This window comes from Rattus norvegicus, chromosome 2 (genome assembly GCF_021556685.1).
Source record: "Rattus norvegicus strain SHRSP/BbbUtx chromosome 2, alternate assembly SHRSP_T2T, whole genome shotgun sequence".
Classification (NCBI taxonomy): Eukaryota; Metazoa; Chordata; class Mammalia; order Rodentia; family Muridae; genus Rattus; species Rattus norvegicus.
The window spans coordinates 107,828,099-107,972,277 of NC_141535.1; the positions used below are offsets into that span (position 1 = coordinate 107,828,099).

The window sequence follows — 144,179 nt, forward strand, 5'->3', positions numbered from 1 at the left end:
GTTGGGCCAGTCATTAGTTGGTCGTTTTCTCAATTTCTTCTCCCTCTTTAATCCCTGCTCACCTTGTAGACAGGAAGAAATGTAAGTAAAAGGCTTAGTGGGTGAGTTGGTACCCACATCCTTCTTTCAGAAGTCTTGCCTTTTTACAAGAGGTGGCCATTTCAGGTTTCATATTTCCTACTGCTAGGAGTCTTATATGTTCACAGTTTCCTGGGAGAACATTTAATATTTTCTTTAATTACTTTTCACAGGCGGGAAGCTTAGTGTGATTGAATCTTGCCCTAAAATCACCACTCCTTTTTTTTCAATTTGTAATCAGATTTTTCTTTAAATTTTTATCTCCATGAGCCCTGGACTTCACACTACTACATTTCCTGGTGTGCCTTTTCTTCTCCACTGTACATTTGTATTTTTCCTTGCACAACTAGCTCCTTTTTGTATAGATCTATTTAAGAGTAACCATCAATATTAAGCTGCCTTGAAATCTCCTCTTCTGATGGCGTTAATCCCAAAGTGTTTAGTTTCACCATAGGACAAGCACAGAAAGCAACTACATTCTTCTCCAAAATATCACAAGAGTGGTAGTCTGCTACTTACTAATATTCTTCTCAACTGAATCCTTTTCAGCTAGACTTTCATAATCTATATTACTCTCATAATCTCTTCACTTCCACAACCTTAATAGTATGGTCCATTAAGCTCTGCTTAAAGAGTTCTACTGCTTTCTTTTTATTGGTTATTTTATTTATTTACATTTCAAATGTTATCCCCTTTCCAAGTTTCTTGCTGAAAACTCCCATCTCATCCTCCCTCCCCCTGCTTCTATGAGGGTGCTCACCCACCCACCCTCTCCCACCTCCCTGCCCTGGCATTTCCCTCCACTGGGGCATTGAGCCTTCCCAGGATTAAGGGCCTTTCCTCCCATTGATTTCAACTGCTTTTTTAATCCAATGTCCTGGGGTCCACATCCTATCAACAAGGAACACAGGCAGGATGGGTATAGTATACCCCACTTCCTGGTACGAACTTCTGTCTTAGTCATTGTTCTACTGCTGTGAACAGATATTGTGACTATGGCATTTCCTCTTATAAGGGAATCATTAAATTGGGGCTTGCTTACAGTTTCAAAAGTTTAATGCATTGTGTCATTTCAGGAAGCATGACAGCATGCAGACAGACATGGTGTTAGAGAAGAAGGTAAGAGTTGTACATCTGACTCTGTAAGCAGAAGTAAGAGAAGTGGCTGAGAGTTCTACAAATAGATCCACAGGCATCAGGGAGAGAGAAAGCCAATGGGTCTAGCTTGAACTTTTGAATACCAGAGCTTACTTAACAAACCAAGGTTTCTGGTTAGAGTCTATGAAAAATGAAAAACATCTGGAATTGAGGTGTCTCAGCCAATTTTATTGCAGACAATCCTTATTAGAAACAGAATACAATAATGGTTGCCAGGATCAATACAATGGTAGTTGACAGAAAACAATGAATCTTGCAATCTATACAATGTATAGAAGATTCATGCCTAAGACTCATTGTCCTGTCAAACTTCTACATGGTTCACTGTCTCTCAGGGAACATGGAGATACATTGGATTTCTTAAATTTTTCAATCCGTAAAAGAATAACTCAGTTTCTCAGTAAATGAATGGCCACAGAGTCCGAGGATTCACAGACTATCTTGATAAACATATGATGCATGCCTTTTTAGGCAGCTAGCCCATATCCGTAATTCCCTGCATAGTAACTTAGAATTCAACTTGTCTACTGCTGGTCATATGCTGCCATACCATTGCTGAATTCAGGGTCTCATATGTTCTGTATCATGGCAACCACTGGTAATCACATCTAATTCTTCTATGAACCAAAACAGGAGTCAAAATGTGGCTCTGACCTCGACATACATGACTTGGCATTTGTGTCCACATGTAATGACTAATACCATAACTAATAATAAATATTTTTAATTCTAATAGACAACATATCTTGGAAAGAAAATAGAAGTTCTTTTCGAAATACTGAACATCTAGTTTAAATAAGTTCTTAGAAAATATACATCCATTTATGAGTAAAAGACAATAGTGCTTAAAAATGAATAAGCTATTTGTTCTGAACTCTCCAAGAAGCCAAAGGTCAGGTTGTCCATGAGTTCCTGCTGGTAGGGGAGACGTGAGTATGTTCACATGCTTGGAAGCCTATGATTCACATTTCCAGTAGGTGCTGAGCATATCTATAAGTTCCTACACTTGGTTGAAAGAATGTACATGCGAATCTAATAATCCTCAGAAAGTCTTGGGAATTCTGAACTGAATTCATGTAGTACTCTTGGAAGCACCTCTATCTCTTTGAGAATCTTGTGTTTCAAGCGCTTCATATCAAAAGACATCAGAGTAGGAAAGGATGAAAATCCTAATTCTTCTGGAGTCAAATTAAATATGTAAATGATACAAAGAAGCCAAAATAAAATTGCACAGATAGTTCTCTCTCAAACCTTTGAAAGTACAGGGCTAAAATGGACTAGAGAACTTTTTGTTAAATGCACTCAAAATATACTATTCTGGCATTTCAAATCTTTTTATTATTGATTTTTAAAATTGGTTTAGATACAATTTCACAGTAGATTATAAGTCTCACTCGACCAGAGTACTGTCCTCTGAGTCAGTACTATAGACAAAAGCTTAACACAATGCCTGAGCAAATCACCATCTCTTTCTCCAAAATAAAGGCACAGCAGTGAGTAGCAGGATAACAGTGTAGAACATCATTGAACAAGTGAAAAAACAAGGAACAAGGTGGTTGGAGACATTTCATGCCCTTGAATGATGAGAAAGTGAGGGATCCTCTGTGCTATCTTGGCATTTATGAAACTGACCCCATAAGGGAGTGAGCACTGCTGTTTTTGATGTCTTTAATTGTATTTTGTCTTTTGCTTTCACTGTGCTGGGGACACAACTGGAGATAGTAAATATTAGATCTGAGATTGAGCACTGAGTTATACCCTGGGCTTGTTTCTGTTTAGTTAGCCAAATATCCTGATAAGAAGTAAATACGTTGCTAACAATGTTTTTAAAATGTTAAAGCATTCTTGTGACTGTACAGCCTGCTGCCCCATGCAGTGAATTCAATAAGCCTGATTGTTTTTCTTAAAGTAAATACCAATTAAAAAATTAAAAATGCATTCTAATTTAATAACTATAATTTAATAACTATAATTACATAATCAGAATTACTATAAAAGCTTATACTTTTTGTGTTCTTTTCAAATACCCACTTAGATTTTCTCCATTAAGTGGATATATTGAGAACAGTTGTGGACAGAACATAGTAACCATATTCTTAATGGAAAATCTAGAAGACCCAAATGTCTCTCAGTTCAGTACATTTTAAAAATAGAAAACCTGTAGATTTTCATGACCCATCGACATCTAGTCAGGGTATTAAGGATAGTTTTGATGTTTGAATTCCATTGAGGATGCCAAGACATTCTGTTAAAACACTGAGAATGACAGGAGATGTCATTTCCCTTGTCTTTAACTGCATTTTTCATTTATAAAATGAGCTTCAGTTTAAAGTAGACCATTTTTATGGCCAAACTTTCATTATATCAGCTCATATTTGACATCAGACTCATATAATATTTTTTCACTTGTCAAATCTTCTTCAAATAAAATTCCATTTTATAACACCTGTATAGAAAACCTCATTTAAGTTAGAGGGAAACAGTTTACTGCCATGTTGATAACAAGTAAACTGCTGATTTTAGTAGTTTGATTCAAAAAAGGCCTGGAGTTCTTTGAGAACTCCATTCCCCATGGATTAGTTTTCACTAATATAGTTCTAGAAATGAATAGATAACAGTGATATTGATTGTAGTGTCAAGATGCCTGAAAACACTGCTGTCTCTTCATATTTTATTATAATACCATTTTCTTTATATAAATGCTGAGATTGTGTAACTGGGTACCTGTGAAGCTTTCAGTTGCTGCTTCAACAATTGCCCTCCTATCTAGCTTAGATTTGATCTTCCTTGACTTATATATTTTCTTCAGCAGTTTGAATAGTCCAGCTTTTTAAGTCACATTCTTTTTTTTTAATATAAAAACTTGGCTGAACTTCATAGATCACTGATTTTATTTATCAATTCATGTATTGCTCCTTCACCTTCTACCTCTAACCTCAGGCTACTCATGTAACTTTCTCAATTTTTTCAACATCCATACTTATACTGGGAACCACTATCCCTCTGCCAGGCAAGTCAGCATTTCAAATGACGTAACACATAGAAACCCTTACACCTTCAATATCACTGAATTTCAAATATTACTTTGTATACAGAACTTCATACAGGTCACCAGGCCCTCTATGACTGTTGAAACATTCAAAAACTGTCTATAAATAAGCAAAGAATCATGGCACCCAGGATTTAAATGATCATTTTTAATCCTATATGATCCACTGACTATACTACCTTTAAAAATAATCTTGTTTTGTTCTGTACTTGAGGTTTTCTTCTTACATTTGAGCATACAGTATCTTTTATCCCAATATTCTTACCACTAGTAATATTTGTCTGGCTCTGGCAGAGCATCTCAGGAGACAGCTATATCAGGCTCCTGTCTGCATGTACTTCTTGGCATCTGCAATATTGGATTTGGTGACTGTATATGGTCTGGATTCCACCAGGGCAAGGGAGGGTGTGGCAGTCTCTGGATGGCCTTTCCTTCAGTCTCTGCTTTATACTTTGTTTCCATATTTTCTCCCATTAGTATTTTTATTCCCCCTTCTAAGAAGAACTGAAGCATCAACACTTTGGTCTTCCTTCTTCTTGAGCTTCATGTCTTCTGTGAATTGCTATTATAAATAAGGCTACTGTGAAAATAGTGGAGCATGTGTCCTAGTTATATGTTGGAGCATCTTTTGGGTATATGCCCAGGAGTGGTATAGCTGAGACCTTGGTTACTACTATGTATAGTTTTCTGAGGAACTGCCAGACTGATTTCCAGAGTGGTTGTACCAGCTTACAACCCACAAACAATGGACGACTCTGAATGGTGTGAGGTGGAATCTCAGAATTGCTTTGATTTGCATTTCCTAGATGACTAAGGATGTTGTACATTTCTTAGGTGCTTTTCAGCCTTTCTATATTCTTTAGTTGAGAATTCTTTGTTTACATCTGTACCCAATTTTTAAATATGGTTACTTGATATTCTGAAGTCTAACTTCTAGAGTTCTTTGTATATATTGGATATTAGCCCTCTATTAGATGTAGGATTGGTAAATATCTTTTCCCATCTGTGGGTTGCCATTTTGTCCCATTGCCAGTATCCATTGTGTTACAGAAGCTTTTCAATTTTACAAGTTCCCATTTGACAATTTTTGATCTCAGAAGGTGAGCCCCTGGTGGTCTATTCAGGGAATTTTCCCATGTGCCAATGTATTTTAGGATCTTCCCCACTTCCTCTTCTATTAGTTTCAGTATTTCTGGTTTTATGTGGAGGTCCTTGATCCAATTCGATTTGAGCTTTGTACAAGGAGAAAAGAATAGATAGATTTGTATTCTTCTACATGCTGACCACCAGTCGAACCAACACCATTTGTTGAAAGTGCTGTCTTTTTACAAATGTATAGTTTTATTTCTTCATCAAAGATCAAGTGACCATAGGTATGTGGGTTCATTCTTGGCTCTTCAGTTCCATCCCATTGATTTACCTACCTATCTCTGTACCAATACCATAGAGTTTTTATCACTATTCCAGCTTGAGGTCAGGGATGGTGATCCCTCCAAGAAGTTTTATATTATTGAGAATAGTTTTCACTATCCTTGGTTTTGTTACTCCAAATGAATTTACAAATTGGTCTTTCTAACTCTGGGAAGAATTAACTTGGGATTTTGATGGGGATTTCATTCAATATGTAGATTGCTTTGAGCATGATAACCATTTTTACAATATTAATTCTGGCAATCAATGAAAATGGGAGACCTTTCCATCTTCTCGAACTTTTTTGATTTCTTTTCTTAGAGACTTGAAGATCTTTTATCTTCTTGGTTAGAGTCACACCAAGGTATTCTGTATTATTTGTGACTATTGTAAAGGGAGTTCTTTCCCTAATTTCTTTCTCAGCCTGTTTATCCTTTCAGTAGAGGAAAGCTACTGATTTGATGAGTTAATTTTATATTCAGCCACTTTTCTGGAGTTGTTTATCAGGCTTAGGAGTTTTCTGGTGGTGTTAGGCTTGCTTAAGTATATATAATATTATCTGTAAATAGTGATATTTTGACTTCTTCCTTTCATTTGTATCCATTTGACCTTTTTTGTTTTGTTTTCTGATTACTCTGACTAGGACATCAAGTAATATATTGACTAGGTAGGGAGAGAGTAGGCAGCTTTGTCTATTGTCTAGTCCCTCATTTCAGTGAGACTATTTCAAGTTTCTCTCCATTTAGTTTGATGTTGGCTACTGGTTTGCTGTATATTGATTTTACTATTTTTAGGTATGTGCCTTGAATTCCTGATCTTTCCAAGACTTTTAACATGAAGGGGTATTGAATTTTTTCAGATGCTTTCTCAGCTTCTAATGGAATGATCATGTAATTTTTTTCTTTGAGTTTGTTCATATAGTGGATTTAACCATTGTAGTGAACCACTTTGTAACTGCATGGCCACAGTAAAAGTCATGGGATTGTTGGACAGAGGCCTCTCCCATGTATTTACGGCACAGGAAGAAAAGACCAAGTAGTGAACACCCGGTGTCTCCACTGCATGACCCCTGCTGAACCCGGCTGATGCAGGTGGAACTGACACACCTGGACCACACCTGGGTGGTGGTCAATTTACTTCTGCCTTTTACTTCCTCAGCCTTTATTCTTGAGATTTAGGCTGGTCTTCTCGGATTTCTCCCTAATTAATTCAGGTCTCATAGTTGTTCTTTTGTCACTGAAGTCACGAGCCAGGTAGCCAGGAGCCAGGTAGTCACGAGCCAGGTAGTCACGAGCCAGGTAGTCATGAGCCAGGGTTTCCCACTGTGCTTCCCAGTTATTTTCTACCTGGAGACTTGGGTATATAAATGCTGAATAAAGCTACAGAAGACTCTCACTCTTCTTCCTCACTCTTCCTTCCGCTCTCTCACTCTTCCTCTCTCTCTCTCTCTCTCTCTCTCTCTCTCTCTCTCTCTCTCTCCCTCTCCTTCTCTCCTGGCTTGACATGATAACCTGTGTGTGTGTGTGTGTGTGTGTGTGTGTGTGTGTGTGTGTGTGTGTTTCTTTCATCCCGTAGGCTTTAGCCCGATTCTCGGTACCGTGTCGGTGCTGGCGCCGACAGTGGATTATGTTGATACATTTCTGTATATTGAACCATTTCTGCATCCCTGGGATGAAACCTACTTGATCATGATGGATGATCAATTTGATGTGTTCTGTATTCAGTTTGTGAGAATTTTATTGAGCATTGTTGTGCCAATATTCATAAAAGAAATTGGTTAGAAGTTCTCTTTCTTTCTTGGGTCTTTATGTGGTTTAGGTATAAGCATAACTATGGTTTCATAGAAGGAACTGAGTAGTGTTCTTTCTGTTTCTAGTTAGTGGAATAGTTTGGACAGTATTAGTATTAGGTCTTCTGTGAAGGTCTGATAGTGAAAGACCCCAGCTTAGCAGCAGTAACGCCATTTTGCAAGGCTATATTTAAGATGACTGGTTCAGAGAAAGGTTAGAACACTGAGTACACAGCGGCTGCCAAACAAGATGTGTTTGGTTGAAGGCCTGGCAACAGGAGGACTGCCGTTGAGCACCTGACAATGAGAAAAGCCCCGGGAGAGGTCCCACACCCTGGTGGGGGGCCGAGTCAGCCGTTATGTTCCAAGAAGGTAGCTAAGAAACTTGCCCCCAGGCTGAACCCTTGGGGGGCCGAGTCAGTCCTTATGTTTCAGGAAGGTAGCTAGGAAACTTGCCCCCGGGCTAAACCCTTGCCATATTAGAATCCACCAATTATATCCCTGTAACCATGCATCTGCTTCTGTATGCTTGCTTCTGCTCCCCAAAATCCTATAAAAGCCCATCCTTGGTTCCATGGGGCGCGCCAGTCCCCCGAGTGACTGAAGCGCCCGCAGGTGCCTGTGCCTGTGTATCCCATCAATAAACCAAATCCTCTTGCTGATTGCATCCTGTGGTGTCTCGGTCTGGTCTTTGGAGTTAGAGGATCTCCATCCCGAGGGAAAGTTCTCCCTGAGAGCTTTTCATTTGGTGCGTTGGCCGGGAAAGGAGATCCTCCACCCAGGGACCACCGACCACCCACTGGGAGGTAAGCCGGCCGGCGTCTGTCTGTCTGTCTGATTTTGTCTCGTTCTGCCTTATTCTGTCTGTTCTGTGAGCGCTCAGCCAGGTCTGTTCTGTGAGCGCTCAGCCAGGTCTGTTCTGTGAGCGCTCAGCCAGGTTCTGTGAGCGCTCAGCCCGGTTGTTTGGAATTTGGGCGGGACGAAGAAGGAGCTGACGAGCTCGGACTTCTCGCCCCGCAGCCCTGGAAGACGTTCCAAGGATGTTAGGGACCCGACTTTTCGGGGCCCAATCTGGGAGAGGAGAAAGATCTGGACTAACGGCACCTCTGTCTGTATTTTTGGCTTTCAGAGGGCCCCGGACCTTTGCCACCTCCATCTGACTTTTTGCTTTCAGTTTGGTACCAAAGCCGTGCAGCACGCCTGTCTGTTGTTTGTTTGACTGTTGGTGTTGTTTGTTTTCTCTGTGTTCTAATCTTCCTTAGAACTAACATGGGACAGTCCCTAACAATGCCCCTAAGTCTCACTCTTGATCATTAGAAAGACGTCCACGACCGGGCACACAACCAGTCCGTCGAGGTTAAAAAAGGAAAATGACAGACTCTCTACACATCCGAGTGGCCCACTTTCGGAGCGGGATGGCCAGTGAATGGCACATTTAATAAGATCATTATTTTACAGGTTAAAGATCGGGTCGTCCACGGACATCCTGACCAGGTTTCTTATATTATCACTTGAGAGAGTCTCGCCTTAAACCCCCCCCCCGGGCGGAACCCTTCGTGGACCCGAATTGGCCTCCCCTCAACCCCCAGCCTGTCCCCTCGGCCCCGCCCGGTCCGCCGGCCACGTCTTCCTCTCTCTACCTTTGTGAAATCAGAGCCTTCTAAGAAACCTGTCCTCCCAGCAGACCCAAACTCCCCTCTCATAGATCTTCTCTCTGACAGGCCCAGCTAAAACAGAGGAGGCAGAGCCGCCGGCCAGATCAGTTGCCGGGCCACAGTCTGATAAGGGTTTCTCCCCTGTCGCAGGGAGATTGCGCAATAAGCGCGAGGTGATGCCAGATTCAACCTTCCAGGCTTTCCCACTTAGACAGGGAACCAGTGGCCAGACCCAATACTGGCCGTTTTCAGCAGCTGACATTTACAATTGGAAACAAAACAACCCTTCTTTCTCCAAAGATCCGGTGGCACTCACCGACCTAATAGAATCTGTTTTACTTACCCACCAGCCTACTTGGGATGACTGCCAACAGCTCTTACAGGCCCTCTTAACCTCAGAAAAAAAACAAAGAGTGTTCCTAGAGGCCAGAAAGCATGTTCTGGGAGATGATGGGCGTCCCACCCAGCTGCCTGAAAAAATTGATGCTGCATTCCCACTTAAGAGACCAAACTGGGATTTTAATACAGCTGAAGGTAAGGGACACCTACGCCTTTATCGCCAGTTGCTTCTAGCGGGTCTCCGAGGGGCTATACGACGCCCTACTAATTTGGCTCAGGTAAAACAGGTATTACAGGAAGCAGGGGAAACTCCCTCCGCCTTTCTAGAGAGACTTAAGGAGGCCTACCGTATGTACACTCCCTATGACCCAGATGACCCAGGACAAATGACGAGTGTCTCTATGTCCTTCATCTGGCAGGCTGCTCCAGATATCAGGACTAAGTTACAGAGGTTAGAAAATTTGCAGGGCTATACATTACAGGATTTACTTAAAGAAGCTGAAAAGATTTTTAATAAGAGAGAGAATTGAGTCGAATCTTGGCCGCCGTAGTTCAGGGCCAAGAAAGGAAGGGAGATAGGGGGGAGCTCGAAAGGGGCTGAAGCTGGATAAAGATCAATGTGCCTATTACAAAGAGAAAGGGCACTGGGCCAGAGAGTGCCCCAAGAAGCCTGGCGGACCCCGAAAGCCTCGACCACGAACCTCCCTCTTGGCTCTAGATAAAGATTAGGGAGGTCAGGGCCAGGAGGCCCCCCGCCCTGAGCCCAGGGTAACGCTTAAAGTTGGGGGGCAGCCGGTTACTTTCCTGGTAGACACAGGAGCCCAGCATTCAGTCCTCACCCAAGCTTCAGGACAACTCAGCGACCGGATGGCCTGGGTACAAAGAGCTACTGGTGAGAAACAATACCGATGGACTACGGACCGCCGGGTTCAGCTGGCTACTGGTAAGGTGACCCATTCCTTCTTACATGTTCCAGACTGCCCGAACCCTCTGCTGGGCCGTGATCTGCTCACCAAACTAAAAGCACAAATTCATTTTGAGGAAGGAGGGGCCCGAATAACTGGCCCCCACGGAACTCCCCTTCAAGTTCTAACCCTACAACTAGAGGATGAATATAGACTATATGAACCGGGACAGGACAAGCCACAATCCCTAAAAATAGACACTTGGGTCACGAATTTTCCATTGGCTTGGGCAGAGACTGGTGGGATGGGGTTGGCACTCCAACAGCCCCCCTTAATTATACAGTTAAAGGCCACTACAACTCCAGTCTCCATAAAACAATACCCCCTGTCACATGAAGCTTATCAAGGTATAAGGCCTCACATTACGAGGCTTCTAGATCAAGGCATCCTAATCTCCTGCCGGTCGCCTTGGAATACGCCTCTTCTGCCTGTTAAGAAACCCGGCACTGGAGATTATAGGCCAATACAAGACTTGAGAAAGGTCAACAAGAGGATAGAAGATATTCATCTGACTGTTCCAAACCCTTACAATTTGCTCAGTAACTGTTCATCGATGAGAAACAGGGGTATGCTAAAGGGGTCCTAACACAAAGGTTGGGACTCTGAAAACGCCCTGTGGCCTACCTGTCTAAGAAATTGGACCCTGTGGCCTCCGGCTGGCCACTGTGCCTAAGGATGGTGGCTGCTATTGCTGTCCTGATCAAAGAAAATTGACTTTGGGACAGCCACTCACCATCCTAGCACCCCACGCAGTGGAGGCCTTGGTAAAGCAGCCCCCAGACCGCTGGCTCTCTAATTCTCACACCAAGCCTTGTTACTAGATGCAGAACGGGTTCAGTTTGGGCCCGTAGTCACCCTCAATCCTGCCACCTTGCTTCCTCTACCAGAGGAGGCAGAACAGCATGACTGCCTACAAATCCTCACAGAAGTACATAGAACCAGGCCGGACCTATCGGACCAGCCTCTTCAGAATGCTGACCACACATGGTACACGGATGACAACAGCTTCTTGGCAGAGAGAGAGCGAAAGGCTAGAGCTGCGGTCACTACGGAGGACAAAGTGATTTGGGCGAAAGCCCTGCCTGCTGGTACCTCCGCACAATGGGCTGAACTCATCGCCTTGACTCAGGCGCTCAAGATGGCAAAAGGTAAGAGGCTAAATGTATATACAGACAGTCGTTATGCCTTTGCCACAGCACACATCCACGGGGAGATCTACCAGAGGCGGGAGCTGCTCACATCTAAAGATAAAGATATTAAAAATAAGGCTAAAATTCTGGCCCTCTTAGAAGCCCTATTCTTGCCCAAAAGACTGAGTATTATACATTGTCCAGGACACCAAAAAGGGCACAACCCAGAGGCACGAAGAAACCGGCTGGCCAATGCCACGGCTCGAGAAGCGGCCATGAACAAACAAATCTTGCCCTTAAATAGCCCAGACCAACCCACGCCCCCACCAGTGGGACAAACCAGTTGGGTTTATGCCCATGAGGACATAGAGCTCCTAGAAAAAAATGGGGGCCATCTACCACCCTCAACTAAAACAGTGGGTCTACAAAAGACTTTTGAATTGATCTCCTTTTTACATAAATTAACCCATTTGGGGTTTAAGAAGATGAAAACCTTACTAGATCGGGAAGAGATAAATCTGTGTTTTTTTTTTTTTTTAATTGGGACAAAGCGATACAAAAGGTGACTGAGAGTTACAAAGTGTGCGCTCAGGTTAACCCGGGAAGGACCAGGATTGGACAAGGAGTTCGTCCTAGGGGACACCGTCCCGACATCCATTGGGAAATTGATTTTACTGAAATTAAACCAGGTATATATGGATACAAGTATCTCCTAGTGTTTGTAGACACCTTCTCAGGATGTGTCGAAGCCTTCCCCACAAAACACGAGACTACAAAAATGGTCACCAAGAAGCTCCTCGAGGAAATCTTTCCCAGGTATGGCATGCCTCAAGCGTTGGGGTTGGACAACAGGCCCGCTTTCGTCTCCCAAGTAAGTCAGTTGGTGGCCAAATTGCTGGGGATTGATTGGAAATTACATTGTGCCTATAGACCCCAGAGTTCAGGTCAGGTAGAACGCATGAATAGAACAATTAAGGAGACTTTATCCAAACTTACGCTTGCAACTGGCTCAAAGGATTGGGTGGCCCTCCTTCCCCTAGTTCTATATCGGGCCCGGAATACCCCGGGCCCCCATGGTCTAACTCCTTTTGAAATAATGTATGGAGCACCACCCCCATTTGTCCATTTCTTTGATTCAAACATTGCTGATTTTGCTGACAGCCCTTCTCTGAGGGCCCATTTACAGGCCCTACAGATTGTACAGAGAGACGTCTGGAGACCTTTGGCCGCTGCTTACCAGGACAAGCTTGAGCATCCGGTGGTGCCACACCCGTTCCAGATTGGAGACACCGTGTGGGTGCACAGACACCAGACCAAGAATCTCGAGCCACGGTGGAAAAGACCCTACACCGTCCTCCTGACTACCCCGACCGCCCTAAAGGTAGACGGAGTCTCGGCTTAGATCCACGCACCACACGTCAAGGCAGTCCGGTCTGAGGAATTGACTAATCACAACACTACACCCCAGACATAGAGAGTTCAGCACACTCCAAACCCCTTAAAGTTAAAACTCCTACGTGGCTCCTCCTAGCCCTTTTGTGGCCTAGAGTCAGTGGGGGAATAAGCCCCCACCAGACAGAAATTTCTTGACCAAGTCGAGTGAAAGATTTCACTCAAAGTTAACAAAAAAAAAAATGGGGGAATGAAAGACCCCAGCTTAGCAGCAGTAACGCCATTTTGCAAGGCTATATTTAAGATGACTGGTTCAGAGAAAGGTTAGAACACTGAGTACACAGCGGCTGCCAAACAAGATGTGTTTGGTTGAAGGCCTGGCAACAGGAGGACTGCCGTTGAGCACCTGACAATGAGAAAAGCCCCGGGAGAGGTCCCACACCCTGGTGGGGGGCCGAGTCAGCAGTTATGTTCCAAGAAGGTAGCTAAGAAACTTGCCCCCAGGCTGAACCCTTGGGGGGCTGAGTCAGTCCTTATGTTTCAGGAAGGTAGCTAGGAAACTTGCCCCCGGGCTAAACCCTTGCCATATTAGAATCCACCAATTATATCCCTGTAACCATGCATCTGCTTCTGTATGCTTGCTTCTGCTCCCCAAAATCCTATAAAAGCCCATCCTTGGTTCCATGGGGCGCGCCAGTCCCCCGAGTGACTGAAGCGCCCGCAGGTGCCTGTGCCTGTGTATCCCATCAATAAACCAAATCCTCTTGCTGATTGCATCCTGTGGTGTCTCGGTCTGGTCTTTTGAGTTGGAGGGTCTCCATCCCGAGGGAAAGTTCTCCCTGAGAGCTTTTCAATAGAATTCTCCACTATGTCCATGTGGTCCTAGGCTTTGTTTGGTAAGAAAACTTTTAATAACTGCTTCTATTTCTTTAGCAGTTATAGGACTGTTTAGATGGTTTATCCGATTTTGATTTAACTTTGGTACCTGGTATACATCTAGAAAATTGTCCATTTCATCCAGATTTTTGTTGAATATAGGCTTTTGTAGTAGGATATGATGATTTGTTTTAATTTCCTCAGATTCTGTTTTTAATCTCCCTTTTCATTTCTGATTTTATGAATTTGGATACTGTCTCTGTGCCCTCTGGTTAGTCTTGCTAAGCGTTTATCTATCTTGTTGATTTTCTCAAAGAACAAGCTCTTGGTTTTGTTCATTGCTTGTATAGTTCTTTTTGTTTCTTCTTGGTTGATTTCAACCCTGAGTTTGATTATTTCCTGCTGTCTACTCCTCTTGAATGTATTTGCTTCTTTTTGTTCTAGAGCTTTCAGATGTGCTGTCAAGCTCCTAGGATATGCTCTCCATAGTTTCTTTTTGGAGGCACTCAGAGCTATGAGTTTTCCTCTTAGCACTACTTGCATTGTGTCCTATAAGTTTTGTTATGTTGTACCCCCATTTTCATTAAATTCTAAAAACTTTTATTTCTTTCTTTTTTTCTTCCTTGGCCAAGTTTTCATTGAGTAGAGTGTTGTTCAGCTTCTATGTGTATGTGGACTTGTAAAATGTGTTGCATTTTTCATCTCTTTCTCAAATTCAGCTATTCAGGAAATGTCTCAATATCAGGAAATTGTTGGACATTTTAACAGGCAGTCAAACTTTTCCTCCTACCCCAGGTGCATCTATATTCTTCCCTACATCTTTTGTATCAAGAAACTGAAGCATTCTGAGAACATATCCATACCAACCTGAAGAAGAAAAATCGTGTAAAGCCATCCCACAATTCTAGCTTAGAACTCAAAGAATACATCACGTATCTGTTAGACAGCATTGGCATATTGGAAGTGTTGATGTAGACTAATTGTGTCTACATTGAATAATGCTCTCCTGCTAAATTGTTTAAAGTTGCTACACTGGTGATATATGTTTTGTGCAGTGATTGAAGTGTATTGTATCTTCCATCAGAGCTATCCTCTACTGTAAGCACTCTAGATGCCATAGAAAATAAGTATGTTAATGGTATATATTTTTATGCAATAAAGACACAAATATACATTAACAAATATATGGTTACCATGTTAAGCATGTTGACATTTACTTTAGCTGAAGAACTTAATAAAGTTAATCAAGATATTGTTTGTATCAGGAATATGCAAATTTTTGTTTTATGAATTAATAGACATTTATGTTGTTTGAGAGCCTTCATTTTTATTTATTCATACATATATAAATATACAACTAGGGCCCACTTGGCAAGGCAGACAGGACTTCCTAGTCAATGCAATTATGGAGAACAAACCCCTGATATACAGATCAATTGAGGATATAAAACATCCAAAGTATGCAGCAGTCTGATACAACTTCTGGCATTTGAGTGACTTTAACTACTTTAACCCGAGTCCTGCCCTAGGCACTTAACAGATTTGTCTAGTCAGTTCAGTGACATGAGAGTTCTTCCTGAACAGGGGCTGAATGTTGTTGATCTCTACTTTACCCATATTCTCACATTAACTACTTTCCACAATTCTTGTGGAATTGACCTGACCTCAAAATAGATGTAAGATAATACCAGGAGAAGTCAAGACAAAATCCTATGCTGGTATCAATATTATCTAAATATCCTCTTTAAAAATTCCTAGTTTTCATTCATGAATCAAATGCCAGTAACTCAATGCTCTAATTTATTTCATACACAAAGATGCAAGGAAATGAATATTTATGCTCTTCTTGAGGAGCTGAAGCATTTTGGCAGTTGCTCAATACACTAGCTATGCTGTTGCAACAGTACTGCTGACTCAGCATTTTCATTCATATGCCCAGGTTTTCCTGAGGTTGGTGGCCTCCTGCGGTAATATGGACATATAAGTAGGGTAATTCAATGGATACACCAGTTTTATTATCATCAAGAACAGGTTTCATAATGACTTACAGTCATTTTCTTAATTATAATTTCTCCCTTTTCCCTTATGTGTGAAGTTTAAACTACAACTGACTCTCTTCCTTTCAGTTCATGGTGGGCCTCATGCAGACATTTAAGTACATAGAAAGAATGAAGCAGATGTTAAATATTCTTTACCTAAAACACAAGTAAAAACCACATGTTTACATAATTAGCTTAGGGAAAAATGTCAGATGCACTCACTTATGAGAATAAGATTTTTGTTCCTCATACTCCTGCTTATTATTTCTATTTATTGCTTGAAAAAAAGTTATTATCTATTAAATTAATATCACCTAGTTTTTTTTTTTTTTGGCTGGAGAGATGGCTCAGCCGTTAAAGGCTAGGCTCACCTAGTTATTTATATATAATGTTACCTGGAATATGTAATATACTATAGATTATAAATATTTTGTGTATATTTTATATTTTAGGGAGGATATATGTGGTACATACAATTGTGTGAATGTGGCTCTGTATAACTCACATGCCCAAGCCAGGAGAGAACATCAAATGTCTTTCTTTCTTTTCATTAAGGCAATACAGGAGGGGTTTCTTATTGAAATTAGTTATCAGGTTTTCATCAAGGCTATTGGCCACAAAGCTCTTGAGATCTTCCTATTGCTTCTTAACACCACCCATGCTGAGCTGGAAATTTGGACACACATGGCTACAACTGGCTTTTAAATGGGTACTGAGGATTTATTTTCAGCTCCTCATATTTACAAAGCAGATGTTACCCAGTGCCCATCACCCAAATCCCTATGGCTTATTTTTAATTACTTAAGAATGTCTTGATACTAATTGCAAGTAACCCTCTGTGGCCATAGTCTTCTACCAATCCCTTCTGATTGTTTTCAAATGCAGGATTAATTAGCCCAAAGACTAAAAGAGTATCCTGCTTGAAAAGATTATTCAAAAAGTCTGTTTTGTGTACACATGTCTCTCTCTCTCTCTCTCTCTCTCTCTCTCTCTCTCTCTCTCTCTGTGTGTGTGTGTGTGTGTGTGTGTGTGTGTGTGTGTGTGTGTGTGTGTGTGTGTGTGTATGTGCGATTTCTCATTAATCTATGTCCTGTTTCCAAAGGCTAGGAAAGCCTCTTCTCTCTTTAGAAATGAAGTACAGATATTTTATGACTGTATATATTCAAGGGTTTCACAAATTTGGGGAGAAAAATCACATGTTTCTTGGTCTATAACATTATTCTTAATGTCTTTAAAAGAGAACAGAGAAAAAAAGCAGACTGTGTTCCAAGGAACTTCCAATCTCATACCTATGACAAAGCAATGATTAGCCTCTCCCAGTGAAATTAGGGGACCCTGTTAGCCTCCCATTATTATGCCTCTTCTTCACAAGATTCCTTAACAGTCCTGATTAGGAAGAACTAGCTAAATGCAATTGCTCCCTGCCTTTGAAATTTCGGAGTCACAGTCAGTGTATAACTGATTAATGAATTGATTTATGTCTGTGTTCTTTTAGTTTCCATAGAATAACAGTTTCTTATGAGTCAAAACACCAATTAAACATTTGCTGCCAATACGAATAACATTTTTCCTTAATTAATTTGAATTTTAGCAGAAGACATAAAAAGGAATATCTTGTTTCAAATGAATGAAAATTATTATTAAGGGTTTGAAAACATGATTTTTTAGTACTGCAGTGTATGGAGAATCCTAGAAATTGTCCTCGGATCTTCACATGTATGTTGTGGCATATAAACTACACACACACACACACACACACACACACACACACACACACACACACACAAACACAGACACACACACACACACAATGTGAATGTATACAATATTTTTAATTCACTGAATAAAAACCCTAACTACATCCTCGGTATTTGGTTCTCTTCTATGAGCATGGACATTTGGAGGGTTCCCAGGGTTCCTTGAACACCATAGTAACTCAATTTTTCTACACTGATATATTCAAGAACTGGTGTTTATCCCAATGCCTTGCTTTCTTTGTGGGAAACTGGAAATTTATACTCACTAAAATGAAGGTGTTATTGTGGTCAACTACCATGAACAACCAGAGGAGGTCATTAACAATGAGTCAATATTTCACATTTGCTAATGCTGATTGCTAGAAGGAGTAGGCATATTCCATGTGATTCCATCAGAAAACCATAAACTTGACTTTGATTTTATCTAGATACATAAGATACATGTACCTTATGAACATTTTTCTTCTGCCAATTTTGTTTTGTGTTTTTTAGATACCGAAATACTAAGAGTGAGTCATGAGTCCTTCAGTCAATTATTGAATTCACTAGTGATGTAAGAGACCCTTCCTTTTCTCCAGCAAACCTCTATGTCTTGAACAGCTTCTTCAGTCTTTATTATTTTATACATAGTTTATATGGTTGGTTATACTGAGAGAGAAAATGGAATACCAGAGAGATTGGAGATATGCTTGCCATCTTTTTCTAGTAAAAAGATCTGGTTTTATTTATGTTTCAACTGCTTTGACAAAACACCATGGCAATGAAACTAACAAAAGAAAGTGTATAATTTGGGGCTTGCAGTTGAACAGGGTTAGAATACATGGGTATGACAGTTCCTCAGACTCAGACGATTGACAGAGCCTCAGTTTCCTCTGGATCAAATACTTGTTGATTGGTGAATGGTGTTTGTGAGTGGATAGAGTTATTGCTGCTAACTGGTATGAACTGAACTTCTTATATCTTGACAAGACAGACTGGATTTGCCCCAAAGGGCTATGTCTAAACAGGTTCACATTCTCCTTTGCCCTCTTCTCCCTTCTGTTCCACTACCTCTGGTTGGTGTTGGGCTGGAAGAGAGGTTAGAGCATTAATGTACACTTATTAAAGTAGAACATATAAGTCGACACTAAGGAGCCTTGTGGAAATTTACCTGTATTTGTGATTTACTTAAAAAGGCAAAAATTTTGGCTTGCAGGGGATTCTGATTGTGTCTCTTTATTCTTAAAGCACGGTCTGCAGTTGAAGACACTCAGTTCTTCATCCCACCATGCTTCTAGTACCAGGAACAATGGAACAATTTAATTTTAAACTTTCTCTTCCCTTTGACTTGAAAGGCTGGCTTTATTTGGATGCCTAAATTAATAAACTTATCACTATCAAGTTAGATGATAGCACATAAACTTTGTGGTAATTCTATTGCTTTTAGTTTACTCTAATAAGATCATGTGCGTTTATAAAGTTTTGTCAACAATGTTATTTATCATCTGTATAAGTGTGAGTAAAGTTACATTAAGAAGCCAATTATATAACAGTGTATAAAACAATAAAAGATTTCTAAACTTTCAAAAAGATTGATTTTGCTTCACCTATAGAAGTCAAACCTGCTTTCAGAGAAGCACTAAATGGTCTAAACTTGTAGATTGTGCTAGCTACATGGCCAAATGAATCCTGCCTTGACATTGTAAGGCACTTCGTTTCCTATCATGCAATTTCTCAATAAAGACTTGATTGCTGCTAGTCTCCACTTTCTCTGGCCATTGAATGGCTGAGATTCACAATTTCCCAATTCTCTGAACTCTTCCTTTCACATTTTAGATATTTACCCTGTCTCTAAACAGAGTAAATCTTTCCCTTTCTTCTTGTAGACCAGAAGACTGACTTTTCGGTTCATCAGTGACTTAGTTTATAGAAACTTCAAGTGTATTAAATATGACTTTCAATGTTTCCCTTTAGATATTATTTGTAAGTTTTCAATACTATTTATAGCATGAGCACAAGTAATCTAATATCTGGTCTTCATGTATGTGCATCTTCCTAACTCCTCTAATATTTTTACTTTTGATTTTTACAACCTTGGAATGTTCTTTAAACAGGAATTCAGTGCCCATTCCTCTTTCAAGAAGAAGCATGTAGGAGGGTAGCTGCCCTAGATTTAGTTTCTTTCCTTTTGATAGATAAAGATACTTTCTGAACATTTTTTCCTTACGTGAGAGGTCTGTAAATGGCTCTGCTTGCAGGAGAGGATTTAAACATTAAGTTTGAACTCTGAGTTGAGCAGGGAGGAAGGAGAGCTGCTTAAGCCTCACACCCTAAATACCACAGACTACATTCCCACAGTTCCTCAAAGCCTGGAGCATGATTTCTCAACTGTAGCTTGAGGCTAAACAGTCTCAGAATTGTCCGACCCCTGGATTCCGCTGCACAGCTCCTTCCAGTATGTCAGGACAAGTTTTGACCTCTTCAAACCAGCCAACTCCCCAAATAATATCAGCTTCAAAGTATGACCTTTCTCTTGCCTGAAAATTTCATTGTTCATCTAAAAATTCAGGAAAATGATCTGTTTATTATCATGCTAGTTGTCGCTCATCAATAGCAGCAGCAGCAACAACAACAAAATGAACCCCTATGTCCACCTTCATTTCTTCGCAAATGAAACGGAAATCTTTTCCATTACCTTCTTCAAAGAGGAAAGTAAATTATTCCCCTGGCCTATCTCGACATACACTTGACATTTATTTATATTCATAATTATGGATGCACGATATTATTTGAATTTGTGCTTTCTATTTAACATATGTTCCCATTAAAAGTATGCCAACTTAGAATGCTTCCTGAGGTTTAAGAATTCGCATTTAAGAAAATTAGATACATGACCAGAAAAAATTTTTTCAAATAGATTAGTGGATGCACTGAAGAATAAAATACTAGGAATTGGCTCATATTTAACAACATTTCAAAAAAATATTGTGATTTATTTCTATAGTCTAGATTTGAGATTGGCTGAAGAGATTTGAGCTAGAATTATAAAGCAGTTCCTTAGCCAGGACAGCTGTAGATCTGATGGCAATACTAACACTAATATTAATACTAATACTAATAGTAATACTAATACTGATAGACCTTAATCTATCAGTCTCATTTGCAGGCATTGTAAGACATTCTATTCATTTTTTCTGTTCTTAGATTTTATTGTCCTTCTTCAAAATTTATGAATTCTTTCTTCTACAAGAAAGCTATTTGATGGGACAATTTTGAAGTCTAATTAGATTTTCTTTGTGCCGGAAATGGTATCATTAACATTCTCATCATTCAAAGCTAGTTCATTATCTGATAAGAGTAAATATTCCCCATACTTAATGTTCAGTAGTTGATTTTACCTGTTTATGTTCTCAGTAGGCATCCCTTCCACTTTCTGCAAATGGAAATTCATTCTTTTCCATAAGAGAATATCCATTCTTATCATTAATCTATGTTGATAACCTGCATCACTGCAACTTTAGGTTTTTATTTGTCTGTTACTTTTATTAGTTTAATTAGTTGGTACATGTCCTAAGGGGTTAGAACATTTATGATAGTTAATATACAAAGCATAGAGAAGCTGCAGCCAAGTGAACTGAAGTGTAAACAGAATTCAACCACAAAAGCTCCTGAAATTGAAAAGATGGCATCTATATTGGGCTCATTCCTTTGTATTTAAATGAGAACAAAACTCACACCATTATTCATCCATGCACTATGCTGTAACCATTTACAGAACATGAGGTTTTTGTAGTTATATACTTTCCTTAACCAAAAGAAGATTGAAGACAGAAAAGGAAGAGGAATTTTGTGTAAAATGGAAATATCAACTTGGAAGTGGATCGACTAACAAATCAATATCAGTTCAGTGTCTCCTTTGGTGGAGGCTGATCTACTGACAATAATTCCTATAAGAAGACATGATCATATATTTATGATTAACTCCATGGGCTTCAAATAAATTTTCACAACATCAGAACATAAGTTTCTAAAGCATACATGGGCAATAGATAAAAGAACCAAAAAAAGAAATAATACCATTTTGAATATGTAAAGACAAATAAGGGGAAAACTGGAAAGTTATCAAACACACAGACCCACATACACATTTCAGGCAGAAGACTAGTTTTAAGATTCATTTTTATTTTTACTGTGTGTGTGTGTGTGTGTGTATGTGTGTGTGTGTGTATGTGTGTGTGTGTGCGTGTGTGTGCGTGTGTGTATCTCTGTGTCTCTGCATCTCTGTCCATGTGTTGATGAAAGTCTGTCACATGTGTTCAAGTGTCTACAGGAAACTGGATTCCTGGAAGCTCAAGGAAAGGGACAATAATAGAAACTTAATTCTGAAAGAGCAGTAAGAAAGAGAATGATAATTGTTTATGCTTATATATTTTCTATTGGCCTATACTTAAATAAATCAATCATAATAAAACATTCCACAACTCTATTTTATAAATGTTTAATTTGGAAATTCGGTGTTTGTGTACAGCCTGGGCAGTCTTTGCTCAAGCCCAGTGCACGGTCAGAGATTTTTGCCTCCACTCACACAGCTGATGGTTTAGAAGGATGTGTTATGTGTTATAATCCACCATAAATTTCTGTAGTTTGTTGTATTTTAGAAGGATATTTTAGTGAAAACATTTTTTAAATGTTTCAAAAGAACCAAAAGATTCCATTAGAATACATTTAAAAAAATTAAATCTTCAATTCAGTTCATAGATAAGTCAACCAAACCAATTCCTTGTATAAAAGATACAGCTTCATAAATATACAGATGTAGTTATAGACAAATGTTTCCTGAATAAAAATATGTATGATATATTAATTTGTGCCACATACTCATAAATAGAGAACTGATTATTATAGTAAAATACTTACATCTTCAAATTTTTATATAAAAGGGAATGGATGTTTCAATACAATTTTCTGTCAAAATTACTGACATACCTTTCACTATTCTTGTCAATAGTTAAGCTATTTTTCCAAATTCTCCCACTCAAATTTAGGTTTTATGTTTTATATCTAGAATCTAGAAGTATACATACAATATTATCTCCTGATATGCTTAGTTAGTCATGGTGTAATTTGTGCATTTAAGAAACACTAAATGATAGGTAACTAACTCATGATTTCACTTCAAAAGGTACAGGTCCACCCTGTCTGGCACATAATTTTGCCAGTAATGACGTGGATAATGGGCATTTCATATATAACACAAATGGAGAGCTACAATTTAGTCTTTGGTATCAAATATGATATTAAGTTCATAATAATTTACAACTTAAAATAAAATATTGTCTAAGGAAAAATATGATTGCTCAGGTTATAAGATTATAGTATAAGAACTTTCTGACTTCAGTTGACTGTGAGTTTAGGTTGGGATGAGTACCTACATGTATAGAGTGTAACTATCAAAACAACTGCATGAGAAACTAGGATTCAAAACTAGAGGAGTATTGGCACCCCTGGGACAAAGCAAAGACATTGAGCTATTTGGTAAACAAATATATTATTAATTACCTACTCTTTATTAATCTGATGATAATACAAAGCATTCCTATTTTCATTTATCAAGAAGTATTGACAGATATTAGATGATTAATAAAATTTATTGTAGAAGCTGTCAATGTAAATTGCTGCATTTAATAATAATTTGTTCTGTCTGATATGCTGTAGGTTCCATCTAGGAATTCACACTAAGTGTCCTCATAAAAGGTTAAAAACCTGCCTCTACATTAGTGATCCACAAGTCTATGTGCTTATTCATATTCTGATAGTGTCTGCAAGCACAGAAGTCCTCTATTTGATAAATTCCATCTAGCAAAATCATCTCCCTTGGAATCTAACTTCCCCATCAGAAAGGAGATGAAGGTGGAGGTAGATGGAAATGCGAAATGATGTGTGAACTGGGGGCTGGAGTTGGTACCTTGAAAACATGGAGGCTGCCTCTTTGATCTTTGGAAGTATGAAGTTGAAGAGGCATGAACTAGAACCTTTTAATGACAGTCCAGGAACTTGGCTCTGGCTTCATTCATTGTCAACTTAATAAGTAATGGTCTATTTTCTATGATACAATGAATTTCTGCAGGCCTACTTTTAATGCTTCTTTTTAAGTAACTAACCAGAAGTCTACAATTTGCCTGATATCTGCTGAAAAGTAATAATAATAATGATAATAATAATAACAATAAAAATTGCCTAAATGTCATGTTTAAGCAAGAGTACGGGAAATTATTTAAACTGTTTTGAATGTAGTTCTATAAATCCTTGCATTAAAGTACTAAAAGAAAGAGTAAAATCTGTGCTTCTCTGTTGCTTTGCTTCCTGTGAAGGCACACATATATATTCATTAAGGAACAAAAACCTCAACAGTACAGACACATGTGTACCCACTAAGCTTCCCCAGGCAGTTCCTACATGGCTGGCCTTCATCACATTCCTCATGGATTTGGTTGACCCTTTAGTGTCTCCTCTACTACTTTAGCAATGTTACATGAAAGACAGAGAAAGGTAACTGATTAGCCATATTTTCAAGAATAAGGGAGAATGGTTATCATTTTAAGAAATGAGTTATAAGAGTACTGAAAAATCACACTTATTGTAAAGTCACAAGGTTACATTTATTATTAAAATTCTACAACTCAATACTCCCTAGGGAAAAAATGTAGCTCATTATCCAAGGTATACTGAACATACAATGTGTGATATAAAGTCTTCAGTGTATAATATCTTATGTATAATACATACTCTCAAGTTCAATTATATGTCATAGCAATTATAACATAATAAAAGAGAAATCTTATGTATAAAATATTTGATATGATGGATTTGTTCCATTTTTTGAAGGGTGGATGTGTTTATGAGTAGTCTATGTAGAACATAATTATTTGAAGTTTTACTTGAAAAAATGCTGGAGAAAGCAGAGGATGAAAGTGAAAGGAGAAATGCTGATATCATTGTACTTGGAAGAAATCTCTAAACTGTAACTGAAAGAAAAATGTTTTAAATTATCAAGAATTTATCATTGTAATTATTTTTAGTAGCCAAGTTCTAAAGTATTTTAGAATTAATTATTATTAATCATAGGAAAAGTACATGGACTGTTCAGTTCTTTGTAAAAGCTGTTTTTATTCCAGAATGAATGTTTTCAGATTCTTCAACTTTTGGTATCCAATTCAAACTAATTACACATTGATCAAGAATATTTAAACAAAAGCATTATTTTCAAAATTGAATCTCTTATTTCCAAATGATCTGCCTAAGTGATTAAGAAGCTCGGTATGTAAAAGCATTTGCAGGCAAGACAGATTACTTGAATCAAATCCCAGGGAGAAAGAAAAAAATTTACTTTCAAAAGTTGTCTCCTGACCACCACATATATGCCACAATATGAACATGTGTGCACACACACACACATTAATTAAAAATAAAATAATAAAACCAATATACCTAAATACATGTAATACAAAACATTTCATATAATGCTTGATGTATGACATAAATATACATACATTTAAGTCTACATAAGTATATTTCGTACAGTGCATAGTTTAAGCAACTGTTTCATATACATGTAAGTTGGTGGTTGATTTGTCAGTGTTTTTTATTTTGAGTCCTAATAATATTTCCTTACTTCTATTGCTATTTAGAAATCAGCTTGGGTAAAAAGGGAACTAGAAAAGAACTGGCAGGAGTTGAGGGAGAGGGAAAACATGACCAAATTATAATATTTTACATAAAAAAGGATTAGATAGTTACACTGCCATACTAATTCGAGGATTTGTCTTTAGGAAACTATTGTCTTCATTCCTATTTTTTCATCTTTATTAACTTGGGTATTTCTTATTTACATTTCAATTGTTTTTCCTTTCCAGGTTTCCGGGCCAACATCCCCCCTAACCTCTCCCCCTCCCGTTCTCTATGGGTGTTCCCCTCCCCAGCCTCCCCTCATTACTGCCCTCCCCCAACAATCACGTTCACTGGGGGTTCAGTCTTAGCAGGACCCAGGGCTTCCCCTTCCACTGGTGCTCTTACTAGGATATTCATTGCTACCTATGAGGTCAGAGTCCAGGGTCAGTCCATGTATAGTCTTTAGGTAGTGGCTTAGTCCCTGGAAGGTCTGGTTGGTTGGCATTGTTGTTCATATGGGGTCCCATCCCCTTCAAGCTCTTTCAGTCCTTTTTCTGAATCCTTCAACGGGGGTCCCGTTCTCAGTTCAGTGGTTTAATGATGGCATTTACCTCTGTATTTGCTGTATTCTGGCTGTGTATTAATGGTCCACCATTACTTTTATAATGCCTGCTATTACTACAATTGCAGTGAACATCACTTGGTAGGTTATATTTGTGCATTTCCCGTTCATCCCCGTTACTTAATTTCCTTTACAGTTTATCTGGAGTTTTTCTGAAGAGTATGAAGCTGTTTTGAGTTCTTTCTGAAAGCTTTTGTTCCCACAGGAAATTTAAATCTTTTAAAAATTTGTAATATTCAATAAGAATGTTTTTTCACGATCCCCAAATTTTGCAGTCTTTCTTTAGTTTCTGAATTTTTCTCTGTTCATCATTTGTTAAAGCTATACTTGCTTCCTTAGTTTTGAAATGCAATAATACATATTCATTTCAATCCACACTTTCTTTGCTTTACTTTTCTTTAAATTGGCTTCTTATGCCTTTTATCTACTATTGATCCCTGTACTATATTCTTATTAGTAATAAGAACTCAAATTTGATTCATTTATTTATACATTTATTTAAATATGAGTACATTATTTCCCCCTTCTTTCTCCTATCTCCAGTTCCTCCCATATCCCACTTCCTTATTTCTCCTCAAAGTCATGACTTCTTTTTAATTGTTGTTGTTACATATGTACATAAATGTATAAATATTTAAATATGACATGCTCAGTTTATTTAGTGTTGCTTGAATATTTTTCATTATGTAGGTAAATGCAGACAAGGTAGGACAAGGCCATGATTAGAGAGTAAAAGAACAAGGCAGCATGAAGTTTTTGTAAGGCAGGAAAGAAGGAGAAGGAGGGAGAATCAAGGTATTGATGGGGAATGATGACCTAGATCTGGATGGTCTTGAATTCCCAAAGTAGATGGGATGGATTTCTGTAGGCAAATTTATCTTATCTAGGTGGGGTGGTTTATATCCTTATCAACTGGTTGTAAGTTTATTGTGTGGATGTATTGTGGATTGAGAATTTAACTTATAAATCTAATTGTTAAATTACAAATTTCTAGAGCTTTGATTTTACTGGGCTACAGGGGATGTGAGCGAAGGACCTGGTGGGCAAGGAGGCAACCTGTGTCAGTTCTGGAAGCCCTATAGAATGCTTGGGGCTAGCAGCATGGTGTGTTGCCATGATAGAATGGCCACTGGAATGTGATGTATATGTCAGGCATGATAACAGCCCGCCAAAGGGACAGTGTGTGAAAGCAGCAGGCAGAGAAACAACTGATGCGTGTGGTGGAGACTGGTAGGTGCTGATCATTTTTTTTACTACTATTATTTTTACCACTACAATACATGACAGTATTATATAACAGGAGTCCTGTCTCTGGAAAGGGCATTTTCTTCATCTGTCAGCAATCATTAATTACCTGTAGGAGTGGGGTTCCCAGTAGATGTCTCCTTTCTAAGTTAGCAGGTGTATTGGTATTGTTATTGTTCTGATCTTATTTAAGTAGCCACATTATTTAAGTATCATGAGTATAGCTTCCTTGTCATTTATAGAAGACACAACCTTTAAGCAGAATTCCAGGTCCTCTCTTTATTACCATCTTTCTTCCCCCTTTTTGCTATGTTCCCCAGGCCTTATGTAGAGAAGATGTGTTATAGATATATACACTGGGACTTGGCACCCCACAATCTATTACTTTCTACATTTTGAGCAGTTGAGTATAAGTATTTGGAGTACAGTTAGGAATTATTCTGATTTTAGAAAATGATAGTAGTAGATTCACCTCTAAGATCCATAACATCACCAGCACTGAATTGATAACTAGATTTCTAATACCAAGTATGATTTTTACATAATGATTTATGTACATACATAATTAATTAATGGATTTTAGGGATTGCTTGATGTTATGGTTTGAGTGAGAATGGTCCTTATGAGCTCAAATATTTGAATATTCGGTCTTCATTTTGTAGATGTGTTTGAAAAAAGTTAAGTGCGTGGCTTTAATGGAGGAGGTGTGCCACTGGGGCCTAGGTTTTGATTTCAGAAGCCCATACTGGTTCAGTTAGCTATTGGGTCATGTTTGTGAGTCAACTGTAAGCATAAGACACATTTTTTTCTACAAGATGCCTTGGTCTTGGTACCTCATCCCAGGAAGAGAAAAGTAATTAAGCACGTGCAGTGCTGGTCACTGCTATGATGTCGCTTTACTCCCTTGGCAGCTTGCACAGCATCTTCTGGTACTATGATAGCTAGTCCTCTGAGAGGTGGCTGTTGGGTCAGACCAAGTGGATGGTGTCTTCAGCAATACAGACTGGCCTTCAAATTCCAGCAGGATATTACTTTATACATTTCAAAATGAATGGGAAAGACAGTTATAATAGTTTAAAATTAGAATAAAGACAGGCATAATGTTGCATGCCTTTAATCCTGACACTCAGAAGGCAGATGCCGGAAGATCTGTATGAGTTTCAGGTCAGACTGGTCTATACTGTGAGAACCTATCTTAAATAAATTATCACCAATATATACAACAATCAAGTATTCAGGCTGCAGCCAATTACCCACATCCTTGGGGGTAGGGGTAAGAAGGTACAGAGTCAATAACAGTGATTCTATGAGTCAGGCAAGTGACAAAAGCAGACATTTATTGCAGGAACTGAGTGAACCTTTATACCCACTCCCATCATCTCATTGGCTCTTAAGTAGCCAGATGTGAGAGTCCTGTCTCTTTTTCATTGGCTCACTCCATTGCCTAATCTAGCTGTCTCTAGTTCTGTCAGTATATTCTAGGTTGACTGGAAATGACATATCAGCAGTATGTGATTCAGAATTGCTGCTTGGCCTACTTGGATAAGTTGCTTCTACACAAATGTCTTTGAAATTTTCTAGCACTCAGTTTGAAAGGAATCATAGATATTCTTATGGAATACTTGCTTTTCAAAATGTTTTCACCCTTAAAGAAAATACACCTTTCAAATCTATGAGATCTATATTATTATCCTTCACCTTAATTATTTTCCAGCTCTTATGTTTCTTGTATGTTCAATATGAAAAATACCTGATCTAAGTTTTATAAAGAGTTCTTAAAAATTAATTAACTTTCTTTAATGAATTTCATGCATTTATGATATCAAAGAGTCACATTACTGTAAATTAGTTTTGATGATAGACTTTTTTATGAGTATTATTTCTAGGAGAAAAAGAAGTCAATTTCAATTCATTTTTTAGTAAGTTGCAGTAAACTATTGTTTTTAATATTTAAAGATAATATATAAATACACTAGTGAACACAGATAAAGACCTTAAAGTTTATGTCTAAATGTTGTATGTTTGACAGTGTCCCATTTGGGCTCATGACATGGAATGGCAATGAGTGTAAGAATATTGTGATGGATTGTATATGCTTGGTCCAGGGAGTGGCACTCTTAGGATGTGTGGCCTTGCTGAAGCAGGTGTTATCACTGTGATTGTGAGCTTAAGACCCTCACCCTAGCTGCCTGAAAGTCAGTCTTCTTCTAGCAGCTTTCAGATGAAGCTATAGAACTCTCAGCTCGGTCTGCATCATGCCTGCCAAGATATGGGCCTGCTCTCACCTTGATGATGATGGACAGAATCTCTGAACCTATTAGCTAACCTCAAATATATTTACCAGACTTGCCTTGGTCATCGTGTCTGTTCACAGCAGTAAACCCTAACTAAGAAAAACATGTAAATATGTGATTGTAAGCATTATAGCATTACTGAGACTATAGAAACAAAAAAAGCATATTACTTCCATCACAGCATAGCGTGCTTTCTCCAGGCCTATCAAAACAGGTGACTATTGCAGCTGTGATTCCTCAATCTTATTTTCTATACAGCTAGAAAAGTTATATCATTTTTGAGGAGCTTTAGGAAGATTTGTAGTAACTGGATGGAGACTTGAATACTATAATCACCAATAGTAATGCAATGTCATTTAAACCAATTCAGAAAAAACCATGTCCTGGATTTCTAGAAAAGTATAACACTATCAGAGAGGTTGTATGTTAAGTCTGTCACAAAACAAACATTTTTGGTCTGCCTGCTTGAAGTTGGCTTTAGTTAAACAGAAAAGGAAAAAAAAATTGAGAGCTAAAGAAAGGCAAATTTCAAGGAACTGGTTTGGTATACTGTATTTGGTCTACTATGTTTGAAATATCTAGGTCTTACTCAGAGGTTTTTGGCACGAGACCAAGGACAGTGTGCACTTTGCTCATAGCTAAAGAATACACCGAGGAATAGTGGGAATGAAGTTTTGAGAGACTAATGAAATGTATGGGTGATTCACTATTTAACTATCTCTCTTCTCCATTTGAAGCAGTGAGTCTTAAAGGCATTCTATGTTTATCAGGGAGAGGCAGGAAGGCAGTGAGGTGGTGGATAATACAATAATCTGAGTGCTAGATGTGCCTCACTGGTTAAAAGTGGTTGAAGTAGAACTAAGTTCTTTTGAGGCACCCATATCTAGTGGCTCACGATTTCCTGTAATTCCAGAACCAGGCCTCAGGCTGGAACCTACACTCATGTGCAAAACCTCCATACAAAGGCGCACATACAGATAAATAAAAAAATTAAACCTTAAAACACAATATGTGAAGATTTTCTAGTTCCGTTATTTAAAAGAGCTTAAGTAATGGGTCAGAGGTACATCTCTTAAATCCCAGCACTCAAAAGACAGAGGCGAGCTCCCGGAAGGGGCGGCACAGGTCTTCCTGGTTGCTGCCGCTGCAGAGAGCCCCTGGGCAGCACCCCACGAGCGAACTTGAGCCTCGGGACCACAGGTAAGACCAAATTTTCTGCTGCAAGAAAGCTGCCTGGTGAGCTTGGGACACACGGAAGCAGAATTTCTCTAGAACCGGGCACGTTCTGTGTTTACCGGAAGTCCCACACCCGCGGATCCCGGCCCGCAGCAGCTCTCTGCTCCCAGACCCGGTGAGAGAGAGACCCAACCGCCTGGTCAGGTGGGCACTCCTGAGGCTGCAGAGCGGAAGAGACCACCAACACTGCTCACCCCTGCCCACATCCCTGGCCCAAGAGGAAACTGTATAAGGCCTCTGGGCTCCCGTGGGGGAGGGCCCAGGAGCGGCAGGACCCTGCCGGAGACACCGCCGGACCCTGAAGGAAACAGACCGGATAAACAGTTCTCTGCACCCAAATCCCGTGGGAGGGAGAGCTAAACCTTCAGAGAGGCAGACAGGCCTGGGAAACCAGAAGAGACTGCTCCCTGCACACACATCTCGGACGCCAGAGGAAAAAGCCAAAGACCATCTGGAACCCTGGTGCACTGAAGCTCCCGGAAGGGGCGGCACAGGTCTTCCTGGTTGCTGCCGCTGCAGAGAGCCCCTGGGCAGCACCCCACGAGCGAACCTGAGCCTCGGGACCACAGGTAAGACCAAATTTTCTGCTGCAAGAAAGCTGCCTGGTGAGCCTGGGACACACGGAAGCAGAATTTCTCTAGAACCGGGCACGTTCTGTGTGTACCGGAAGTCCCACACCCGCGGATCCCGGCCCGCAGCAGCTCTCTGCTCCCAGACCCGGTGAGAGAGAGACCCAACCGCCTGGTCAGGTGGGCACTCCTGAGGCTGCAGAGCGGAAGAGACCACCAACACTGCTCACCCCTGCCCACATCCCTGGCCCAAGAGGAAACTGTATAAGGCCTCTGGGCTCCCGTGGGGGAGGGCCCAGGAGCGGCAGGACCCCTGCCAGAGACACCGCCGGACCCTGAAGGAAACAGACCGGATAAACAGTTCTCTGCACCCAAATCCCGTGGGAGGGAGAGCTAAACCTTCAGAGAGGCAGACAAGCCTGGGAAACCAGAAGAGACTGCTCCCTGCACACACATCTCGGACGCCAGAGGAAAAAGCCAAAGACCATCTGGAACCCTGGTGCACTGAAGCTCCCGGAAGGGGCGGCACAGGTCTTCCTGGTTGCTGCCGCTGCAGAGAGCCCCTGGACAGCACCCCACGAGCAAACCTGAGCCTCGGGACCACAGGTAAGACCAAATTTTCTGCTGCAAGAAAGCTGCCTGGTGAACTCAAGACACAGGCCCACAGGAACAGCTGAAGACCTGTAGAGAGGAAAAACTACACGCCCGAAAGCAGAACACTCTGTCCCCATAACTGACTAAAAGAGAGGAAAACAGGTCTACAGCACTCCTGACACACAGGCTTATAGGACAGTCTAGCCACTGTCAGAAATAGCAGAACAAAGTAACACTAGAGATAATCTGATGGCGAGAGGCAAGCGCAGGAACCCAAGCAACAGAAACCAAGACTACATGCCATCATCGGAGCCCAATTCTCCCACCAAAACAAACATGGAATATCCAAACACACCAGAAAAGCAAGATCTAGTTTCAAAATCATATTTGATCATGATGCTGGAGGACTTCAAGAAAGACGTGAAGAACTCCCTTAGAGAACAAGTAGAAGCCTACAGAGAGGAATCGCAAAAATGCCTGAAAGAATTCCAGGAAAACATAAATAAACAAGTAGAAGCCCACAGAGAGGAGACACAAAAATCCCTGAAAGAATTCCAGGAAAACACAATCAAACAGTTGAAGGAATTAAAAATGGAAATAGAAGCAATCAAGAAAGAACACATGGAAACAACCCTGGATATAGAAAACCAAAAGAAGAGACAAGGAGCTGTAGATACAAGCTTCACCAACAGAATACAAGAGATGGAAGAGAGAATCTCAGGAGCAGAAGATTCCATAGAAATCATTGACTCAACTGTCAAAGATAATGTAAAGCGGAAAAAGCTACTGGTCCAAAACATACAGGAAATCCAGGACTCAATGAGAAGATCAAACCTAAGGATAATAGGTATAGAAGAGAGTGAAGACTCCCAGCTCAAAGGACCAGTAAATATCTTCAACAAAATCATAGAAGAAAACTTCCCTAACCTAAAAAAAGAGATACCCATAGACATACAGGAAGCCTACAGAACTCCTAATAGATTGGACCAGAAAAGAAACACCTCCCGTCACATAATTGTCAAAACACCAAACGCACAAAATAAAGAAAGAATATTAAAAGCAGTAAGGGAAAAAGGTCAAGTAACATATAAAGGGAGACCTATCAGAATCACACCAGACTTCTCGCCAGAAACTATGAAGGCCAGAAGATCCTGGACTGATGTTATACAGACCCTAAGAGAACACAAATGCCAGCCCAGATTACTGTATCCAGCAAAACTCTCAATTAACATTGATGGAGAAACCAAGATATTCCATGACAAAACCAAATTTACACAATATCTTTCTACAAATCCAGCACTACAAAGGATAATAAATGGTAAAGCCCAACATAAGGAGGCAAGCTATACCCTAGAAGAAGCAAGAAACTAATCGTCTTGGCAACAAAACAAAGAGAATGAAAGCACACAAACATAACCTCACATCAAATATGAATATAACGGGAAGCAATAATCACTATTCCTTAATATCTCTCAATATCAATGGCCTCAACTCCCCAATAAAAAGACATAGATTAACAAACTGGATACGCAACGAGGACCCTGCATTCTGCTGCCTACAGGAAACACACCTCAGAGACAAAGACAGACACTACCTCAGAGTGAAAGGCTGGAAAACAACTTTCCAAGCAAATGGTCAGAAGAAGCAAGCTGGAGTAGCCATTCTAATATCAAATAAAATCAATTTCCAACTAAAAGTCATCAAAAAAGATAAGGAAGGACACTTCATATTCATCAAAGGAAAAATCAACCAAGATGAACTCTCAATCCTAAATATCTATGCCCCAAATACAAGGGCACCTACATATGTAAAAGAAACCTTACTAAAGCTCAAAACACACATTGCACCTCACACAATAATAGTGGGAGATTTCAACACCCCACTCTCATCAATGGACAGATCATGGAAACAGAAATTAAACAGTGATGTCGACAGACTAAGAGAAGTCATGAGCCAAATGGACTTAACGGATATTTATAGAACATTCTATCCTAAAGCAAAAGGATATACCTTCTTCTCAGCTCCTCATGGTACTTTCTCCAAAATTGACCATATAATTGGTCAAAAAACGGGCCTCAACAGGTACAGAAAGATAGAAATGATCCCATGCGTGCTATCGGACCACCACGGCCTAAAACTGGTCTTCAATAACAATAAGGGAAGAATGCCCACATATACGTGGAAATTGAACAATGCTCTACTCAATGATAACCTGGTCAAGGAAGAAATAAAGAAAGAAATTAAAAACTTTTTAGAATTTAATGAAAATGAAGATACAACATACTCAAACCTATGGGACACAATGAAAGCTGTGCTAAGAGGAAAACTCATAGCGCTGAGTGCCTGCAGAAAGAAACAGGAAAGAGCATATGTCAGCAGCTTGACAGCACACCTAAAAGCTCTAGAACAAAAAGAAGCAAATACACCCAGGAGGACTAGAAGGCAGGAAATAATCAAACTCAGAGCTGAAATCAACCAAGTAGAAACAAAAAGGACCATAGAAAGAATCAACAGAACCAAAAGTTGGTTCTTTGAGAAAATCAACAAGATAGATAAACCCTTAGCCAGACTAACGAGAGGACACAGAGAGTGTGTCCAAATTAACAAAATCAGAAATGAAAAGGGAGACATAACTACAGATTCGGAGGAAATTCAAAAAATCATCAGATCTTACTATAAAAACCTATATTCAACAAAATTTGAAAATCTTCAGGAAATGGACAATTTCCTAGACAGATACCAGGTATCGAAGTTAAATCAGGAACAGATAAACCAGTTAAACAACCCCATAACTCCTAAGGAAATAGAAGCAGTCATTAAAGGTCTCCCAACCAAAAAGAGCCCAGGTCCAGACGGGTTTAGTGCAGAATTCTATCAAACCTTCATAGAAGACCTCATACCAATATTATCCAAACTATTCCACAAAATTGAAACAGATGGAGCCCTACCGAATTCCTTCTATGAAGCCACAATTACTCTTATACCTAAACCACACAAAGACACAACAAAGAAAGAGAACTTCAGACCAATTTCCCTTATGAATATCGACGCAAAAATACTCAATAAAATTCTGGCAAACCGAATTCAAGAGCACATCAAAACAATCATCCACCATGATCAAGTAGGCTTCATCCCAGGCATGCAGGGATGGTTTAATATACGGAAAACCATCAACGTGATCCATTATATAAACAAACTGAAAGAACAGAACCACATGATCATTTCATTAGATGCTGAGAAAGCATTTGACAAAATTCAACACCCCTTCATGATAAAAGTCCTGGAAAGAATAGGAATTCAAGGCCCATACCTAAACATAGTAAAAGCCATATACAGCAAACCAGTTGCTAACATTAAACTAAATGGAGAGAAACTTGAAGCAATCCCACTAAAATCAGGGAGTAGACAAGGCTGCCCACTCTCTCCCTACTTATTCAATATAGTTCTTGAAGTTCTAGCCAGAGCAATCAGACAACAAAAGGAGATCAAAGGGATACAGATCGGAAAAGAAGAGGTCAAAATATCACTATTTGCAGATGACATGATAGTATATTTAAGTGATCCCAAAAGTTCCACCAGAGAACTACTAAAGCTGATAAACAACTTCAGCAAAGTGGCTGGGTATAAAATTAACTCAAATAAATCAGTTGCCTTCCTCTATACAAAAGAGAAACAAGCCGAGAAAGAAATTAGGGAAACGACACCCTTCATAATAGACCCAAATAATATAAAGTACCTCGGTGTGACTTTAACCAAGCAAGTAAAAGATCTGTACAATAAGAACTTCAAGACACTGAGGAAAGAAATTGAAGAAGACCTCAGAAGATGGAAAGATCTCCCATGCTCATGGATTGGCAGGATTAATATGGTAAAAATGGCCATTTTACCAAAAGCAATCTACAGATTCAATGCAATCCCCATCAAAATACCAATCCAATTCTTCAAAGAGTTAGACAGAACAATTTGCAAATTCATCTGGAATAACAAAAAACCCAGGATAGCTAAAGCTATCCTCAACAATAAAAGGACTTCAGGGGGAATCACTATCCCTGAACTCAAGCAGTATTACAGAGCAATAGTGATAAAAACTGCATGGTATTGGTACAGAGACAGACAGATAGACCAATGGAATAGAATTGAAGACCCAGAAATGAACCCACACACCTATGGTCACTTGATTTTTGACAAAGGAGCCAAAACCATCCAATGGAAAAAAGATAGTATTTTCAGCAAATGGTGCTGGTTCAACTGGAGGGCAACATGTAGAAGAATGCAGATCGATCCATCCTTATCACCCTGTACAAAGCTTAAGTCCAAGTGGATCAAGGACCTCCACATCAAACCAGACACACTCAAACTAATAGAAGAAAAACTAGGGAAGCATCTGGAACACATGGGCACTGGAAAAAATTTCCTGAACAAAACACCAATGGCTTATGCTCTAAGATCAAGAATCGACAAATGGGATCTCATAAAACTGCAAAGCTTCTGTAAGGCAAAGGACACTGTGGTTAGGACAAAACGGCAACCAACAGATTGGGAAAAGATCTTTACCAATCCTACAACAGATAGAGGCCTTATTTCCAAAATATACAAAGAACTCAAGAAGTTAGACCGCAGGGAAACAAATAACCCTATTAAAAAATGGGGTTCAGAGCTAAACAAAGAATTCACAGCTGAGGAATGCCGAATGGCTGAGAAACACCTAAAGAAATGTTCAACATCTTTAGTCATAAGGGAAATGCAAATCAAAACAACCCTGAGATTTCACCTCACACCAGTGCGATTGGCTAAGATCAAAAACTCAGGTGACAGCAGATGCTGGCGAGGATGTGGAGAAAGAGGAACACTCCTCCATTGTTGGTGGGATTGCAGACTGGTAAAACCATTCTGGAAATCAGTCTGGAGGTTCCTCAGAAAATTGGACATTGAACTGCCTGATGATCCAGCTATACCTCTCTTGGGCATATACCCAAAAGATGCCTCAACATATAAAAGAGACACGTGCTCCACTATGTTCATCGCAGCCTTATTTATAATAGCCAGAAGCTGGAAAGAACCCAGATGCCCTTCAACAGAGGAATGGATACAGAAAATGTGGTACATCTACACAATGGAATATTACTCAGCTATCAAAAACAACGAGTTTATGAAATTCGTAGGCAAATGGTTGGAACTGGAAAATATCATCCTGAGTGAGCTAACCCAATCACAGAAAGACATACATGGTATGCACTCATTGATAAGTGGCTATTAGCCCAAATGCTTGAATTACCCTAGATCCCTAGAACAAACGAAACTCAAGACGGATGATCAAAATGTGAATGCTTCACTCCTTCTTTAAATGAGGAAAAAGAATACCCTTGGCAGGGAAGGGAGAGGCAAAGATTAAAACAGAGACTGAAGGAACACCCATTCAGAGCCTGCCCCACATGTGGCCCATACATATACAGCCACCCAATTAGACAAGATGGATGAAGCAAAGAAGTGCAGACCGACAGGAGCCGGATGTAGATCGCTCCTGAGAGACACAGCCAGAATACAGCAAATATAGAGGCCAATGCCAGCAGCAAACCACTGAACTGAGAATAGGTCCCCTATTGAAGGAATCAGAGAAAGAACTGGAAGAGCTTGAAGGGGCTCAAGACCCCAAAAGTACAACAATGCCAAGCAACCAGAGCTTCCAGGGACTAAGCCACTACCTAAAGACTATACATGGACTGACCCTGGACTCTGACCCCATAGGTAGCAATGAATATCCTAGTAAGAGCACCAGTGGAAGGGGAAGCCCTGGGTCCTGCTAAGAGTGAACCCCCAGTGAACTAGTCTATGGGGGGAGGGCGGCAATGGGGGGAGGGTTGGGAGGGGAACACCCATAAGGAAGGGGAGGGGGGAGGGGGATGTTTGCCCGGAAACCGGGAAAGGGAATAACACTCGAAATGTATATAAGAAATACTCAAGTTAATAAAAAAAAAATAAAAAAATAAAAAAAAATAAAAATAAAAAAATAAAAAGAAAAAAAAAAAAAAAAGACAGAGGCAGGGGGAAAACTGAAATGAAGGCCAGACTAAGGACAGAGAAAGGAAGGAAGGGAAGGATAGAGAGAAGAGGGAGGGAGGGAAGAAGGGAGGAAGGTAGAAGGGAGGGAATAGACTGTGTTCATCTAGAAAGTTACAAAATAAGTATTTCCCAAGTCATTTTAGTTAATAATTTTATTCCTAAGCAAATACAACAGAATGGATGTTTGTTGGCTTTGTTTTTCTTTAGAAATAACTATGGAATGATTTTATTGTGGATCCACCCAATTTGGAGAAACTGATCTTTGTTGTATGTGTAAAGCGTATGAATTTGTGAGATTATCTCCACTGGCATTCCACCATGCAGTTACCTTGCTCAATAAGAGATGATTTGAGTCACTGAGCCTCAGGAGACATTGGGTAGGTGCTTGTACATCTGTGTGTCTTTGTGTCTGTGTCTGGATGATATCTTATATTAGATGAACAATCATTTTTATAGTTTCTTAAGTTCTTCCTCAATAAGAAATTGTCTAATCAAAATGATAGATAAATATAGGAATCAAGAAATTAGAGAAGAGAAAAGGTGGATATTTATTTAAAAAAAACAAACAACTATTCAGATGTGTGTAGAAAATAACAGTAGTGTATCAGCAGAAGTTCAATTTAATAAAAGCAAAGGTAGTAATGGCCTCAGTAAAATGAATGAACAGCAATTTAAGGGAAAAATAGGGGCCATTTAAAATTTCAGTTATCTCTCTCTTCCCTTTTTACTGAAATAAGAGAGTCATACAAGTAAACACTTCACGTTCATATATTCTCTTTATTTTCTGATAAAAATATATTAATACTTTCCTGTCAATATAATTAAAATATAGAATCTAAAATTTTTATTATTTAATGAATAAAATTACGATACAATATTTATACAATAATGTGAGTCTCATAATTAATATATTTATAATAATAATTATTTAATATTCACATGTAAATGATACAAATTGTTTTATCTTGCCCAAGTGGTTTAATAACATTATCAAACATGAGAGATTTATCTATTGTGAATACTTAAGAATACTATTCTGTACACCATTCTCATAAATATATTACATGTCTACATTACAACAAATTCATGATACTTGTTGGGAACCTAATTGTCACAGGCTTAAAGAGGAGGGGAGTGGTCACCTCAGCCAATTACTGTGCAGATTCTGCTTAAACAAGCTCACTGGTTGAGAAATGTAGCCACTATTTCCTGAGGGACAAACCACTGTCCAAGTGAACTTCTGTCATTGAATACAGAGCAGAGCATTCATGGTAGCTAAGTTATGAAAACCTGCTTTCTCTTCTTTTTATTTTAGCTACACTGTACTTACATACTCACAGCAGGTCTTATCACTCACAGTTGAGGACAGTTTCCATGTGCTAACTGAGATTTAGCAACCTGAATTTGTCTATATTTTCCCTAGATCCTGCACATTGTCTAACACCTCCACGGTAATCTTCCATAGCAAGCAGGTCCAGCTCTGCCAGGCCTGCTTTAAAAAACATTATTTTAAAAATTAAAGTATTTTATATGTATTATTGTTTTGCCAGCATGTCTATAGACATATCATGCTTAACACCAGGTGGAAGCAAGAAGAGAGAATTGAGTTTCTTCAAACTGTTTTACAAACAGATGGTTGTAAATCACCATATATGGTGCTTGAAATCAAATCTGAACTCTCTGGAAGATCAGTCATTTGCTCTTAACTATTGAGCCTTTCCTCCAGCCTTTGACAGGATAACACTGAATTTGTCAGAGAAAATTATGTTATGCATTTAAATAATTATATTATGGACTCCCATAGATCATGCAGATGGGCCCCAGGCTAGGAATGAAACAGAGAATGCTACTAGTTTTGGACCTTGGGGCCTGGAGAGTGAGCTAATCTGAGATGACCACCAGTCCTACCCAGGGCCTACCTGGGCAGGTAGTTAGACCACACACAAGATAACCAATGCCATTTTGATATCACTTGAAAGATTATTCCTGAGATGACCAGAGACACTTAGATATCCTAGGTGCCATTAAGAGAAGCAAGTCGGTGGTGGAGAAATGGAGAAAGAGAGAGAGAGAGAGAGAGAGAGAGAGAGAGAGAGAGAGAGAGAGAGAGAGAGAGAGAGAGAGAGAATGGATTGTGCTGCAACTGGTGACAGGATGAATCTCTGGGTCCATAGCCCTATATAGCATCAGAGGTCTGTTTTCACTAAAGCCCAGGCAGAAGTCCCTTGTCTGAGCTGCTACCTGGGAACCTGTTGATGTCTGAGGTGTAAAAACAGTCCCACCACTTACCTGAGCCTAGTGGGAGAGATATCCCTGGGCCTATGAGAACATAAAAGCTGACCTTGTCCCTAGCCAGTTTCAGCACTCAGAAGATCAGTCACCCAGCAATCACAGTAGATCTGGCCTTTATTGTGGGAGTTATGGATTATCTGACCCCAAGTGTATATATCACTTGTCTCCCATATGGTGGCATGAACAAGGAAAAAATATCTTCCTTCCCCATCCCCATGGTAAGAAGGAGATCTGGCCTTGGAGTAAGAAGAGCAGGAGAGCTAGTCCTGCTCCTCACTTCAGCATCTTTCCTGTGGAGAACAGTAGAGCTAGCCTTGGTGGCACAGGCACTGGTGAATCATCCCTAAGAAGGGAACATGTCCTCCTCTCCTTTGTTGTCCCTTCCCTCCATTGTCTCTTCTCACCTAAGTAGGTAGGCAAGCTGGCCTCAGGGCCATGAGAGTGGGAGAAGTGGCCCTGTTCCTCATGGCAGCAACACTGACGTGTGAGTACACCTCTTCTAGGCAACACACTAAAGCTGGCCTTGGTGGTAGGGGCGTGGATGAGCCAGACCAGAGGTGTGAGAGTAGGAGGGTTGGCTTTGTCCCTTGCTGGAAGCAGCATTGAAAACCCCTATTGGGCCAGGACAGGAGCACTCAATCCGGTGGCGTAGGTGCAGGAGTGCTTTGGGTCTGACCAGCTCAGATAACTCTCAGACTTATTTACAAGGAGTTAAGAGTGGGTGGATTTGTACTCTTCTGCGTGCTGACCTTCAGTTGAACTAGCATCATTTGTTCAAAATGCTATCTTTTTTTCACTGGGATCATTTTAGCTCCTTTGTCAAAGATCAAGTGTTCATAGGTGTGTGAGGTTATTTTTGGGTCTTCAATTCTATTCCATTGATTTACCTACCTGACTCTGTACCAAGGCCCTGTGGTTTTTATCACTATTGCTCTGTAGTAGAGTCTGAGATCAGGGTTGGTGGTTCCCCCATAATTTCTCTTATTTTTGAGAATAGTTTTCACTATGCTTGCCTTTTTATTATTCCAAATGAATTTGAGAATAGTTCTTTCTAATTCTGTGAAGAATTAAATTGGAATTTTGATGGGGATTGGATTGAATCTGTAGATTGCTTTTGGTAAGATGATCATTTTTACTACATTAATCCTGCCAATCCATGAGCGTGGGAGACCTTTCCATCTTCTGAAATCTTCTTCTATTTCTTTGTTCAGAGGTTTTTGAAGTTGTTGTCATACAGATCTTTCACTGGCTTGGTTAGAGTCACACCGAGGTATTTTATATTATTTATGAATACTATGACGGGTGTTGTTTCCCTAATTTGTTTCTCAGCCTGTTTATCCTTTGATTAGAGTAAGGCTACTGATTTGTTTGAGTTAATTTTGTATCCAGCCACTTTGTTGAAGTTGTTTATCATGACTTTTAAACTTCACTCAATAAAAAGATAAATGATTAAGTACTAACGTGGGTCAAACAAACGATGTCCTCTTGGGTTCACAGGTCTTTTTGTTTCATTGAACACGTATACAGACATTACAAAAGATAAACCTCATTTAAAAGTTCAATATAGAAATAAAGCTGACATTACAAAGGATTGAGATTGATAGACTTTGAAAGAAGTTTAAGTAGAATGAAGAAATTAAATATGTGGTCCTTTAATGACAAGGAAGCTTTCTGTTTAGACAGGCTACTCCAAGGCATTGTGAAAAGTTTTATATCACTTGTGTGGCTTCCATGACCAAAAATCACTTCCAATACTAAAGGTATAAGAAGTATGGAAAAATAAAGTTATGGTGAGTTAAAGGATGCTTACAAAAGGCTCAAATGGTTTTATACTCAGATTCTATCTATAATTAGCATAGTAGTGGATGTTTTATACTACCCTGACATCAGATATTGAAATTACAGCATGATGAGAGAAGCTCCAACTCAAACACAGAGGTCACAGTGTCTTTTCCCTGCATCAAGGAGATTGTAAAATGATATGGTGAGCAGCTTCCATGAGAAATCACTCTGGGAGAGCCCCCGAACCTTACGAAGTTCTGAGAAACATTCTAATACAACTCTACCATAAACTTTCAAAGTGAAGGATCTGCTGGAAAATATTCTCAGTAGAGTACTAGAAATTTCCCAAAAGAATAAACAGAGTAACTACAAAATAGATGTTTTGTTTCTAACATTTTATAGAATTGAAACTCTTTCTTTAAATGGAATAACATATGGTTGAACACAGAGTAAAGCAGAGTAAAGGAACTGATGCTTTAATTTCTAATATCTGAAATTATGTAATATCTGCAACCTTAATGTATACAGACATAGTGCTCAATCTACATAAACATCTCTTTCATATATCTATATAATTGTCTATGATCTGTGAATCAATCCCATTTTCTCTCTACCAATGTAATTATCTATTATCTAATTACTGACCGATATACCTATCTATAAGAAAAGTACCATAAAAACAAACAAATTAAACCAAACACTTTGGGAAATTCTGTGTTATAAATATGTGGAAGAAAGAAAATCAAGCCTAATAGCCATAATAAATACAGTAGTATAACACTACAAATAAATCCAGGAGAGAAGAGATAGAGTTTAAAACCAATGCACAAAAAAAAAAAAAAACAAACAAAAAAAAAAAAACAAAAAACCACACTCAAATTAAGTATGTAACTTAGATAAACATTTAGAATGAAAAAAAAATTTGCAAATTCATCTGGAATAACAAAAAACCCAGGATGGCTAAAGCTATCCTCAACAATAAAAGGACTTCAGGGGGAATCACTATCCCTGAACTCAAGCAGTATTACAGAGCAATAGTGATAAAAACTGCATGGTATTGGTACAGAGACAGACAGATAGACCAATGGAATAGAATTGAAGACCCAGAAATGAACCCACACACCTTTGGTCACTTGATTTTTGACAAAGGAGCCAAAACCATCCAATGGAAAAAAGATAGCATTTTCAGCAAATGGTGCTGGTTCAACTGGAGGTCAACATGTACAAGAATGCAGATCGATCCATGCTTATCACCCTGTACAAAGCTTAAGTCCAAGTGGATCAAGGACCTCCACATCAAACCAGACACACTCAAACTAATAGAAGGAAACTAGGGAAGCATCTGGAACACATGGGCACTGGAAAAAATTTCCTAAACAAAACACCAACGGCTTATGCTCTAAGATCAAGAATCGACAAATGGGATCTCATAAAACTGCAAAGCTTCTGTAAGGCAAAGGACACTGTGGTTAGGACAAAACGGCAACCAACAGATTGGGAAAAGATCTTTACCAATCCTACAACAGATAGAGGCCTTATATCCAAAATATACAAAGAACTCAAGAAGTTAGACCGCAGGGAAACAAATAACCCTATTAAAAAATGGGGTTCAGAACTAAACAAAGAATTCACAGCTGAGGAATGCCGAATGGCTGAGAAACACCTAAAGAAATGTTCAACATCTTTAGTCATAAGGGAAATGCAAATCAAAACAACCCTGAGATTTCACCTCACACCAGTGAGAATGGCTAAGATCAAAAACTCAGGGGACAACAGATGCTGGCGAGGATGTGGAGAAAGAGGAACACTCCTCCATTGTTGGTGGGATTGCAAACTGGTACAACCATTCTGGAAATCAGTCTGGAGGATCCTCAGAAAATTGGACATTGAACTGCCTGAGGATCCAGCTATACCTCTCTTGGGCATATACCCAAAAGATGCCCCAACATATAAAAAAGACACGTTCTCCACTATGTTCATTGCAGCCTTATTTATAATAGCCAGAAGCTGGAAAGAACCCAGATGCCCTTCAACAGAGGAATGGATACAGAAAATGTGGTACATCTACACAATGGAATATTACTCAGCTATCAAAAACAACGAGTTTATGTAATTCGTAGGCAAATGGTTGGAACTGGAAAACATCATCCTGAGTGTGCTAACCCAATCACAGAAAGACATACATGGTATGCACTCATTGATAAGTGGCTATTAGCCCAAAGGCTTGAATTACCCTAGATCCCTAGAACAAATGAAACTCAAGACAGATGATCAAAATGTGAATGCTTCACTCCTTCTTTAAAAGGGGAACAAGAATACCCTTGGCAGGGAAGAGAGAGGCAAAGATTAAAACAGAGACTGAAGGAACACCCATTCAGAGCCTGCCCCACATGTGGCCCATACATATACAGCCACCCAATTAGACAAGATGGATGAAGCAAAGAAGTGCAGACCAACAGGAGCCGGATGTAGATCGCTCCTGAGAGACACAGCCAGAATACAGCAAATACAGAGGCGAATGCCAGCAGCAAACCACTGAACTGAGAATAGAACCCCCGTTGAAGGAATCAGAGAAAGAACTGGAAGAGCTTGAAGGGGCTTGAGACCCCATATGTACAACAATGCCAAGCAACCAGAGCTTCCAGGGACTAAGCCACTACCTAAAGACTATACATGGACTGACCCTGGACTCTGACCTCATAGGTAGCAATGAATATCCTAGTAAGAGCACCAGTGGAAGGGGAAGCCCTGGGTCCTGCTAAGACTGAACCCCCAGTGAACTAGACTGGTGGGGGGAGGGCGGCAATGGGGGGAGGTTTGGGAGGGGAACACCCATAAGGAAGGGGAGGGGGGAGGGGGATGTTTGCCCGGATACCGGGAAAGGGAATAACACTCGAATTGTATATAAGAAATACTCAAGTTAATAAAAAAAAACAAAAACAAAAAACAAAAAACAAAAAAAAACAAAAAAAAACAAAAAAAAAACTAGTAGGCATCAAAATACTGATACTGATTCATCTCTTTCTGTTTCTTTCCCCTTCTTTCAATTGTGAAAAACCATGAACTGAGAAAATAAAATGTCATGGCTATGATAGATCAAGAATATCAGCATCCCAGACAAGGACATTGCCTTATGTGATGTCAAACAGAGAACAAAGTCAAGCGTCTGTAAACCTGAAATGGCAAGTGCTCTTACCTACTTTGTTGTTTCTCTTTTAGTAAATTCTAGGACCTGAACTTGAAAAACAAATCGATTCTGTGAAAGAACACTGCTATATTTCTAAGCACTTCCAGTCAAACAGCCACCAGAACTCAGAAACTCCAAATTGTCAAAAGGCAACTCTTAGAGTTCAGCCTGAGATCATAACCACACTTTCAAGGTTTCCATTCTTGACTACATTCACACAAAAGCCTACGTATTCCTATAAGAAGCTTCTGTATTTCTCGTCTCCAGGACTTAAAAGACAACCATGTCTAAGTGCTTAAATATAGAAAATTTTTTACACTGTAATGCCAATAATAGCAAACATTTTGAGAAGTCTTATTTGGGTTTGAACTGTAGAATGATGTAAGTACAGAAAATAAAAGCAAATTATAAGGTTGTATCTTTCTCTCAAATGTCATGGCTAATAATAAGATGTGTCATTACACATTGCCAAAGAAATATTTTTTCTTGCCTCTCCTGTGTTAAAGTTTGTGATTCAGGAAGCATATGTATGTGTATGTATTTGTAAATAATTTATAGATGTTGATATTGTATGTATATATGTAAACGTATATAATGTGTATATATGTGTGCAATTTTCATTCATGAATCAGTTATGTTTATGTATGTTTTTAAAACTAGTTTAATTGTAAGATCTAGTCACAGTTATTTATGTTGGCAACAGACTAAATTTTGAATGCTACATTTATGAATATTATTATTATATTTCTACAATATATTTATAATAGTTAATATTTAACAAAATTTCAACAAAAGTATAACTTTTGATGCAATTTTGATATGTATTAATAATAATTTGTTTTAATAATTCAACAATAAGTAATTATGCAGTTTGGACATAAAATTGGCTTAGAGATATGTACAAACTAATTTTAATTTCCAATGTTTCTATTTATTTAAATTTAAATTTGCTAAACAGAAATTTACTTTTTATTGTTAAAATACAGCCAAATGTATTAATTACTGATTGTCTACTTCTGGTTTCCCGTATGGTTGTTGTTGCTGCTGCTGTTGTTGGTTTTTTTTTTTTTTGTTTGTTTGTTTTCTTTTTTTTTTTTTTTGGTTTTTTGTTTGTTTGTTTTAATTCTGGACATTAATGCTCTGTCAGAAGTATAGCTGGCAAAGATTGTACCCCACTCTGGTCTGGGAGTTTCTCCTTGATTTGATGTAAGGAATATGATATGAAGTGGAAAACCACATAATATGTAGGTATCTCAAATTGAGTAGGAGGAGCAAGTTAGTACTGAAGAAGGATAAAACCCAGGATTAACTTCTTGAAAACCTATTGCTTGTCACCTGAATCCTGTAGCTGTCAAACATTTCTGGTATAAGCAACACTAGATTTTGAAATCTATAAACCATCTATATTTTCAAGATGCAATTTTACATTTCTACACTTTAAAAAGTTTAGCCATAATTCTAGACACATGCTTCTAATTCATGTACCTGCACACATGAACTTTGTGAGCAGAAATTTGCATGTATAATGTATATGTTCTTGTAACTCTCTGGTAACATACTGCTTATATGAGTGGATTCAAGTTACTGACATGAATACCAATAAAAAAACTAAAAAAAAAGAAGGATAAGAGACAAATAGCACCAAGATTGATAAAGACTCAAATAATCATAGTACTTTATATTTACCTAAACACACACTAAAATAACACAAATAATATATAAATATGTATATATGTAATTGCATGCTATATGTTGTTGTTGTTACTTAATTTCTCAGTTTCAGAACTGTGAAAGGAAAGTTACCTTTGTTTAAGCATGAGAGGAAGATTTAAATATAATAAAAATTCAATAAATTATATCTATTAGATTTATTGATAACAAACTAGAACTTCACCTATTATATTATTATTCCCTTTGAATATTTTTATTTTCTTTTATTGAAAATATAGCTATACTTTCCCCTCTTTTTTCCAAATACCCCTAAACCTCTTCCCTATCTGGATCTATGTCTTTCTTTTATTAGAAAAGAAACAGGTATCTACGGAATGATGACAAAATAAGATAGGACTAATGAATAAACAAATTGGAATATGGCAAACCAACTGTAAGACAAAGAGCCAAAGACCAAGCACAAGAAATACATACAATCAGAGAGATATGCTTGTTATCAGAAGCAGGAAGCTCATAAAACCCGAAACAGAACTAAAATATACTGCAAGGACCTACAAGGTAAATTTATTTATATTTATCAATATATCTTTTTTACATTAGGAAAATACATGCTATATGCTCATGCTGCTCTTCAGATGTTCTGAAGATTAGCTGTTTTAGTTAAAGAAGAATGTAGAAGCTTACTGTTTGGCTTTCATTTCCACATATCACACAGGTACACAGATACATATACACACCACACCACACACACACACACACACAAACAGACCCATATACACATGCAAACATGCACCCACTAACATCTGCACCACACACACACAAACATACAAATATAAACACATACAACACAGACACACTATACACATACAGACACAAACCACACACAGAGACACACAGAACCAGGCACAAACACATGCACACACTACAAATTCACACACACTACACAGATATATTTCCTTTATTTAAGTCCAAGGAGGAAACCCAACGTATTTCTTGCTCAATTCTTTGCTAGACAAAACCTCCAGATCTTTCCAAATTCATTTCCAATGTACTCTCATGGGAAGTATATGCCTTGCTCCTATAGGCTATAAACCATGATCGCTTCCACTGCTCAAAGCAAGCCTGGATTGTTCAAGCATTCTATTAAAAGTTTCGTATATAACTTATGTTCAGCGTGAAACAGAGAAACAAGTATAATCAAAGAGCAAAATGAACATTTTTACAGTTATCAGGATGTCAATACCTCTAAGTTCTCCATTGTGAGGAAGAGAGAATGACAGGCTCAGTCATGTGCAGCTGTGTGAATGTATGCAGTAAAAGGTAACCCACAAAGTCAAATGATATAAAAAGATGTTGCAGAGATACACAGATGGCCTTGACCTAGTGAACCCATGGACTTAGACTTAGTGTGCAGTTCCTTCTTGTTTTTCTTTGCCAGGCTTCCACCCAGCAGCATATTTCAGGTTTTGTCCACATGATGACTGAAATGTGATCATCCAGTCTTCTTTAATGCTGGGTCTCATGAGATTGAAAGAGGCTGCTTTCTTCTCCTCGTGTCTGACAGGTATACTTCCTCAAAGTTGTCTGTGTAAGAATGCCACACTGGGAATTATTTTTAAGTTCTCTCTTTTACAACTCTTCAATTGGTTCTTTCCAAAATGTCAGCATTTTGCCTCCAGCTTTTTTCTTATTGGCTGTCAGATTCTGAAAGGAGTATGGGAAGGGCACTTAATACCACAGCTACTTGCAAAGTCCCTGAAGTGGACAGGAGCAGGTTCAATGTCCTAAACTTTTAGAGTGGATTGGCAACTCTGCTGCCTCTTCTCATGCTTAAGAGAGAAAAGAGAAAAGCTCCTGAAAGGCCTCGTGGCACAATAAAGCCAAGACATCAAGTACAGACAGAATAGAAAAAAACTTTCTCAGAACCACAAGTCACTGCTTGAAAATAAGACCCAGGGCTGTGTGTAGCTGGCACTTCCAAACAGAAATTGCCTAGATCGCAGACGTCCCAGGGCTCTCATATTTAGTAAAAACATTGGAGATACAGCCATTCAGAAAGGGACATACATGGTTAAGAGTCAGAGGATGCCTTAATGGTGAAAACAGTGTTGCTTCATGTATTTCTAAATCACAACAACAGTCTTACTCAGTTAATCTGTTAATGCACATTGTCACTAGATTAGAAATCTGAAGGAGAATTCTGTCTATTCAATTAACCTACATGCGGTCCATCAGGTCTCTGAGGGTCACACTTCATTTGCATGATCTATGAGAATGATTAAAGGTTGGAACAGATGGGGAGGAGGGGAACTATACACTCCAGGTATGTCATATTAGAATTTTTTTGGATAAAGAAATTGGGAACCACACTTGAAGTGACAAGACAAGATACACAATTAATTCTTTATTATAAGTAATATGTCAAATGCCACTTCCAAACTTTAAGGCAAAATTTGAATTTCTATTCCCCAAACCTGTTGTGCTTACTGCCCTTATAAAGACTCTTAGTGTGGAGTTTACATAACTGTATTATATGTTTTAAGCTGTGCAAATATATGTGAACATATAGGTATGTTATAATTATTCAATTATAGTTCTATAATTAATATATTGCTATATTTATTAAAATAGATTTTGGGATCAGGTGTTCATATGCATTTAAAATTTGTACAAATATCTGCATGCATATACACATACAGTCATCCTCTATACTTTATAAGTGGGTGTTTTGAGATCCTTAAATTTGAATTACTTGTATACATTTGTAATATGTTCCAACAGGAGTTAAACAAATTTGTTTCAGCATGATTTACTGTGCTTTGTAATGTAGCACTAATTTGTCCATAATTCAAAAGGGATAAAGTTTGAATGGGTTGGTTACTTCCTTCCGTTTCTAGTATCACATCTGTCTGAGGTCAGACTTTTATTAATTTATGTACAAAGAACAATTTAAAAGTATACATACAGAGCAGACCTGAGAATTAAGTACATTAGGGGGTATGTGCAGAGTGCATGTTTATTTTGTATTAATATATTTTCCATACAAATTATAATTCTTATTATGTAAATATACTACATGTATTTACTTGACTCGATTCTAATATTATTAAATATATATTTCACATCTCAGTTTTTATATTTAATATAATAATTATCATTATGTTAACAGTGACATATATTTTGCTCTTGATTGTTTAGATTTTTATTTTAATATTATATATGTGAGTTTTTTAGCCTACATATTTGTCTATATACCACTTGTATGCCTGGTTCATGTACAGGCTAGAAAAAGCAGTCAGACCCCCTGTAAGAAGTGAAAAATAACTGTGAGTTGCCATATAGGTTCTGACAAACAAACATATGTCTTCTGGAAAAGGAGGCTCAGCTCTCAGATACTTACTCCACTCTCCAAAATTGTTAATCTTTAAGAATGTAAAATATTGGAATCTGAAGGGACCAGATCAACAGCTCCCTGCACCCAAATCCCCTGGGAGGGAGAGCTAAACCTTCAGAGGGGCAGACAGGCCTACTAAGCCAGAAGAGACTACACTCTGCCCACATTTCTGACTCCAGAGGAAAACACCTAACACCATCTGGGACCCCAGTTCACGGGGCCCCTGGGAAAAGGCTGAGCAGGCCCTCCTGGTTGCTGCCCTCATGGAGAGCTCAAACGCAGCCCCCCAGGAGCAATTTCAGCTCCGGGACCAGAGGTAAGACCAACTTTTCTGCTCCAAGTGACCTGCCTGGTGGACTCAGAACACACAGAGGTAAAATTCCTCTGGGACCAGACACTTACAGTTTTTAGCTGGAGCCCTAACCTTGCTGATCCCAGCCCAAAGATCCCTCCTCCCAAACCCCTTGGGAGAGAGAGCTCACCACCCAGACAGTTGGGCACTCCTGAGACTGCAGAGCGGAAGAGACCACCAATACTCCCCACCCCTGTCCACATCCCTGGCCCAAGAGGAAACTGCATAAGGCGTCTGGGAACAGGAAAATAGGGGCACTCAAGCAGCAGGACCCCTGCAGTCAAGACACTGCTAGAATCTGAAGGGACACAGTCAAGAGCACCCAGCACCCAAATCCCATGGGAGGGAGAGATAAACCTTCTGAGGGGCAGACACGCCTGGAAAGCCAGAAGAGTATACACTCTGCTCACATTTCTGACTCCAGAGGAAAATACCTAATGCCATCTGGGACCCCTGTGTACAGGGGTCAGGGAAAAGGCAGAGCAAACCCTTCTGGTAACCGCCTTCAAGGAGAGTTCAAACACAGACCACAGGAGCAATGTGAGCCCCGGGAACAGAGGTAAGACCAATTTTTCTGCTCCAAGTGACCTGCCTTGTGGACTCAGGATGCATGCCCACAGGAACAGCTGAGGACCAGTAAACAGGAAAGACCACATGCCTGAAAGCAGAATGCTCTGTTCCCAAAACTGGCTGAAAGAAAACAGCAAAACAAATCTATAGCACTCCTGAAACACAGGCCTATAGGAAGGTCTAGCCACTGTCAGAAATAGCAGAACAAGGTAACATCAGAGAGAACCTTATGGTGAGAGGCAAGCACAGGAACCCAAACAATAGACTACATGGCATCATCGGATCCCAATTCTCCCACCAAAGCAAATACTGAATATCCAAACACAACAGAAAAGCATGATCTAGGTTTAAAATCACATTTGATCATGATGATGGAGGACTTCAAAAAAGACATAAAGAAGACCCTAAGAGAAACACAGGAAAACATAAATAAACAAGTAGAAGCCCATAGAGAGGAATCACAAAAATCCCTGAAAGAATTCCAGGAAAACACAATCAAACAGGTGAAGTATTTAAAAATGGAAATAGAAGCAAAAAAGAAAACACAAAGGGAGACAACCCTGGATATAGAAAAAACAAAGGAAGAGACAAGAAGCGGTAGATACAAGCATCACCAACAGAATACAAGAGATAGAAGAAAGAATCTCAAGACTCCCAGCTCAAAGGACCAGTAAATATCTTCAACAAAATCATAGAAGAAAACTTCCCAAACCTAAAGAAAGAGATGCCCATAAGCATACAAGAAGCCTACAGAACTCCAAATAGATTGGACCAGAAAAGAAACACCTCCTATCACATAATAGTCAAACATCAAATGCACAAAATAAAGAAAGAATATTAAAAGCAGTAAGGGAAAAAGCTCAAGTAACATATAAAGGCAGACCTATCAGAATCACACCAGACTTTTTGCCAGAGATTATGAAAGCCAGAAGATCCTGGACAGATGTCATACAGACCCTAAGAGAACACAAATGCCAGCCCAGGTTACTATATCCAGCAAAACTCTCAATTAATATAGATGGAGAAACCAAGATATTCCATGACAAAACCAAATTTACACAATATCTTTCTACAAATCCAGCGTTACAAAGGATAATAAATGGTAAAGCCCAATGTAAGAAGCCAAGCTACACCTTAGAAAAAGCAAGAAACTAATCGTCTTGACAATAAAACAAAGAGAAGAAAAACACACAAACATAATCTCACATCCAAATACGAATATAACAGGAAGCAACAATCACTATTCCTTAATATCTCTCAAAATCAATGGACTCAATTCCCCAATAAAAGGACATAGATTAATAAACTGGATATGCAATGAGGACCCTGCATTCTGCTCCCTACAGGAAAAACAACTCAGAGTCAAAGAACGATACTACCTAAGAGTGAAAGGCTGGAAAACAAATTTCCAAGCAAATGGTCTGAAGAAGGAAGGTAGAGTAGCCATTCTAATATCAAATAAAATCAATTTTCAACCAAAAGTCATCAAAAAAGATAAGGAAGGAGACTTCATATTCATGAAAGGAAAAATCCACCAAGATGAATTCTCAATCCTAAATATCTATGCTAAAAATACAAGGGCACCTACATAATAAAAGAAAACTTACTAAAGCTCAAAGCACACATTGCACATCACACAATAATAGTAGGAGATTTCAACATCCCACTCTCATCAATGGACAGATCATGGAAACAGAAATTAAACAGAGAAATAGACAGACTAGGAGAAGTCATGAACCAAATGGACTTAACAGATATTTGTAGAAGATTCAATCCTTAAACAAAAGGATACACCTACTTCTCACCACTTCATGGTACTTTCTCCGAAATTGACCATATAATTGGTCATAAAATAGGCCTCAACAGATACAGAAAGATAGAAATAGACCCATGCGTCCTATCAGAACACCAAGGGCTAAAGCTGACCAGCCCTCAATAACAATACAGGAAGAACACCCTCATATACATGGAAATTGAACAATTCTCTACTCAATGATAACCTGGTCAAGGAAGAAATAAAGAAAGAAATTAAAGATTTCTTAGAATTTAATGAAAATGAAGGTACAACATACCCAAACTTATGGGACACAATGAAAGCTGTGCTAGGAGGAAAACTCATAGCTCTGAGTGCCTGCAGAAACAGGAGAGAGCGTATATCAGCAGCTTGACAGCACACCTAAAAGCTCTAGAACAAAAAGAAGCAAATACACCCAGGAGGAGTAGAAGGCAGGAAATAATTGAATTCAGAGCTGAAATCAACCAAGTAGAAACAAAAAGGACCGTAGAAAGAATCAATAGAACAAAAAGTTGGTTCCTTGAGAAAATGAACAAATAGATAAAGCTTAGCCAGACTAATGAGAGGACACTGACAGTGTGTCCAAATTAACAAAATCAGAAATGAAAAGGGATACATAATTACAGAATCAGAGGAAATTCAAAAAATCATCAGATCCTACTACAAAAGCATATATTCAACAAAACATGAAAATCTGCAGGAAATGGACAAATTCCTAGACAGATACCAGGTACCAAAGTTAAATCAGAAACAGCTAAACCATTTAAACAACGCCATAATTCTTAAAGAACTGGAGGCAGTCATTAAAGCTCTCCCAACCAAAAAGAGCCCAGGTCCAGATAGGTTCAATGCAAAATTCTATCAGACCTTAATAGAAGACCTCATACCAATACTATCCAAACTATTCGACAAAATTGAAACAGATGGAGAGCTACCAAATTCCTTCTATGAAGCCACAATTACTCTTATACCTAAACCACACAAAGACCCAACAAAGAAAGAGAATTTCAGAACAATTTCCCTTATGAATATCAATGCAAAAATACTCAATAAAATTCTGGCAAACTTAATCCAAGAGCACATCAAAAGGATCATCCATCATGATCAAGTAGTCTTCATCTCAGGCATGAAGGGATAGTTTAATGTATGGAAAACCATCAACATAATCCACTGTATAAACAAACTGAAAGATAAAAATCACACGATCATTTCATTACATGGTGAGAAAGCATTTGGCAATATTCAACACCCCTTCATGTTAAAAGTCCTGGAAAAAATAGCAATTCAAGGCCCATACCTAAATATAGTAAAAGCCATATACAGCAAACCAGTAGCTAACATTAAACTAAATGGAGAGAAACTTGAAGCAATCCCACTAAAATTAGGGACTAGACAAGGCTGCCCACTCTCTTCCTACTTATTCAATATAGTTCTTCAAGTTCTAGCCAGAGCAATCAGACAACAAAAGGATTGCAAAGGGATACAGATTGGAAAAGAAGAAGTCAAAATATCACTATTTGCAGATGATATGATAGCATATTTAAGTGATCCCAAAATTTCCCCCAGAGAACTGCTAAACATGATAAACACCTTCAGCAAAGTGGCTGGGTATAAAATTAACTCAAATAAATCAGTAGCCTTCCTCTACACAAATAGAAACAAGCTGAGAAAGAAATTAGGGAAATGACACCCTTCATAATAGTCCCAAATAATCAAAATACCTCAGTGTGACTTTAACCAAGCAAGTGAAAAATCAGTATGATAAGAACTTCAAGCCTCTGAAGAAAGAAATTAAAGATCTCAGTAGATGGTAAGATCTCCTATCCTCATGGATTGGCAGGATTAATATAGTAAAAATGGCCATTTTACCAAGTGCAATCTACAGATTCAATGCAATCCCCATCAAAATACCAATCCAATTCTTCATAATTAGACAGAATGATTTGCAAATTCATCTGGCATAACAAAAAACCCAGGATAGCTAAAACTATCCTCAACAATAAAAGGATTTCAGGGGGAATCACCATCCCTGAACTCAAGCAGTATTAGAAAGCAATAGTGATAAAACCTGCATGGTGTTGGTTCACAGACAGACAGATAGACTAGTAGAATAGAATTGAAGACCCAGAAATGAACCCACACACCTATGGTCACTTGATTTTTGACAAAAAAGCAAAAACCATTCATTGGAAAAAAGATAGCATTTTCAGCAAATGATGCTATTTCAACTGGAGGTTACCATGTAGGAAAATGCAGATCGATCCATGCTTATAACCCTGTACAAAGTTTAAGTCCAAGTGGATCAAGGACCTCCTCATCAAACCAGATATACTCTAACAGAAGAAAAAGTGTGGAAGAATCTCGAACACATGGGCACTGGAGAAAATTTCCTGAACAAAACACCAATGGCTTATGCTCTAATATCAAGAATTGACAAATCTGATATTAGATCTGATAAAACTGTAAAGCTTCTGTAAGGCAAAGGACACTGTGGTTAGGACAAAACGGCAACGAAAAGATTGGAAAAAGATTTTAACAATCCTCCAACAGACAGAGGGCTTATATCCAAAATATACAAAGAACTCAAGAAGTTACACTGCAAGGAGACAAATAACACTATTAAAAAATGGGGTTCAGAGCTAAACAAAGAATTCACAGCTGAGGAATGCCGAATGGCTGAGAAACACCTAAAGAAATGTTCAACATCTTTAGTCATAAGGGAAATGCAAATCAAAACAACCCTGAGATTTCACGTCACACCAGTGAGAATGGCTATGATCAAAAACGCAGGTGACAGCAGATGCTGGTGAGGATGTGGAGAAAGAAGAACACTCTTCCATTGTTGGTGGGATTCAGACTGGTACAACCATCCTGGAAACCTTTCTGGAGGTTCCTCAGAAAATTGGACATTGAACTGCCTGAGGATCCAGCTATACCTCTCTTGGGCATATACCCAAAAGATGCCCCAACATATAACAAGGACACATGTTCCACCATGTTCATAGCAGCCTTTTATACTAGCCAAAACCAGGAAAGAACCAAGATGCCCTATGCCCTTCAAGAGAGGAATGGATACAGAAAATGTGTTACATCTACACAATGGTGTACTACTCAGCTACTAAAATCAATGACTTCATGAAATTATTAGGCAAATTGATGGAACTAGAAAATATCCTGGATGAGGTAAACTAATCACAAAAGAATGCACATGGTATGCACTCACGGATAAGTGTTACTAGCCCAAAAGCCCAGAATACCCAAGATACAATTAATAGACCATAGGAAGCTCAATATGAAGGAAAACCCAAGTGTGCATGCTTCAGTCCTTCTTAGAAGGGGGCAGAAAATACTCATGTGAGGAGATATGGAGAGAAAGTGTGTAGCAGAGCCTGAAGGAAAGGTCATCCAGGGACTGCCCCACGTGGGGATCCATCCCATATACAGTCACCAAACTCAGACACTATGGTGGATGCCAAGGAGTTCATGCTAACAGGTGCCTGATAGAGTTGTCTCCTGAGAGGCTTTGCCAGAGCCTGACAAATACAGAGGCAGATGCTCACAGCCAGCCACGGAACTGAGAACCAGGTCCCTAATGGAGGAGGTAGAGAACAGACTAAAAGAGCTGAAAGGGTTTGCAACCCCATAGGAAGAACAACAATATCAACCAACCCCAGAGCTCCAACCAACCAAAGACTACACATCAAGTGATCTAGGCTTCAGCCACATATGTAGCATAGGATGGCCTAGTAGGGCACCAATGGGAGGAGAAAATAAAAGTGACTTCAATGGTTAGGTTGGAGTTCCCTGGGAAGAACATTAACTCCTGGCACTGTGTAAACTAGAAAGGATGGTTTGCGCTTGTAATTTCAACACTGCAGATGTAGAGATGGGAAGGTCTTCATTTAGAATCATCCTCTGAGTTTTGTGAGGCTGTGGGCCAGCCTGGGATATACGAGACTCTGACTCAAGGGGAAGAAAATTACTGAAAACTGAAAGTTCTGCCACAGGTTCCATTGCTGCTTCCCTTATATTCATATTCTTTTCACCTGCTAGAGCAATATCATTATGTAATAGGACTCAGTTATATATTCTTGAGACAAAAAAAAATGCTTCTCTACATAAATTGTGAATCTGACCTTGGAGAGAGGTTAAAATAATGATGACCCTTTCCAAATAAATCTCTTTTCTCTTTTTTGTCTTGCTTCTGAAGGTAAAAGAGTTCACAGTCACATGAAGAATTTCTGATTATATATCTGTTTTAAAAAGTTTATGCGTATTTTCTTTGATATGAATTATCTAATATAGATGAATACCTTATCCTAAACTTTCCAACATAAGGCTCTGTTACCCAGGTTGATAATGAGCTTCATTTAGCTGAAGAACAGTGATTTACCAGCAACATGAAGCCTTTTAGCATTAAATGTATTATGGTATTAAATATAAGAATTTACACATATGACCACACATACATAAGCACAGGCAAATGTGGGTACATGCAATCATACATGTATACCAAAAGATTATCAGAATCATATGCTTGGTAACTTTATTCAGGTAATTGATTTCCTAAATTCTCACTATGGCCTTTTACTTCTTCTCTTTTCTCCTCCTTTTAGTATTTTCTCCAGTGAGCCACTGGATTCAAGACAATAATTCGTAAAAAAATCACAACTTAATGGAAATTATGTCTACAAATCTAGATCTTAGAAAGAACAATAGTTATAATTGATGTTTCTATTTAGAATTGAGTTCTGTGAAGTCCAGGTATCCTACAAATTGAGGTGAGGGCCCTGTCTTTAAGTTAATAAGAAAACTTTAAAACGATAGAATCATTGAATATTTTCATAATAATGAATAATTAAAAATGTAAGTTACATTTTCTTGGCATATACATTCATTTATGGTTACATTTTTAGAATCTACAAAGTGTTATATGTCTTCTTAGTCAGTCATCTAAGTTCTATTTAAGTATCTTGATGATGTGTTCCCAAGAGCAAAGCATCTGGACATCACACACACACACACACACACACACACACACACATACACACACACACAAGAGGGGGGAGGGAGAGAGGGAGAGAGGGAGTGAGAGGAGACGGAGTGAGGGAGAGCGGAAGAGATTTAAACACAAAAGAGGAAGTCACCTTAACCCAGAAAGGGCATCTCAAAGCAAATAAACAGTATTGACAACTTTCTTCCAGACTTTTAACCTTTGATCTTGGGAGAAAACAAAGGCACTCATGTGCTTGTATGGACACTAGAAAGCTGATGCAGGAGTAGGTTGGAAACACAGGAGAACACAGCCTTCCTTAGACCCTTATTAGGTAAATATGACAATTCTATTTTCCATAGTCAGTAGCAAAAATCAATCATGAAACAAAAGTAGACATTTTAGTGGAGATCACTTTCTTCCCTTACAAATACTTCACCCATTGCAGCAGGATCTTTATGGTATATCATTAGATGTGAGAGACCTTGTTGAAAAGCTAATGTTTCCTGCTGTCCAGAGGCAGCCAGGCTAACTCATCACCTGGCCTCAAAAGAGCTGGGTATGCACTAGGTTTTTGAAAAAGACATCTATATCCCTGAAACTTGAGAGGTGACAGTAGCAGAAGTCAGACAGTAAGATGGCAGATTCCCATCTATGTGCTTCAACTGCAGTGGTATTCCATTATTGGAAGCTGTCTGTGGATTGTGGCTTCAGTATTCTCTGGCAGTAATAAAGTAGACAGAGTTAAAATTCAGTCTCATATAGCTTAGGAACTGCATATATCTCAGAAAAAAGTAAGTGTTCATAGCAAGAATAAGAAGGCTTCCAACTCTATTGAGAATATCAATTAATCGACATGTCCAATGAGGTGACAAGAATTTTTGGATTACACAGATCTTAAGGAACTATCATAAAAAATGCCTCCTGAGCCATTATGAACACAATACAAACAAGTGGGAATACAGAGAAGCTCAGCCAATAAATAAAAAATATGAAGAGCCTAAGGGAAATTTTAGAACTACAAAATACAATAACTAAGATTAAAACTCAATGCACTGGCTCAACAAGAGAAAAGAAAAAAATAGAAAAAATAATAAACTTAGAGGCGGAATGCTTGTTACCTAATCAGAAAGCTAAAGAGAATACAAAGTAGGGGAGGAAAACAAAATAAAACCGATCCCTGCAGAGCTACAGGACTCTAACAAAATGGCTCAAACTTGTTTTCACAAGGACGCAGGACTGGGGGCTTTCTCAAAATAAAATGCTTTAACTTTACGAAGTTGACAAAAAAAAACCTATCAATCTATAAATTAAGAAACATAGTATGTTCCATACAAAGTAAAGGAAGATATGGGAGAAAAACCATGAAAGTAATAAAGAAATAGAAGATAAAGATACCATACCTATGAAAGTAAAACATGGAAAACATGTGTGTGTATGTGTGTGTGTGTGTGTGTGTGTGTGTGTGTGTGTGTGTGTGTGTGTCTGCAAGTCAAAAGAATCTTGGCTGTTATTCTTGCAGGTACCCTTTACCTTGTTTTTTGTGTCAAGCCACTTACTGACTACAAATTGACCAACTATATTAATTTGGTTAGCCAGTGGTCACCACGAATCTCCCACTTGTTGCCTCTCTGGGGTTGAGATTGCTAGTGCACCATAGCCTCTCACAACTTTTTATAAATGGCTTCTCAAATCTAAATTTGGGTCCTCAGGCTTTCAAGGCAAGCACTTTATGGACTGAGCTCCCTCTGCTTCCTGGAAAAAGATTAAATGATAGCCAGTTTCTTTTGAAACTATGTAGCTCAGAAGGAAAAGGCAAATGTTGATATATCATGTGAATTGAAGCTCTACACACAACTTCAGTACAGGTGAAAACAGCTCAAGAAGATGGAAAAATGCGTATGCTCAACTGAAGAAAAGACAATTCGTCACATGAAAAATGGTGCTGAAATGTGGTTTAGAATGCTTACTAAACTTAACTAACGTAAAAATTATTCTTGGAAATCAAGGATTCCCCAAAAGCAGTGTAATTGTTAAAATATTGGTTTGTATATTAGGTAATTTTTCTCACTTTTTCAAATTCCTACACTCCTTTTGATGAAGTCAAATCATAATCTAATATTTACCTACTCAAGTTTCTAAATGATAAAAGGTTGTATTTTAAGAGTTATAATATATTTGCTTCCTTTTGACTTTCAAAACAGGTGGATGTAAGAGTTGAATGGGTGCAGTGTCAAACAACTGCATCATCATAAACAAGCAATGTAAAATATATAATAAACGCTTTAATATGGGATGGCAAGATGAATCACTTGCCACTAATACTGATGAACCAAGTTTAATACATGGGACACATTGTTGAAGAAAGCATTTACTTCTGCAAGCTGTTTTCTGACCCTATGACACACCTTTTATGCCTGTGCTCACAGCCTAGTTAAAACAAATAAATAAAATGTAAAAGTAACAACAAAAGGACATATTGAAAATAGAGGAGGACTAGCTTTGCTCATAGTGCTTTTTAGGGACCCAGGGGCTCAATGGTGGTTTTAATTCCTATAATCACCACATTGACAGATACAGGCAGATTAGAAGATTAAGGTTTATTTGGGAGCATAGAGAACTGAAGTCCAACTTGGATGACAAAAGACCCTATCTCAACAGAAAAACAAAACATTTAAAATAATCCAGATTTCCAAGTAGTGGTGGTTTGTACCTTTAATCTCAGTACTTGTGAGGTAGAAGCAGGTAGATCTCTGAGTTCCAGACTAGTCTGGTCTACAAAGTAAGTTCTTGAACAGTCAGGGCTACACATAGAAACCCTGTCTCAAAAAACCAAATAGGAAAAAAAAATGGGAAGGAAAAAGAAGAAAGAGAACATGGACTTACCATTTAAATAAAATTTAAATCAGAAACAAAATGGGATAATCAATGAGAAAATGACAAAGTCATTTTTTATCAGTAACTACATGTGCAAATATACATACACGTGCATAAGCACACACACACACATGCTCATACATGCACATAAATAGGGGTTGTGATATGTAATAAAAGCCATTATGTAAATGTATTTTATACTTTAAAGACTTTAGCTTATATGGTTGAAATTTAAAGTATAATAAATGTTGTACCATCTAAATACTATTCAAATTTCCTTTCTATAACACAGCTGGAGAAGATCTAAGGCTCTACTATATACATGAGCACTTAACACTTCTATGCTTATATACTGCCCCCAATCTCTACAATGCCCAAACATAAATAAAAGCTAATAAATAAATCCTAAAAAAATAATAAGTGAGGGGTTGGGGATTTAGCTCAGTGGTAGAGCGCTTGTCTAGCAAGTGCAAGGCCCTGGGTTCGGACCCCAGCTCTGAAAAAAAAGAAAAGAAAAAAAAATAATGAGTGAGAAGACAAGACAAATCCACACATCTAGTGGGAAAGATTAAGCATGCCTCTTTCAAGAGCTGATAGAACAAATAAACAAAAATAAAAAAAAATAATGAATAGAAATTTCTAAGCAGTCAACATTCTCCAGCAGATTCTGATGTTTCCAGCTTTTCAGAATACCACATGCAACTCTCTTCTCAAGAGTCTTTGAAATATATGCCAAGGCATTGTGTATTCATCGTGTACACACACACACACACACACACACACACACACACACACCACACACAATTATACATCCCTATAATATATGGATATGTGGAGCAGTAGGCTATGAGAGAAAGAATGATAAGAGCAATCTAGGGCTTGAAGCCCCAGAGACCCAGAAGGAAAGGTAGGAGCTTCACCTGCTCGCTCCCAACTCCAGGTTCCTGTTATATGGCCACAGTCCCCATAAAGAAAATTGTGAGCATCAGTCACACAGGGGCAGTGCCCACAAGTCTTTCCTCATGTAAATGAAGCATGTGAGGCCATGTCAATAGGAAGCACCTGCTGTCAGACCCAACCCACTCCAAAACTGTATATAAGATTATATTCAGATGTAATAAAGGCATGTGAAAATAACTCTGTCACCTGAGAATATCTGTGACAAGACCTGTAACACTGCCTGGGAAGAGAATGCTCTCAAGAAGCTTTAACCACCAGAAGTTCCCCTGCACTCTGCTAGCTCACTCGCACACCAATCATTCACTCAGCTCAGCTCAGCTCAACTCAGCTTGTCTTGAATCTGCTCAGCATAGCCAGTGCAGAGTCTCAGAGCCATGGCACCAGCCAGGGCTGTGGAACCAGAGCAGCAGTGACAGCAGCAGTAGTGGAGGTGGAGGAGGCACTCCCCCCCCCCCCTGCTCCTGTTGTTTCACCTTTGGTTGAACTCTCCCACCAGAGTGGGCCAGAGGACTCTATGGATAGCCTCCAGTATGCAGAGTTACATTGATATATATTCATAATGAAATTATCAGGTGTCCTTGTTAGAATGGAACCAAAAGTGAATAAAGTAAGACCAACTCTAAAAACTGTTGAAAACTATAGAGCACATTTTCAAATGAGCTAAGAATTTAATGAAACACATCACACAAATATTTGTGAGTTGGCACAAAATGGTACTGAGAAGGAAATTCATAGTACCAAATGCTTGAAGAGAAAATATGAGCTGGCTCAAATTAATAGTATAGATGTCTCTGTGTCTCCCTCACAAACCAGGGTTAGAAACATGAAAGAAAACATGAAATACATAGAACACAGACATGCAGAATATGCCCCATACGTACAGAATACGTACCATGGCAGCTTCAGGTAACCACTCTGAGCTGCATGGTCACACTTATCATTATATAAATTATAAACCCCTTTGTAATTTTAAGGAATGTTTGAAAGTTTTATAGAATATATTTTGATACTTTTCTACCCCTTGATCCTCCCACGTTCTCCTATACCACCATATCTACCTTGTGTCATGATCTCTTTCTCTCTCTCCCTCCCTCTCTCTCTCTCTCTGTCTGTCTTTGTCTCTTTCACACACACACACACACACACACACACACACACACACACACACACACACACCATCTATCCATCCATCCATCCATCCATCCATCCATCCATCCATCCATCCTTCCATCCATCCTGGTTTGTATTGACTGACTACTGGATTCTCTCCAGCCTCACAGAGTACTTAATGTTCTCAGATGTTACTCCAAGGAAGAAAACATGCTCTCCCACCCTCAGCAGTCATCATATGCCCATAGCTCTTCAGCTAATGTATCTGCTTCAAAAGACAAGTCAAAGCGAAGGTTTCTTTCATCTCTGAGTTTAAAAACATTCACCTCCTGGGAAACCTAGATGATAGGTACATGGGAATATTCCTGCACTATTTCATATATCCAATTGTGGCATATAGATCTCAAAATATCATTTCACTTAATGTTAAAAAATGGCATTTTTTTAGTTCTTGATGAACATTAGCAGGTTCTGGTGTAATTCAGGAAAGTATGCTAAACTCCACAGAATTTCAGAGAAAAGTCATTCATAAAGCTAGCACATCATATTGTCAAAGTTATGAGTGGCATTTTGATGATCTTTTCTGTTATTTGTCTAGAGAAAGGGCTCATGTTTGTATTTAGACAATCACCCTTCATTGTCTCCTAACCCTTACAAAACTTTACTGAAATATTGGCACATAGAGTGCTATTTCAACTAAAGGAGTTTTCTGATATCTCCCAACTAAGATTCAGGAAAGATGATTGTATTGAGTAATAAGGACCACCTGAGACATTTGCATCCAGCGATGGAGTTGGACTTTTAAAGCCATAGCACTTTAAGTCATCCATAGACCAAGATGTTCATGCCCAGAGAGGTATGGATCTCTGAACAGAGGACAAGGGTCGATTATAGCAACTCTAAGAGTATAACACAACTTTATGACTACCATGTTCCCTCCAGTGAAAATATCTGATCTAGAGTTCTTTTGCAGGCTATTTGATCTCATTGTGAACACCAAGATTTTGACCTTGAAAAATCTCGTTATGGCATGGCTGAGCCCCAGCCTACACCTTTAACTCAAGAGCTTTTCCTTCAGCATAAACAAGTAGTTGTGGTGTGGCCCAGCCTTAGCACACACCTCTAATCCAAGAGCTAAATAAAGTCAACCCTAGGTCAAGAAGTGGAGCAAGAAACCAGCTGACAAGGAGTGAATTCAAGTAAACAAAAAGGAGGTTCTTTTAGTTAAAGGGCATTTAGGACAGTGTGGAGAAGGAAAAACAACTTTCTCCACAGGTGGGGTAGGAAGGTCAGCAGGTTGCTCTCACTGCCTCTCAGAGGTAGCAGATTTTCACTCCAGTTTCTGGTTCCTCAGTCTTCAGAGATAAAACTGAAGAACTGGAACTTTTATTTTTAAAACAAGATAGTTCTATATATGCACATTTCTGTGGGGAAGAAGCTAATAGCTTGATGTAGTTCAAGTGGCTACTATTCTGAAAAGCAGAATGCAGTATGCAGGGGCAATCATCTGTCTAGAGGTGGGGTAGTTCATGATCTCAGCAAATGGCCAATGACAAAGAAGCCAGAATCAGGCTAGTAGTTAGTCAGTCTTGATCTTGTCTTTTCCTGTTGGCCTATTCTATAACTATACTGCTGGGTGATCTCCTCACTATTTCTTCTTCTTTAATGTGCATGTTTTATTTATCAGAGATTTTTTTATTATTTATAACCAAAGTATAAGCATATCACTGGCAGAGAAAAGTTATTGCGCCTCATGCTGAACAAAATACTGCTAGAGCCAAGAAAAACAATTTGGCAGGTCATGACTTATAATGAAGTATTTTTTAATTGAATTATCAACCATGTTTTCCTGGAGTAAAGTGTTTTTCAAAAGCAAGATTCTCTGAAACTGACTTGCATCTATTATGGGACAATAAAAAGGAAACACTGAATTACAGAACAATGGGGTTTGTTGGCTATTTTCAACAACAGCTACAAAGATAAAACTGGCTAGCTCAAAGCACTAAATTCCAGTGTACAGACTGAAATCTCAGTTTTTCCTCTAATCATGCTACAGCTACATTGGTGGGTCTGCAAGAGCCAAGAGTCCTATACAAAAACTAAGCTTACACAGTCTGCCAATTTTCAATACCCAGCGAACTCAGATAATTACCAAATCTCTTCTGGGCAAGTAAGGAGATTTGATTAGAATAGGGATTGAATTCAAGAATTGGTATCAGATTCAGATGGAAAGAATAATAGTGCATTGTGTATCGACACTCTCATGCCTAATTCTACCATTTGACACAATCTTTTCCTTGATGTAAATATTCCTTTCTTATAGTAATTTTTTACATTTTAAAAGAAGGATGATTCTCTTAATTTTCTACCATTTACTCATTCCACTATCTCCACTGTAAACTTTTGCTGATTTAATCTGTAGACATGAAAACATGTGGAACTGTGTTCATTTAAATACCTGAACTATCTTAAATGTATAGATTGCTTTAGGCTAAAATGGAGATGTTTTTTAGTATTAGAGCAGGCAGATATTTGTATACATTTTACAGAATTATCTTTCATCTGTGGCATTCTCTTTTATATGTTCCCAACTATGACTGATAAATGTCAGAGGCAGTAAATGTTTTAAGAACCATTTGAATAATTATTATGTTGTTTTTATTATTTTCTGTTGTTGTTGTTAGGTTTTTTTTTGTGTGTGTGTGTGTGTGTGTGTGTGTGTGTGTATAGTAGTAGTATGTTTGTACAGTTACCATTAGATACTAGTTGAAAAAAAATAGTTAAACTTTGCTACCTTATTTTTTGTTTTTTTAACTTTATTAACGAATACTTCTTATTTACATTTTGATTATTATTATTCCCCTTCCCGGTTTCCGGGCCAACATCCCCCTAACCCCTCCCCCTCCCCTTCTATATGGACTTCCCCTCCCAATCCTCCCCCCATTACCACCCTCCCCCCAACATTCATGCTCACAGGGGCTTCAGTCTTGGAAGGACCAAGAACTTCTCCTTCCACTGGTGCCCTTACTAGACCATTCATTGCTACCTATGAGGTTGGAGCCCAGGGTCAGTCCATGTATAGTCTTTGGGTAGTGTCTTAGTCCCTGGAAGCTCTGGTTTTTGGCATTGTTGTTCATATGAGGTCTTGAGCCCCTTCAAGCTCTTCCAGACCTTTCTCTGATTCTTTCAACAGGGGTGCCGATCTCAATTCAGTGGATTGCTGCTGGCATTCGCCTATGTATTTGCCATAGTCTGACTGGGTCTCTCAGGAGAGATCTACATCCGGTTCCTGTCAACCTACACTTCTTTGCTTCATCCATTTTATCTAATTGGGTGGCTGTATATGTATGGGCCACATGTGGGGCAGGCTCTGAATGGGTGTTCCTTCTGCCTCTGTTCTAAACTTTGCCTCCCTATTCCCTCCCAAGGGTTTTCTTGTTCCCCCTCTTAAAGAAGGAGTGAAGCATTCACATTTTGGACATCCTTCTTGAGTTTCATGTGTTCTGTGCATCTTGGTTAATTCAAGCATTTGGGCTAATATCCACTTATCAATGAGTGCATACCATGTGAGTTTTTCTGTGTTTGGGTTACCTCACTCAGGATGATATTTTCCAATTCCATCCATTTGCCTATGAATTTCATAAAGTCATTGTTTTTGATAGCTGAGTAATATTCCATTGTGTAGATGTACCACATTTTCTGTATCCATTCCTCTGTTGAAGGGCATCTGTGTTCTTTCCAGCTTCTGGCTATTATAAATAAGGCTGCTATGAACATAATGGAGCATGTGTCTTTGTTACATGTTAGGGCATCTTTTGGGTATATGCCCAAGAGAGGTATAGTTCAACCCCCTATACCTAGCTCCCTTATAAGAAACAAAATGATGTTTATCATGATATAGAGATGATAATTATTGATAATTTAATGTTCTGAGGTTGTATGCTAGTTAAATGATTACTGTGTTTCTTAAAATCACAACATATTGAAAAAGTGAAGCTTCTATTCCTCATTTTAGGCAATATATGGGAAAATTACTATTACAAATATATGTTGTGATTACTACTACAAATATATATCACATATATATATAATCAATATATATAATCAATATATATACATAAATATATACATATATATATATATATATACACACACATAGTGATAATGGCTCATCTCCAACATCACTGGGTTAGAGATTACAGACTAGAAAAGAGAGCATTACAAGTGTATTTACTGATCCAGGCTGGTGCTAACACTGCCAACTTCAATATGTTACTACCATGGGAAATAATGGATTACTTTGGAAGGAGGGTGAATATGAACTTCAATAGACAGAATTGTAAATTTCAGCATCAATTAAGATACCACTTGGATACTAGAACAAGGTTGTGTGGTCAAACACAATCTCAGGAAAGGAGGGAATCTTCTTTGGAAGACACAAAGAAAATTATGAAAAGTCTGACTTAATCACCATGCTGTAGTTTTGTTAACAGTCACCCTAATCCTATGTCTGAATGAATTTTTAAGTACAAATTGCTTAGTTCCAAGGGAACCTGCACTCATTAAGAAAGATTCTAAAAGCATGAGAAATAATTAAATCAATAAGTCATCACGTAGATTTTCACTGTGACTGCCCCACGGACTGGTTAAATGAAAATGGTGTCTTGTTCACTGGATACACAAACACTTTTCTTTAATATCTTCCTAGAGTGTCAATCAAAATAGACAAGTTTGGGTGATACTTTCATAGAATAGAGAGGAATCCACTTTGGTTCTTGGGAATCTGTTTTAAGAGTGGGTTAGTTTGTTTGAAATACTTTTTTATATAAAGTCCTGTTCCTTATCAAAAATAATGTCATGATTATTCATTTTAAAAATTTGAGGATACTAAGTGGTGACTATTATCACAGATGTTTTCCTTACTTAGTCTCTGGAATGAATACAAACTTAGGTTTGTCATGGAAAGTGACAGTACATTAGAGTTACTATAGTAATCAGAAAGTGAATTTGATTGGGAAGCTGCCACTCTAAGATTTGTTTCCAATTCAGTACAACTCCAGATAAATATTTCACAGATTTCAATGTAGAAGAGATTTACCAGAAGCTGTGCATTTCCCAGAAGGATACTGGATACATGATCCACATTTTTTTTTAATATTGTCTCAATGGTGTTTCAAATACTCAGATCTGAAAAATAGTTAATGATACATGGTAATTTCACAGTGTAATATAGCATTTGTCCCTAGTCTCCTTTCTATCTTTGTGATAAAGAACTGACCAAAATTGACTTGGGAAGAGAAGAGTTTATTTCACTTCCTCTTCCATATCACAGTTCATCATGAAAGAAGTCATGTCAGGAACCCAATTCAATAGCACGGAGGCAAAAACTGAAGCAGAGAACACTGAGCCATGGTGCTTACTGGCTTGCTTTCCAGAGCTTACTCAATTTGCTTTCTTAGATGGCAGGGGACCATGGGCCCAGGGATGGCACCACCTACACAAGACTGGGCCTTCCCACAAGAATCATAAAAAAACAAAACAACAAAAACAACAAAAAGTACTCCTAGACTTACCTAAAATTTGGTCTGATGGAAGCATTTTCCCTGTTGAAATTCTGTCCTTCTCTTCCAAAATGATATTAGCTACTGTCTTGTCAAAAAACAAAAACGGAACAAAAAATAATAAAAATAACCAGTCCAGTTTTTTGCATTAGTACTGTCACAGTATGGGGGAAAAGGCAGTAGATGCCAGATATGTCCAGTGTGACGAAATACAGCCTCCACGGAGGAGATAAAATTCTATCAAAACGTAGAATTGCTTAAGAAAAATGAAACAAGTTACAATGAGAATTTTTGAAGAGCCAATTCATGTATTCAAAGCCTAATATCTGATGTTTTTAATTCCTTTTTTACTGGTTTAACTTTTCAAGGAATGACATCATAGTATCTTAGCTATATACCATAGTTTGAGTATGTGCTGATAATGTCTAACTGACCTGGGGCATATGAAAGCAAATATAATGCAGGCAATTCTTCTTTTATTGCTTAACATGGGTATGGTTCTTTCTGGAAATAATGTTCAAAGCCTTGAGCTCATTTTGAAAGAGAAGGGATAAAGTCAATCCTTAGAGTGACTTATTTTTGTAAAGCTTTGGTTTGAATTTTTAATTTTGCCCATATTTTCCTACGGAAAGCACACCCAAAATTGAGGATACTTGAAAATTTCTAAGGAATGATGGTCCAACACTAACTCATGTGGAAACTAAAAATATTCTGTACAAAGTAAGGATCAGGAGGCTTGAGAAAAAGTTCAGTAGTTAAGAGTGCCTAATGCTTTTGGAGAGTTTCCAGAAAATATGTCCAGGAGCTCAAAATTTCCTATAACTACAGAACCTGACACCCTCTTCTGTCCTATGCATGGAAATGTAATTATGTGTACATGCTCTAATGGCACTGGTCTAACTGGCAGTCTGAATGTATAAAAAATGGAAATAGATTCATATTTGTCACCTTGTGCAAAGCTCAAATCCAAATAGATCAAGGACATCAATATAAAACACTAAATCAAACAGAGAAGAAAAATAAGAAAATGCTTGACCCATTGGCAGGAAAAGAAATTTCCTAAGCAGAAGTTCAATGGCTCGGGTGTTAAGATCAAAAGTTGATTAATGGACCCCATGAAACTGATAAGCTTCTGTAAGGCAAAGGACATAGTCAACAGAACAAATGGGCAACCCACAGACTGGAAAAAGTCTTCACCAACTGCACATTTGATAGAGGCATAATAATCAAAATACATAAAGAACTCAAGAAGCTAACCTCCAAAAAACCAAAAACCCAATCCAAAAAAAACAATGGGGCATAAAATTAAACAGAGAATTCACATGAGAGGACACTTGAATGGTTGAGAAGCACCTCAAGAATTGTACAAAGTCCTTAGTGATCAGAGACCTGCAAATCAAAATGACCCTGAGATTCCACCTCACATAGTCAGAATGGCTAAGACAAAAAAAAAAAAAAAAAAAAAACTCAGGTGACAGCACATGTTGTTGAGAATATGGAGAAAGAAGAACACTCCACCATTGCTGGTGAGGTTGAAAACTGGTACAACCACTTGGAAATCAATCTGCAGGATCCACACACACACACACAAAATGGAAATAGTCTACCTGAAGACCCAGCTATGCCACTCTTGAGCATATAGCCGAAAGAAGCTTCACCAGCCACAAAGGCACATATTGCACTATGTTCATAGTGGCCCTATTTGTGATAGCCAGAAGCTGGAAACAACCCAGATGTTCCTGAACCAAAGAGTAGAAAGAGAAAATTCGGTTCCTTTACATAACGGAATACTACTATTACGAATGAGGAAATCCTTTGTGTTACAGGCAAATGGATGGAACAAGAAAATATCCTGAATGAGGAAATGTAGACCCAAAGGTACATGCATGGTATGTTCTCACTAATAAGTGGATATTAGTCAAAAAAAGCATAGAATTCTCAGAATACAATCAAGAAGGTTAGCAAGCCGAAAGGCCCAAGTGGGGATGTCTCAATCCTACTTGGAACGGAGAAAAAAGCAATCACAGAAGGCAGGAGTTAAGAGGTTCATGGGTAACAGAGAGTAGGAGAAGGGGAAAAGGGGAACATGATCAGGTATTGGGGAGGGAACAGGAGTGAATCCCCAAGGGATGGCAGAAAGAATGGAAGCAGACAATCTAGAGAGGTAGGAGGTAGCACAACCCTCTAAGAATTTACCAGAGACCTGGGAGGTGAGAAACTCTTGGGACTCGAAGGGAGGGACTTTATATGAAATGCCCTGCAGTTGGGAGAAGGAACTGGTAGAGTCCATCTCTAGTAGGAAGACAGGGTATCAAGAGGAGGGATGGGGTTGTTATCCCACAGTCAAAAAATTTGACCCAGAATTGTTCCTTTCTAAAAGAAATGCAGGGACATACGTGGAGAATAGACTGAGGAATAGGATGTTCAGTGACTGGTTCAAATTGGGTCCCAGCTCAAGGAGCGACTCCAAGACTATTACTGATGCTATGGTATGCTTACAGACCAGAGCCTAGCATGGCGTCCCTCTGAAAGGCCCAACAATCAGCTGAGATATTCAGATGTAGATAATTACAACCAATCCATGGACAGATGCAGGAGAACCCTAGATGTCAATTAGGGAAAAGCTGGAAGATGAGGAGGAGGAGGGCAACCCCATAGCATGACAGCAGTTTTAACTAACCTGGACCCCCGAGGTTGCCCAGACACTGATCCATCAATCAGGCAGCTTACGTAAGCTGCTCTCTGAAACATATACAGCAGAGGACTGCAGGACCTGGCCTCAGTGAGAGAAGTTGTTCCTAGCCCTCAAGAGACTTGAGGTTTCAGGGAATAGGAAAGTTTGGTGGGGTAGGGGTGGAGAGGTTGGGACATCCTCTTGGAAACAGGGAGAAGGAATGAGATGAGGAACTGTCAGAGAACAATCTGGGAGGGGGATAAGGACTGCACTGTAAAGAAAGGTTAAAGGTTAAAGAATCATTTAAGAAGGAAAAAACATAAAAACCTTTAATATATTTACTTTTTATTTATTCTTTAATCTTTTTTTTTACAGTCCAGACTTTACGTCACTCCCAGTCCACCCTCTAACCCTTCTACCTCCCAGACCTCTTTCCCATTCTCCAAGAGGATGTCCCTATCCCCAATTCCTACCCCACCAAACTTCTCCACTCCCTAGGGCCTCAATTCTCTCCAGTGCTAGGGGCATCTTCTCTGACTGAGTACATAACCAGCACTCCTCTGCAGTATAAGTGTTGGGATCCTCATATCAGCTGGTATATACTGTCTGGTTGTTGGCTCAGTGTCTAGAGATCTAGGGGGTCTAGGTTAGTTGAGACTGCTGGTCTTCCTATGGGGTTGCTTTCCTACTCAGCTTCTTCCAGCTTATCCCTCATTTGACCACAGTGGTCACCAGGTTCTGTCCAGTGGGTGGGTGTAAATATCTGTATCTGACTCAGCTGCCTGTTGTGCCTTTTGGAAGACAGTCATGATAGGCCCCTTTTGTGAGTGCACCATAGCATCAGTAATAATGTCAGGCCTTGGATTCTCCCCTTGAGCTGAATCTCAATTTAGGCTACTCAATGGACCTCCTTTTCCTCAGGCTCTTCTCCGTTTCTTTCCCTGCAGTTCTTTCAGACATGAACAATTCTGGTCAGAATTTTTGACAGTGGGATGACAACCCCATCCCTCCACTTGGTGCCTTGTCTTTCTACTGGAGGTGGGCTCTACAAGTTCCCTTTCCCCACTAAAGGGCACTTCATTTATGGTCCCTCCTTTTGAGTCCTGAGAGTCTCTCACCTCCCAGATCTTTGGTACATCATAAAGGGAACCCCCAACCTCCTACCTCTCAAGATTGCCCATTTCCATTCTTTCTGCTGGCCCTCTCAGCTTGCATCCTGTTCCCCCCACCCAATACCTGATCATTTTACCCTCGTCCCCTCCCTATACCCTTTCCTACCCATGTCCCTCCTTCTTCATTTCCTATGATTGCTTTCTTCTCCCTCCCAAGTGGAACTGAGGCATTCTTACTTGGGCCCTTTGGTTTGTTAACGTTGCATCTTTAAAAATGTTATTCATTTTTTGAATGCTTCATCTAATGTTTTGATCATATTCAACCTCAAAACTCCCTCAATTTAGTACCTGTCATTATCTAAAAAAACAAAAATCTAACAGTAGTTAATTAACTTTCATTGCCAGCAGAGGCTTATAGTACAGGAACATTCACATCCAATGTAAATCCAAAACTTAAATGTTGTTCACAATCTGAAACATAGAAAAATGGTTCAGAGGACAATGTGTTTTCTCCCTAGTTTCCAAATTGGCATTACTCACTGGGCTCAGGAATGAGTCAAAAAAGATACCAGGGCAAAGACTTCTGAGCAGACAACATGGACACAGGGGATACTCCACCGATGACTGCCAGAAGCAATCACATCTCTGAGGTAATACCATTCCCCCGTGAGGTCAGCCTGGAGAAGATAATTCTACTCTTTTGAATTCTGGAGGCAGTTTAACATTTTCTTTCTTTTCTAAAATAGACATTGGGTTTAGATTTCCTTCTCTGACTACCATGCTTCTGCCATCATTATAATATATACATACACTAAATATTTTTATATGCCATCCAATGTATAGGTAGATATTTCTGAGAAGGAATAAATTTTAGCAATGAAAAAGGCTGCTTTTTGTTTTCCTCTTTGAAATCTTGTTCTTTTCTTACAAGTTCAAGTTTCTGGACAAATACAATAATTGAAAATTGTATTGACATTGTACGAGTATAGAGATCTTGTTTAAATCACTTTTACAGCAAATAATACAGTCTATGTGAGAGAATAATACATGTATTTTTTTCCAAAGCCATATCCGAGTCAGGAACCAAAGAATGAAAATGGAATTGTATCTTATAATGATTAAAATGAATGTCTTAAATGTCCTGATTCTTCTGATTCCACCTCTGACATGCCAAGAGTATGGGAGGACACCCTCATCCTGTATGTGCATGTGCATTCATTTTGCACACATAGTGCATATGTCCTAACTAACATGTAACCTTTTGATGTGATTTTGGTAACCATATAAATGTTATACTACCAATACTTTACAGAGAACAATTGAATGTGCTTATGGTTTTCTGGTAACCATCTGGGAGTCATAAGTGTCATAACACATAATGTTTGAGCTTAATTTAGAATCTAATATTATGGTTTATAGGAGTCCAAAAAACTGGACAGTGGTTGTGCACACCCTTAGTCCCAGCATTCTAGGGGCAAAGGCAGGCAGATCGCTGTGAGTTTGAAGCCAGACTTGATCTAGGACAGCCAAGGCTCCTCAAAGCAACACTGTCTCAAACATATACACATACATACATATGCACATACATATATACATACATACATACATGCATACATACACACAAACACACAAACACACACACAGACACACACACACACACACACACACACACTCACCAATAGCGCAGGAAAACATGAGAAATACTTTACTTTCCACAATGACTGATGCGAATATCAGTGCCACTGTGTCCTTTGCACTGTGAATGTTCAATAATTGTTGTCAACAAGACAGCAAGTGAATTTGTTACACTAGGATAGGGCTGTGTTTGTTTATCTCTGGGAAAATAGCATTGTATTACTTCAAATATGGGTCAGGACAAGTTATACCCATCATATCTTCTTTGAGCCCTACTACTATAATTTGGGATAGCCCCCTACTGAGTATGATAAGGCATCTCAGTCAAGAAAATGGTAGAATGTCCAAACCATTTCCAGCAACATTCTACCTCAACAAATATATGTGGAATCTCAGTCTAACTACTCAAACTTAACTGAAATCAAATCACCAGTCAACTAATAATTACAATAAATAGTAATAAATGGTTACTTGAAGTTATTTAACCTTGGGATAGTTTGGTATACAAATGTCTTTTAAACAATACTATTGGATGAGCAAAGAACTGCTCTTAAATTATCAAGCAATTATTCTATGGTCTTGGAGTTTTAAGGCTTCAAATTAAACATTTGAGTGTTGATGTTCTGTTTAAACATCTGGCATTCCAAATATTTAAATAAAATTTAAGTGGCCTAGCTTTTATATAATGAAAATATTTTCACATTTCAAAACCTTTGTAGTGTAAATCTCCTTTAGTTGGAATAAAAGCAAAAAAAAAAAAAATAAATTTGGTCAATCTAGTGCAGAAATGTCACACATTGGCATTTATTGAGAGCTTTCTCTTTGCCAGGCTCTATGAGATATAGTTAGTCTTAATCCTCATTTTTAACCTTCTGTGACACCCAATCTGTGTTTACTACAGAAAATCCATACACACTCAGTGTCTAGTTTAATTAAGGATAAACCTACAGAGTATAGGTTTGTCACACTTCATCAGAGTCAGTTTGTAGGCTGCCAATACCCAGAGCTGTTCTGTAATTTAACAGTGGAAACTTCAGCAGTACCTGTGAAACAAATCAGGAAAAGTCTAGTATCAGAATCAACAGGAGGACTCTTCCAGCAGAAGGTCTGCCAGGGAACAGCAGTGTAGAGTGGCATGCTTCCACCGAAGGGATATCTGCTTTGCCAAACGCAGAGGAGCCTGCTGCATCAAGACATCCAAGTGAATCGACCTTTCTAAGTGTGATGCAGCTTAACTCAATCTACTTCTTTGTGTGTGTGTGTGTGTGTGTGTGTGTGTGTGTGTGTGTGTGTGTGTGTGTGTGTGTGTTGTACGTGGGGTTGCTTATCCATGCAGGGAGAGGCAACCCCGAACTCAAAAAAGCACATAACTTTTATTCCTTTCAGAGGGCAAACTTCAGCAACAGGATTAACTGGCTCATTCTCATTGGTGGTACACAGGACAAAGGATCTGGTCAGGTATTGGCTGGCCTGCTCAAGGGGCTGTTCTTGGCTCCGTTGATCACTTTTCCTCATCCAGCCCTACACCTGGCCTTGGAGAATCACTGTGAAAGGGCTACGTTAGCATGTCCCTTAGAAGGGGGGTGAACTGGTAGGTCAGGGAGGGTCAGGATGACATCTTGCAGTTGTCTACAAGTGGAATCTACCTCAGGGAGGAGTAGGGGGAACAGTTGTGGTACGAAAGAGGAATGGCACTGAAGGAAACAGCTGGCACTAGGCAGGGAGGGTAACCCTCCTTTATACCTTTGGCGTGTGTGTGTGTGTGTGTGTGTGTGTGTGTGTGTGTGTGTGTGTGTGTGTGTGTGTTTACATGTGCATGTGTGTGTTTTGCCTGCATTTATACTTGTGCGTCATGACTATATTGTGCCCATGAGATCCAGAAGATGTCAGACTTCCTGGAACTGGAATTACAGTTGAGAGTTGTCCTGTGAGTTCTCTGAAACTGCAACTGTGGCTCTTTTCAGTCATCTCTCCAGCCAACTGTGTTATTCTCACTGATCTTCTGGTTCATCTAGGGACTATGTATAAACCTGAATAACACAGAATTTGTTTCCTGTACTTTAGTAGTCAACAGGACTGTGGTTAGTCTCAGGAATTCATATTTTTAGTAACCATCTGTCTTAGTAAGGATTTTATTGATGTGAAGAAAGAACAGGATTACAGCAAATCTTATAAAGAAAAATGTTTATTTGGAGCTGGCTTCCAGTTGGGAGGTTTAGTTCATTATCATCATGGCAAAAAGCATTGTAGCATGCAGGCAGACACGGTACTGGAGATACATCTGAGAGTTCTTTGTCTGGATCCATAGTCAGCAGGAAAAGACAGACACTAGGCCTAGCTTGAGCTTCTGAAATTGTATAACCCACTTGCCCAGTGACATGCTTCCTTTAACAGGCCACACCTACTCCAACAAGGTCGTACTCCCTAGGAGTCTATGGGAGCCATTTTCTTTCAAACTTCCACACTATCTTTTCAGCTATGTGGGCAAACAATTTAGGGATACAGTGTTTTAGGTACTTAGGTAGAAGCAAACCCCATGTTCTTTTACAGCATAGCAGGAAGCAATAAAACATGTAATTCAGTCACAGGAAAATTCTAGCAAACAGGCGTGTAGGCATTGTGTGACACAAGTAATTCAAAGACCAGTGACTACTAGCCGGCAACTATTTTCTTATTTCTTAGTGTGGCTTAAATTAATGATCACTTGGTCATTCATTTTTCATATATTGAATCTATGTATTTGATATATGTATAAATTCACCAGATTAAAAGTGTTAGAAATTACATCTGCCTCCAAGGGAAGTACAATCTATCAGGCAAGTTAAGTACATACACAATTTAGAAGAAAACTCCAATGTGCAGGTAGTATTCATTAGTGATTTAATCCAAGTCACAAATAAGGCATTTGTGTGTTGTATTAAGGAATGATACAAAAGCATGACCCCCTTCAAGCTCTTTAACCAGCAGAGAATCCAAATTTAAATTCTTTACTTCATGCTTTCTGTGTCCTCTGTCAAGCTATTGCCTACCTTAAGGCTATCTTGTGAATCTGTTTGATCCTGTCTGTGTCTATGTCTGTATCTGTGTCTGTGTCTGTGTGGTTGAGTATCCTTGTGTATGTCTGTTTTGTCTTTCTGAAAGTGGTATGATGGTCTAAGCTTCTGTGTCTCCTGATTGTATGTGTCATTCTCTAACAAAGGTTTGCTCTGTATTTATTGAACAGGAGAGAAGACATCACAGGAAAAAAGAATGGAGTACTTTACAGAAAATTTTCACAGAATTTTATAAGGGATTAAATCATATTACTTCAAACTGACACAACTGGCTCAGACCACAAACATTATTTATTAACTAGTATATATAAATGATTGCTTTTAAGTTTTATGGTATATTTTAAGAAATTTATCTTAACTTCAGTATTGACTGATTTCAGCAACTTGTACACTTTCATCGTACTGAGTCATGAGCATGGAAAAATACATAATTTAATATTATGGCTAAGTATTACCTTAAGTTATAAAAATTAATGGCAAAGACATTCCAAAGTAAGTAAGTTTGTTTCCTACATCATTCTCCTAAAGACTGATTAAACAAATAGTTTGAATGCAGTAGCATAGCAGTCTTAGAGCTTAAATGATCTTAGGGTATATTATTAATTTGGGAGTGAGGTCCCAGAAAAATTCCAGTCACTTAGAATGTAAGAGATATATTCATAATAATACTGCATCACTACACTGAGGCAGAGGGTTGCATCCGAAGATTTAGCAGTTTGGGATGAAATTAGTTGAGAAGTCATTGCGTTTAATAGGGAGAAAGAAGTCAGAATGTTATCATTAAGACAGGATTTTCAAGGATGAATAAGTGGTTTTCTTAGTACAGAGGGATGGAAAGCATTTCAGACAAAAAAACCCATATGTACAAAAGCAGAGAGAGAAACAGACTATTGGAATGTACAGGTAAAAAAGTTCAGGGCCAAGAACATTAGCAAGAAACGGGGAATAAAGAAACCAAAACCAAAATAGAACAAAATAAAACAAAACTGATCAGATAGTGAAATATCTCTATTCTTTGGTTTCAAAATCAGGAAATTATCCAAAGTTCCATGAAAACAGTAATATTATATAAGTAATTTTGACAGAAAATGAACTTTTAAGAATGTTATATTCTAAATTTAAGGTGATACATGTATCCCATGACTATAGGTATAAGCTACAAAATACAATATATTTTAATATTAATATATTAATCCCATAACATCTAAGAGGACGACTATTGGAGGCAGTTCTTTGGGGAGGAAATTGTGTTTAGAGGAAGTCTTTATTAAAGAACCCCATGCTAGGTCAGGGAGAGGTAACACATGTTCCTTTTACTTTGCTCTAGGAGGATCTTGTTAGGAATTATCACAAGAAAACCAGGAAAATGAATCTCCATAGTATCCCACATCAGCTAGTATCATCGTTATAAACCTCCTATTCTCTTGAAATTGAGAATACTAAGTAAACAAGTATTTGTTCTCTAATTCACCAAATCTATAAAGATTTATTATAACAATATAAGATATCATAACAATTTATTTTTCTTACATCTCATTGTGTGTTTTAAATATGTAAAAAAATAGAGGAACCAGAGAAATAAATGAGATGATAAGAATTCCCTTACCATGGTTGTCAGGGTTAATAAAGTCTATTGCTGTTGTCTATCTGGTTAATTTTGCTGTGGCATTATATTGAAAGATTTGAAGGAGACGGCGGTTTTACTCACCTCTCAATCTGATTCATGACCAAGCATATCATATGAATAAGAAGGAGATAATATGAAGGGCAGGTCAGTGGAAATAGCAAAGCAGCTGGCCAGAGTCATGAGTTAATGTGGGAAAACAATGAAAATGCATGCTGTTAAGAGTAAGGACCTATTAGGTGTACTTGATTGGTATTCCATTAGGCACGCAGTAGCAGTAGCTGTGAAACACCTACCACAATTTTATACTTAATTCTGTCTACCCTCTGCAATCATTGACAAACATTTTTCATTTAAAGATGTGTTCTATTCATACAGTATTCCCAGTGTCAAGATTCATGAGGTCAGATGTGAAGATGAATTTGTTGGTTAAACTGTTCTCTCTTAAGGGCAGGAGGCTTATTCATTTTTATTTCTTTCTTTCTTTCTTTTTTTTATTTTTTTGAGTACTGACCTTGTCTTGTCTCAGTATGAATCAATGAGTCAAGCTAGCAATAGTAAATCATAAATAAATGATTTATGCATGTCTTGATCAAATATGATAGATTGCTGGGATGCCTAATATTACTGCATATGAATATATATATATATATATATATATATATGTTATGGTGGACTTTAAGAAGTGAAAGTTTTCTCCAATTATAGAGTCTAGTGTCACACTGTAAATGCTATTCCTAGCGGGTTGGTCTTGGAGAGCATGACAATGGCATAGTATCAATTCAGTGTGACATTTTCAGTTAATAGCTGCATTCATTGCCTTATCTCTCATCACCCCTGTCCTTGTTTGTTCCAGCACCAGCACCATCATCATTGCTGGTGTTGGCTTTGTCATAAGTATCATTCTCTCATTCAGTTTTTCTCTACTATGTCAAAATGCTGGAGATATAACTCCAATCCCTGCAGTACCTGTTCTTACATATTCTCATTAAACTGTGCTCTTAGGGACATACATACACACATGTATAGATAAAGCGGTCAGTAATGTGAGGGATGTATTTTGATGAATTTGTTCACACAACAATGATAATTGACAATGCCTCTAAGTCTTCAGTCAGCAAATTAAATCCAAACCACCTGAAAGTCTCAGTTGCACGGTCAGAACCCAGCCAGAGATGAGTATTCACCTCAAAGACGGTTAGGCAGAGAAAGATTGAGGTCAGGTATTTGTGTTCTGCTGTGCTTTGCACTTTTTCAATGAAGTCCCATCAAAGTGGAGAGAACCATGTGCACTACACAGTTCTTGACTGACATAGGAATGGAATTCGATTTGATGTTCATTAAGAGCCACATGAGTATAAATTTGATGATTGAGAAATATCCTCAAATATCTCTCATTCTTTAAATGTATTTGATATCACACTTTAATCTGAGTTTTGACACTTGAGTTTTGTTTTAGATGCTGTACTCTCTAACACTTATAAACTGGTGTCAAGTGTGGTCAAAAATTAAGTTTGTGAAAGTATCAATACTTGATCTGGTGAGCATGGTGCATATAAATAACTTTGTTCTTGGGAGCATGGGTAGTACTTCCTGTCTATGATGATTAAAGTTGATACCTACCTTGACAGGATCTTTTTTTCCTCTAAAGACAAATGTGTAACCATGTCTGTGAAGGCATGTATACAATAGGTTAGCTTGTGAGAGTACGTGTTGGGGGTGTCTACATTAGGTTAGCCTCTAAACATGCCTGTAAGTTGGTGACTAAACAGAGGTGAAAAGATGGCCTTTATGTACAGGTTAAACTATAAGTGGAGCTGGGCTACTCTAGTTAATGAAAAAGAGGTAAGGAATGAATGGAGCAGCAGCATTCATCAGTCTCTGCTTCTGGAAAGTAGTTAAATGTAATTATCTGCTGTTAGCTCTTCATGCTATGCCTTCCAGCCAAGACTCACCACAACCTAGTTTCGATAGCCAAAATAAACCATTTCTCTTTTTAAGTTGCTTTTGAAGAGATAGTTTTAGGACAGCCACAACAAACTAATATACAATGTGTTCTTAGTAAGGTGTATCTTCCAGGGCATTCTCCCTATCAAAAGATTCCTTAGCCATTTCTCAACTAAGGAGGCAGATGTTGACCTATGCACACAGTGCAGCACTTGATTCTTAGGTTTATTTCTTTGCTTTCTGCTTTTTCCTAGCCCTGGTTCATATCCATCTTATCTCTGGTATGTTCTCTGAAAACTCTTAGATTTCTGCGTTTTCTTCTGACTTCTGCTTCATCCAAGAATATTTGGCTATATGCTCTTAAAAATTACTTTCTTTTTCCTAACACTGGACATTCAGAATGGATATGGAAGATTACAGTGTATCTTTAGATCTGTTCCTTAGGGTGAAAACTTATATGCTTCCTTGAATTTTCAGCATTAACATCATAGCATTTTGGAAAAAGTCTGGTCTATCAGTGTTCTTTGAAAATGGGACAAAATACTGAGTAAAACATTCTATTTTGTCCATCAAAAAAGTAGCTAGGCTATCTAATCTCTTACCTTGTACTCTTACCCCTGTGAGTGCAGTGTAAGTGTGCATTAACAAATATAATGAGCATATCATATTTATTCTAATAGGAATGAAGTTCATTAAGAACAATAGATCAGGTTTATTTTTGCAGATGTACTAACCTTGAGGTTTTACATCTTTTACTTGTTCAACTGAACCTTTTATCCACTTGACCATATCTACTTTTTTAAGTTCAGTTTGTTATTCAACGTATCATCATCCATCAATGCTTATTACATTAGTAATGAAAATTACCTCAGGAATGTAAAATAAGGTGTCTAAGGACTGCTGGTTATTTTTTTTTTTTTTTTGGTCACTCTTGTGTATTCAAACTGTCTATTCTGCTAGTTAATGGCCATAGGTAACTATGTTTCATTACTTTAGGTAATTACATAAAGAAAATATAAAATATTGTTATTCCAGCCATTTATTCACTCAGTATCTAATCCTTGAGCACTGTGCTGTTTAGTTTTCTTCTTGATCTTGTTGTTTTGTCAACCTGACACAGACTAGAAAAAGAAAGCCTCAGTAAAATATACCTTAGGCAAGTCTGGAGAGCATGTTCTTAATGGAAATGGATGTGGAAGGACCCACCCCACTGTAGGTGGTCCACCCCCATGTGTCAGGTTATAGAACAAAGCTGACTGATTAAGCCACTGAGAATAAGCTTGTAAATAGCATTCTTCTGGGTTTCTGCTTTGGTTTTTGCTCCAGGTTCCTTTCCCTTGGTTATCAACTCTGATGTGGATGTGTAAGCCAAATAAATCATTTCCTTTGAAGTTGCTTTTGGCCATGGTGTTTATCCCAGCAAGAGAAAGCAAAGAAAGATGGAAATTCATACCAGGAATATAGATTCTTGCTGTAATAGACTGCAACATGCTGTTGAGAGGATGATTGTGGAAAACTTTGGGAAATTGAGGGATAAAAGCTGATAAGTGCTTGGAACTTAGGGAGCTATTCTTTGACAAACTAGAAGAGTGTTGAGGACAGTGAAGACAATAAAGCCTGGCTTCCGAAGTTTCCAAGTATAAGAAAAGGTTGAAAGTCTCAACAACTCTACTGGGACTATTTCTCTATTTTGAATTAGATATCTATGCTTGTTTCTGTTTTAAACTTGGTAATTAAAAATAGACGTAACAAACGAAACTCAAGACGGATGATCAAAATGTGAATGCTTCACTCCTTCTTTAAATGAGGAAAAAGAATACCCTTGGCTGGGAAGGGAGAGGCAAAGATTAAAACAGAGACTGAAGGAACACCCATTCAGAGCCTGCCCCACAGGTGGCCCATACATATACAGCCACCCAATTGGACAAGATGGATGAAGCAAAGAAGTGCAGACCGACAGGAGCCGGATGTAGATCGCTCCTGAGAGACACAGCCAGAATACAGCAAATACAGAGGCGAATGCCAGCAGCAAACCACTGAGCTGAGAATAGGTCCCCCGTTGAAGGAATCAGAGAAAGAACTGGAAGAGCTTGAAGGGGCTCGAGACCCCAAAAGTACAACAATGTCAAGCAACCAGAGCTTCCAGGGACTAAGCCACTACCTAAAGACTATATATGGACTGACCCTGGACTCTGACCCCATAGGTAGCAATGAATATCCTAGTAAGAGCACCAGTGGAAGGGGAAGCCCTGGGTCCTGCTAAGACTGAACCCCCAGTGAACTAGACTATGGGGGGAGGGCGGCAATGGGGGGAGGGTTGGGAGGGGAACACCCATAAGGAAGGGGAGGGGGGAGAGGGATTTTGCCCGGAAACCGGGAAAGGGAATAACACTTGAAATGTATATAAAAAATACTCAAGTTAATAAAAAAAAATAAATTAAAAAAAAAATAGACGTGACTAATAACAGACCTTAGGATTGAACTTAACCTTTACTCAGTTGAAACGAATGCTGGTTTCTTACAGCTAGAGAATCAGTTGGGATTATTAAGTGACCAACATCACTGAAGTGAACATTTCTGGAGCATATTTTCTCAGGGTAAGTGTTTTTAAAACAAAATATCAAACATTCAATTAAATCAAATGAAGCCTCAGGAACCAGACACTGTAGTGAAAACCTGTTATCTCAAAGAAAAAAAGAGAAAGCACCCAGTTGAGCTTCCTACTCCACTGAATTCCCAGTAGGACAAAGCCCCCTTTCCTCCTCCAGGTTGACTTAAATACCCTTCAATTAAATGTTTCTCCTTTCTATTTTTTTTATTAACTTGAGTATTTCTTATATACATTTCAAGTGTTATTACCTTTCCCGGTTTCCGGGCAAACATCCCCCTCCCCCCTCCTCTTCCTTATGGGTGTACCCCTCCCAACCCTCCCCCCATTGCCGCCCTCCCCCAAACAATCTAGTTCACTGGGGGTTCAGTCTTAGCAGGATCCAGGGCTTCCCCTTCCACTGGTGCTCTTACTAGGATATTCATTGCTACCAATGGGGTCAGAGTCCAGGGTCAGGCCATGTATACTATTTAGGTAGTGGCTTAGTCCCTGGAAGCTCTGGTTGCTTGGCATTGTTGCACTTTTGGAGTCTTGAGCCCCTTCAAGCTCTCCCAGTTCTTTCTCTGATTCCTTCAACGGGGGACCTATTCTCAGTTCAGTGGTTTGCTGCTGGCATTCGCCTCTGTATTTGCTGTATTCTGGCTGTGTCTCTCAGGAGCGATCTACATCCGGCTCCTGTCGGTCTGCACTTCTTTGCTTCATCCATCTTGTCCAATTGGGTGGCTGTATATGTATGGGCCACCTGTGGGGCAGGCTCTGAATGGGTGTTCCTTCAGTCTCTGTTTTAATCTTTGCCTCTCCCTTCCCAGCCAAGGGTATTCTTTTTCCTCATTTAAAGAAGGAGTGAAGCATTCACCTTTTGATCATCCATCTTGAGTTTCGTTTGTTCTAGGGATCTAGGGTAATTCAAGCATTTGGGCTAATAGCCACTTATCAATGAGTGCATACCATGTATGTCTTTCTGTGATTGGGTTAGCTCACTCAGGATGATATTTTCCAGTTCCAACCATTTGCCTACGAATTTCATAAACTCGTTGTTTTTGATAGCTGAGTAATATTCCATTGTGTAGATGTACCACATTTTCTGTATCCATTCCTCTGTTGAAGGGCATCTGGGTTCTTTCCATTTTCTGGCTATTATAAATAAGGCTGCGATGAACATAGTGGAGCACGTGTCTCTTTTATATGTTGAGGCATCTTTTGGGTATATGCCCAAGAGAGGTATAGCTGGATCCTCAGGCAGTTCAATGTCCAATTTTCTGAGGAACCTCCAGACTGATTTCCAGAATGGTTTTACCAGTCTGCAATCCCAGCAACAATGGAGGAGTGTTCCTCTTTCTCCACATCCTCGCCAGCATCTGCTGTCACCTGAGTTTTTGATCTTAGCCATTCTCACTGGTGTGAGGTGAAATCTCAGGGTTGTTTTGATTTGCATTTCCCTTATGACTAAAGATGTTGAACATTTCTTTAGGTGTTTCTCAGCCATTCGGCATTCCTCAGCTGTGAATTCTTTGTTTAGCTCTGAACCCCATTTTTTAATAGGGTTATTTGTTTCCCTGCGGTCTAACTTCTTGAGTTCTTTGTATATTTTGGATATAAGGCCTCTATCTGTTGTAGGATTGGTAAAGATCTTCTCCCAATCTGTTGGTGGCCGTTTTGTCCTAACCACAGTGTCCTTTGCCTTACAGAAGCTTTGCAGTTTTATGAGATCCCATTTGTCGATTCTTGATCTTAGAGCATAAGCCATTGGAGTTTTGTTCAGGAAATTTTTTCCAGTGCCCATGTGTTCCAGATGCTTCCCCAGTTATTCTTCTATTAGTTTGAGTGTGTCTGGTTTGATGTGGAGGTCCTTGATCCACTTGGACTTAAGCTTTGTACAGGGTGATAAGGATGGATCAATCTGCATTCTTCTACATATTGCCCTACAGTTGAACCAGCACCATTTGCTGAAAATGCTATCTTTTTTCCATTGGATGGTTTTGGCTCCTTTGTCAAAAATCAAGTGACCATAGGTGTGTGGGTTCATTTCTGGATCTTCAATTCTATTCCATTGGTCTATCTGTCTGTCTCTGTACCAATACCATGCAGTTTTTACCACTACTGCTCTGTAATACTGCTTGAGTTCAGGGATAGTGATTCCCCCTGAAGTCTTTTTATTGTTGAGGATAGCTTTAGCTATCCTGGGTTTTTTGTTATTCCAGATGAATTTGCAAATTGTTCTGTTTAACTCTTTGAAGAATTGGATTGGTATTTTGTTGGGGATTGCATTGAATCTGTAGATTGCATTTGGTAAAATGGCCATTTTTACTATATTAATCCTGCCAATCCATGAGCATGGGAGATCTTTCCATCTTCTGAGGTCTTCTTCAATTTCTTTCCTCAGTGTCTTGAAGTTCTTATGGTACAGATATTTTACTTGCTTGGTTAAAGTCACACCGAGGTACTTTATATTATTTTGGTCTGTTATGAAGGGTGTCGTTTCCCCAATTTCTATCTCGGCTTGTTTCTCTTTTGTATAGAGGAAGGCAACTGATTTATTTGAGTTAATTTTATACCCAGCCACTTTGCTGAAGTTGTTTATCAGCTTTAGTAGTTCATTGGTGGAACTTTTGGGATCACTTAAATATACTATCATGTCATCTGCAAATAGTGATATTTTGACCTCTTCTTTTCCGATCTGTATCCCCTTGATCTCCTTTTGTTGTCTGATTGCTCTGGCTAGAACTTCAAGAACTATATTGAATAAGTAGGGAGAGAGTGGGCAGCCTTGTCTAGTCCCTGATTTTAGTGGGATTGCTTCAAGTTTCTCTCCATTTAGTTTAATGTTAGCAACTGGTTTGTTGTACATGGCTTTTACTATGTTTAGGTATGGGCCTTGAATTCCTATTCTTTCCAGGACTTTTATCATGAAGGGGTGTTGAATTTTGTCAAATGCTTTCTCAGCATCTAATGAAATGATCATGTGGTTCTGTTCTTTCAGTTTGTTTATATAATGGATCACGTTGATGGTTTTCTGTATATTAAACCATCCCTGCATGCCTGGGATGAAGCCTACTTGATCATGGTGGATGATTGTTTTGATGTGCTCTTGAATTCGGTTTGCCAGAATTTTATTGAATATTTTTGCATCGATATTCATAAGGGAAATTGGTCTGAACTTCTCTTTCTTTGTTGTATCTTTGTGTGGTTTAGGTATAAGAGTAATTGTGGCTTCGTAGAAGGTATTCGGTAGTGCTCCATCTGTTTCAATTTTGTGGAATAGTTTGGATAATATTGGTATGAGGTCTTCTATGAAGGTTTGATAGAATTCTGCACTAAACCCGTCTGGACCTGGGCTCTTTTTGGTTGGGAGACCTTTAATGACTGCTTCTATTTCCTTAGGAGTTATGAGGTTGTTTAACTGGTTTATCTGTTCCTGATTTAACTTCGATACCTGGTATCTGTCTAGGAAATTGTCCATTTCCTGAAGATTTTCAAGTTTTGTTAAATATAGGTTTTTATAGTAAGATCAGATGATTTTTTGAATTTCCTCTGAATCTGTAGATATGTCTCCCTTTTCATTTCTGATTTTCTTAATTTGGACGCACTCTCTGTGTCCTCTTGTTAGTCTGGCTAAGGGTTTATCTATCTTGTTGATTTTCTCAAAGAACCAACTTTTGGTTCTGTTGATTCTTTCTATAGTCCTTTTTGTTTCTACTTGGTTGATTTCAGCTCTGAGTTTGATTATTTCCTGCCTTCTACTCCTCCTGGGTGTATTTGCTTCTTTTTGTTCTAGAGCTTTTAGGTGTGCTGTCAAGCTGCTGACATATGCTCTTTCCTGTTTCTTTCTGCAGGCACTCAGCGCTATGAGTTTTCCTCTTAGCACAGCTTTCATTGTGTCCCATAAGTTTGGGTATGTTGTATCTTCATTTTCATTAAATTCTAAAAAGTTTTTAATTTCTTTCTTTATTTCTTCCTTGACCAGGTTATCATTGAGTAGAGCATTGTTCAATTTCCACGTATATGTGGGCATTCTTCCCTTATTGTTATTGAAGTCCAGTTTTAGGCCGTGGTGGTCCGATAGCACGCATGGGATTATTTCTATCTTTCTGTACCTGTTGAGGCCTGTTTTTTGACCAATGATATGGTCAATTTTGGAGAAAGTTCCATGAGGAGCTTAGAAGAAGGTATATCCTTTTGCTTTAGGATAGAATGTTCTATAAATATCCGTTAAGTCCATTTGGCTCATGACTTCTCTTAGTCTGTCGACATCACAGTTTAATTTCTGTTTCCATGATCTGTCCATTGATGAGATTGGGGTGTTGAAATCTCCCACTATTATTGTGTGAGGTGCAATGTGTGTTTTGAGCTTTAGTAAGGTTTCTTTTACGTATGTAGGTGCCCCTGTATTTGGGGCATAGATATTTAGGATTGAGAGTTCATCTTGGTGGATTTTTCCTTTGATGAATATGAAGTGTCCATCCTTATCTTTTTTGATGACTTTTAGTTGGAAATTGACTTTATTTGATATTAGAATGGCTACTCCAGCTTGTTTCTTCTGACCATTTGCTTGGAAAGTTGTTTTCCAGCCTTTCACTCTGAGGTAGTGTCTGTCATTGTGTCTGAGGTGTGTTTCCTGATGGCAGCAGAATGCAGGGTCCTCGTTGCGTATCCAGTTTGTTAATCTATGTCTTTTTATTGGGGAGTTGAGGCCATTGATATTGAGAGATATTAAGGAATAGTGATTATTGCTTCCTGTTATATTCATATTTGGATGTGAGGTTATGTTTGTGTGCTTTCATTCTCTTTGTTTTGTTGCCAAGACGATTAGTTTCTTGCTTCTTCTAGGGTATAGCTTGCCTCCTTATGTTGGGCTTTACCATTTATTATCCTTTGTAGTGCTGGATTTGTAGAAAGATATTGTGTAAATTTGGTTTTGTCATGGAATATCTTGGTTTCTCCATCAATGTTAATTGAGAGTTTTGCTGGATACAGTAACCTGGGCTGGCATTTGTGTTCTCTTAGGGTCTGTATGACATCAGTCCAGGATCTTCTGGCCTTCATACTTTCTGGCGAGAAGTCTGGTGTGATTCTGATAGGTCTCCCTTTATATGTTACTTGACCTTTTTCCCTTACTGCTTTTAATATTCTTTCTTTATTTTGTGCGTTTGGTGTTTTGACAATTATGTGTCGGGAGGTGTTCCTTTTCTGGTCCAATCTATTTGAAGTTCTGTAGGCTTCTTGTATGCCTATGGGTATCTCTTTTTTTAGGTTAGGGAAGTTTTCTTCTATGATTTTGTTGAAGATATTTACTGGTCCTTTGAGCTGGGAGTCTTCACTCTCTTCTATACCTATTATCCTTAGGTTTGATCTTCTCATTGAGTCCTGGATTTCCTGTATGTTTTGGACCAGTAGCTTTTTCTGCTTTACATTATCTTTGACAGTTGAGTCAATGATTTTTATGGAATCTTCTGCTCCTGAGATTCTCTCTTCCATCTCTTGTATTCTGTTGGTGAAGCTTGTATCTACAGCTCCTTGTCTCTTCTTTTGGTTTTCTATATCCAGGGTTGTTTCCATGTGTTCTTTCTTGATTGCTTCTATTTCCATTTTTAATTCCTTCAACTGTTTGATTGTGTTTTCCTGGAATTCTTTCAGGGATTTTTGTGTCTCCTCTCTATGGGCTTCTACTTATTTATTTATGTTTTCCTGGAATTCTTTCAGGGATTTTTGTGATTCTTTCAGGCATTTTTGCGATTCCTCTCTGTAGGCTTCTACTTGTTCTCTAAGGGAGTTCTTTACGTCTTTCTTGAAGTCCTCCAGCATCATGATGAAAAATGATTTTGAAACTAGATCTTGCTTTTCTGGTGTGTTTGGATATTCCATGTTTGTTTTGATGGGAGAATTGGGCTCCGATGGTGCCATGTAGTCTTGGTTTCTGTTGCTTGGGTTCCTGCGCTTGCCTCTCGCCATCAGATTATCTCTAGTGTTACTTTGTTCTGCTATTTCTGACAGTGGCTAGACTGTCCTATAAGCCTGTGTGTCAGGAGTGCTGTAGACCTGTTTTCTTCTCTTTCAGTCAGTTATGGGGACAGAGTGTTCTGCTTTCCGGCGTGTAGTTTTTCCTCTCTACAGGTCTTCAGCTGTTCCTGTGGGACTGTGTCTTGAGTTCACCAGGCAGCTTTCTTGCAGCAGAAAATTTGGTCTTACCTGTGGTCCCGGGGCTCAAGTTCGCTCGTGGGGTGCTGCCCACGGGCTCTCTGCAGCGGCAGCAACCAGGAAGACCTGTGCCGCCGTTTCCCGGAGCTTCAGTGCACCAGGGTTCCAGATGGTCTTTGGCTTTTTCCTCTGGCGTCCGAGATGTGTGTGCAGAGAGCAGTCTCTTCTGGTTTCCCAGGCTTGTCTGCCTCTCTGAAGGTTTAGCTCTCCCTCCCACGGGATTTGGGTGCAGAGAACTGTTTATCCAGTCTGTTTCCCTCAGGTTCCGCCCTCCTTTCTATTTTACTGGATTTCCTTATGTTGACTCGTTGTCAACTGGCTTACTGTTCCTCTTGACCTAATTCCTTCTTGGTTATAGAAAGCTCTTGAGATAAAGGTGTCCCATTTTTTCCATAGCTTGAAAGCATACTGTCCACATTTGAAACAAGGGCAGTTTCTTTCCCAGTGTCAGCTTGATACATCTGAAGCAAACTCCATATGGAAGTTGCTCATCATCTTCTGTAAAGTAGACTCGAGGTTCTCCCAGGATCTGACATATCTTATTGTTCCAAAATCATAAATTAATAAAAACAATCTTTAAATGTCATAGTCTACCAATCTCTGACTTTATTAAAGACCAAGTAACTATCTCAGAATATTCGAATAGGTAAAGGTTTCTTATCTATTACTATCTATTATCTATCCTTAGAAAACATGTGATTAACTAAATTAGTAACTAACAAAACCACAAGTTTGATTGACTATTCACCTGCACTTCCTAGTTATCCTAAACAATTTGCGATGGTAGCTTTCAAAAGGACAAGAGCTTCACGTTGTATTTTAAACAATTATGTAGATATAATGCCTTTAAAGAGTATGTTATAACCAAAATATAACCTTAATTTTTGTATCAATATATGAAGATTAATAAGTGTGTATTCAATAATCTACCCTTTGTTTCTATCATTCCTATATTATTTGTGTATCTGCCCTTTTTGTCTAGATAAAAAGAAAAAAATGTAACTCTAACACAGTAAAACTATTTTACAGTAATTGTCTTTGTTGAGCTTTTACAGCTGTGAACAGACACCATGACCAAGGCAACTCTTATAAGGACAACAATTAATTGGGGCTGGCTTATAGATATAAAGATTCAGTTCATTATTATCAAGGAATGAGCATAGCGACATTCATGCAGGCACGGTGTAGGAGGAACTGAGAGTTTTTCTGAAGGCAAACACACTAAGCATCCTCAGGCAGCTAGGAGAAGGGTCTCCAAGCCCACCCCACAATACCACACTTTCTCCAAGAAGTTTTAATCCCAACTTTTAAGGTATCTCATGCCATGTGTGCTTGCCCAGACTGGCTTTAATCCAGAGTTGTTCTAAATGAACTTTCTATTACCAACATTATAGATTATATACCATAAACCATAAATTTTATATTAATATTTTATAACCAAGACATGCAGAACATGTGTGTGTATATTTATATTTAAGACTGGTCCGCAATAAACACCCAGTACTCACATATATTTATATATTTAAATCAGACAGACTATTATTTGCTTACTTATGTAGCTATAATTTTACAGGATGAGTACCTTGTTACCTGTTGAATCCAATTTTCATAACCATTAGCTTTATTACCAGAGAGGCTGAGAAGCTGCTGGCCTCTTTAAGGGACATTTGCACAGACCAAACTGGCTTACTGCCAGCTTGATCCAGGCAGGAGGCAGGGCTCAAGGCCAGCAACAGTTTATCAGTATTTGTTTTTCCAGTTCAACAGCTTCTTTTTAAAAATCTGTAAAATGTGTTCAAACTAAGTCAAGGATGAACAGCCATCGAATGAAGTTTTAAGCATTTTTTCCCCTGGACCCAGGTGTTCTGACAAAGGGATTCAGATGTTCCATAATGCAGGAATTAAATGCTGAAGTTAGGCTGCTAGAACATGGTGCCTTGGGTTTGTACTAAGAGTATAAGAGGTCTTGATCAAGTCCTCACAAACCCTAGTTAAATAACAAACAAACAAACAAACAACAACAACAAAACAAGGGTTGATAGACTTGCTGGCCATTCATCCCTGCAAAAGATGATTAGTTTCCTTGATCATACAGTTAAGCTTAGCTTCTCTGCTGGACATCTGAAGGTCATGAAATGTAACCGGTCTAGGTCCAGGAGTGGAACTGGCTGTCCTGTGGTGTCTTTTGAGGTAAAAGGGGAGAACAAATAATCTGTAAGCACATAAAACATACACGGACACAGAAAGGCAAAACCAACAAGAAAATGCTGTCTCAAACAGTCTTCCTTTCTATGTAAGGAAGGCCGACAGACCAATATTCTATTTAGAAATCAGAAGAAAAGTAACAAGTTCTCCCAGATGGAGTTCCAGAGCAACTTCCATTGTCCCAGGCCAGGTGACAGAGTATGTCACCCAAAATGAAGACACCCGGTGGTTGCAGTCCCAGCTTTTGTCAGGGGAATTTCAGGTTAGGAGAATTGATTGGTTAGCTCTATCTCTAGGGGACCTTACTGATTCTGTCATTGGTTAGGGCTCTGACAACTTTACAGGGTGGTTGCTTACTGTTCTTTCAATTCATTTTTCGCATCAGGCCAGATGAGAAAGCATCCTCAGGTTGCCTACCCACAGCTATGGTTGGCTGAACACAGGTTCCTTGATCCAGGTTCTCATTTCTGGGAAACAATAACTTAGGCTTAACTCTCCTGAACTGTCAGTTTGCAGCCTGTCATAAGGTCAGCCTGGCACTGCCTAAAATAGTTATCTCAAGATCTGTTATCAGCCATATTTCTAATCCATTCCTTTATTGGGGCTGATCTTGCTTTATAGGTCTAATCACCCCTTAGCATTCTGAATCAGCACTTCAGAAACCAAAGATTCAATCAACATGTGTTTGACTTCTGAATCATATACCTTATAATATTTTATTTTCCACTGTAGTCCATCTCTGAAAAAAAAAGAATCAGCAAAGCCTTCTTTGAGCAATTCCAAAATTTCTGTAATTTTAGTAAAAGATTCAGACCTCTTTTCCGACTTGTCAGCCTTATCCAAAGCATTTCAAGCTGATAAACAGTAGCACAAGGTGTGATTATCAAATTAAATATGCCTTGGTAATTCATTATATTGACATTCACCTAGCAACCGATCCTGGGAAATATATATGCCTCTAGCCTGATTTCACTATGCTATGACTGACCCTAGCTTCCTCTTTATGACATGTTTGTAGTTGTTACTGAGCAACACCTTCCAATATTCCCAGACCTTGCAAATCTTGGGGGATAACTCTGCTCCGAGTTGTCCATGAATTTAATATCTCTTTTATATTGGAGGAACGTGTGTCATAGGAAATGATTGCTTTCTTAACTCTCCTCAAATCTATTTATAAGATTCCATTTATTTTTTTATTTTTTTATAATTTTGGGGTATTTATAATCTGCTATATATACACCCTTGTATAGTAATTGTATAAACTAAGGTTAGTTTTATAACAACCTTGGGCAGCCCTCTTGCAGTTTCATTATGTATGGTAGATGCTTGTCTAAATTCCTGTTTGTGCCGGAATATTTTCCTTATTCTCACTTACAGGTCTTTCTAAGGCTTGTCTATGGTATACTTACAGGAGTAGAAGTAATAGATGTAGAGTAGAGCTGATCCAAGCCCAGAAGACAATCTGTATGTGCTAAGGATAACAGAAACAAGCAATTGGATCTATCCAATCTCTTGGGGGCACACAATATTGGAAATAAGTACCAAAAATCACACTAAGTTATTTACTCTGTGGAATTTTGAAATTTTGAGGGTCTGATTATAATTGTGCTCTGGATCTTTTCTCTGGCTTTTTCAAAATGTGTTTTACTTGTTTTTATTTTGTAGGCAGCCACAGCTGAGAGAATTTGGTTTTTTTAAACGTATTTTACTTCATGAGCTTCTGGACTACTATCCACATTATCAGTGAGTTTATACCATGTGTGTCCTTTTGGTGATTTGGTTACCTCACTTGGGATGATATTTTCTAGTTCCATCAATTAGTCTTCGAATTTCATTAAGTTATTGTTTTTAATAGCTGATTAGTACTTCACTGTGTAAATGTATCATATTTTTTGTATCCATTCTTCTGTTGAAGGACCTCTGGGTTATTTCCAGCCACTGGCTATTATAAATAAGGCTTCTATGAATATAGTGGAGCATGTGTCCTTGTTACATGTTGAATCATCTTTTGGGTATATGCTGTGATGGTCTGTATATGCTTGGCCCAGGAAGTGGCATTGTTGGCAAATGTGGCCTTGTTGGAGTAGGTATGGCCTTATGGCTGTGGCCATCGATACACTTGTCCTAGCTACCTGGGAGCCAGACTTCCACCAGCAGTTTTCAGATGAAGATCAGCAACTCCTGTACCATGCCTGCCAAGAGGCTGCCATGCTCTTGTCAATAATGGACTGAAACTTTGAACCTGTAAACAAAGCTCAGTTAAATGTTTTCCTTATAAGTGGTGCCTTGGTCACGGTGTCTATTTACAGCACTAAAACCCTAACTAACACAGAAATTGGTATCAGAATAATGAAGTGTTCCTGTGACAATTTGACCATGTTTTTTTTTTTTTTTTGAAGTGTGGGAAGACTTTAGAAATTTGGGCTAGAAGAGCCATTGGATGTTAAGTGCTCTTAGAATGTTCTGCAGGAGCTTGGAAGATAATGTTGAGAACAATCTGTACTATGGGGTCCTGACATGTGAAATTTCATATGGAAGATTAAAGATTCTTTATCAGGGCCATTGCTGCTTGGATTGTGAAGATTCTGTGGTTTTGGTTAGCTGGGGCTGAAGAATCAACTGTGATAAACAAGATACCAGAACTATTAAAGCAAAACCTTTGCATTACTGGGACTATTGATACTGGTCAGCTGGAACTAAGAAATTAGTGGTGATTAAGAAAAGACCAGCATCATTGTGGTGAAATATTCTGGGAACTGTTTTCTGAGAGCAAGAAGAGACTGTGTTCCAGAGATGACCAAGGTTGTACTTCATGGTGCACCTGACTTGGTAATGTAGGAGTCACCCAGGTGAAGGCATTAAGGGATTACGAAGAGCATCTGAGGTTTGCACTGTAAAAGGCAATGGAAGGCCATTGGTAAAGGTATAACTTCAGTTACAATTGATGACCCAGGACTGAAGGGGTCATGAAAAGAAGTTGAGGAGAATAGGTACAAAGCATCTAGTTCTGTGGGTGAAAATACTGTTTGAAAAGAGTATTGTAGCATAAAAATTCCATTAACACCTTTCAGTACCTCTTCCAAGAAGAGGAACACCAATGTGCTTAGTGAACCTTGCAGGTAGAGCTTTCTGTACCTGCACAGGGACACTGGGTAGATGGTATTGTTTATTTTCCTTCTCTAGGAAGAGATTCTACTGTCACATTGACTGCTCCAAGGACCTTCTTTTACATGTTTTCAGATAATTAACTGAACCTATCTAACATCATTCTAGATTCCTGAGACATTTAAGGTAAAATTATGTTTAAGTCAGAGGCATATATTCCAAGCTGGAATAAATAACAAATAAAAATAAAATAATAATTATAACTGAAATACTGTATAATAAGGAAAATTCAAGTTGATATAAAAATTGAAATAAATAAATAAATAATAAAGATATTTGACATGTCTTGTTAAAATGTGTGCACAGAAGAAAGTCTAATTGCAGTTTAAAATTAGTAAAAGCTAACTAGAAAACAGAGAAGAAATAAATAGCAACAGTTTTGGGAACATGTATTCAAAAAGCTGTGTGAGAAAGGTCAGAGTGAAATTTCAAATGGTAAGTATGATAGCTTGATAAGAATGACGTCCATCGGTCTGTCAATTTGAATACTTGGAACCCCAGTTGGTATAACTACTTGGTAAAGATTTAGGGGGCAGGCTTAGATGGAAGAGATGTGTCACTGGGAGTGATTTTGAGATTAATTTGCCAAAATTTCTAGTGTGTCTATTCTCTTTGCCTCTTACTTGTCAATCAAAATGTGAGCTATCAGCTGTTACTTTGATCTAACATCATAGACTCAAACACTCCAAGCATATTAAATGCTCTCTTTGATATGTCACCTTAATAATGGTATTTTATTACAGCAATAGACAAGTTGCCAAGACAATGGGAAAACAAAAATATTTAGGCAAAAAGAAATTACTGTTAAGACAGAACCAGAAATGAAAGTAAGTCTGAATGAAAACACAGAGGTTAGCAGAGGTTAACAGGATACCTAAAGAGTTAATGAGTCAGAGAATTATAGGACAAGACCAGTTGTCTTTGAAACCTGGAGGAATTCATTGATTAGGAAAATGTGGTGCATCTGTGTAATGACTTCCTTTCTATGAAGCATATTGTGAGTTTGAAGTTGAATTGTTTTTTTACTCTTTTGGGTTTTAGGTTTATCTGCACTCAGAGTGACTTTAAAGTGCTGCAGCTTGTCTATGGATACAAAATGTCTTCCTAATTTGTCAGATAAGTGGGATTTGAATGTAACACATTCCTTCATTCCACTGACAATCTTGAGTCACCCAGATTAGATATCCCTTAACCTGCTTATCTGATGCTGCCATCCTCCCTCTACTTTTCTGACTTCAAACTCTTGGCTGGTATTTTACTTATAAGACACAATTTTTTAAATACACTGTAACATGCCATCTGATAACCTTACACAGTCATAGAGCCACAGTCACAGTCTAGGCATAGGTCCACCTAAATTAAACCAAATGCTACCTCATGCTCATTTTTAAATGGAACTCTTAACTAGTATTTATTCAACATATACACAGCATGACAGCCTGATAAAATTCAGTTTTGATAGCACTTCTTTTCTTGACAGTTCTTACAAATGGTGACCCATGATGCAATCATCAAATAATCCAGAAGATCCAAAGCATCAGCTCCCCAGTGACAGAGATTGCCTATTGGCTTAACAAATGAAATTGTTCCAATAAATGTATGCAACAAAATGGGATCATTTTGCACAATACTGCAAGCAGTAGAATCTTTCTTCTTAAGAATGTTGCATTATATCTTAGATATTTAGAGCTTTTGGACTAATATCCACTTATCAGTGAGTGCATACCCTGCGTTTTGTTGTTGTCGTTGTTGTTGTTGTTGTTGTTGTTTTGTTTTTTTTAATGGTTGGGTTACCTAACTCAGGATGATATTTTCCAGTTCCACACATTTGCCTATGAATTTCATAAAGTCATTGCTTTTAATAGCTGAGTAGTACTCCGTTGTCTACATGTACCACATTTTCTGTATTGATTCCTCTATTGAAGGACATCTAGGCTCTTTTCAGATTCTGGTTATTATAAATAAGGCTGGTATGAACATAGTGGAGCACGTGTCCTTGTTACATGTGGGAGCATCTTTTGGTTATACGCACATGAGTGATATAGTTGAGTTCTCAGATAGTACTATGTCCAAGAATCTGAGGAACTGCCAGACTATTTTCCAAAGTGTTTGTAGCAGCTGGCAAACAATGGAGAAGTGTTCTTCTTTCTGAACATCCTTGCGAGCATCTGCTCTCACCTGAGTTTTTGATCTCAGCCATCCAACTAGTGTGAGGGGTAATCTCAAGGTTTTTGTGATTTGCATTTCCCTGATATCTAAAGATGGTGTCTGTTTCTATAGGTGCTTCTGAGCCATTCAAGATTCCTCAGATGAGAATTCTTTGTTTAGCTGTGTATCCCAATTTTAATAGGGTTATTTGATCCTCTGGAGTCTAAATTCTTGAGTTTTTTTTCTATATATTATCTGTTAGCCCTCTATCAGATGTAGATTTGGTAAACATCTTTACCCAATCTGGTGGTTGCCCTTTTGTCCTATTGACAGTGTCCTTTGCCTTACAGAAGCTTTGCAGTTTTATGAGGTACCATTTTTAAATTGTTGATCTTAGAGCATAAACCATTGGTGTTCTGTTAAGGAAATTGTCCCCTACAACCATGTGTTTGAGGCTTTTACCTACTTTTTCTTATGATTCTTTGACTGTATCTGGTTTTATGTGGTGGTCCTTGATTCACTTGTACTTGTGCTTTCTATAAGGACATTAGAAACAATCAATTTGCATTCTTGTACATACTAACCTCCACTTGAACCTGGACCATTTGTTGAAAATGTTGTCTTTTTCCCAATGGATGGTTTTAGTTCCTTTGTTAAAGATAAAGTGACCATAGGTGTGTGAGTTTATTTCTGGGTCTCCAATTCTATTCCCTTGATCTACCTGCCTGTTTCTGTACCAATACCATACAGTTCTTATCAATATTGTTCTGTAATACAGCTTGATGTTAGGGATGATGATTCCCCCAGAGGTTCTTTTATTGTCGAAGATAGTTTTCCATATCCTGGGTCTTGGTTACTCCAAATGAATTTGAAAATTGCTCTTTCTAACTCTATGAAGAATTGAGTTGACATTTTGATGGGAATTGTATTGAATATGTAGATTGCTTTCAACAAGTTGGCCATTTTTACTGTAGTAATCCACCAATCCATGAACATGGAAGAACTTTTCATTTTCTGAGATCTTCTTTGATTTCTTTCTTCAGAGACTTGAAGTTCTTGCCAAATAGGTCTTTCACTTGCTTGGTTAGAGTCACCACAAGGTATTTTATATTATTTGTGGCTACTGTGAAGGGTATAATTTTCCTAATTTCTATCTCAGTCTATTTATCCTTTAAGTGTAGGAAGGGTATTGATTTCTTGAATTAATTTTAAATCCAGCCACTTTGATGAAGTTGTTTATTAGGTTTAGGAGTTCTCTGGTGGAATTTTGTGGGTCACTTAACTATACTGATATTACCTGCAAATAGTGATATTTGACTTCTTCCTTTCCAATTTGCATCCCTTTGACATCCTTTTGTTGTTTAATTGCCCTGACTAGGATTTGAGTGCTATTTGAATGTGTAGGGGAAGAGTGCCTTGTTTAGTTCCTGATTTTAGTGGCATTTATTCAATAATACCCAAGATATAATTCACAGAACACCTGAAGCTCAAGAAGAAAGACAAAGTGTAGATGATTCAGTCCATTGTAGAAGTGGGAAGAAAATACTCAGAGGAGGAAATACGGAGACAAAGTGTAGAGCAGAGACTGAAGGAAAAGCCATCCAAAGACTGCTACACTCTAAACATTTATCCCATATACGGCCACCAAACAGACTCTATTGCTGATATCAAGAAGTGTATGCTGACAGGAGTCTTATACAGTTGTCTCCTGAAAGGTTCTTCCAGAGCCTGACTCATACAGAGGCAGAAGCTTACAGGCAACCATTGCCCTAATAAAGGGGTCCCCAGTGGAGGAGTTAGAGAAAGGACTGAAGGAGCTGAAGGTGTTTGCAACCCCATAGGAAGAACAACAATATCAACCAACCAGACCCCACATAGCTTCTAAAGACTAAACCACTAACAAAAACAGTACACATGGAAAGACCCATATCTCCAGCTACATTTGTACCAGAGGATGCCCTGGTAGGACATCAATGGGAAGAGAAGTCGTTGGTCCTGTGAAAGCTTGATTCCCCAGTGTAGTAGAATGCCAGAGTAGGGAGGTGGGAGGAGGAGTTTGGGAGGGTCGGGGAACACTTTCATAGAAGCAGGAGGAGGTGGGATGACATAGAGGGATTCTGGAGGGGAAACTGGGAAAGGGGATAACATTTGAAATGTAAATAAATACAGTACCCAATAAAATAAAGATAAATAAAAAGAAGTTTGTATTAATATATATTAACCACACATAATACTTTTGCTTGTATTATCCCCAACCCCAGTCTTCTATGAGTGGGTGAGGAGAGCTGGAGAGGAGATGGCTCATTTGAGGGCTTAGAGTTTAAGGACATACCAGTCCATAGAATGGGCCATTAGCACCTCTAATAATCTTTCCATGACTGAATAACACTGTAGTAAACAAATTTGATCTCAGGTTGGGAACTACTCATTTCCTTCATGTGCTAAAGGGAAAAAAACTGTTATAGAATTCTCAACAAAAAGTGGAGAAATGTTCTAGAGCATTATCTTTCAACACTGAACTTCTAAATATGGTTAGCAGTATTATTTTTTCATTTATGCCATGTTCATAGATGAACGGCATGGAATTTTTCATTATTTAATAATGTTAGAAGTGTCATTGATATCAATATTATATTACTACAGTAGACCATGCTTCTACATACACAGAGAAATGCCAATTCCATACTGAGGCACAGACTAAAGTAATTTTCTGAGAAATCTGCAATCAGGCTGAGAAGTTACAGCCACTCCACAGATTACAACAAGAATATTCTCTTAGACAAATGAAAATAGTCCTATACAAATATATACAGCCAGTTATGTAAACAGTATGACGTCCATCTTGTGTACACTATAAGCAGGTGGTTTCAGCATTTTGACTAGTTTCAGTTTCCTGTGATGGTCTCCACTCCATCTGTTTCCTTGATGAGCAGGTAAGAACTACACTGTGCTATGGTTATAAGAATCAGTATATAGAATACAATTAAGATTTAACGGCTAAACCCGTGGATCCCTGCCTGCAGCAGCTCGCTGCTCCCCAACCCATGGGAGAGAGACCTCACCGTCTGGACAGGTGGGCACTCCTGAGACTGCAGAACGGAAGAGACCACCAACACTGCCCATCCTGCCCACATACCTGGCCCAAGAGGAAACTGTATAAGGCCTCTGGGTTCCCTTGGATAAGGGCACAGCAGCAGCAGATCCCCTGCATCTGAGACACCTCCGGAACCTGAAGGGACTGACCAGATAAACAGTTCTCTGCACCCAAATCCCGTGGGAGGGAGAGCTAAACCTTCAGAGAGGCAGACATGCCTGGGAAACCAGAAGAGACTGCACTCTGCCCACATTACTGATTCCAGAGGAAAACACCACACACCATCTGGAACCCTGGTGCACGAAGCCCCCCGGAAAGGGAGGCAGAGATCTTCCTGGTTGCTGCCCCCGGAGATCTCATAGGCAGCACCCCACGAGCAAACTTGAGCCTCGGGACCACAGGTAACACAAACCTTCCTACTCAAAACGACCTGCCTAGTGAACTCAGGGCACAGGCCCACAGGAACAGCTGAAGACCTGTAGATAGGAAAAATTACACGCCTGAAAGCAGAACACTCTGTTCCCATAACTGGCTGAAAGAAAACAGGAAAACAGGTCTACAGCACCCCTGACACACAGGCTTATATGACAGTCTAGCCACTGTTAGAAATAGAAGAACAAAGTAACACTAGAGATAATCTGAGGGCAAGAGGCAAACGCAGGAATCCAAGCAAAAGAAAGCAAGACTACATGGCATCATCGGAGCCCAATTCTCCCACCAAAGCAAACACGGATTATCCAAACACACCAGAAAAGAAAGATCTAGTTTCAAAAACATATTTGATCATTATGCTGGAGGACTTCAAGAAAGACATGAAGAACTCCCTTAGAGAAACACAAAAAAACATAAATAAAACAAAAATCCCTGAAAGAATTCCAGGAAAACATAGTCAAACAGTTGAAGGAATTAAAAATGGAAATAGAAGCAATCAAGAAAGAACACTTGGAAACAACCCTGGATATAGAAAAGCAAAAGAAGAGACAAGGAGCCGTAGATACAAGCTTCACCAACAGAATACAAGAGATAGAAGAGAGAATCTCAGGAGCAGAAGAATCCATAGAAATCATCAACTCAACTGTCAAAGATAATGTAAAGCAGAAAAAGCTACTGGTCCAAAACATACAGGAAATCCAGGACTCAATGAGAAGATCAAACCTAAGGATAATAGGTATAGAAGAGAGTGAAAACTCCCAGCTCAAAGGACTAATAAATATCTTCAACAAAATCATAGAAGAAAACTTCCCTAACCTAAAGAAAGAGATAATCATAAGCATACAAGAAGCATACAGAACTCCAAATAGATTGGACCAGAAAAGAAACTCCTCCCATCACATAATGGTCAAAACACCAAATGCACAAAATAAAGGAAGAATATTAAAAGCAGTGAGGGAAAAAGGTCAAGTAACATATAAAGGCAGACCTACCAGAATCACACCAGACTTTTCGCCAGAAACTATGAAAGCCAGAAGATCCTGGAGAGATGTCATACAGACCCTAAGAGAACACAAATGCCAGCCCAGGTTACTGTATCCTGCAAAACTCTCAATTAACATAGATGGAGAAACCAAGATACTCCATGACAAAACCAATTTACACAATATCTTTCTACAAATTCAGCGATAAAAGGATAATAAATGGTAAAGCCTAACATAAGGAGGCAAGATACACCCTAGAAGAAGCAAGAAACTAATCATCTTGGCAACAAAACAAAGAGAAGAAAAGCACACAAACATAACCTCATATCCAAATATGAATATAACAGGAAGCAATAATCACTATTCCTTAATATCTCTCAACATCAGTGGCCTCAACTCCCCAATAAAAGGACATAGATTAACAAACTGGATACGCAACAAGGACCCTGCATTCTGCTGCCTACAGGAAACACACCTCAGAGACAAAGACAGACACTACCTCAGAGTGAAAGGCTGGAAAACAACTTTCCAAGCAAATGGTCAGAAGAAGCAATCTGGAGTAGCCATTCTAATATCAAATAAAATTAATTTTCAACTGAAAGTCATCAAGAAAGATAAGGAAGGACACCTCATACTCTTCAAAGGAAAAATCCACATGAACGCTCAATCCTAAATATCTATGCCCCAAATACAAGGGCACCTACATACGTAAAAGAAACCTTACTAAAGCTCAAAACACACATTGCACCTCACACAATAATAGTAGGAGATTTCAACACACCACTCTCATCAATGGACAGATCATGGAAACAGAAATTAAACAGAGACGTAGACAGAATAAGAGAAGGCATGAAACAAATGGACTTAACAGATATTTATAGAACATTCTATCCTAAAGCAAAAGGATATACCATCTTCTCAGCTCCTCATGGTACTTCCTCCAAAATTGACCATATAATTGGTCAAAAAATGGGCCTCAACCGGTAAAGAAAGATAGACATAATCCCATGCATGCTATCAGACCACCACAGCCTAAAGCTGGTCTTCAATAACAATAAGGGAAGAACGCCCACATATACGTGGAAGTTGAACAATGCTCTACACAACGATAACCTGGTCAAGGAAGAAATAAAGAAAGAAATTAAAGACTTTTTAGAATTTAATGAAAATGAAGATACAACATACCCAAACTTATGGGACACAATGAAAGCTGTGCTAAGAGGAAAACTCATAGTGCTGAGTGCCTGCAGAAAGAAACAGGACAGAGCATATGTCAGCATCTTGACAGCACACCTAAAATCTCTAGAACAAAAAGAAGCAAATACACCCAGGAGGAGTAGAAGAAAGGAAATAATCAAATTCAGAGCTGAAATCAACCAAGTAGAAACAAAAAGGACCATAGAAAGAATCAACAGAAGCAAAAGTTGGTTCTTTGAGAAAATCAACAAGATAGATAAACCCTTAGCCAGACTAACGAGAGGACACAGAGAGTGTGTCCAAATTAAGAAAATCAGAAATGAAAAAGGAGACATAACTACAGATTCAGAGGAAATTCAAAAAATAATCAGATCTTTCTATAAAAGCCTATATTCAACAAAACTTGAAAATTTGCAGGAAATGGACAATTTCCTAGACAGATACCAGGTATCGAAGTTAAATCAGGAACAGATAAACCAGTTAAACAACCCCATAACTCCTAAGGAAATAGAAGCAGGCTTTAAAGGTCTCCCAACCAAAAAGAGCCCAGGTCCAGACAGGTTTAGTGCAGAATTCTATCAGACCTTCATAGAAGACCTCATACCTATATTATCCAAACTATTCCACAAAACTGAAACTGATGGAGCACTACTGAATTCCTTCTATGAAGCCACAATTAGTCTTATACCTAAACCACACAAAGATACAACAAAGAAAGAGAACTTCAGACCAATTTCCCTTATGAATATCGACGCAAAAATACTCAATAAAATTCTGGCAAACCGAATCCAAGAGCACACCAAAACAATCATCCACCATGATCAAGTAGTCTTCATCCCAGGCATGCAGGGATGGTTTAATATACGGAATAACATCAACGTGATCCACTATATAAAGAAACTGAAAGAACAAAACCACATGATCATTTCATTAGATGCTGAGAAAGCATTTGACAAAATTCAACACCCCTTCATGATAAAAGTCCTGGAAAGTATAGGAATTCAAGGCCCATACCTAAACATAGTAAAAGCCATGTACAGCAAATCAGTTGCTAACATTAAACTAAATGGAGAGAAACTTGAAGCAATCCCACTAAAATCAAGGACTAGACAAGGCTGCCCACTCTCTCCTTACTTATTCAATATAGTTCTTGAAGTTCTAGCCAGAGCAATCAGACAACGAAAGGAGGTCAAGGGGATACAGATCAGAAAAGAAGAAGTCAAAATATCATTATTTGCAGATGACATGATAGTATATTTAAGTGATCCCAAAAGTTCCACCAGAGAACTACTAATGCTGATAAACAACTTCAGCAAAGTGGCTGGGTATAAAATTAACTCAAACAAATCAGTACCCTTCCTCTATAAAAAAGAGAAACAGGCTGAGAAAGAAATTAGGGAAACGACACCCTTCATAATAGAACCAAATAATATAAAGTACCTCAGTGTAACTTTAACCAAACAAGTAAAAGCTCTGTACAATAAAAACTTCAAGACTCTGAAGAAAGAAATTGAAGAAGACTTCAGAAGATGGAAAGATCTCCCATGCTCATGGATTGGCAGGATTAATATAGTAAAAACGGCCAATTTACCAAAAGCGATCTATAGATTCAATGCAATCCCCATCAAAATACCAATCCATTTCTTCAAAGAGTTAGACAGAACAATTTGAAAATTCATCTGGAATAACAAAAAACCCAGGATAGCTAAAACTATCCTCAACAATAAAAGGACTTCAGGGGGAATCACTATCTCTGAACTCAAGCAGTATTACAGAGCAATAGTGATAAAAACTTCATGGTATTGGTACAGAGACAGACAGATAGACCAATGGAACAGTATTGAAGACCTAGTAATGGACCCACACACCTAAGGGCCCTTGATTTTTGCCAAAGGAGCCAAAACCATCAAATGGAAAACAGATAGCATTTTCAGCAAATGGTGCTGGTTTAACTGGAGGTCAACATGTAGAAGAATGTAGATCGATTGATGCTTATCACCCTGTACAAAGCTTAAGTCCAAGCTCTAAGATCAAGTATCAACAAATGGGATCTCATAAAACTGCAAAGCTTCTGTAAGGACACTGTGGTTAGGACAAAACAGCAACCAACAGATTGGAAAAGATCTTTACCAATCATACAACAGATAGAGGCCTTATATCCAAAATATATAAAGAACTCAAGAAGTTAGACCGCAGGGAGACAAATAACCCTATTAAAAAATGGTTTTCAGTGCTAAACAAAGAATTCACAGGTGGGAATGACGAATGGCTGAGAAACACCTAAAGAAATGTTCAACATCTTTAGTCATAAGGGAAATGCAAATCAAAACAACCCTGAGATTTCAGCTCACACCAGTGAGAATAGCTAAGATCAAAAACGCAGGTGACAATAAATGCTGGCGAGGATGTGGAGAAAGATTAACACTCCTCCATTGTTGGTGGGATTCTGGACTAGTACAACCATTCTTGAAATCCGTCTTGAGGTTCCTCAGAAAATTTTACATTGAACTGCCTGAGGATCCAGCTATACCTCTCTTGGGCATATACCCAAAAGATGCCCCAACATATAACAAAGACACGTGCTCCACTATGTTCCTAGCAGCCTTATGTATAATAGCCAGAAGCTGGAAAGAACCCAGATGCCCTTCAACAGAGGAATGGATACAGAAAATGTGGTACATCTACACAATGGAATATTACTCAGCTATCAAAAACAACGAGGTTATGAAATTCGTAGGCAAATGGTTGGAACTGGAAAATATCATCCTGAGTGAGGTTACCCAATCACAGAAAAACACACATGGTATGCACTCATTGATAAGTGGCTATTAGCCCAAATGCTTGAATTACCCTAGATGCGTAGAACACATGAAACTCAAGACAGATGATCAAAATGTGAATGCTTCACTCCTTCTTTAAAAGGGGAACAAGAAAACCCTTGGCAGGGAATAGAGAGGCAAAGATTAAAACAGACACAGAAGGAACACCCATATAGAGCCTGCCCCACATGTGACCCATACATATACAGCCACTCAATTAGACAAGATGGATGAACCAAAGAAGTGCAGGCCGACAGGAGCCGGATGTAGATCGCTCCTGAGAGACACAGCCAGAATACAGCAAATACAGAGGCGAATGCCAGCAGCAAACCACTGAACTGAGAACAGGACCCCCGTTGAAGGAATCAGAGAAAGAACTGGAAGAGCTTGAAGGGGCCCAAGACCCCATATGAAAAACAATGTCAAAGAACCAGAGCTTCCAGGGACGAAGCCACTACCTAAGGACTATACATGGACTGACCCTGGACTCTGACCTCATAGGTAGCATTGAATATCCTAGTAAGATCACCAGTGTAAGGGGAAGTCCTGGGTCTTGCTAAGACTGAACCCCCAGTGAACATGATTGTTGGGGCAATGGGGGGGTGGATTGGGAGAGGAACACCCATAAAGAAGGGGAGGTGGTGGGGTTAGGGGGATGTTTGCCTGTAAACCGGGAAAGGGAATAACACTCGAAATGTAAATAAGAAATACTCAAGTTAATACAAAAGAAAAAGATTTAACCGCTAATGAAAGTAGCAGTAGTAGGTTTTTCTCTAAGTTCCATGGAGTCACAGTCATGGATAGTAGGCTACATTTATAGAATCAGACATTAATTTTCGATTACTGAATGAACCTTAAATATAGTTAGACAGCAGTTCATTACCCCAAGATATAACTATCTCTACTGAATCTTTAGGTGTATCTTCCAAGTTTGTTATTGTGATTCATAAGCATTGCAGCTGAATATGACTTCTTTGCTTTTGTTTTCCTCTGTGTATCTCTGGCTATCCTGGAACTCTGTAGACAATGCTATCCTTGAAGTCACAAAGGTGGCCTGCCTCTGCCTATTGAATGCTTGGATTAAAGGCATGCACCACCACAGGCATTTCTGGATATGATTATTGTTGCTTTTCTTCCTTGGCAGCTTACAAAGCACCTTCCAGTATTATGAAATCTAGTCCTCAGGTGGGAGGCTTTCAGAAAAATTATGTTGACCTCTAAGATATGTGATGCCTTTAACAATAGGGACTTATCTTCAATTTCTTAGAGGCAACCAAGGGCAACAGAAATATATTATTCTTGGAAACCACTTGGAAAGCTCTGATCAACAAATAGAATATTTTCTTATGACTGCTACTGTGAATTTTATTAGATATTTTATGGCTCTTGAATACCAAGATACAGGTTCTAAGAAGGAGAAATGAAAAAGAAGGGAAGGTGCTGGTGTGCTTTATGGGGGATGAATAGTAATACCAAGGAAAAGGTAGTAGGATGTAGGATCTTCTTAAAGTATTCATTGTAAGTGTTGTTCTTTTAAAAGCAAACAAACAAACAAAAAAATCCAACAACAACAAAAAAACTCAATTGTTTGATTTTACCAATGAGGACTCAGGATCCAGATGCTGGGATGAAAGGCTGATAGTTGAGAGAGACAGAGAAAGTACCTCCCTCCTCAGCCAACATCCCACCAGGATCCCCACTCATTCCATCTCAAACAAACTTCCTTCAAACTGAAGGACCCTCTCTTCTCTTTCCTATGTATTTTTCTATCCTTACTCCCTACTTCTTATTATTATTTTCTATGACTTTTTCTTAATAACCCTACATTCGGTTCCTATTAACTGGTTGCTTACTCTGTCTCTTGGCCTATAGTTTACCTTATTTAATCCTGTTTACAATATTCAAGCAGAAAGCTCTATAATTAATGGTGTATGCTAATGTTGAGATTCATCATACCTAAAACCAGGTTTTTCCAGTAAATAATACTATCTTGGGTTTCACAGCATGATCAAATACCCTGTAACATATTCCACTTTTTTTTTCTAAATAAAAAGGAAAGGTTTTTAACTCTAACACAGTAAACCTATTTACAATGAAGCTATTTCTGCCAAGTTCTCTGCAAGGTCCAAGTTGGTTGTATTTGGTAGGATTACATATTTTTGAATTTAAAGAGTTGTAACATATTCATCAATATAAATGTTCTTCTATTCTATTGTCACTAATCTCATAATCTTTTAGTTTTGGTTCAACTAACTTTTTTGTTTTATTTTTTTATCTTTATTTTTTGAGTTTCCACCCCAATATAGCCTCCTCCCTCTACTCTTACCAATCCCACCCTTACAAATCCCTCCTTCCCCATTGCCTTATCCCTTTTTTACAGAGAAGGAAAGCACCCCATGTGTAACACCCCACATGTAGTCACAGAAGTTCTAGACACAACCTCTCGCACTGAAGCCCAAACGGGCAGTCCAAGTAGGAGGGAAGGGGATTCAATGGTAGGGAACAAAGACTGAGGAAGGCACCATTTTACGTGTTAAGGGAACAGTTTGAACACCAAGCTGCATATTTGCTACAAATGTGTATAGGCTCTAAGACTGGCTCCTCCATGATTCTAGATCTGTGAGCCTCTATGGTCCCAAGTTTGTTGACTCTGTGGATGTTATTGTGATGTCCTTGATGCCTCCAACTTGCTCACTTCTTTTTCAAACTCTTCCAAAGACACCTCAGGCTCTGCATAAAGTTTATTCTGGGTGTCTGCATCTGCCTCCATCCAACTGCTGGATGAACCCTCTTGGGTTCGTGTGTGTGTGTGTGGGGGGGTTGTCTGCACATATGTATACTTTTTGTCATGATACTAATAATCATACAAAGTATTGACAAATTGTAGAAGTAAACTTCATCTAACTTTCTATTTGTATTGCCATGTTTGAGTCTGAAATAGGTAATTATGAATAATGTTCATGTAGCTTGGATGGAAATGGATGCTGGCCCTAGTCTGGGAACCTAACTGGGATTTCAGATCATTAAGGTGAAGGAGCATGATACTGCCTGGCCACTTTACTCTTTTTTCTTGAGATATTGTCTCTTGATAATCTGTCCTATATTTTCAGATGTTTCATTTGTACAATGGTATCCAGTTTCCTTAGTTGAATGCTGTTATTATTTTAGAAATATTAAAACAAAGCCTTCCAGTAGTGGTTTAATCCCTGGGAGCCCTGGTTTAGAATTATTGTTCTTGTAGGGTTGTAAGCTCCGTCAACTCTTTCAATACTTCCTCTCATCTATACCACTACTGAAAGACTATGTATGGACTGACCCAAGTGTCTCTCAGGAGAGGTCTCCATCCGGTACCTGTCAGCCTGCACTTCTTTGCTTCATCCATCTTATCTAGTTTGGTGGCTGTATATGTATGGGCCACATGTGGGGCAGGCTCTGAATGGGTGTTCCTTCTGCTTCTGTTCTAAACCTTGCCTCCCTATTCCCTGCCAAGGGTATTCTTGTTCTCATTTTAAAGAAGGAGTGAAGCATTCGCATTTTGGTCATCCTTCTTGAGTTTCATTTGTTCTAGGCATCTAGAGTAATTCAAGCATTTGGGTTAATAGCCACTTATCAATGAGTGTATACCATGTGTGCTTTTCTGTGATTGGGTTACCTCACTCAGGATGATATTTTCCAGTTCCGTCTATTTGCCTATGAATTTCATAAAGTCATTGTTTTTGATAGCTGAGTAATATTCCATTGTGTAGATGTACCACATTTTCTGTATCCATTCCTCTGTTGAAGGGCATCTGGGTTCTTTCCAGCTTCTGGCTATTATAAATAAGGCTGCTATGAACATAGTGGAGCACGTGTCTTTGTTATATGTTGGGGCATCTTTTGGTTGTATGCCCAAGGGCGGTATAGCTGGGTCCTCAGGTAGTTCAATGTCCAATAAACTGAGGAACTTGCAGATTGATTACCAGAATGGTTGTACTAGTCTGCAATCCCACCAACAATGGAGGAGTATTCGTCTTTCTCCACATCCTCGCCAGCATTTGCTGTCACCTGCGTTTTTGATCTTAGCCATTCTCACTGGTGTGAGGTGAAATCTCAGGGTTGTTTTGATTTGCATTTCCCTTATGATTAAAGATGTTGAACATTTCTTTAGATGTTTTTCAGCCATTCGGCATTCCTCAGCTGTGAATTCTTTGTTTAGCTCTGAACCCCATTTTTTAATAGGGTTATTTGTCTCCATGTGGTATAACTTCTTGAGTTCTTTATATATTTTGGATATAAGCCCTCTATCAGTTGTAGGATTGGTAAAGTTCTTTTCCCAATCTGTTGGCTGCTATTTTGTCCTAGCAAAAGTGTCCTTTGCCTTACAGAAACTTTGCAGTTTTATGAGATCCCATTTGTCGATTCTTGGTCTTAGAGCATAAGCCATAGGTCTTTTGTTCAGGAAGTTTTCTCCAGAGCCCATGTGTTCGAGATGCTTCCGCACTTTTTCTTCTATTAGTTTGAGTGTATCCGGTTTGATCTGGAGGTCCTTGATCCACTTGGACTTAAGCTTTGTACAGGGTGATAAGCATGGATCGATCTGCATTCTTCTACATGCTGACCTCCAGTTGAACCAGCACCATTTGCTGAAAATGCTATCTTTTTTCCATTGGATGGTTTTGGCTCCTTTGTCAAAAATCAAGTGACCATAGGTGTGTGGGTTCATTTCTGGGTCTTCAATTCTATTCCACTGTTCTATCTGTCTGCCTCTTTACCAATACCATGCAGTTTTTATCACTATTGCTCTGTAATACTGCTTGAGTTCAGGGATAGTGATTCCCCCTGAAGTCCTGTTATTGCTGATGATAGTTTTATCTATCCTGGGTTTTTTGTTATTCCAGATGAATGTGCAAATTGTTCTGTCTAACTCCCTGAAGAATTGGATTGGTATTTTGATGGTGATTGCATTGAATCTGTAGATTGCTTTTGGTAAAATGGCCATTTTTACTATGTTAAACCTGCCAATCCATGACCATGGGAGATCTTTCCATCTTCTGAGGTCTTCTTCAATTTCTTTCTTCAGAGGCTTGAAGTTCTTATCATACAGGACTTTTACTTGCTTGGTTAAAGTCAGACCAAGGTATTTTATATTATTTGGGACTAATATGAATGGTGTCATTTCCCTAATTTCTTTCTCGGCTTGTTTCTCTTTTGTGTAGAAGAACACATCTTTAAGGATAATTTTATTCAACAGGTTTTTTTCCCTTCTATTCAATGTATCTACCTCTATTTTTCCTTTCTCATTGCCATTAAAAACTTTAAGTTAAAAGAGCATTGTGTAAACTCCCTGGAGGACTTTATTTTTATTTCTTTCTTTATTTTGTTTCTTAAGCATATCTTTTAATGTGTGATTAGATCCTTCTATATTTTCCTGTCCCATATACTTTTGTAGTGTACTTGTTGCACTATTTATATAATATTATCAAAAAAGTTTTATTTTACTAGAAACATATGCTGAAACACTGTCAGTGTTAATTTGTCCATGTATTCCATAATAGTCACAACCTCTAATAAATGTGTAATTATAGAAGCAGTCTTTTCAGAACATAAAGCTGTTGCCCATTGAAATTTCTATTGGATTATAATCTATATATATTGGACACTGCAAATAGTATAACTTTCCAAACTCCGAAAAATGAAGCATATTCATGTGGCGAATTTCATTTCTTTGGGTACCTTTTGAGTTATTTTTTTGCAGGTAATAGAGTTTTGTTTTACAAAGAGAAAGTAGAACATTTCCTTGTAATTTCCTTGGCTTGTTGCCAAGTGATAGAAGACACTTTTGTCAAATCTTTGCTGTTAACATGGTGCTTCTTGTGAAATTATGAGGCTTCTAGAATATTTCTTATTAGTACCTGGTCTATTACATCATAACCTGCTACCAAATGGCCTCATAAAGCCATATGTAATTTGATATGTATATATACAAGGAATGGTTTTTATTTTTGATTACTTGTTATAGTAGAATAAATACCAAATTAACTCTGAATCATCCGGAATATGTTCAAAATTTCAATATATAAATTTTCTGTATTTTGAGAGCAAGCACATTAAGAAATTCAGAAAAATCTAATAATACCATAACTTGGCATATAGCTTTGACTTATTAACTTAATCATAATGGGTTTGAATGACTTTACTTATTGTTTATGACTTATAACTTGCATTTTTCCTTTATTTGCAGCAGAATAGAATGTAGAGGGACCAGAAATTGGTGTTTCCTTTCCCATATGAAGAAGATAACAATTAGTTCTTTTGAATTCTGTTGCAGTTGGGACATTTATTATTAAATTTTCCAAAAACTTACTGCAGGCCCTTTGACAGTTTTCATTTCTGCCCATAATGAGGCAATTTCTGCATTAATAAAAGGTACCGCAATTTCTGATGGATCTATAGTTGCTAATTGATGAAGTTTCATTTTTATTTTAAGAATCAATTCAGAAATAATTTCTCTATAGGTCATTATTTTTTCCTCTCTTTTTTGTATTAATAATATGAAGTCTAATGTATATTATCATATCTCTGTATAAAAATTCCTGTGGGCAAATGAGTAGAGAGCAAAATCCTTAACATATAATCAAGCTTTGGATCCAAGTAATTCTCATATGGATCTAGTAATTTCTTTTCTTCCAGAGCCAATTCTCCTTAAGCCTCAACCTATAATTTTCTTGGACTAGTTAATTACTTATCTTGTAAGCTTTGGAATCAATTATGTAGTTCTGGAGTAATTAATCCAATTATAGTCTTTAGCCAGTTAATATCGCCCACCAATTTTTGAAAATCATTAAGAGTTTGTAATTGATCTCTCCTGATTTGTACTTTTTGTGGTCAAATTTTCTGTAAACCTATCTTACATGCTATATAATTCACAGAATCTCCTCTTTGTATTTTTTCAAAAGCAACTTGTAATCTTCTGAAAGGTAGAATTCTCTTTGCTTCATCAAACATGTTTTCCCTAAGGTATCTGTGTCTAATCAGGCAGTAAGATAACATCCCTATAATGATAAATTTTAGTTTAAGAAAACTATTTATGAATTATTTCTAACAGATTTCATACAAAATAACACAATGTTGGAATTTTTAACATTGCTTGTGGAAGAACCTCTCAGTGATACTTTTGAACAGGTTGACCATTATTTTAAGTAGACACTGTGAAAGCAAACTTTTCTTTATCATGTTTTTGTAATAATATATTAAAAAAGTGGGTCTTTTAACTCAATCACTATTATAGATCATCTTGGGTAATAAAGAAGACAAAAGAATTCTAGGCTATAAAGAATTCATTGGGTAATACCTTTTTTATGGCTTTTAAATCTGTTAACATTCTCCATTCCATATTTCTATTTAATAATAAGTAGAGAGGATTCCAAGGTCTGGTCAATTTGTTAATATTTTGAGCATCTAGCTAGTCCTGTATCAGCTGTCTTAGTTGGTGTAACTTTTTTTTTATATTAAAGGTCATTTTTCCATTTACACAAGTTTGTCTTTTAACCTTTTTAAATGTACGGTGGTTGGTTTTGAACGACCAACACCTCTTATGTCCTGCTTATGAACAACCTGAACTGTCTTTGATTGTTCTTGATAATTCCATTCAACGTTATTCTCAAAAGTATCCTTTGTTTTATGGTACGCTTGAGAGATTGGAGAAATGGTAATCTTTTTTTCATTGCTGCAACAAATCATGTCCCCCAAAATTCAAGGCTATATTAGCCACAGATGGCTTTAATTTTTTGATTTGTCCTTCTGGCCCAGTACATTTGACCCATATTGCACTTTGTCTTACCTCAGATAAATTCTAATCCCTAAAAGCTGAGTATTTACCTCTCTAAAAAAACAATCTGGTTTGGTGAAATTATTGTTACATTTTATATGTGCCTATTCAATCTTCAATTTTAATGCCAATTATCTGTGATTTTTAATTGGCTCTACAATCATTTATAGCATTTTGTCAAAATACATGTTTTCGGGCACCTCCTGAATTTTTTGTTTTATCTACTGAAGATGTTTTAGCCTTGATTACATCCAGAGCAGTGTTGTTTTTAACAACAGGTATTAAATCTTTTAATTGCTCTGTGGCTGACTTTTTCTGATGATGACAAAGAACAATTGAATTGAATTGAATGTCAGAACCTCAGGGCTCCTTAGAGTATTTCCCAATGGCAAAGGGTTACCTTGCATATCCCTTGCTCCTCAGCATTCATTAGTACCATGCCTGCCTTTGTCATACCTTCTGCATACTACAGAATTCTGGGGCCTTCCTTTTGGATTATCTCTAGAACTCACACACACACACACACACACACACACACACACACACACGCACGCACGCACACACACACACACACACACACACACACACACACACACAGAGAGAGAAAAAAAGTCTTGCTTACAATCCCTTTTCAAATGACTTTTCTTACCAGAATTAAAAACATATGACATTTTGATTTTTAAAACTTTTAGAAATTACTTCTCCTAATCAGAGTAGCATTATAAACATGAGACCAAATATCAGCTCCATTTCTCACTCATCTATTGGTGCTGATCTTATATTTAAAGGCCTGATCACTAATATGCCTTCTGAATTAGCATTTTCAAAAGCCCAAGATTCTACTAATATTAGTCTAACTTCTGAATCTGATACTATTATATTTACTGCTAATGTTGATCTTTCAAAAGAAAGAAAAATGAATTCTTCTTTGGGGCTTTGTTTAATTCTTTTTTTATATAATTATTTTAAAGTTGTTGCCTCCTCCTTTGGTTCCTCATACCATTCTTCTACACCCTTGTGTCTGAGATGCCCTCCCCCAAGACTTCAAAGTTTTTTCCTGGGACTTCAAACCTCTCTAGGATTAGGTACATCTCCCACTGAGGCCTCACCAAGCAGACTTCTGCTATACTTGTGCCGGTCCACATACTAGCCTGTGTATGATCCTGGTTGGTAGTTCTGGGAGCTCCATGAGTTCTGGGTTAGTTGAGTCTTCTGGTCTTCCTATGGGGTCGACCTCCATTTTAGATTGTTCAATTCTTCTGATAATTCAACCACAGGGGTCCCGACATCCGTCAAATGGTTGGATGTAAGTATATGCTTCTGTCAGCTGCTGATAGTGGCTCTCAGAGAATAGTTATTCTAGGCTACTGTCTGTAAGTACATCGTAGCATTAGTAACAGTGTCGGGCCTTCGTGTCTGCACATGAGATTGATCCCAAGTTGGGCCTCAATGGACTGACTTTCCTTCAGTCTCTTCTCCATTTTTTCCCTTGTAGTTCGTTCAGACAGGAACAAATTTGGATCAGAAATTTGGACTGTGGGTTAGTAACCTCCACATGAGGCCCTATTTATCTACTGCAGGTGGATTCTGCAAGTTCATTTTTTTATATGAGATTCAGAAATTAAGCTGTGGACTATTTAAACCATTTGCTATGCATCCTGGGTTTAAAGATCCTTCTTCTGCAGTTCTGCAGCTTAGTCACCTGACGTGATAGTTTTTGGGTTATTTTATTTTCTTTAATTTATTCTCTCTCTCTCTCTCTCTCTCTCTCTCTCTCTCTCTCTCTCTCTTCAATCCAGTTATTTTTCCCCTTCCTGTCAGCCCTTTGGCTGCTCCTCATACAATTCCTTCTCTTCCCCTGTCTCCAAGAGGGTGTCCCCACCCCACAGACCCAACCCAACATAACTTCCTCACTCCCTGGGGCCTCAAGACTCTTGGGGTTAGAAGGATTAGGTGCATCTTCTCTCACTGAGGCCAGATGACCTATTCCCTTTAAGACTGGCTCCTCAGACTCTAGTTAGCACCTCAGAGAGACAGAGCAAGAAGCTAGGTAAAGCCTCTGCAATGAATTATGCTTCCCTAAGTTGAAGTCTTAGGAGAAAAGATAAAGGGGACTTATTTCTGTCCTTTGTTCTCAGTACTTGTATGACTTTCAGAGTATATGTTCACATGGTAAAAGCTTACCTAGAATTTGCAGGTTAACATCATAAATTCAATAAGAGGTTCTAACAGAGAATGCATACCTGCCTGCTAATATAGTAAAAACAATTATCTTACTTAACCTTCACTTACTGCCTGGGAGGATCATAGGGAGTTTAAAACTGTAACTAAGCCTTCCTTGAATTTTTCTTTGACAAACCCAGTCAATATCTTATCTCCTGTTTTTTGCACCTGAGGTCCTGTGGTAAAACGATTCTCTTTTTGACCTTCACTTAATGGTTTCTGTAACCACATGTAATGGGCCCTAAGTTTTAAAAGTCTGCCTTTATCTTAGATGTAATTCTATCTATTAAATAGATTCTATTTATTAAATAAAAGACTGCTATGAATATGACGGAGCACTTGTTGTTGTGGTATAGTGGGGCACATTTTGGGTATATGCCTGTAAGTGTGGTGTAGCAGGGTCTGTAAGCAGAACTATTTCCGATTTTCTGAGGAATCTGCAGGTTGATTTTCAGAATGGCTTTACCAGTTTAAAAGCTTATCCACAATGATGGGGTGTTCCTCTTTCTCTACATTCTTGCCAGCATCTGCTGTCACCTGGGTTTTTGATCTTAGCTATTCTGATTGGTATGATATGGAATCTCTGGGTCCTTCTAATTTGCATTTCTCTGATGACCAACATTTCTTTAAGTGCTTCTCAACCATTAAAGACTCCTATGATGGGAATTCTCTATTTAGCTCTATACCTCATTTTAAAATTGGGTTATTTGGTTTTTTGGAGGTTAGCTTCTTGAGTTCTTTATATATTTCTGATATTAGCCCTCTATTGCATGTGGGGTTAGTGAGGATTTATTTCTCAATCTGTGGGTTGCCGATTTGCTTTATTGACTGTGTCCATTGCTGTAACAAAGCTTTTAATTTAATGAGGTCCCCTTTATTAATTGTTGATCCTATAGCCTGAGCCATTGGTTCTGTTTAGGAAACTTTCCCTGTGCCAATGAGTTAGATGCTCTTTCCCATTTTTCTTCAATTAGATTCAGTGTATCTGGTTTTATATTGAGGTCCTTAATAGGCTTGGACTTGAACCTTTTGCAGGGGGATAAATATGGATCTATTTTCATTCTCCTATATACAGACAACCAGTTAAACCAGCATCATTTATTGAAGATGCTTTCACTTTTCCACTTATGGTTTGGCTTCTTTGTCAAAAATCAAGTGTCCATAGGCGTGTGTACTTAATTCTGTGTCTTTGATGCTATTCTTTTTATTGACCTGTCAGTTTGTGTTCCAATACCATGAGTTTTTTTCTTTTTTTAAATCATTATTCCTTTGAAGTACAGCTTGAGGTCAGGGATAGTGATTCCTATGGGGACTTTTTATTTTAGAACTGTTTTGGCTATCTTGGGTATTTTATTTTTTCAAACAAGTTGAGAATTGCCCTTTCCATATCAGTGAAGAATTGTGTTGGAATTCTGATGATGGTTGAATTGAATCTACATATTGGTTCTGGTAAGATGGCCATGTTCACTAGGTTAATTTTATCAATCCATGAGCATGCAAGATCTTTCATTTTCTAAGGTCTTCTTCAATTTCTGTTTTTAGAGATTGGAAGTTCTTGTAGTACAGATCTTTCACTTGCTTAGTAAGAGTCACACCAAGATATTTTATACTACTTGTGGCTATTGGGAATGGTTTCATTTACCCAATTTCTTTCTCAGCCTATCAACCTGTTTATCATTTGTATAAAGGAAGGCTATTGATTTGTTTGAGTTAATTTTCTGTCCTACCATTTTGCTGAAGTTGTTTATAAGCTGTAGCTATTCTATGTTGAAAGTTTTGGTTTGCTTATATATACTCTCATACTGAGTATTTTTACATTGATATTTATAAGCGAGGTTAATCTGAATTTCACTTTCTTTGTTGGGTCTTTGTGTGGTTTAGATACCATAGTAAATAGGGATTTATAGAATGAATTAGGTAGTGTTCCTTCTGATTTTGTCTTCTGGAATTATCTGAAGAGTATTGGTATTAGCTCTTCTTTGCATGTCTGGTAAAATTCTGCATTAAATCCATCTGGCCCTGTTCTTTGAGCTTGTTTGTTTGTTTTTCTCTTCTCCTCTCCTTTCCTCTCCTCTCCTCTCCTCTCCTCTCCTCTCCTCTCCTCACTTCTCCTCTTCTTCTCTCCTCCTCCTCCCCCTCCCTCTCCCTCTCTCTCTCTCTCTCTCTCTCTCTCTCTCTCTCTCTCTCTCTCTCTCTCTGTTAGGAGGTTTTTGATGACCATTTCCATTTGCTTAGGGATTATGGGTTTATTTTGATAGTTTACTTGGTCTTGATTTAACTTTGGTATGTGTTATGTCTAGAAAATCATCCAATTCATCTAGATTTTCCAGTTTTATAGAGTATAGTTTTATACAGGTTTTTATATTAAGTTCTGATTTTTTAAATTCTATAATTTCTGTTGTTATGCCTTACATTTCATTTCTGATTTATGTTAATTTTGATATTGTCCCTCTTTCCTTCAGTTAGTTTGGCAAAAGGTTTCTGTCTTGTTGATTTTCTCAAAGAACCAGTTCTTGGATTTATTGATTATTTGTATTGTTCTCTTTATTTCTCGCTGGTTGATTTCAGCCCTAAGCTTGACTATTTCTTACAGTTTATTCCTCTTAGGTGTGTTTGTTTTTTTCTAATTTAGAATTTACAGGTTTGCTGTTATGTTGCTTGTGTGGGATCTTTCCAGTTTCTTTATCAAGACATTTAGTATTATGAAATTTCTGCTTAACCCTACCTTCATTTTCTCCCAAAAGTTTAAGTATCATATGTTTTTATTTTCATTGAATTCTATAAAATCTTCATTTTTTTCTTTATTTCTGCCCTGACAAAGTTATCAATGAGCAGAGAGTTGCTTAGTTTCCATGAGTATATGGGTTGTTTGTTGTTTTTGTTATTTGGGAATCTATCCATAATCTGTGGTAATTTGATAGAGTGCATGGTATTATTTCAACCTTCTTGTATACATTGAGTCTTGTTTTTTGACCAATTATATGGTCAGTTTTGCAGAAGATTCCATGAGATGTTGAGAAGGTATGTTCTCTTGTTTTGGTGTAAATTTTTCTGTGTATATCTGTTAAACACATTTGTTTCATAACTATGTTTATTTCACTGTGTCTGTTTAGTTTTGTTTTAATGACGTGTCCATTGATCAGAGTGGTGTGTTGAAGTCTCCTCCTATTATTGTATAAAGTTCAATGTGTGTTTTGAGCTTTCATAAAATTTCTTTAAGAAATGTGTATACCTTATATTTCAGATATAGATGTTCAGAATTCTGACTTTCTCTTTGTGAATTTTTCCTCTGATAAATATTGTGTTCTTCCACAACTTGCTTGATAATTTTTGGTCGAATTCTATTTTATTGATATTAGAATTGCTACTCCAGCTTGATTCTTGTGCCCATTTGCTTGGAAAACTTTTTTTTTTTCAGTCTTTAACTCTAAGTTAGTGTCTGCCTTTGTTACCAAAGTGTGTTTTCTGTACTCAGCAAAATGCTGGATCCTGTTTTCATATCCAATCTCGTATTCTGTGTTTTTTTTTTTTTTAATTGGAGAATTGAGTCCACTGATGTTGAGAGATATGAAAGACAGATGATCGTTAGTTCCTGTTATTTTTGTTTCTGAAGGTGGTATTATATGTTTATCATTCTCTTCTTTTGGGTTTGTTGTGAAATGTTTAATTTCTTGTGTTTTCATGGGTGCAGTTACCCTCCTTTTGTTGGAATTTTTATTCCAGTATCCTCTATAGGACTGTATTAGTAGAAAGTTATTGTTTAAATTCAGTTTTGTCATGGAATAGCTCAGATTTTTTTCCTTATGATGATTTAGAATTTTGCTGTGTATAGTATTTCTGGCTGACATTTGTGTTCTCTTAGGGTCTGCATTACATCTGTCCAGAATCTTCTGGCTTTTAGAGTCTCTGTTGAGAAGTCTGATGTAATCATGATAGGTCTGCAGTTATATATTATAGGCCACTTTCACCTTACAGCCTTTAATATTCTTTGTTCTGTGTATTTAATGTTTGGATTAGTATGTGACCAGATAATTTTTTTCTGGTCCAATCTATTTGGTTTTCTGTAGACTTCTCATAGGTTTATGGCCATTTCTTTATTTAGGTTAAGGAAGTTTCCTATTATGATTTTGTTGAAGATATTATTGACCTTTTGAGCTGGAGCCCTCTTCTCTTCCTAGGTCAATTCTGTATCTTTAGGTTTGATATTTTTCATTGTATCCTTAATTCCTGGATATTTTGGATTAGTAGGTTTTTACACTTTTTAATTTCTTTGAAAGATGTGTCAATATTTTCTGTAGTATCTTCTACACCTGAGATTCCACCTTTTATCTTTTGTACTCTGTTGGTGATGCTTGCATCTGTAAATGCTGATCTCTTTCCTAAGTTATCCATCTCCAGGGTTGCCTCTCTATATTTTCCTTATTGTTTCTATATCTATTTCAGTTCAATTCCTTCACCTGTTTGTGCTTTCTTTGTAATTCTTTAAAGGTTTTATTTTTTTCCTATTTAAGCGTTTCTACCTGTTTACCTGTGTTTTCCTATATTTTTAAAGGTAGTTCTTTATATCCTTTTAAAGCCCTCTGTCATCTTCATGAGATGGGATTTTCAGGAATATTGGGGTACCCAGGACTTGCCATGGTAGGAGAACTGGGTTCTGGTGGTGCTGAGTTACATTGACTTCATTGGTTATGATCTTGTGCTTGCTTCTGGCCATCTGGTTATCTGTGGTGTTAACTGGCCTTCATGTTTCTGAGTAGGTGTCTCCATCTCCGTGGAAGCAGGTAGAGCCAGTCTCCTTGAAGGCAGGTAGTGATTTGGCTGGCTCGAGTAGGTCTCCTGTGTCCCTGGTTACTGTGGACATAGTTTAAGCTATGCAGTCTGTAGAGTATGGGTGGGTATTGGGTTGCTAGGACTTTGTATAATTTTAGTAAATGCTTCTTCAACTTTGTCTCAAGCATTTAAAGCTCGTACATGGCCAAGTATGATGATATGATCATTAAGTTCAACGTGCCTTTGAACCTCAGCCTATTGTCCTTCACTTTCAACTGATTATAGAAATTATCACTACCTCTAGCACTGTTTCCTTCTTCTATTGTAGGGAGCCATTCTGAGCTCTACAGTCACAAAGGATGTCTGGAGCAGGTGTGGCGGCAGTCCCAAGATGGCGCCCGGGACTGCAGCTAAGTCTCATGACTAGCACCTGACTTCCTCACACACCTGAAACTAGCCACGTCCATTGTGAGAGCTGCGCAGGCGCACCATGACACAAGATCAGGCCATGTGATGTGGACCTATGAACTGAGACTATGCAGTCTGGACTGAGGAGGAGGAGTTGAGGGAGGATATAAGGGAGTGTGCTCGGGAGCTGGAGGAAGGAAGGGAAGAAAAGGGAGATTGCTGCTTCTATGCAGAAAGAAAGGTTCCTGAATAAACTGCCTTAAGAAAATTGTCGTGGTGTCGCTCCGTTCTGCGCGACAGAGACAGAAGCGACATTCTATGGCCCTAGCTACCTCTTCCTAGAATGTTCTCCAGTATATAACTGAAGAATAGCTCCCCAAATTGGTGTTGCCAAATATCTCTAGTCTTGGCAGATAGATAACTTTGTTCTAAGTTGCTCATCGATTTAATATTTGCATCACAGAGGGTGAATGCATATGATATGAAATAATTGCTTCCTTAAACCTCTTAAAAACTAATATGTTTATAGGATTCCATTTCATTTCTTTATGCCCTGGGGGTGCCTATTGTCTCTTGTTAGATCTATATAGTTATTAAATAAACTAAAATTGGTTTTCTAACAACCTTGGGACATCACTATTCAGTTTTGTCATGTGTTTACATGGTAGGTCCTTGTCTACATTTTTCTCTGTTTCTGTATTTTTATTATTTTCATCTATCTTTTTTAAGACTTGTATCCAATCAATCCATAGTTTATATATGGCATAGTTATCAAACCGTTTTTAATATTTGATCCCAAAATCCACTATGACTGATAGTGATTGTCCCATTGTCCTATATTTCTTTTAACTTTCATGAGAAATATTTTGCTTTAATATTATTTAACTCTCTTTGTGGACTTCACAGATGAGGATTTCCCAGGTGTTTTCCCAAATCAGATAGATTCTCAGATTGGCCACAGCTGGCATGCTTTTTCTCTCTGAGTCGTTGTACCACACATTGGAACACCAAATGTTTTTTCTTTAAACAAAATTTCAATTGTTTGCTTTTACCAATGAGGATTTGGGAGCCAGATGCTGAGTTGTGGAAGGCAAATAAAGCAACTAGGATGACGTTTCTCCTCAGCTGGTGATCCACTAGAAATCCCTGTTTTACACTGTCTCAGACAAACCTCCTTCAAACTGAGTGTCCCTCCCCTCTCCTTTCTGCACATGTCTCTGTCCATCCTTCCAATTGCCTCTTACTCCCTATACCTTTTTCCTATTTTCACTTCCTTACAACTGGTTGCTTACTCTGGCTCTTTACTTATGGTTTACTTTATTTAATCCTGGTTACAATACTCATGTAGAAAGCTCTTGGATTATAGGTATGTGCTAAGGCTGAGACACACCACAACTAAAAACAGGTTTTTCCTGTAAATAACACATCCTTGGGGTTCACAATGTGTTCAAATATTATGCAACATAGAAAATTTTCACATTCCTGATTGGATTTTATTCTAAGAATTTGAGGCTCTTGTGAGAGTTATCTTTTTCTTGATTTCTTCCATAGTGTCTTTATCATTTGTGTATACGAATACAGAATAAGAATATATAAGACTTTTTGTCTTTAATTTTGGCCCTTCACTTTGATAAATATACTTATCATATGTAGTAATTTTTGGTGGAATTTTTATTATCCTTTATATATTGAATCATATCATACACAACAAAGATACCTTAACTATGTGTACTTTACTATGTGTACACACCTTGGTTTCTTCAGTTATCATATTGCCCTAGCCAAGACTTTTTCAAGACCTTTGCTGAAGATTGGAGAGAGTAGACAGTATTTTTTTTTAATAATCATTGTTAGGAGAAATACTTTGAAATTTGCCCACTCATGATTATTTGGCTGTGGGTTTCTTATAACTGTGTATTGCTTGTTAAGTTCTAATATTAGTTTTCAATTAGATCTTTGAGCATGCTGGATTTTTAGACAGTGTGGTTTTGTTGTTTTCTTGTTTTATTCGTCTCTCATATCTTCTGACTGCAGTTTCCCCTATGTCCAAACCATCCTATCCCCATTGGCACCCATTTCTGCTCTTTCCTAGATCCACATCTCCTCAATTTCCCTTCAGAAAAGAACAGGCCTCTCAGAGTTCACAACCTTCATGTAAAGGCTGGACAAGGTAATAAAAGTATTTTGATAATTTTCACGGTGGTTTGAATAGGTATGGCCCCAATAGACTCACGTTTGAATGCTTGTTCCATAGGGAGTAGCACTATTATGGGGTGTGGTTTGTTGGATTAGATGTGACTTTTGGGGCTAAGTGTGATTTTGAGGTCCCTTGTACATTCAGGGTTCAGGCTATGCCTAGGGCAATACAAAGTTGCTCCCTGCTGTCTTTGGATTAAGACTCTCAGCTCTTCCCCATCATTATGTCAACCTATATGCTGTCATGATTCCTTCCAAGATGACAATGGACTAAACCTCTGAAGCTATAAGAGAGCCACAACTAAATGTTTTCCTTCTTTTATAATAGCTGTTTTGGTCATTCTGTTTCTTCACAGCAATGAAACCCTAAGAATATCCTCAATCACCAAACCTTCCCAGACTCAGTTCCCTTTCCTATTCACCTAAATTTGTGCTCTATTTTTAATATTAATTAATTAAATCAGATAGTTCCCCCTCATATCTGTTCTGTTCAGGTATTTTTCCAAGTGTGGATGCTGGATTTTGTTGACGGTTATTACAAAACATAGTTAAGTATCACTTAGTTTACTTGTGTGGTGTATTATATTTATTTATTTACATAAGCAGACTCACTCCTGCATCTCCAGCATGAAACAGAATTGACAGTAGTAATTCTTCTGATTTCCATGAGTATATGCTCATTGGAACATTGATTTATTGTTCTTTTTTTGGTTATCAGTATGGTTTTAGTATCAAGGTAATATCAGTTTCATAATATTAATTTGGAAATGTTCTTTCCATTTGTGCTTTGTAAAATAGTTTGGGGGATATTGGTGTTAATTTTTCATTGAGATTGTAGAATTTTGCACAAATCCACCTACCTCTGAGATTTTCCTGTAGAAAGACATTTTATTTTATTTTATATGTATTGATATTTCAAATGTTAACCCCTCTTCCATTCCCCTCCCCCTGCTTCCATTTTGGATACTTCTCCCACCCCCGACTCTCACCTCAACACTCTGGAATTTCCCTACACTGGGAAAACAAACCTTCACAGGACCAAGGGCATATCTATTGATGCCAGACAATGCCATCCTCTGCTACATATGTGGCTGGAACAATAGGTCCCTCCATATGTACTCTTTGGTCGATGGTTCCACCCCTGAGACCTCTGTGGGGTAGTCTGGTTGTTTGATATTGCTATTCTTTCTATGGGGTTGTAAACCCCTTCAGCTCCTTCAGTCCTTTCTTTAACTCCTCATTGTGGTACCTGTGCTCATTCTGATGGTTAGCTGCAAGCATCCTCATCTGTACCAGTAAGGCTCTGGCAGAGCCTCTCAGGAGACATCCATATTGGGCTTCTATCAACAAGCACTTCTTTTTTTTTTTTTATTAACTTGAGTATTTCTTATATACATTTCGAGTGTTATTCCCTTTCCCGGTTTCCGGGCAAACATCCCCCTCCCCCCTCCCCTTCCTTATGGGTGTTCCCCTCCCAACCCTCCCCCCATTGCCGCCATCCCCCCATAGACTAGTTCACTGGGGGTTCAGTCTTAGCAGGACCCAGGGCTTCCCCTTCCACTGGTGCTCTTACTAGGATATTCATTGCTACCTATGGGGTCAGAGTCCAGGGTCAGTCCATGTATAGTCTTTAGGTAGTGGCTTAGTCCCTGGAAGCTCTGGTTGCTTGACATTGTTGTACTTTTGGAGTCTCGAGCCCCTTCAAGCTCTTCCAGTTCTTTCTCTGATTCCTTCAACGGGGGTCCTATTCTCATTTCAGTGGTTTGCTGCTGGCATTCGCCTCTGTATTTGCTGTATTCTGGCTGTGTCTCTCAGGAGCGATCTACATTCGGCTCCTGTCGGTCTGCACTTCTTTGCTTCATCCATCTTGTCTAATTGGGTGGCTGTATATGTATGGGCCACATGTGGGGCAGGCTCTGAATGGGTGTTCCTTCAGTCTCTGTTTTAATCTTTGCCTCTCCCTTCCCTGCCAAGGATATTCTTTTTCCTCATTTAAAGAAGGAGTGAAGCATTCACATTTTGATCATACACCTTGGGTTTCGTTTATTCTAGGGATCTAGGATAATTCAAGCATTTGGGCTAATAGCCACTTATGAATGAGTGCATACCATGTATGTCTTTCTGTGATTGGGTTAGCTCACTCAGGATGATATTTTCCAGTTCCAACCATTTGCCTACGAATTTCATAACCTCGTTGTTTTTGATAGCTGAGTAATATTCCATTGTGTAGATGTACCACATTTTCTGTATCCATTCCTCTGTTGAAGGGCATCTGGGTTCTTTCCATTTTCTGGCTATTATAAATAAGGCTGCGATGAACATAGTGGAGCACGTGTCTCTTTTATATGTTGAGGCATCTTTTGGGTATATGCCCAAGAGAGGTATAGCTGGATCCTCAGGCAGTTCAATGTCCAATTTTCTGAGGAACCTCCAGACTGATTTCCAGAATGGTTTTACCAGTCTGCAATCCCAGCAACAATGGAGGAGTGTTCCTCTTTCTCCACATCCTCGCCAGCATCTGCTGTCACCTGAGTTTTTGATCTTAGCCATTCTCACTGGTGTGAGGTGAAATCTCAGGGTTGTTTTGATTTGCATTTCCCTTATGACTAAAGATGTTGAACATTTCTTTAGGTGTTTCTCAGCCATTCGGCATTGCTCAGCTGTGAATTCTTTGTTTAGCTCTGAACCCCATTTTTTAATAGGGTTATTTGTTTCCCTGCGGTCTAACTTCTTGAGTTCTTTGTATATTTTGGATATAAGGCCTCTATCTCTTGTAGGATTGGTAAAGATCTTTTCCCAATCTGTTGGTTGCCGTTTTGTCCTACCACAGTGTCCTTTGCCTTACAGAAGCTTTGCAGTTTTATGAGATCCCATTTGTCGGTTCTTGATCTTAGAGCGTAAGCCATTGGTGTTTTGTTCAGGAAATTTTTTCCAGTGCCCATGTGTTCGAGATGCTGCCCTAGTTTTTCTTCTCTTAGTTTGAGTGTATCTGGTTTGATGTGGAGGTCCTTGATCCACTTGGACTTAAGCTTTGTACAGGGTGATAAGCATGGATCGATCTGCATTCTTCTACATGCTGACCTCCAGTTGAACCAGCACCATTTGCTGAAAATGCTATCTTTTTTCCATTGGATGGTTTTGGCTCCTTTGTCAAAAATCAAGTGACCATAGGTGTGTGAGTTCATTTCTGGGTCTTCAATTCTATTCCATTGGTCTATCTGTCTGTCCCTGTACCAATACCATGCAGTTTTTATCACTATTGCTCTGTAATACTGCATGAGTTCAGGGATAGTGATTCCCCCTGAAGTCCTTGTATTGTTGAGGATAGCTTTAGCTATCCTGGGTTTTTTGTTATTCCAGATGAATTTGCAAATTGTTCTGTTTAACTCTTTGAAGAATTGGATTGGTATTTTGATGGGGATTGCATTGAATCTGTAGATTGCTTTTGGTAAAATGGCCATTTTTACTATATTAATCCTGCCAATCCATGAGCATGGGAGATCTTTCCATCTTCTGTGGTCTTCTTCAATTTCTATCCTCAGTGTCTCGAAGTTCTTATTGTACAGATTGTTTACTTGCTTGGTTAAAGTCACACCGAGGTACTTTATATTATTTTGGTCTGTTATGAAGGGTGTCGTTTCCCTAATTCCTTTCTCGGCTTGTTTCTCTTTTGTATAGAGGAAGGCAACTGATTTATTTGAGTTAATTTTATACCCAGCCACTTTGCTGAAGTTGTTTATCAGCTTTAGTAGTTCTCTGGTGGAACTTTTGGGATCACTTAAATATACTATCATATCATCTGCAAATAGTGATATTTTGACCTCTTCTTTTCCGATCTGTATCCCCTTGATCTCCTTTTGTTGTCTGATTGCTCTGGCTAGAACTTCAAGAACTATATTGAATAAGTAGGGAGAGAGTGGGCAGCCTTGTCTAGTCCCTGATTTTAGTGGGATTGCTTCAAGTTTCTCTCCATTTAGTTTAATGTTAGCAACTGTTTTGCTGTATATGGCTTTTACTATGTTTAGGTATGCGCCTTGAATTCCTATTCTTTCCAGGACTTTTATCATGAAGGGGTGTTGAATTTTGTCAAATGCTTTCTCAGCATCTAATGAAATGATCATGTGGTTCTGTTCTTTCAGTTTGTTTATATGATGGATCACATTGATGGTTTTCCGTATATTAACCTATCCCTGCATGCCTGGGATGAAGCCTGCTTGATCAAGGTAGATGATTGTTTTGATGTGCTCTTGAATTCGGTTTGCCAGAATTTTATTGAGTATTTTTGCGTCAATATTCATAAGGGAAATTGGTCTGAAGTTCTCTTTCTTTGTTGTGTCTTTGTGTGTTTTAGGTATAAGAGTAATTGTGGCTTCGTAGAAGGAATTCGGTAGTGATACATCTGTTTCAATTTTGTGTATAGTTTGGATAATATTGGTATGAGGTCTTCTATGAAGGTTTGATAGAATTCTGCACTAAACCCGTCTGGACCTGGTCTCTTTTTGGTTGGGAGACCTTTAATGACTCCTTCTATTTCCTTAGGAGTTATGGGGTTGTTTAACTGGTTTATCTGTTCCTGATTTAACTTAGATACCTGGTATCTGTCTAGGAAATTGTCCATTTCCTGAAGATTTTCAAGTTTTGTTGAATATAGGTTTTTACAGTAAGATCTGATGATTTTTTGAATTTCCTCTGAATCTGTAGTTATGTCTCCCTTTTCATTTCTGATTTTGTTAATTTGGACGCATTCTCTGTGTCCTCTCGTTAGTCTGGCTAAGGGTTTATCTATCTTGTTGATTTTCTCAAAGAACCAACTTTTGGTTCTGTTGATTCTTTCTATGGTCCTTTTTGTTTCTACTTGGTTGATTTCAGCTCTGAGTTTGATTATTTCCTGCCTTGTACTCCTCCTGGGTGTATTTGCTTCTTTTTGTTCTAGAGCTTTTAGGTGTGCTGTCAAGCTGCTGACATATGCTCTTTCCTGTTTCTTTCTGCAGGCACTCAGCGCTATGAGTTTTCCTCTTAGCACAGCTTTCAGTGTGTTCCATAAGTTTGGGTATGTTGTACCTTCATTTTCATTAAATTCTAAAAAGTTTTTAATTTCTTTCTTTATTTCTTCCTTGACCAGGTTATCATTGAGTAGAGCATTGTTCAATTTCCACGTATATGTGGGCATTCTTCCCTTATTGTTATTGAAGACCAGTTTTAGGCCGTGGTGGTCCGATAGCACGCATGGGATTATTTCTATCTTTCTTTACCTGTTGAGGCCCGTTTTTTGACCAATTATATGGTCAATTTTGGAGGAAGTAACATGAGGAGCTGAGAAGAAGATATATCCTTTTGCTTTAAGATATACTGTTCTATAAATATCCGTTAAGTCCATTTGGCTCATGACTTCTCTTTGTCTGTCGACATCACAGTTTAATTTCTGTTTCCATGATCTGTCCATTGATGAGATTGGGGTGTTGAAATCTCCCACTATTATTGTGTGAGGTGCAATGTGTGTTTTGAGCTTTAGTAAGGTTTCTTTTACGTATGTAGGTGCCCTTGTATTTGGGGCATAGATATTTAGGATTGAGAGTTCATCTTGGTGGATTTTTCCTTTGATGAATATGAAGTGTCCTTCCTTATCTTTTTTGATGACTTTTAGTTGGAAATTGATTTTATTTGATATTAGAATGGCCACTCCAGCTTGCTTCTTCTGACCATTTGCTTGGAAAGTTGTTTTCCAGCCTTTCACTCTGAGGTAGTGTCTGTCTTTGTCTCTGAGGTGTGTTTACTGTAGGCAGCAGAATGCAGGTCCTTGTTGCGTATCCAGTTTGTTAATCTATGTCTTTTTATTGGGGAGTTGAGGCCATTGTTATTGAGAGATATTAAGGAATAGTGATTATTGCTTCCCGTTATATTCATATTTGGATGTGAGGTTATGTTTTTGTGCTTTCATTCTCTCTGTTTTGTTGCCAAGACGATTAGTGTCTTGCTTCTTCTAGGGTATAGCTTGCCTCCTTATGTTGGGCTTTACCATTTATTATCCTTTGTAGTGCTGGATTTGTAGAAAGATATTGTGTAAAATTGGTTTTGTCATGAAATATCTTGGTTTCTCCATCAATGTTAATTGAGAGTTTTCCTGGATACAGTAACCTGGGCTGGCATTTGTGTTCTCTTAGGGTCTGTATGAAATCAGTCCAGGATCTTCTGGCCTTCATAGTTTCTGGCGAGAAGTCTGGTGTGATTCTGATAGGTCTGCCTTTATATGTTACTTGACCTTTTTCCCTTACTGCTTTTAATATTCTTTCTTTATTTTGTGCGTTTGGTGTTTTGACAATTATGTGACGGGAGGTGTTTCTTTTCTGGTCCAATCTATTTGGAGTTCTGTAGGCTTCTTGTATGTCTATGGGTATCTCTTTTTTTAGGTTAGGGAAGTTTTCTTCTATGATTTTGTTGAAGATATTTACTGGTCCTTTGAGCTGGGAGTCTTCACTCTCTTCTATACCTATAATCCTTAGGTTTGATCTTCTCATTGAGTCCTGGATTTCCTGTATGTTTTGGACCAGTAGCTTCTTCCACTTTACATTATCTTTGACAGTTGAGTCAATGATTTCTATGGAATCTTCTGCTCCTGAGATTCTCTCTTCCATCTCTTGTATTCTGTTGGTGAAGCTTGTATCTACAGCTCCTTGTCTCTTCTTTTGGTTTTCTATATCCAGGGTTGTTTCCATGTGTTCTTTCTTGATTGCTTCTATTTCCATTTTTAATTCCTTCAACTGTTTGATTGTGTTTTCCTGGAATTCTTTCAGGGATTTTTGCGATTCTTTCAGGGATTTTTGCGATTCCTCTCTGTAGGCTTCTACTTGTTTATTAATGTTTTCCTATGTTTCCCTAAGGGAGTTCTTCACGTCTTTCTTGAAGTCCTCCAGCATCATGATCAAATATGATTTTGAAACTAGATCTTGGTTTTCTGGTGTGTTTGGATATTCCATGTTTGTTTTGGTGGGAGAATTGGGCTCCGATGATACCATGTAGTCTTGGTTTCTGTTGCTTGGGTTCCTGCGCTTGCTCTTGCCATCAGATTATCTCTAGTGTTACTTTGTTCTGCTGTTTCTGACAGTGGCTAGACTGCCCTATAAGCCTGTGTGTCAGGAGTGCTGTAGACCCGTTTTCCTCTCTTTCAGTCAGTTATGGGGACAGAGTGTTCTGCTTTCGGGCGTGTAGTTTTTACTCTCTACAGGTCTTCAGCTGTTCCTGTGGGCCTGTGTCTTGAGTTCACCAGGCAGCTTTCTTGCAGCAGAAAAGTTGGTCTTAACTGTGGTCCGGAGGCTCTAGTTCGCTCGTGGGGTGCTGCCCACGGGCTCTCTGCAGTGGCTGCAACCAGGAAGATATGCACCGCCCCTTCCGTGAGCTTCAGTGCACCAGGGTTCCAGATGGCCTTTGGTGTTTTCCTCTGGCGTCCGAGATGTGTGTGCAGAGAGCAGTCTTTTCTGGTTTCCCAGGCTTGTCTGCCTCTCTGAAGCTTTAGCTCTCCCTCCCACGGGATTTGGGTGCAGAGAACTGTTTATCCGGTCTGTTTCCTTCAGGTTCTGGTGGTGTCTCAGGCAGGGGTCCTGCCGCTCCTGGGCCCTCCCCCACGGGAGTCCAGAGGCCTTATACAATTTCCTCTTGGTCCAGAGATGTGGGCATGGGTGGGCAGTGTTGGTGTTCTCTTCCGCTCTGCAGCCTCAGGAGTGCCCACCTGACCAGGCTGTTGGGTCTCTCTCTCACAGGGTCTGGGAGCAGAGAGCAACAAGCACTTCTTGACATCAGCAATAGGGACTGTGTTTGGTGGCTGTATATGGAATAGATCCCCAGGTGGGTCAGTCTCTTGATAGCCTGTTCTTCAGTCTCTGCTCCACTCTTGGTCCCTGTATTTCCTGCTATTACTATTTTGTTCCCCCTTCTAAGAAGTAATGAAGGATCCACACTTGGTATTCCTTCTTCTTGAGCTTCATAAGATCTTTGAATTGTATCTTGGGTATTCTGAGCTTTTGGGTTAATATCTACTTATTAGTGAATGCATAGCATGTGTGCTCTTTTGTGACTGGGTTACCTCACTTAGAATGATATTTTCTACTTCCATCCATTTGCCTAAGATTTCATGAAGTCATTGTTTTTAATAGCTGAGTAGTACTCCTTTGTGTAAATGTACCACATTTTCTATATCCACTAATTACTGCTTATATTTCAGTGAGTACTATGGGTCTATTGAAATTATTTACTATATTGTGATTCAATATGGGTAAAAATTATTCCTTTCTTTTCAATTTTCAGTTTGGTTGAATATGGACTCAAAAAAAGTTTTTGAGTATACTGTATCTGTCTTCAAACACACTAGAAGGGGGAATCAGATGCCATTACAAATGTTTATGATCCACCATATGATTGCTGGGAAGTGATCTCATGACCTTTGGAAGAGCAGTCAGTACTCTTAACTGCTGAGTCATCTCCTCAATATAAAAACTCAATATAGAATTTTAAAATATTTTCTTGGATCTTCTCTCCCTCTTTTTATATTACTCATGTAGATCCTTTACATTAAACTGATCCTTCATTGTATTTCCTTTTTAAAATTTGGTTCTATTCTATTAATTTATATATTAATTACATGTACAGTGCTCATTTTCTGAAAGATTCTCTCACTTGGCATGTTTTGGTCACCCATATTTCTTCATCTGTGTGTAGCTTCTCATCCATGTAAGTTTTGATCCAGGTACTGTGGCATGTCAACTGACATTATTATTCAGGTTTTGTTTAAGCAGCCAAACTTCGGAGATTTCTTGAGTACAGCTTCCATAAGTTCATTTAAACTCTATCCACATGTATACGTATGCACACACACACACACACACACACACACACACACACACTCACACTCACTCACACTCACACACACTCACACACACAAACATACACAAAACATATACATTTTATAATTTCAAGTAAATATAAGGTAATATAATCCCTTACTCCTCCTTCAAGAACATTTAGTGTTATTTTGTCTAGTGTTGTCAGTTTATCAACCTCCTCATAATTAAAGGCCCCATCCATTATTTTCCAACTTCTTTTTCCATGTGCCTCTCAAGCACTCCTCTCCCTTACCATCCTAGGGATTTCTGTGGTTACTTCAGATTATATATTTATATGTGAAGATTATGAGCTAGGAATCCCAGAGGAAAGAGAACGTATGTTCTTGTCTTTATGGGTTTGGATTGCCTCAGTTAAAATATTTTCTTGTTTTACATATTTGCCTGCAAACTTCTTTAGTTTATTGTTTTTAAAGCTGAATAGAATAGCAATGTGTTTACATAACACATTTTTATTCCTTTTTCTGTTGAAGGATATTTTACATTCTTTGCTTTTATAATCTCCTGCATATTGAATGGCAAAATGGCTTAACAAGTACATATGGAATAAAATGCCCAATCCTTTGGACATATAACAAGGGATAGTGAACTGAATAATATGGTAGGTTTATTTTTAGCTTTCTGAGAATTCTCCACATTGATTTCTGGAGTAGTTGCCCTGGCTTGCAAACCTCCCAACTATAAAAGAGATGTCCCAGTTTCTGACCTTTTATCTACTACTTTTTAAGTTGTTTTGTAGACCTTAGCCAACTGACTAGGATGGCATTAAATCTCAGAATTTTTTTTAAATTTTCATTGCCTTAATGTTGTGGATAATGAATACTTTTCAAGATATTAATCATTTTTGCTTTATCTTTGTAGATTTCTCTCCAGACTTTTTGGCCATTGTGAAATTGAATTATTTTTTATTCTGCTACTTTGATTTTTTTCATATATTCTAGATATTAATTCTTTGCTGGAATCTACTTCATTTTACCCATTATTTTTTTTTCAAATATAAAGAAACCCAAGGCCTCACTTGTCAGTTATTGGTCCTAATTCTTTGCCAAATTGAATCCTAATAAAAAAGACTTCCGGGGTTGGGGATTTAGCTCAGTCATAGAGCGCTTGCCTAGCAAGCACAAGGCCCTGGGTTCGGTCCTCAGCTCCGAAAAAAAAAGACATTTTTTGAAATCTTGTAAGGCACTGCCTATATTTTCTCATAGCAGTTTTAAATTTTCAGATACAACATTGACATATTGGATCCATTTTGAATTAATTGTTGTGCATAGTGATAGATATAGGTCTCATTTCATTCTTCTACATATGGAAAGCCAGATTTCCCAAAGCAGTTTCTTAAAGATGGTATATTTCTCAAGCATAACTTTAGGAAATACTGGTCGAATATCACATAGCTGTAGTTTTATGTACTTATGTTTATGTCCTCTCTTTTGTATCACATCACTGGTCTACATGCCTGCTTTTGTTCCAGTACCATAAATTTTTATTGCTATAGCTTTATAATATACCTTGAAACCAGGAATGTTAATCCTTTCAGTGTTTGTTGTTGTTGTTTCTTAATTTTTAAATTTGTTTTATTGGTATTTCCCTATTGTTGTTTTCTGCTATTTCAATTCATTTTTATTCCATATACATCTTGGGTGTCTTTTTTTTAATTCTGAGAAGAATGCTGTGAGGAAGGGGTGAAGGGTTGGAAAGTAAAGTGAATAAAAAATATTGGAAAAGAAAGATCCAAGACCATGTGATCAGTTTCAGAAAAGAGGATTTTAGTTGAACTGAATCTTTCTGTCATATTTTGTTAAGAATGCATCTGTACAGATATTTGTGTTTTCTTTTTTGACTTTTTTATCATGAAATGTAACATCAATTAAGAGATTATCAATGATTATCGCATTTAAGTTTGAGATACTAAAAGAATATCTTTCAACTGACAATGCCACCTAATCTAAATTCATACTGCATTCGAGGTTGAACAACAAATAGTTATATTTTGTTAGGCATAATTATGACCTGGTGAAATAAATACCTGCCTTTATATTTTTACATAGGTTAGTTGAATTATGCTAAGTGTTATTAGGACCAGGTTATTGTTTTCATTTAGAAATTAACCAGTACATAAGGATGATATGACCATGTGGAAAAAGGACGATTGATAGGTGTGAGATAGTCTTTCTTGGCTGTCTACAACTTAAATTAACTAAAATCTGTAAATCCCAAACTGATGAGGACTTTTTCTGCTTCACTTGAAGTAGCTAGATCCACTTCTAATCATGACCTTCTCAATAGGAAATGCAGACACTTTTTATCTAGGTCTTGAGGTGGGAAGACACATTTAGTTGGGCCTAACTCCTGGGGAAGCCTACATAAGGACATGGAAGAAGGAAGCTTTTGTTCTTCACCTGTTTGTGTATGCCTTACTAGCCAGGCCATTTCTTCATTGACATTGACACCTACTTCTTCTGTTCTCCAGTGCTTACTAAAGACCAGCTGAGAAATACAGTCTTGTAGACTGAGCAACTACTGGATTCTTGAACTTTCTGTTCGTGGCCAATCATGGTTGGATTGGATAGACTCCAAGCTGATAAATCATCCTTTTATATATAGGGAGAGAATCATTCTATATGTTCTGTTACTATAAGGAATCCTGATTGACATAGTACACATATAGTTATAAACAAATGTCTCATTGGTCAGTTACTCTCTTGAATACAAGGGCGTGTCCTTCCTGAGCTCGTGTGGTTAATATTAATCAGAAGACTGTATTGTTAGATTTAGGATGGCAACTCTAGTTTCTGTCCAGCTCCCATTTTTTTGAAATACACTTTCTAATTCTCTTACTTTAAGGAGCTCCCTATCTTTAAAGCTATGCTTTTTACTAGACAACAGAAAGTTGAATTTATTTCTTCATCCGTTCATCAGAACTGTGCTCTCTGTTGAATAGTTGAGGATATCAATATTTAAAGTTTTGCTGGAAAGTGTGTGTTGATTTTTATCAATTTTTTTCCTGTTTGTGTTTTTACTAGTGTGTTGTGTTTCAATAATTACAGCTTTGTTTTCTTTCTTGACTTTTTTGGCTATACTCAATATACTGTAAAATATATGGTATTTTTTCTAGTATTCATGTTATGGTTAGTTTGGGGAACATAAATCTTGTAGCCTGTTAGTATCATGAATTTTTCCAAATATGGCATTTATGCATCTAGATAAAGAGTCTTAGGCTTCTAGTCATGATCTTTTAAAACTCAGATTATACTGTTCCAGGTTCTTTTGTCTTTTTGAAGTTCCATTCGAAATATCAGTTATTCTGATAGATTTATATTTAAAGCAACTTGTATTTTCAAGATTTCTTTACTACTTGTTTCTTCTGAATAATGAAACTATGAAATGCCATGTGGATTTTCTTTTCCGATGTTGTGTATTTGGTGTCTTTGTGTTTCTTTTATCTGTATAAGTGGACCTTCCTTAATTTTAGAAAGTTTTCTTCTAGGATTTTAAAGAAGATATGTTTTAGTGATTTACCTGTAATTTATTTCCTTTGTCTCTACCTAAATTTTTAATATTTATTTCTTCACTCTGTCTCATTATTCCTACCTGTTCCTATTTTGTGTTTAAAACTAAATTTTCATACTCTTTGCTGGCATGATCTAATTTCCCTTGTTTGTCTTTGAATATTAATATTCTATCTCCTACTTGATCTGTTGTTACATGTGTGTGGTGCGCCTCTGGGAGTCTAATTGAGTTATTGGTCTTTCAATTTTGTCTTCATTTCAGCTTGGGGTCTTTCAAATATATCTACATATTGAATTCTGTTCTAAAATCTGTTGACTTTTTCATTTCACCCAGCATCATGCTTTGTTTTCTTAGGTATATTTATTATTTTTTAATTCATTCTCTTTATGTTCCTCTCTCAGGAGCCTTTCCATGCTGTAATAGGCTTGAAGTGTGATAAAGCATTGGATATTGCTTTAAGGTCTCTAGCCTTCTAGCTCTCTATACTGAATGTTTGCTGATAACTTCTAAAACACTCTAAAAACTGTCATGATTATTCAATGGTTATAAAAATGCTGTCTTCTTTTCTCTTTAGTTCTGTGCTTTATTAAACATTATAGCTCTCTGTGCTTTATTTAACTCCTTATGCTTAAATAAGTGCAATGGAAACGTAATTCTTTCTTGCTGTTCTATACTAAGAACTTAACTCTTTCTTAATTCTTTATTACTTGTGCTTTAATAAGCACTAATATCTAGTAATTTACACATACTATTTAGCATCATAGAATTAAGTGAAAGGATTTGTTGCTGGTGTTCTTTTCTAAGCTGGTTAACTCATTGCGAAATGAATTAATATGTTTTATACAGGCAAATAAATACACACAGATATATGTATGTTCAAACATTCATACACCACACTCTGGCTGGACCTGAATGTCTGGCACAATCAACTCCAAAAATATATATACAAACTCCAAAAATATATATACAGACACACAAACATACAGATAAAAAAACCATACACTTATGGATGGACTGATAGATGGAGCAAAGCCTCCCAAGCCAAATCATTCTTTATTTCTTTCTCTGTTCTTTTTTATTCCTTATCTTACAGAGAACTGGAGTTATAGAAGGATGTTGATATTAAGTCTAAAGCAGAGTTTCATTATAAAATACTCATAAGTTCAAAACAACAGGTTTTACATGGCCTTGCCTTATTAAAGTGCACACCTGTGGTGTTATCCTTGGACCTAAATTGTTTTTCCTTTAACACACAAATGTTCCAAGTCCATTTCTCTTTTTAGTATAATTATGAAAGCTCTTGTATTTCTTATTATTTAGCCTTAACTTACTCTTTTGAGAAGTAGAAATATTTACATCTTTCTAGCAACCATGATCATCTCTAAAACTGTCTTCCTAAAATTATTTGGATGAAATCAGGAATCTATGGAATCATTATCTATTTTCTATATAACATCACTTCAAGATAGTCCATCTTTGTAGGTCTGGAGAAATCTGTTTAAAAGGGTCAATACCTAATGATTTTATATATTTAATAATAACAGGAAAACATATTAATAGCAGTAATCTTTCCTCATACATAATTGGCTTAGTCTTGCCCAAAGAAGCAAATCAGTCATTTAATTTTAAAGTCCATGGTGGAATGGTGTCAGGAAGATCACTGGCTAGTTTTTAGCTTCTCCTCAATGGATCTTGGCATTCCTCCAACTGTGTATGTTTATCTCCTTGAATTATTTGATGAAGTTTACTTTATATTTGCGAATACACTGTAATTGTCTTCAGATACACCAGAAGAGTGAATGGAATACCCTTATAGATGGCTGTGAGCCACCCTGTGGTTGCTGGGAATTGAACTCAGGACCTCCTGAAGAGCAGCCAGTGCTGTTAACCGCTGAGCCATCTCTCAAGACGTTGATAAAGTTTATGATCATTCATTTAAGTACTGTCTTCTTGTGTTACCTAATTACCTGTAATTCTCATTAGAAAACATTCACGTAAAAATGGTGGATTTGGAATTGAGGTAAATATCTCAATTATCTGTAGTTGTGATGAAACCAGAGCATATGGACTAATTGTATATGTTGTATTCCTGATGTACATATAGTAGGCTGGGCTGATACTTAGGATATGCTACCTGGTCAGACCCTAACAGCTATAAAAGTTGTATTCCCTTTTTATTATGCTGCGTTGGGGCCCTGATAATAGGATCTAGCTTAGCTGTTGGAATTGAGGACAATGTAGGTAAAGTAGGGTAAGCAAGACTCACCTACTGGAATGTAAGGATTTAGCTAGCCTTGGAGGATATATCTTTCACATGTACTTTCTTTTTTTGGGGGGGGTTCTTCTTTTTTTCCAGATTACATTAATAAAAATTCATGTTTCTGTGATATACATTATTTCTTTTATTGGACACTTTCCTGGTTTCCAGGACATAAGCCCCATCCTCATCCCCTCATTCTATAAGGGTGTTCCCCTCCCCATCCACTCCCCCCTTTTTGTCCCCACCCCGACATTACCCTACAATGGGGGTCCAACCAAGGCAAAACCAACAAGGCCTTCCTCTATAACATATGCAGCTGGAGCCATGGGTCAGTCCATGTATAGTCTTTAGGTAGAGGTTTAGTCCCAGGGAGCTGTGGGTGGTTGGAATTGTTGTTCATATGGGTTTAAAAGCTCCTTCAACTCTTTCAATCCTTTCTCTAGTTCCTACAATGGGGGTCCTGTTCTCAGTTCAGTGGTTTACTGCTAGGATTCGCCTCTGTATTTGACATGCTCTGGTTGTGTCTGTCAGGAGAGATCTATATCTGGTTCCTGTCAACATGCACTTCTTAGCTTCGTCAATCTTATCTACTCTTGGTGACTGTGTGTGTGTATGTCCCATATATATATGGGACACACGTGGGTCATGCTTTGTCACATGTACTTTCTGAACGACTGGAATTTCAGGAGCAGTCCTGAAGATCTCATGTAGACTATGTATGTTCATACAGCACATTGTCTGGCTAAAGCAATAGTTGTCAACATTCCTAATGCATGACACTTTAATATAGTTCTTCATATTATGGTATATCCAATCACAAATTATTTTGTTGCTACATTATAGCTGTAATTTTGGTATTATTATAAATTATAGTGTAAATATCTGATATGCAGAATATCTTATATGTGCCCTCAAAGGATTGAGAATTTCTGGACTAGAGGAATCCTGTGAATTAAAATTTTGGTCCTGACAAGTACACAAGGAAGAACAAGGAATGGGGGAGGGTTAAGATCCAGGCAAACAGCCATGGAGTGGTAAGGGTTAGAAGCTGACATGTAGGGCAGGTCAGTTACCTGTGTTCTCAAGGGGAAGGGTGCAGGGTCTCATGAATTTCTAAGAGAGAGGAGCCTAGAGAATATTGGAATTCCTAATAAACAGCTGCAGGGTGACTGCAGGTGGGAGGCCTACTTTTTTTTTTTTCACAAATGTACAGTGCTACACACTTTTTTTATTATTGACTTTATTTTGTTCTATATATTTTGGTATGATGTACTTTCACTTTCATTAAATCCTGTTAAATACATTAGCTTCCCTCCAGCTTTCTTCCTTCACCCAGTTAGATTGAGCAGATTCTGTCTGTTTTCCATAAGTTTTGGATAGCATCCATTAATACCCAGAGATACTACTGAAAATGTGTATCAATACCTGTCATTTTTTGTTTTATGGCACCCTTTTGAACATCTTTTTGATTTGTTGTTCTATAGTTGTTTGTTTCTTATTCCTTCTTGGGCATATGTATCCTTCTTTTCAGACCAACATATTAACTTGACTTCCCATGGGAGAACTGTTTTAGTGATCATGAATCTTTAAATCTGGTTTTAACATGAAATATTTTTCCCTTTTAATTATGACTAATGGTTTTTCTGAGTGTAATATTCTGGACTGGAATCAACTTATGATCATTACTCCAAACCATTTGGATTTCATAGTCTAAAATCAAAATAACAGTAGAAAGTATACTGTTCTTTTGATGGGTCTGTCTTTATATGTAACTTTATTTTTCTCTCCTTTCATTTTAATATGCATTATTCTATACATTTACTGTGTTAACTGTTATATGGCATGACCATTTTTTCTTGTCTTCTCTATATGCCTCTTGGACCTTTGTTTTCCCCCTATATAGGAAAATTTTACTACATGATTTTTGTTTAAAATATTTCATTTGCCTTTATTTCATGTTTCTTCAGTACAAAAGTTATGAATAAATATGATACATAGGTTTGATCTTTTCATAGTGTCCCAAAGTTTTCAGAATATATCACTCTTGGATTTCTTTGGATTTGAGGTTTTCTTTGACCGAGTAATCAAATTTCTGTTCTTTGCCTTCAAGATGTTATACTCTTTTTTGTTCTCTTGATCCAAAATATGATAATGCTTTCCTTTACATTTTAGTTTCAATTCATGAATTTTTAATTTTAAGTTATGTTTCATGTTGTCCTTTATGCTTTCATTTATTTTATTATTGCAATTATTCCATTTGATTTACATTTTATAATTTTCATTTTCTAATGATTATATCATCTTTGAATTATATGATCACAATTATTATTGCTATATTCAGTTCATTTTCTCTGCCTTTCCCGTCAAGATTTTTGGAAGAAATTACTATGGGAATACCAATTTGTAACAGACACTTATTCTATCGCATATTCCTCTTTCTGTATTTGAGATGGGACATGTGGTTTGTTGAATGAAAAAGACCCCCATATGCCCAGAGGGAGTGGCACTATTAGGAGTTTTGGCATTGTCAAAATCGGTATATCCTTTTTGGAGGAAAAGGTTACCTGTTTTGAAGATTCAGAAGCTCAAGCCAGGCCAAGTATCATTATCTCTTCCTCTGGCCTGGTGATACAGATATAGAATTCTAAGCTAATTCTATAGCACCATGTCTACATGTATGCTGCCATGCTGCCAGTCATGGTGAGAATGGACTATAACTATTAACTTTAAGACAGATCCAAGAAAATTTTGTTTTCCTTTTTAAGAGTTGTGATGATGTCTCTTCATAACAAAAAACAAAAAGTATACACCTGGAATTGGGTATTTGTTGGTGTTTCCTGACAGGGAAATTTGATGTCTCTTTTGTTGAATTGGTTTTTAAAGCTCTGTTTCCTACTGCTCCAATATTGACCAACTCTTTTGAATGTAGGGTTTTGTCTTTGAGTAATTCAGTGTTGATTTTTGAATGTATTGTAATTGATCTTGGATTAGTTAAAACTGAGGTTTCCAATCCACAAACCAGATCATAAAGGTAGAAAATCAATAAGTCTTGGAGTCTAGAGGTAGTCCTCAGAAATATTTTCTTTATTTCAAGCAATGAGTGTTGAGGGAATTGGTAATTTAATCTCAATACTTTCCTGAAGAACAGGGACTAGAACAGGGGTACATAGTCAAAGGCAGTTTCAGGTTTCATGGTCCTCAGGTAGGTCATGGAGGTTGGCACAGTTGCTAGTGTAAGTCTAGTAGATTCCTTGGAAAGGAAGAGTCTAACATCTCTGGTATTGGTAGAGTTGTGTCATGTGTCTCAACTATTAACTTCCTGAAAGGGGGGCTGCTAGAAGTGGAGCAAGTAGCATCAGACTAATGGTCTTTATATGCTACATTTGCATCTTGCACTGTGATGAATGAGTTTATCAGCTGTAGAAATGTTCTGGTGATGTCTTTTGGATATTTTTGTACAGAATCATCTTCTGTGGAAAACAGTATGTTGATTTTTTTCTTTCCTCTTTGTATCTACCTTTGAAATAAGTTATTTAACTGGACACATAACATTCAATAAGATAGACACAGTAATTTAAAAATAATCCTCACAACTAAGAAAAGTTCCTGATTGATTCAGTACAGAATTTTAACAGAACTTCAAACAACAGCTACCACCAATATCTGTCATATTAGTCACTAAAATTGACAAAGAAAGAACATTTCCGAATTATTGCTACAAAGGCTGTATCACTCTGACAACAAAACCAGTCAAACATCCAAGATAAGAAAAAAATGTAGGTTAATTAATATTGATGAACGTAGACTCAGAATTTCCTAATATGATCTTTGCAAACAGAATTCAAGAACGATCAAAATATTTATCTGCCTTGACAAAGTTAACTTCATCCTAGAGATTCAGGGACAATTTAATATATGTAAATAAGAAAATGTAATCTACCACACAAATAGATTAAAGGACAAAAAAAACACCCGAATAGGCTTTTGATAAAAATCTAAAATCCCCTTATATTCACAGTTTTGGAGACTGTAATCTTACCGAGTCAGTCTTTTAAAACTCTATATTTGTTAATTTTTCATAGTTATATATTATTAATTTCTGTAATTTAGTTTTGTCATCTATGGAGGGAAGGGAATGATAAAATATTTTGTGCAAGATACATTAAAGGCATAAAGATAGCATTAACATCATCCATGGAATCAGAGTGTTACACACTGGTAAGTCCCTATAAAATAATAGCCACTGTGCAGGAAAATACTGGGTAAGGAAAATTTTCCTTATAGAAACAAATAGCAGGCTGGTTAGGTAGCCATGTTGCCTTTCACCTATATCTGCTTTTCCAAGTTTTCAATACTCTACACTATCATGGCTGACTCTAACATTTTCATTGATGTAAAACTAGTATGTTATACACTTTTAAACTGAGGAGCTGGAAGGGCGCATTGTATTGGACATCTTTAAAACACGGGCTAGAGCAGTCCCCTGGTGCATATTTACAAAATCAATGAATAAATAGATGGAACTTGCAGCATTTTGAAAAGTGCTATTTGAGGAAACAAAACTCGTCAGCATTGGGATGAGTATAGATGCTCTTACTTGATGACAGAATGCATCTCATCCTGGAAACCTGAATGTTGTAATATAAGAAAACAAAATTCAAGCAAAGCATGGAAAGCAATGGATGAGAAACCCTAACCAGGATTCCCTAAGTAAGTGGATAAAGGATACCTGATTTAGTATGGTAAGCATTATGGGAAGTTATTTCATTAATAAATCATGAAAAACTCATTATACTTTTTTTTTTAAAAATTAGGTATATTTGTAACAAAAGCACACAGAATCAATTTTCAACTGTATTTAATACACTTGAAATTAGCTTTAAAAATAGCCATTTACAAATCAAAACATGGGTTGGAAAGGCTAGGCTCACAAACAAAAATATAAATCCGAACATGTTACATTAAAAGTGTTTTCATTCCTGGTACTGTGTTTTCAATTTTGTGCAAATATTTAAGCAGGAAAAGTATAAAACAATCACTCATTCTTAATAGATTTGATAACTCTATCCATTTTTATCACTCCCAATCACACAAAAAGCTTCATATTGAATCATTTGAAGTAACACAAAATGGTTATACACTGAGCTGCAGTCACACTTAGGGAACATGCAAAAACAATCAGTTTTGAACATATGTAGTAATTGGATAATACAGACATTTACCTATAAATTTATGTCATTAAAAATCAAGGAGGATCACAATGACTTTAGCAATCTCTATGCAATATAGTTTATCAATCGCAGATGATAATATTTTCTTGAACATTGAGCATAGTGCAGTGCAATTTATTAATGGACATATCTCTTTGATAGGTGACTGTTTTTAATTAAAGTACATTTATTTGGTGAGGTTACCCTTTAAAATTATCCCCAATGAATCTATAAACTTTTCCATAATCTACTTTATTTTTAATTCTACAATTACGTTTTTTGATATTATAGTACTGGAAAAATAAATTTTACAAAATTGTTAATTTAAATATTTTATTATAAACACAGCAAATAAAGCTAAAAGTATTAAACTCCTGTATGTATGAACATTGGTAACCCACACAGAAAAGTATCATCAAAAAGCCATGCAATTTTATGAGTGTCTCTAGAAACAAACCAGGGTATTCTAGGAAGCCTTTTCATGAGATTTTTTCAAAGAGTGAGTTAAAATATGTGGAATACGTTACCACCAAGCCCTTTTGTTTGCAGTGTATACACTCAATCACCTAATAGAGTTGGGCTTTCCTACTAAATAGAATTATTTATAACATTCTCGGAATATTATTATGTGAGCTACACTTAACTGTTTGGGTATTTTGCTTCTTGCAGAGAAGTTGTAATGGTAGAATGAAATACTTTGTTTGTTTACATATTTGATTTCTCTAAACAGAGAAAACCATTCTTATTCGTCAGGTTATGTTCTAACTTTCAGAGTAATGTCCAATCACACATCTCTATAAAAACAAAGGAAAACACTATTACTAATATTAATATTATTCTGCTGTGTATACTGAAAAATACTTTATTACATAGGTAAGAAATCACAAAGGTGAAACCCAGCTATTAACCATTTGCCATATATTGAATTTAAGTCTCTTGAAGAATCTGTAAAGTTATAATAATTATACATTTTGATTAAAAATATATGTAGTCCATTAAAATAAGTTCTCTGTCTCAATTTCTTCAGTGAAGTTCTGTACAGATACCAAGCCTACACTTTAATTAGAACAAAAGACCAATATAAACTTTAATACAGTTCAATCATTCATAAGTTGATTGCATATTAATCTCTTGAGCATAGAAAACTAGAGCACATGACAAATGGCATAGGGCAGGCACATGTGTAGTATTTTTGTGACTGAGCTGCTGCGTATTAATTACTCCCAGAAAATAAAATATGTTTAACTCTACCTCACTGCTTACTGGCTTAGACCATGAAAGGAGCAAAAATAAATACTCTTAGGCTCTGTGCACAGTCGTTAATGCATTCCTTGGGTGAAGGAAGTCAATCAGTTGCATGTGATCTAATTCTTGACTAAATCCTGGAAATAAATTTCTTTGGCTTTGCTAAGTACATTTTGGCTGAAAACCTTAATATCACTATTTTGCTAATCATAATCTTTGAGTCAGAATATCAAAAACACAATACTAGAAACATTATAATGGGAGGTCCCAAATCAGCCTCAGTTTTGTCCTTTCCTGTTAAAATTCTTATCTGCTTTGAA

General features: G+C 38.1%; 1 protein-coding gene across 2 annotated transcripts in view; it reads right to left on the minus strand.

The window, feature by feature from the left end:
* Positions 1 to 142,245: 142,245 nt before the first annotated feature.
* Positions 142,246 to 144,179, minus strand: part of Naaladl2 (N-acetylated alpha-linked acidic dipeptidase-like 2) — a 1,374,648-nt gene continuing 1,372,714 nt past the window's right edge. For both annotated transcript variants that reach the window (XM_087630578.1, NM_001447432.1), the window contains 1 exon segment: positions 142,246 to 144,179. This exon segment is cut by the window's right edge and continues 5,273 nt beyond it. The gene's annotated coding sequence lies outside the window, so the exon portion shown is untranslated.